The 106,665-nt window shown below is 51.3% G+C and overlaps 2 protein-coding genes across 5 annotated transcripts; one reads left to right on the top strand and one right to left on the bottom strand.

The window, feature by feature from the left end:
- Positions 1–22,529: 22,529 nt before the first annotated feature.
- ADRA1D (adrenoceptor alpha 1D) lies at positions 22,530–40,382 on the top strand. The gene is made up of 2 exons (XM_032419350.1): positions 22,530–23,865; positions 39,672–40,382. The coding sequence occupies exons 1-2, from the start codon at positions 22,749–22,751 to the stop codon at positions 40,271–40,273; spliced, it is 1,719 nt and encodes a 572-aa protein (XP_032275241.1). The 5' UTR covers positions 22,530–22,748; the 3' UTR covers positions 40,274–40,382.
- Positions 40,383–50,073: 9,691 nt separating this feature from the next.
- On the bottom strand, positions 50,074–98,157 carry SMOX (spermine oxidase). Of its 4 annotated transcripts, XM_032419345.1 has the most exons (8): positions 97,988–98,157; positions 73,501–73,734; positions 69,597–69,823; positions 65,351–65,524; positions 64,441–65,200; positions 63,621–63,781; positions 61,672–61,761; positions 60,151–61,230 (listed from the first exon to the last, which is right to left on the bottom strand). In XM_032419345.1, exons 2-8 carry the CDS (start codon positions 73,706–73,708, stop codon positions 61,093–61,095), a joined length of 1,758 nt encoding a protein of 585 aa, XP_032275236.1. In that variant the 5' UTR covers positions 73,709–73,734; positions 97,988–98,157; the 3' UTR covers positions 60,151–61,092. The 4 variants fall into 4 exon arrangements, with proteins under 4 accessions (XP_032275239.1, XP_032275236.1, XP_032275237.1 ...); XM_032419348.1 differs by lacking the exons at positions 60,151–61,230; positions 61,672–61,761 and adding an exon at positions 50,074–50,137 and having other exon boundaries at positions 69,597–69,844; XM_032419346.1 differs by lacking the exon at positions 61,672–61,761 and having other exon boundaries at positions 69,597–69,844.
- Between the last annotated feature and the right edge of the window lie 8,508 nt (positions 98,158–106,665).

The raw sequence follows: 106,665 nt of genomic DNA, 5'->3' as shown, positions 1-106,665 counted from the left end.
AAGGGGGGGGGGCGAGGGGGGGGGGGGGGGGGGGGGGGGGGCGGCTGGGGGTTGAGGCCAGCAAAATGAAGCCGGGGTAGGGGGGGGGGGGGGGGGGGGGCGGGAAATGTGCCCCGAGGCCAATGGGAGCTGTTAGAAAGGTTTGCGTGGTAGAGCTGGGAGCCCAGCAGCGACCCTGAAGGCCAAGTACGCTCACCTCACCTCTGTGCCTGGCACCAGCCCTAGGGGATGATCAGGCAAAGTGCCCTGCGGACTTGTTAATGTGGCCAGTGTCTTGGGTTCCCTGCAAGTCCTGGGACCAGCTCAAACCTCATCAGGGCCTGCCTCAAGCTGGTGTCCGGTGCCCTGAGGTGTGTTTTCCTCTTCGGAACCTGATTCCCTGAATCCTAACTGGCCCTACTACCCAAGCGAACATTCTGAAGAAGCCTTGTCTAGGCTCTTGTTATGTGGACCCCACCAGGCCGCTTCTCTCCCTCTCTCCCTCTCTCTTTCATTCCCCCCGACATAGAAAGAGCCCCAGACAAGGAATCCGGGTCTGGTCAGGTCGGGGGATAAGCTGGCACCCACATCTGGGCCTCCATGTCCTCCGTGAGGAAAATGGAAGCCGTAATATCAACCCTGCCTGTGTCACAGGGCACTTCAGGATGGAACGAGGTAAAGGCACGGGAAAGCTCTTTGGAAACTTTCAACTGTTGTGAAGGTTTATTATGATTATTATTCATGTCTGATTTCGCCGCCTCTGTGGAGCCCCAGCTCAAGTTTGGGCCTCCACGATGCCAAAACAACCAGTCAAATCCATCAAAAAGTCACTCAATTGAGTGGGAAAAAATGCAGGCGGCTCTGGTGCGGCCTATCAAAAAATAAAGGCCCCGGCATATCATTGGTGTTTTTGGGAACGTGCAGTGGGTTGTTCTAGGCACTGTTTTTGAGTTTTTCTAAGGTTTTCACCTCCTGTGAACCAAAAAAAAAAAACAAAGATGAAAAAAAAAAATCAAGCCCGATGCGGGGTTTCCCAGGAGTGAGGATGGCTTTAAGATGCCAGGCTTAGAGGAGGGGGGAGACAGAAATTCTCGCAGGGAAGGACTGGTGTCACTCTTGTCACCCCCCCGGTCGCAGCAGGTCTTAGGCCAGTGTATCGTCTTTGATTGGCAAGGTCTCCTTCTCCAGCGGAGAAGCGACTTTGGAAGGTCCCCAGGTGGGTTAGGGAGAAGGAAGGAGGTACCCAGATGGTTAGCCAGACCAGCAGGGCCGGAAGGAGCCCTGGCCCTGAGCACAGGGACTGGCAGCCAGGAGATAGAGACCCAGAGTAGGAGGGTTGGCATCTGGGGGTAGAGAAGATTCGGAGATAAGAAGATGTTTTTAAATCAGAACTGTCCCAAGAGGGTGGCTTCAGAGGGGCAAGTAACTCAAGCCAGTTTGTTCTGCTCCGTGTGAGCAGTTCCGCTAAGCATTTTGCTGGGACAAAAGATGGAATCCAGTTTTTAAGAGGCTTGGCTATCATCCGTGAGTTTTATTTATGCAGGCCTTTCGAGCACCCCATTCTCATCAGAAGGTATCTAAAATGAAGCTTCTGGATGGAAGGGGAATATATGTGAGTTTAAAACCAAGTCGCATCCTGGATTTAAATCTACCAGTTAAGAAGTCCTTCCCAAGCATCTGTGCATTCCCACTTCCTTGCTAGAGGCCAGGAGGAGGGTGAGGGAGGGGAATGAGAGGAGGGTGTCAGGGAGCATGAGACCCACAAGAAAGAAGGGCTATATGGTGGGGTGGTAGGAGTCCAGAGGCAAGTATAAGCTGGAGCTGGCCCCACAAAGTAGGTCTTGAGATAATATTTGGGAAAGAGATTTGGGGAAACATATTTCCAAATATGTATTTCGATCATTTTTAGCATACTGCTTGAAATGGAACTTGAAAGACAATTAATGTGGTAAACACTGTCAGAGCGCCACCCGCATCCCCCTGGAACCATCCATTTCCATAACTTCAGCTGCCAGCACCTATGACTCTCTTCCTGGGGGCTCCCACGGGCTGCTGGAGCATGAGTAGGGGGCAGGCTACAAGTGACAGCAAATTAACCCCCACCCACCCCCGCAGCCCCACCAACGACTGATGGGAATGAGCGTGTAGATACCCCATCTCTCTCACCCCACAGATGGGATAACTCTGAGGTCCTTGTTCTGCACAGGGTCTCACAGCTCCCAGACGGATTGAGCCCCAGGTGCCGGCAGTGGAAACTGGCTTGAGAACTCATCTTTACGGGCTGCCTTCCCTTCGCTGTCTCACTTCCCCCTTCCTCAACAAGTGCTTTCCAGGATCACCTCCCCGATAAATTACTTGTACATGAATCCTTATCTCAGAGTCTACTTCTTGGGGAACTCTGATTGAAATTACACATATATTTTTATCACCCTTTCAAGTTTAATTTCATATTTTTTATCCTATTTAATCCTCCAGCAGCCTAAGAAAATGGAATTATTTTTTAGATGATTGATTAAGATCTCGAAAGTTAAGATAACCGGCTGAGAATATAATGAGTTAATGAGTAAATGACACAGCTAGGGCTCCGTTTAATATCCCAATATGCTGGTACTCTCGCCATCACACCCCACCCCCACGGTCGTTCCCATCTCTAAATAAACTGCACAATAATGTAGCCCTAGAGTTCATGTTGGCAGTGTCCTTACAGGAGGGGTGTGTGGAACGATACATTTTCTAGGACTTTGCATATCTAGGCTGTAAATAATATATTCCTGTTATCTTTACATATGAACAACAACTTAGTGGAGCCAAGAATTCTTGGGTAACAATCCTAGAACCCTACTGATAAATAATTCCCAAAGTAAAAGACCCTGTTTATTTATTTGAGAGAGAGAGAGAACGTGAGCGAGAGAGAGAGAGAGCAGGAGCAGGGAGAGGGGCAGAGGGAGAGGGAGAAGCAGACTCCCCGATGAGCAGGGAGCCCGACGTGGGGCTGGATCCCAGGACTCCAGGATCATGACCTGAGCTGAAGGCAGACGCTTAACTGACTGAGCCACCCAGGCGTCCCAAGGCATACATTTGTTATTGGTAAATACTGGTAAACAAAGATAAACAAAGATAAACTTTTTTTTTTTTTTGCTAAATTAACGGGCTTTATAAATTTCAAAAAGTGTATAGTCCATAGCACTCCCTAAGCATGCATCTTTCAGAGTATACCCATCACGATCTCCCACAACAATGGTGGACATAACATCTGCTTAAGAAACGATCCCCTAGAGGCACCTGGGTGGCACTGCCAGTTAAGCATCCATCTCTTGGTTTTGGCTCAGGTCCTGATCTCAGAGTCAGAGATTGAGCCCTGCATCATCTGCTTGAGATTCTCTCTCCTTCTCCCTCTGCCCCTCCTGCTCCCTCTTACTCTCTTAAATAAATAAATAAATCTAAAAAAAAAAAGAAATGAAATGAAATGATTCTCTATCATTTACCCCACTTTCTTTAGCAGGGAGAAATCTGAGTCCAGACTGAATTACTTTTCTCAACATACCCAAAGTATGAAATCTTCACCAGGATGCACTGAAATACCAGGTTCTTTATTATTCTTCTTCTATTGAAACACATTCAGCTCTTCTTTTTCACTGCAATTTTCTCACTTTATTTAAATTTTTATGGAAATTGTCTTCCAAAACTATGTATCTCTAAGAAAATTATTCAATAATTAGAATATTTGATTTTATATCCCATACCATGCATGGTCTCTGGTCCCCAAGATTCTCCAGCTTCCTTATCTCTTATTCTCAGAAAGGTACATATTTTATTGTATGAAAATATTTACAAATATTTGACACTTTTGAAAGTGTCTCTGTTGGATAAATAAAGACATGTCTGTATTCAGTGTAGTTATATTTTATTGGACTTGGTGATATTGTCTAATCACAATTCTTAATAATAGTGAAGGAAATGAGGAGATAGATGACCTCTGATAGCAAAATTCTCACACTTTTTTTTCTACTACTACGTGAAAAATATTTTCTCTTGCATATTTGTACATTATTATTTAAGGGTGTGCAATTCGGTTTTTTGATCTTCATCATTTCTGACCTCAGAAAAGCATCCTGTTGTGCCTCTAATTCTTGCTTCTGTTCCATTTTTGTGGTGGGCTCTATGCTTTCTCCTCAGAGTTATCATCTTCTGTCTCATCAATTTCATGTCTTGACCTGTTGCATGGCGTTCTATATTTTCTTTAGTTTGCCTGATCCATCACTAATTTTATTTTCTGCAATGTCATTAGGTTCTTTCAATGCATATTTTATGCTACTGAGTTCTTGTCTTACTTGAACGAATAATGCATGCATAAGATGCAAAATTGAAAACAGAAAAGGCAAACCGTGAAAACCTTTCCCCTGAGGCATTTCTCTCCACAAAGGTAAGCACTGCTACCAGTTTCACAGAATCCTTTGAGAAATAATCTATAGACACACACACACACAAACACACACACACACACACACACCTATCTACATATCTATCTCTTAGTATGTTTTTAGTGACAAACCCCTATACTGTTGGGAATAATAATATGTCTTGACAAATAAGTCCATTTCCCAACCTCTTCAAGCCTCATGTTATCAGTTGTGACATTTTGACATTTATGGGTGCAAAAAAAAAAAAGAAGATAAAAAGATAAATAGCCCAACTCAAAGTAGCAGTAGTAAGTTTAAGGCATAAAACTAATAGTTCCCAACGACAACATGGCAGCATCCAGGCTGGTTGATTCAACAGCTCACACAGTCATCAAGAACCCAGATTCCTTCCATCTTTTTGTTGTGCCAGCCCCAGCGTATCACCTTGCTAATCTGAGTCTTCATGGTCCCAAGATGGCTGCAGGATTTCCAAACATTGTACCAGAAAAAAATAACTTCTGGAAGCAGAAGAGTGGTTATCTTTTCCTTGTGTCTTTTATGAAGAATTAGAAAATAATTCCCAGAAGATTCCAGAAGACATCCTCTTGCTCCCATTTAACAGAATTTCATCCCTTGCCAATGCCTAAACCAAACATTGGGTCTAAAAACAGGATTTCCAGAATGGCTTTAACCAGTTAGGACCTTCTCCCTGAGACTGAGGGAAGGGACACCCAGAAGGCTTGAAGATAGATAGCTAAACCACCACAAAGCTCTATTAGGAAGGAGGAATGGTGGGGAGGTACAGTGAGGGATGGATGTTGGGTGAGTAGTCCACTATGTCTCTACACCACACATTCTTAATCATCTCAGTTACCGTCAGTCTTCCACCAGCTCCCAAATCCCCAGTTGAACAACTTCCTGGGCCTCGTTTTCAGTGATGCAAACAACCATCTCTCCCTGCCCTTCCAAACACATCCAGTGTGTCCTCCCACTCCACGAGAAGCATCCTGCGCTGTGAAACTCCTCTCAGGGCATTCCACTCCCCTCCTGCTTAACAAATCTAGCAGCCCCCTAGAATACTCTTTCCCTGACGCCCTCTCTAGTGGTTCCTGGCTTCATCTCTCACACCCCCCAGCATCTCAGGCTTGGGTAATTGCTATGGACTGAACGTGTGTGTGGCCCACCCTCAAATTCCTATGTTAGAATCCTAATTCCCAATGGGATGGTATCAGGAGGTGGTAATTAGGTCATGAGGGTAGAGCCTTCATGAATGGGATTAGCACCCTTAAAAGAAAAAACAAGAGAGAGCTTCCTTCCCCTCTCTCTCGGCTCTCTAGTAGGAGGATACAACAAGAAGATGGCCATCTGCAGACCAGGAAGGGGTCTCTCTGCAGACACCAGATCTAGTGGCACCTTGATCTTAGGCTTCCCAGGCTCCAGAAGTGAGTGTGATAAATCAGTGTTTGTTGTTTAAGCCACCCAGTCTAGGGTGACTTGTTACTGTAGCCCAAACTGACGAAGACAGCTGCCCTCCTTGCTTCTTGACCCTGCTCTCCCCGCTAGCTAGTTGAAACTCCAGATCCTTGGAGACTCTGGGTCATATGGCTTTGTCACCCTTCCCTGCACCTCACTGCTGCCATCCATCTACCTCCTAGTCACTCCTCTCATTTGCTAATAATCATAGCACCTAATGACAGCATTGCTCGCATGTCTAGTTCTCGTGATTTCAGCATCCACGTGTCTATCCCCACTCAAAACCCTACTCTTCACTGTGACCCTTCCTCTCCCTTACTCTTCTTCAACCAACTATTTCTAAGGTCACACTCTGGACTTGGGCATCACACAAGTAATTTCTGATGGCTATCTATTTTTTTAAAAGCTCTTTCACTGACAATACCCAGGAAAATTCACATGTGCGTTTACTTTTTGATACAGCTATCTTACTTCTAGGAATCTATCCCAATATAGCAAAACTATAACAAGATGTTATATAGCTAGCAAAAAGATAACAAGATGTTATATAGCTAGTAAAAAGATAACAAGATGTAGGAATAAAGCTAGTCAGAGCAGCATTATTTGTAACAGTGAAAGACCGGAAACAATCTAAATATCCAACAATAGGGACGTGGTTAAACGAACTACAGTTGACCTATGCAGTGGGGTGCTATGTCACTGTAAAAAGCAACAAGGAAGATCTGCATCTCCAATAAAAAGTGATCTCCGAAATATTTTATGTTTAAAAAAAAAAAGAAGCAAAGTACAAGATACTGTGTATCGTTTGCTATGTGTGTGTAAGAAAGGAAAGAAAGTGTCAGTGGTAGTAGTAGTGTGTGTGTGTGTGTGTGTGTGTGTATTTTTATCCAAAAAAAAGGTACCTTAGTTCAGGCTCTTCTAACAAAAACATCATCCACTGGGTGGCTTAAGCAACAGGCATTTATTCTTCACAGTTCTGGAAGCTGGGAAGTCCAAAATCAAGATGGCGGTAGAGCCAGCGTCTAGTGAGAGCCCACTTCCTGGCTTGTAGACAGCTTCCTTCTTGATATGTCCTCACGTGGAGCAGAGAGGGAGGAAGCAAGACCTCTCCTGTCTCTTGCTTTAAGGGCACTAATCTCATCATTAGAGCCCTACCTCGTGACCTAATTACCTCCCAAAGACCCATCTTCAAATACCATCCCATTGCATTCATGTTAACCTATGAATTTTGGAGTAACCAAATATTCCATCCATCACAGAAGGTAAGCCAAAAACTAATTTTTAAAATGGTTAGCAAGAAGGGGAAAGAGAGAACTTGAGAGATGGAATGGAATTTTGGAATCATGTAAATATTTCATATAATTTTTTTAAAAAGGGGGGTGCCTGGGTGGCTCAATCAGTTAAGCCTCCAACTCTTGATTTCAGCTCAGGTCATGATCTCAGGGTCATGGGATCGAGCACCATGTCAGCAGGGAGTCTGTTTGAGTTTCTCTCTCTCCCACTGCCCCTTCCCCTGCTTGCTCTCTCTCTCTCTCAAATAAATAAATAAAACTTTAAAAAATAAGTTAATTCAAAAAGGAAAAAAAGCATCTCGAAAAGTAACAAAGAAGCTTCAACAAATGACCTTGCTGTATATAAGGTTGGCAGAAAAATTATACAGAAAATAAATATTTCAAATGACTTAGAAACCTAGTATTTTGACCATGTGTCCCTAGTGGGCTATATTCTAAAGGCAAAATGAACAACAAAGAAATCTTAAACTGTGCACAGTAATCTCATTTTTGGCAATAAAGTTGGAGTATTTGTTTCCTATTGCTTGCTGTAACAAATGACCACAAAGTTAGTGGTCTAAAACAACACGAATTTCTCATTTTGTACTTGTACCTCTGGATACAATTTCTCTCCTCCATCTGTGAACCTATGAAACTCAAGCAGCAAGTTATCTGCTTCTCAAGTATAACGCAAGGACAGGCATAATAATTATAGACATTTGGTTCAAAGAAGAAGAAAATGGAAGGCAAAAAAAAGAGTCACATGTCCCTAGCAAGTTCAAAATCCAGCCAGAAAAACTCTACTTGGTTCCATGGTCTGGGAATAACCCTCTCTTGTTCACGGCCCCACCCCTTGGAATCATCTTTTCTTTCTTTTATGAAAAGTAGCACATGTTTGTAGTCCAGTAGTTTTATCAGCTTGTTTCTCACCTGTAGAATTTGGGGGGTGGGGGGAGAGGGTCCAGCAGCCTTCTTTCATTTTGTCCTCTCTCTGTACCTTTCAGTCCAAACTGACTGTTTCTGCTGGCATAAATTTGCAAGAGCCTTGTGGATCTCCTGGGTCTATCTCAGGGATTTGCTTCATTAGACGAGAGGCTCCCTGACCAAAATTTCCTGGATAATCTCATTTCTATTCCTGGCTTCTGCTGAGGCAGCTGAGGGGTCCATGAGTCACACACCTTCATGAAGCCCCCCCCCCCCCATATGACCGGATAGTCTGAACAGTGCGATCCCTCCAAGGCACTCACAAAACGTTGTCCATCCACACCCTTCAATTCTTCCCAGACTGTGTTTCCTGACGGTGAATCTCCTAATTTTAGCTTCTTTTGCAATCTGGATAAGCTGAAAATTGCCCAAGTCCTCAAGCTCTGGTTCCTTTTTGCTTACTCCTTTCTCAATCAAGCTCTTTCCTCTTACATCTCCCTATAAGAAGCAAGAAGAAAGCACACCACATGTTGAACCCCCTGCTTGGAAACCTCAGCTAAATATCTAAATTCATCATTTATGAGTTTTGCTTTCTGCATAACTGCACAACCCAATTCGGTGCGCTTTCAGCTGATTCCCTTTCCAGCAGCTTCCAAGAACGTGTTTCTCATTTCCATCTGAGCCTCGCTGACAGCTCTTTTAATATCCATGTTTCTATCAATGGTCTGCTCATGATGGTTCAGGTACCCTCTGAGGCAATTACCCTGCTTCTCACTTCCTTCTGAGTCAACACTAACAGAGTCATTCACATCCGTATTTCTATTAACAATCTATTCAGGGAAATCTAGGGTTTTTTTTTTTCTTATCATGCTCTAAAAATTCTCCCAGCTGCCGGCCATTGCCCAGTGGCAAAGCCACGTCCATGTTTTTAGGTATTTGTTTCAGCAGCAGCATGAGTCCAAGCACCAAAATCTGTATGATCTTCCTCGTGCCGCTATAATAAATTACCATGGCCTAAAACAATGCAAATTTATTAGCTTACAGTTCCAGAGGTTAGAGGTCTGACATGGGCTGCATTCCCTCTGGAGATTCTAGGGGAAACCTATTCTTTTGCATTTTCCAGCTTCTAGATGCTTGCCCCTTTCCTTGACTCATGGCCCACTTCTGTCTTCAATGCTAGCAATGGCCAGTCTGATCTTTCTCATGAGGTATCTCTCTGGTTTGGATTCTTCTGCCTCCCTCCTCACCATTTAAGGACTCTTGGGACTACCTTGGGTCCACCTGGATAACCCAAAATACTCTCCTTGTTTTAAGGTTACCTGATTAGTAAACAATTCTATCTGCAAACTTAATTTCCCCATGCCATGAAACATAACAAATTCAGTTTCTAGGGATTGGGACACAGACAGCTTTGGGGAGTGGGGGGTGGATTATTCTGCCTACCATAGTCCGTATTGTTATTTTGAAATGTACACACATCTACATATATACACACATATATATTAAGATAAAACAAATAAGTACTTTTGATAAGGTTATAAGGAATCAAACTGATTTTCAGCATACGATAAAAGAGATACAAATATAAACTCAAAATTAAGTAAAAACCCTCTATGGCCAATAAGCATATGAAAAAAATGATCACATCAACATCAGAGAAATGCAAATCAAAACCACAATGAGATAATCACATTACACCCATTAGGATGGCTACTATTTAAAAGAAAGAAAATAACAAGTGTTGGTGAGGATGTAGAAAGATGGGAGCCTTTGCACACTGTTGGTTGGATTGCAAGATGGTGCAGCCGCTATGGAAAATGGTATGAGAGTTTCTCAAAGAATTAAAAATAGAACTACCATATGATCCAGCAATCCCGCTTCTGGGCATATATCCAAAAGAATTGAAAGCTGGATCTTGAAGAGATATTTGCACACCCATGTTTATAGCAGCACTATTCATAATAGCTAAGAGACAGAAGCAACCCAGTTATCTATCAACAGATGAGTGGATAAACCCGATGTGGTATATCCATACAATGGAGTAGTCTTCAGCTTTAAGAAAGAGGGGCACCTGGGTGGCTCAGTCAGTTAAGCGTCTGCCTTCAGCTAAGGTCATGATTTCAGGGTCCTGGGATCAAGTCCCACATCGGGCTCCCTGCTCAGTGGGGAGTCTGCTTCTCCCTCTGCCCCTCTCCCCTACTCGTGCTCTTGCATGCTCTCTCTCAAATAAATAAATAAAATCTTTAAAAACAATTTTTTTAAAAGAAGGAAATCCTGTCATATGCTAGAACATGGGTGAAACTTGAGGACATGTTAACTGAAATGAGGACATTATGTTAAGTGAAATGAGGCAGACATAAAAAGACAAATACAGGATGACTTCTCTTATATGAGATGCCTTAAGTAGTCAATTCATAAAAAGTAGAATGGCGGTTACCAAGGCCTGAGGGAAGGGGGAATGGGTAGTTGTTGTCAAATGGGTACAGAGTTTCAGATTTGCAAGATAAAAAACAGCTCTGGATCTCTGTTTCACAACAACATGAACGTACTTATCACTCCTGAACCATACACTTAAATGGGTAAGATGGTAAATTTCATGTCAGGTTCAAAAAAGGTTTATGTTATCTGTAAATATTATCACAATAAAAAAAAAAGGCAAAAGAATCAAGTTTCTATCCTTTTTCCTTGTAAAGTGTATTTCAGAATAACCAAATAATTGATGAAAATTCTTCTTCATAGAGGAATCACAGCTCATAAATACAGAAGGAATGACAGATTTCGAAAAATCACAATTTCACAACCCCAGAAGAAATAACGAATCTAGGCAGCAAATGACTATACAAATCTTCAAATGAATCTTGTGGGGAAACTTTGTAACAGACAACTCCTGAACCCACAGTTGATTCTTAACATCCTAAGAGTGTGACAACTGGCTATTACACAATCCCTACTGTGACGCAATAGGAAGTATACAACACAACCTGTGAAGTATCTAACACAACCTATAATGTACACTTGCTAAAGAAAAAAAAAAAGCACAGACAACAGAAACAGAAAAAGAACATCGAAAAATGTCTAGTTGAATACATTACAGAGTATCACGAGGAGGGGGCACCAGCAAAAATGGCAGAGTAAGGATCTCTGAAAATTCTCTCTTCTATAAAAGCAAAAATCATCAGAATCAACTTTTTCAGAACTCTGCAAATTAACTTGAGTTTATTATTAACAGAGCACGTATTCAAAGAAAACCAGCTGAATCTCATTAGGAACAGGGAGCTGTGTGGCATGGTAACTTGCCCTCATCCCATCCCCCACTCTCCGGCTCCCAATAGTCTTAAAAAAAGTAACAGCCCGGGGCACCTGGGTGGCTCAGTCGTTGAGCGTCTGCCTTCGGCTCAGGTCATGATCCCAGGGTCCTGGGATCGAGCCCGGCATCGGGCTCCCTGCTCAGCGGGAAGCCTGCTTCTCCCTCTCCCACTCCCCCTGCTTGTGTTCCCTCTCTCGCTGTGTCTCTCTCTGTCAAATAAATAAAAATCTTAAAAAAAAAAAAAAAAAAAGTAACAGCCCACACTGCAGTGAAAAGTAGCAGTCTGGCAGCCACCAGAAGGAACAGAACAGGGTTGGAGCCCTTTCAAAGCCATAGTCCTAAAGAATTATCATTATTTGACCTGTTTAATTTTGGAAGATCCCACCTACAAGGCTAGCTGTCTTTGACCTGAATCGGTGCTTTCCCAGTGAAAAAGAGTGAAAAGATTTTTTCCCCTGGGGGCACATTGAAAACAATTAAAAGCAAATGTTTAACTTACCACTACCTAGGGTGGTGAATAACAGTTGGAGCAATATTAGGCTAACCTAAAAACTTAAAAGGAAAAGCTGGGAATGAGATATCCATAGGTACTTAGAAAATCTCTGACATATTCCTGGGGGTCTGGAAGATCACCTGGGTGTATAAGGTTGGGCAAGGGCTCAGGAAAGTCCTGAGAAGGCCCTAAGCTCTCACCTCTGACTGATTCTAAGGATCTACACACACAAGTGGAGGCTAAGAAGGGGTGTCAATGGTCTGACTGTTGAAAGTCTGCCCCAATATGTACCTAGAGCCCCTTGGCAAAGACTGCAAGACTCGTTTCCAGGCATTTAAAACGCTCTGTCCAGTCATTAGCTGACAACTAACCTAACCACACAGACTTCAATGGCCACACATGACAAAGAATACAGACTTTCCCGAACTAGTTCAGAAAGGTCATTAAGCAAACAACAGCATCTACAACAAACAGCAATAAAAACCAACCCTGGGGATGGGGCTAGAATTCAACTTCCAGACCTGCCATATTGTATTATTTTAAATGTACAACTTTCAACAAAAAAACTATGAGAGATGCAAAAAAACAAGAAAGTTGGACCCATACACAGGAAAAGACGCAATCAATAGCGACTGCCCCAGAGGAACCCCAGATGATGAACTTATCAGAAAAGACTTTAAATCAGTGTCTTTAAATGGAGTGAAATGATGTTCGGCCACAAAAGGAGTGAAGTACTGAAACACACCAAAACACAGATGGATCTTTAAAATACTATGTTAAATGAAAGAAGCCAATCCCATGATTCCATTTTAATGACATGTTCAGAATAGGCAAAATCTATAGAGATAAAAAGTAGATGATGGGCACCTGGGTGGCTCAGTCTGTTACATGTCCAACTCGTGATTTCAGCTCAGGTCACGATCTCAGGGTCCTGGGATGGAGCCCTCTGGAGAAGGCTCTGTGCTCAGTGGGAAGTCTGCTTGAGGATTCTCTCCCTCTGCCCCTCTGCCCCTCTGCCCCTCTCCCCACTCTCTCTCCCTCTCTCTCAAATAAATAAATAAATAAATAAATCTTAAGAAATAAAAAAGTAGATGAGCAATTGCCCAGGATGGGGGAGGGTGAGTGGGGGGGAATAGGGAGTGACTGCTTATGAGTAGGGGGGTTTTCACAGTCTAAACAGTGGCCTCTACCTTGGATGGTCAGTGGGTCAGTCATGACAAATGACCCAAGCCCAGAGTGGGGACCCAAGGGTTAACAGAACAGATATGTCTCTGCCCTCAAACAGCCTCAAGTCTAGTAAAAGAGGCAAACATGAACCATGTCATCAGCCCAGGGGAGGACCCTAAGGAACAGTGACAATCCTGCAGGAGCTCCTGACCAAGAGCCACACAAGGACCAGGCAGTTGGGAAGGTCCAGATGCCCACTGGCAGCCTCCCATGGGACAGGAGTAAGGGTAACATACTATTTCTTCATCTGGGTGATGGTTACACAAGTGTGTTTACTTTATGAAAATTCAGCAAGCCATTTACCCATGATTTATGCAGTTCTCTCTCCATACTTATGCTTTAATAAGAAGTTTCCCGGAAAATATTCCATTGACTCAAATATTCCATTGGAATTAAATGTAGATACCTTTCTGCATCTCTGTGGCCCCCAGCTTCCTATGTAGCTGCAACTCATGCCCTCAATCCTCATTCTCTGTACTCTAAGCTCACCAAATTGGTGGCAGAAATGCCAAAATTGTCCTGGCCTGCCTGAGAATTTTCTATATGCTTTTCTCCTGCCTGAGGTGCATTTGTCTATTCTTCACGAACTCGGTGTTTCTGAAAATCCAGTCTCAGTTGAAATGGCGTCCTCTTGGAGGCACTTGACCTCACCACTCTGCCTACATTGCCCGGTGCCCTGCACGGTCCTTGCACAGTGCCCTGTGTGTGTTTCTCATTGCACTAGACTCATTGCACTTTTGTGTCTTATCACCCGTCTCCCATGATTGACTACAGTATCCAGGGAAGTCAAGGCTGTATCTTACTCAACATTTTACCCCCCTGCCCAGCAAAGTGCTTGATGTATAGTGCACACTTGTAATAAATATTTGTGAATGAATGAATGGGGAAATGGGAGGCAATGATCAACCCAAGAGTGGAGCCAGGACGTGGCCTTTCAGGCACTGTGCCAAACCAGTAAGTGAGGTTTTGTTGGCAGAATCTTGTGGCCCCCACTCAGTCACCTTAGATTCGCAATAACTGGAGATTAGGAATTATAGTTACTCCTAGAGCCAACCTTCAAGGGGAAGGAAATGCATTAAATAGCACAAGAAAGGAACAAAACCCCTATAATCCCCACCATCTCCTCACCCCTCCCCATCTGGGAAATCTGTGGCATCACAGCGTCTTGATTCTTAACACAATGGCACTGGGGCAGCTCCAGCTTGTCAGAGGATGTGACTGTCAAAGCATCTTTGTGTGCGGGTGTGACAATGCTTTTCCCACACAGCAGGGAGAGACTGCAGGCTGTAATTTCACCTTGGCCCCCTATCATCAAAACCATACCACTTCCTCCCCAACCTTAGAATATACCTAAAAGTACTCCCCCCAAAGGTACCAGGTACAGCTGGGGAAGATCTCTTAATGCCAAAGGAAATGTTTAAAAAGTAGGAAGAGCTTAAATCGGGGCTGGTCAGAGATGAGGCCAGTACCCTTGGGTCGGCCCTACACTGGAAACCTACTCTCAGAAGGAAGCCATTGGCCGACCCTGCCAGCCTGCTCTGACCAGCCACCTGCCCACAGCCCGACACCTCCACCTGGCCTCAGAGGAACCCACTGATTCCAGGCACATATAGTCTTATCCTTTCATGTACATCTGATTTCCTTACCCATACTGTGAACTTACTGGGGCAAGACACCAATATCTCCTGAGAACCTGAATATACAAATGGACAACGGCCAGACCATGTATGACAATAGAACTCTTACCCACAATATGTAGCAACCAGCCCAGGAAACCAAATGCTCACTGCAATGGACCTGGAATGGTCAGGAATTGTGCAATGACTTCCAGCTTCTTGATTTCATGTACCTGCTTCCAACCCAGGCCCCACCAGAGAAAGGCAAAGATGCTCCCCCACTAATCACGTAAGATGCTCCCTCTTGTAGTCAGTCTCCCTCCAGTGTCCCCGTGCCAACAACCTCCAATCACAGCACACCTGAAGCCTTCCTTTCTCTTTGCGCTAGAACAGCTTCCCACTCCCTGCCTGCCTCTAAGTCCCTGACAAATGCAAGTAATGGTGGCGACTCCCTGTTGCAGCAGGCTCTGAGTAAACAGCCTCCGTTTGTTCTCATCTAGGAGGTCTTCACCTATGTCCACAGTATTCCTGGAGGGCCCAACAAGACACAGTCTTCACTGCCCATCCTGCAGACCCCAGCCTTCCGCCAGGTGCAGACAACATGTGAGCCCTCTGTGCCTTGCAAATCATGACTTGTCAAATCCACACCAGTGTGGTAAGCCAGCACTTAGTCCAAACTCCCCTCCCTTTGCATTGAGTCCTTAGCTACTTATTATCGGTTGAGTGCCCAGATTTTTTTGATTGGATCTCCTTTGTTTGGATCCTTGGTGGAACTGGGCCATTCTTCTTCATCTTTTGTTCTCATTTATGCTTCCATTTGGTGCTGTTCTGTCAAAATTATTGGTCACCAGACGGAGAATCACAGGGCAGAACACAGGCAGAGGCCCCCTGTAGGCTGTAGATCAAGCCAGCCTCATAGAGCGGTGAGTTTGTCATTCTCACTACACTAGAATCCATTCAGACAACTTGCTGTGGGTCACCAATGAAGCTGGATGAGGTTCTTCTTCCATCTCAATACGTTGTCCAGAGACAGTCTTCTCTCTGGTCTTCCATAGGGAGTACAAATTGTCAGGTCTCCATTTGGAGACAGCCCCTGTCAGCTGAGGTCCTAAAGACACAAGGTGTCAAAGCATCACCTTTCTACAGACCATTGCCAGCTCTCATGGGTCATCCAAGTCCTCTCCTCCTCCAGGGAAAACTCCTGCCTCTGACACATTATTCTCATTTGAATCCAAATTCTTGTGCCTGTCTTTCTAAACGGCCTAAGTTCACCAAGGATCATTTAGACTTTCAGTGGCCACTTCGGGGAACACGTGACTTGCACAAAATTGTTCATTTGAGAGACACTTTGGAAAACAAAAGGAAGAAGGAAGATATTTTGATCAGTATGCAGAGGTCCCCAAAGGAAATTCTGATTTAAAAATTGTTTCACTGAAAGATTCTTTGACCAAAGCTAATGAGCAATTTGAAAACTTAAGTAACAGCAAACTAGACTCGTTGTCCTTCATCTTCCCCCTCCTTGTTGTCCAGTTACTTCCCTAGATGCAGCCCTGCCTCTTCCCCCTTACCCTTCCACTGCTCCCCCTCCACGTCTCCAGTGACTCCTCCCTCCTCCTCCCCTGTCCAATGCCCCTATGCTTTCCCCAACCACTCCTAAGATCCTTGAATGCCAGTCACCTCTAAAGATTCATGCCTGCATGAGCCAGGTATGCAAATAATTGTAGAATTAATTAATTAATTAACCAGAACTTAATAATAATCAGTTATTAATTAACCAGAACTGAATTAGTAACTATAATTAAAGATTTCCCTAAACCCAGAGAAGACCAGCAAACTATTCATAGAAGAATTGAGAATTCGTTTGGATGCGTGTGAGCCTGGGTTACCTGAGCTGTTACTAATTTTACACACATTGGTCAGAACCTCAGTGCTGAATCCTGGATGACAGAAGCTAATTAAACTGACCTGGTTCTCTCTAACCACAGTAAACCTGAGGGTCAAAAACAGGCCCCCAAAGTAGAGCAAGATCCCCTAAAAACCATACCTGAAACTTTCCTAATAAAAACCCATTGGGTCACAATTCAATCGTGCAAAAGAAGAAAAGCGAGGCCCTGGTGCCCTGTTGGGTGCTAACTCCCACAGCTGAGTGGGGAAGATGTTGGCAGGGCCACACTCCTGCCAAGGGCCCTGGGGGGCAGGGGCAGGGGAATCCATTCCTTGCCTCTTCCAGCTTCTGGTGGCAATCTTTGGCCGTCCTTGGCTTGTGGTCACATCACTCCGTTCTCTGCCTCTATCTTCACATCACTTTCTCCTCTGTGTATGTGTATCTCATCTCCCGCTGGCTACTTATCATTGGGTGTGGGGTCCACCTGGATAATCCTGGATGATCTCCTTGTCTCAAAGTCCTTACCTTAATTACATCTGCACAGACTCTTGGTCTAAAGACGGTAACATTCACAGGTTCCAGGGATTAGGACGTGGACACATCCTTTGGGGAACCACCATTCAACCCACGACACAAGGTTATGATCCTAACTAAATCACCAAAGAACAGATCTCTGGAGGGATTCAAAGAGGCCATTATAAAACACCAGCATTTAGCTTCTGATTTTCAAAAGGAAGATGGGGGGAAAAAAATCTGCTTGTAACCTTTCCCCACATAATCTCTGGTACTCTCTTGGTGGCCAGTCGGTGGGACCAGATGATTTCAAATGGGTATTAGCTGAACGAGTCATTGATGTCCCTCTGCTATGTATGTACAGACCCAGAGCGGCCTTCTACCCAGATCAGAGAAGTCACTGGGTCTTGCAGTGTCCAGTGACCACCTTCCCCCAAAGTCCTGGGGCCCTAGAGAAGAGTCCAATCCAAAAACTACGGGAACATGTCAGACATATTCCAACCCTGGGCCCTTTCTATTCCCTTTTGGGAGCAGGGGCATGTGCCACTGTAATCCGGCTCCAGCTGGTGCCTCCCAGAAGCGCTCCTCCTGGGAGAAAGGTGCCTTCTCCTGCCATAAACAGACCAGGCTCCCTGGAATGTGTGAAGTCCCCCCTAGTTGCCTCTTGCAAAAGGCTGGAACCCATACATTCGAACCCTCAGTGACACTCAGGAGTATGCAGTCCTTCCTGTCTTCATCTGTTGATTCCCACGTTCATCCACCAACTGAACAAACTCCCTGAGCAAACTCGAGAGCCCAGGCCTGCACCGGCTGCTGGGCACAAAGGGACAAATATGTCACAGTCACGGAAAATCCCAAGAAGGCCCCATCTCCAGGTACTACAAGTCAACAACGAAATTACAAAGCATTGCCGAGGAAGAAATCAAAGCCAATGGGGGACCCAAAGGAGGAGGTGAGTGGGATTTTTGCAGACACTTAATCCCCACATGGGACGGTTATTATCACCATTTTACATTTATGGGGAAGTGAAGGATTCGAGAATCAGTGACTAACCTACAGAAGAGAGAGGAAGGGAGAATTGGTAGGAGCCCGAGGGATAAGGCACGGAGAACACAAACGTGGGGAAGGCCAGTCTCACTTCCTAATATTTTTCCTGGGACACTTGGGATTTTTTGTTTGTTTGTTTCCTCCACCTTCCATTCCTCCAGGGAATCATTATCAAGGGAAATCCTCCTTTCTTCACTGTCTTCTCTAGAGAATCTTGGCCCAGGAGAAAGGAAATGGAAAATGGCTTTGGGCCATCTTATTTGTGAGCTGGAAGGTTGACATCCCAGCAGCAGTTGTCTTAGCCTCCCTAATTGGGATTGGAGTCATGCAACCCTGCCTGGCCTCTCAAGTTGATTATAGGCCACTTCCTCCGAGTTGACTGGCCTATTTTAATTCTGTGTTAGGAAATCTCCCTCATTAGCATTCGCCTCTCTGTTTGAGGGTCAGAGAAATTGTCAGGTTAGCAAAGTTTATCCCTGGAACTTTCTCATCTTTCTTTTCATTCCCACAGAATATCCCTAGGGACCGTCTTCCCGCTCCTCGCATTACCCACAATGGGTAATCTGATCTCAGGGGCCGGAGGAGGTAATAAACTTGTATGTTACTTGTACTAGGAGGTACAAAGAAAATGTGATGTAATGAGAAATACTGGTTCTTGGAGTGAGGAGACCCAGATTATAGGACTAGACTTCTAGGCAAGAAGGTGAGAGATTCCCTTAGCTGGGTGGGGTTCACAGCAGCCAATCTACCTGCTCTTTTCACAATCCACCCATGAGGCTTTGCCTCACTAATGTCCAAATCAAGTCTTCCCGGGACTCTTGCTATCCTGCAACACAGACAGGCTGGCTGGTCATCAAATCCTGTTCCCTTTTCTGGGCACTTGGCTGAATCACATCTCCCCCCTGCATCTAAGTGGGAGCGTGGGCTCAGACAGAGGTACTGGGTGTGGTTCCTAAAATGTCCACATAATCCTCCACGCTCCCCCTCTGTTCTTTGGGCAGCTGGATGTTGACAATTTAGAAGAGGTCTCCAGGATCCTGGAGAATTCCCAGGCTCTGGGAAAAAGTGGAGCCACGCATTGGAAGGAGCCTGGATCCCTGAGTTGCGTCTTGGAGACCTGTCCATGAGAGCTGCCAACCAGGTACATTCACACTGGATGTTGAGTAAATGAGAATTAAAGTTTCATTGCGCTAAGCCACTGACATTTGGGGGGTTGTTTAGTACAGCTCTTAACCTACCGCAACTAATCTCTGCCCCACTCGGGGAGTTTTCCACCCTAGTGTGTCTTCCAACTTTGTCCAATATCTGTTTCCCAGCTTATTTCCTCTCCTAAAAAACATAAAAAGAAACAAAAGAATATCTCTTAGGAGCAGAAGCAAACACAGCTGCAAAGCAAACAGCCACTCCAAGGGTCCACAGAGCAGTGGGCTGCTTGCCAGGCTCTGAGTAGGATATCATTCTATTGGCGCCCATCCCCAACCTCTTCCATCTCCACTGTGATGGGAGATATAATCACTAACCTCCAACTCCATTAATTTTAAGCAAAAATTAGCATAAATAATCAAATCATAACTGACCTCAAGTCCCCTGCAGCTTCAGTTGACAGAGGGACGGGGCTGGGAGGATAAATTACAAGTATCTCCTTCCTACAAACAACATCCTTTCCCCACATACTCCCTGACCCAGGACCACCGAGAGGTGCCAGTCCTAAGCACCAAACTCTGCTGTCTTGAGGGTGAGAGAAGGTAGCCCCGAGCCCTGACCACAGGATGTAACTGGACTGAATGACACAATTAGGGGCATCAGGAATGCTGAGGTTGTGGGTCAGTCGGGATTATGGGTCTGGTGGTAGCCAGGGGTAAGGTCAAGCCATAGTAAGCTTAAAGATCAGGCTAGGACAAGAGACCCATTTGCAGCTGAAGAATAGAATGGATGTCCATGTTCTTCATAGGGGACCGATCTGGCAAGTGGCAGCTTTAACCGTGTCTTCCAATGACATGCATGATTTTGTACTCTTTCAGATTCCACTGCTATTCAGAGGTGGGGAGGTAATGGGAAAGAGTTCCTCTGGATTTGGATTTTCTTTGAAGCTTTAATTGAAGAGAGTCTCCAGGACTCAGATATCAAAGCCAGAGAAAACTTCAGTCCATAGCAATGGGACAGCTCTCCTCCTAACGCTTAGTGACCCTTTCTGCCATTTGAACGTGAGCCCCAGGAGGGACTTTGCTTTATTCAACATCCTATCCCCAGTGCCCGGAACAGTTGCCGGCATATAGCTGGTGTTTTATTTGTGTTGAATGAACAAATAAAGGTTGGTGGGGTGGGAGGGAACTGGGGGCCGCTGGTCCCCAACAACAGGATACCCATCAGGAACGCCTTCTCCATCAGCATTCTGTCCCATTCAGCATTCTGACTCGGCAAGTGACAACCGCCTGCACCATCTTCACGAGAGGGGAGGAGGTCCAGATCTCCTCAAACCCCTCATGACCTCTCACGGGAGCTGAAGTCCAAGTTTATCAGCCTAGGGGTTAACCTCTCTCTTGTGGAATGAAATTCTCCTTTTTCATTATGCTTGCTCTAAAGGGGTCTCATAAAGGAGCGGAGAGAAACACAGGTGCTAGGGATTCATCTTAAATCAGGTCTCACCACTGGATCACAAAGAACCTGAAGACAAGCAGGGTCACCATGGCCCCCCTGACTTTCATGCCTACTCTTCTATAGTAAATTTTCAAAGACCCAAGTAAAAGATGGAAGACGTAATGGGGAAACTGAGGGCCTTGGAAGAGCTGTTTCTAAGCCAGGACTCTTAAGAGCTTTAGCTTCCTGGGGGGGGGGGGGGTAACCCATCTCTCAACATTTGCACCATTTTCTGCTTTTTCTCCAAAGCACCTTCTCATCTAGGTCTCTCCAACATCCTGCCCTCAGTCATCCACAGCCAGTGGGCACCAAGGCCCTGAGTTCTCCACCTCTTCCTAGACACCTCTCCAAATGGACCCTCACCTCCCCACCCTCCCCGCACAGCCCAAGCCTTCTTCATCTTGCCCCTACAGGGTGCTATTATCTTCCCTGCAATTCCCTTCCCCTGCCACCTAACTTGTCCGGCATGACGCACTGGTTAGTAATTTTATGTCTTTCTGTCTCTCCCTACCCAGTCTTGCTAGTTAGCAAGAGGCTCCTCAAATCCAACCCTCCACCTGCGTCCCCGGTTCAAAGCATCTCCACACACACCCTGCCCTCTGTCCTCCCTGTCCCAATCCTGCCCTGCCAAGTCCCACGCAGCCAACAAACCCAGGCACTGCTCTCGGGAGGTAACAACGTACTAATTTAATGCTCACATCATTAAATAGACACTACTCTTACTCTCCTTTTACAGATGAAGAACTGAGACACAAAGAAGTCAAAAGAGCTCATATGGTACACAGCCAGATGTGGAGCCAGCCAGTCTGCCAACCCCCCACTCTTTAACCATCGGGCCAAGTGCCCTTTCCCACCCTCCGGCACTTAAACTCTCCCTCCCCAGAAGGCCACTTATTTAGTGTAACAAGGAAGTTTTATTCCGACATCTGACATGGAGGCGAGTAACAATGCAGAAGTTGGTATATGCAAACCGATGGGTGGTGGGTGGGCAGGGTCCGAGAGCCGTAACCAAATAGTCTCCTGTTCCTTTTCCATCACAGACCGGCGCTGGCATCTGATCCCTCCCGGGGCTCTCCCCACTCCACCGCACCGGACAGAGGTGTTTGAGACCTCGCCTGGCCAGTGGCTGGAGAGGAGTGAGGAGGTGCAGCAGATCCCCCAGGCAGTCCCAGGAGGCGACGGCCGCCGTATTGCGCGCTCCGGTCCGCAGTCCGCAGATCCCGGGTGCTTGCTGCTCTCTGGCGGCCGGAGCCGGGAGCCCGGGAGCCCCGGGACCCGGGAATCGCGCCGTCTCCGCTCCACGCGCCCAAGGGCACCAGCGAGTGACCGAGAGGCTGGGGAAAAGGGCGGGAGGAAGGGGGACGCGGCGGAGGGGAAAAGGGCAAGGGGCCCGGGAGCGGCGCGGGAAGGGGCGAGGAGCTGACGGCGAGAAGAGAGGGCGTTCGTGGGCGCCCGCGGTGGGGCAGGGGTGGCTGCCGCGGGGTCGGAGCGGGTGCCAGCGCCGCGACCCCTCCGGACCCCGGAATTGCCGCTCGCCCGGCTCGCGCTGCCCCTTCTCCGGGCGCGTGGGGCGCCCCCTCCCTCGGCGCCGGCCGCCCCCTCCTCCTCCCCGGCGCTGCCCCTCCTCCGTCCCGCCCCCCGCGCCCGGTCGAGAGCGCCGCAGTGGCTTTGCCTGCACTGCCCGGCCCCTGAGCCGCCGCTCTGCCCGCTCGCCTGGGCACGCTCGGAGCGGCGCGCGTCGCCGGCCCCGGCTCTCCGGCCGACTCCGCAGCCAGCCTCGGGAGCCCCGGCCGCCGCCCCCCGGCCCCGCTCCTCTCGCGGACCGCCGCGCCCCGCGCTACAGGAATTCGGGCAGGACCCCGACGGGACCCGCGCGCCGCGCTGCAGCCGGAGCCCCGCGGCTATGCCCGGGGCCCCTCTCCTGGCCAGTCGCCCGTCCTGCGCCCGGGCCCGGCCCCCGACGGCCGCGCGTTGAGATGACTTTCCGCGACCTCCTGAGCGTCAGTTTCGAGGGACCCCGCCCTGACAGCAGCGCGGGGGGCTCTAGCGCGGGCGGCGGTGGGGGCGGCGCGGGCGGCGCGGCCGCCTCGGAGGGCCCGGCAGTGGGCGGCGTGCCGGGAGCCGCGGGCGGCGGCGGCGGCGGCGTGGTGGGCGCGGGCGGCGGCGAGGACAACCGGAGCTCCGCCGGGGAGCCGGGGGGCGCGGGCGCGGGCGGCGAGGTGAACGGCACGGCGGCCGTCGGGGGGCTGGTGGTGAGCGCGCAGGGCGTGGGCGTGGGCGTCTTCCTGGCCGCCTTCATCCTCACCGCGGTGGCGGGCAACCTGCTGGTGATCCTCTCCGTGGCCTGCAACCGCCACTTGCAGACGGTCACCAACTATTTTATTGTGAACCTGGCCGTGGCCGACCTGCTGCTGAGCGCCACGGTGCTGCCCTTTTCGGCCACCATGGAGGTTCTGGGCTTCTGGGCCTTCGGCCGGGCCTTCTGCGACGTGTGGGCCGCTGTGGACGTGCTGTGCTGCACGGCCTCCATCCTCAGCCTCTGCACCATCTCGGTGGACCGCTACGTGGGCGTGCGCCACTCGCTCAAATACCCCGCGATCATGACCGAGCGCAAGGCGGCCGCCATCCTGGCACTGCTCTGGGCCGTAGCCCTCGTGGTGTCCGTGGGGCCGCTGCTGGGCTGGAAGGAGCCCGTGCCCCCTGACGAGCGCTTCTGCGGCATCACGGAGGAGGCAGGCTACGCCGTCTTCTCCTCGGTGTGCTCCTTCTACCTGCCCATGGCCGTCATCGTGGTCATGTACTGCCGCGTGTACGTGGTAGCGCGAAGCACCACGCGCAGCCTCGAGGCGGGCGTCAAGCGGGAGCGCGGCAAGGCCTCGGAGGTGGTGCTGCGCATCCACTGTCGCGGAGCCAGCACGGGCGCCGCCGACGGGGCGCCCGGGATGCGCAGCGCCAAGGGCCACACCTTCCGCAGCTCCCTGTCCGTGCGCCTGCTCAAGTTCTCCCGCGAGAAGAAGGCGGCCAAGACGCTGGCCATCGTCGTGGGCGTCTTCGTGCTCTGCTGGTTCCCCTTCTTCTTCGTCCTGCCGCTTGGTGAGTGACCCATCTCCCACCAGCCCCTTCCTTTCCTCCTTGAGCCTGTGGCTGTGCCTTCCGGGCACCCGGACGGACTTGGATGGCCTTCCCAGGCAGAAGGTGACTCTCCACCTGGGCATAGAAGGTTGACTTAGTAAGTTCCCTGGTCTCTTAGGCAGGTGCACTTTGTGGTCGACAAATGAGAGGCCCCTCGTGCTTGCAGGATTCATTTTGCAGGCTTCTGACTTCTGTCCTTACCCCCTCTGAATGGCCATGACAAGTCCCGGGCTTGTTTTAACACTCCCGAACCCCTAAGTATAAGAGATCTGTGGCATCTGTGCGGGCGTCTGCCCCATAGTATGTGGTCAGCAGTGTATATGTTCCTCTAAATACCGCACCACAACACACACACACACACACACACACACACACACAGATACAAATTTCAGCTCCCAGAGGTGGGTGCACAGTGGGTGGGCCTCCATTCATGCGCAGGTGCAGCATGTACATGAGCAAGGACTAGAAGCCACCTGCTTTCTCCAGGAACTCATTCAGTTTCAGATGGCTAGGAGACCCTCCCCACCTGGTATCTGTGAATGCGCTGGGCTCTCGCTTCTGAAATCTCCTCTTGGAGGTTGGGGGAGGGGGGGCGGCCTGTGTGGGATGAGAAGGAAGGGGATAGGAACAAATTATCAAAGGGAAGGTTAATATCGTTCATCATTATTTCTGACATTGACTGAGTCCTTTAGTTCTTTAGAGAACTTTCCTGTTTCTTTCAGCAGCCTCCCTGCAGTCCTGTTCTCAGGGGCTTAGTCCCACCCCCTGAAGGCCCCTCCTGGAAGCCTTGGGGCCGGGTCAGCACAGGGAGGAGAAGGGGAGCATCATCTCTGGGGACGCATTTGCCCTGAGTCATTTTGCCCATGGCTGCAACTTCAGCCGGCCCAAGGCGGGCCTCCCCTGCCTTTCCCAGGCCTCGCTCCTGCCACACTCTGCCGCGGGGTCAGGAAGGGGACAACGGCTTCCCTCCGGCTCCCCTGCAGGCCCTCGCCACACAGAGGCCACGGTGAACTTTATATATTATAAATTAGGGTGTCACTCTCTGCTAAAACCACTCCATGCTTTCCAGCTGCCCTGGGAACAAAATCCAGACTCTCCACCGTGGCCTGTGAAAGGGTGACCTTCAAATTTATTATTGTCCAAGCCGAAATGAGACGTTATGAATATTTATGCTGGGATCACAGGCACAAAGCGGGACAGTGGGGGCAGAGGGGGCAAACCCGGACATGTGGTCCCCATCCTGGAAGGAGGGCGCTGAGTGATGGCCTCACGGCTTGGCTGCCCAGCCCCTTGCTCACTGCATCCTTTGGCTCCTCTGACCCTCTTCCAGTTCCTTGCCCAGGCTGAGCTCCTGCCCTTGCACTTGCTCTTCCCTCTCTCTCACCTGCCCTCCCCACCCCCTCCTGGCTAACTTTAGGTCTCCATTTAAATGTCCCCTCTTCAGAGAGGTCTTCCCAGATGCCTCAGCCTCAGTGTGTCCTTCTCTGTACTCTCTCCCTTGGGGAACAAGGTTCTCTTCCTTTCCTGTCTCCTTAGCTGTAATGACATCTGCATGCTGCTTGGTTGGTGTTGACTTCCCCGCACTGGCCCGAAGCTCTTCAAGGGCAGGGCCGTGTCGTTACCAAATGCACAGCGCCCAGCGCAGTGCCCGGCGTGCAGACAACAATGTGGCACAGCAACAAGGACCACAGGCTCTAGCACCAGACAGCCTGGGGTCAAATCCCAGCTCCGCCCCTGATGGGCTCTGGAACTTCAGGCAAGTCCCTGAACGGCGCTGTGCCTCTGTGTCCTCATCTAGAAAATCGGGGCGGTGGTGATGGTAGCAGCGCCCATCTGCAGGGCCGTCGTGAGAGTTCAGTGAGCTCTTATGGGTAGATCGAACCACTGCTTGTCACGCACGCCCTGTGAGCTTTTGCTTTTGTAGTAGCTGCTCCCTGAGTAAATCACTGACTTGAAAATCAGCCAGCCAGAGGTATTGTGGGGGTACAGGGAGGCATGGACACCAAGCAACATACTTGGGGGGGCAAGTAGGCAGGCAGGAGAAAGTCAGTGTGGCCCCCCCTTTAGAGACCTGCCCCAGATTTAGTACCTTCCCCACCAAGCTCCCCACCCAGGCTGCTTTCTCCCACCAACCAACCCCTGCCCTGTCCCTGCCCAGACGTACCCCATCCCGGGTGCCCTCATTCCCCCCGGCCCCTCGCTTCACACTGCCTACCCCCCCCCATGGGGAATGATCAAACTGTGTACAGAATGCCACCTCCCATTATGTTCTTTTAACTTCTTTTAAAATTTCAAGTTACAGAACAATGCACAGATAAGGAGAGAATGATACACTGAGTGTCCTGTACCAATAATCACCCATACCGAACAGAGGTTAACATTTTGCCATATTCCCCTCAGATCCCTTTCTCTGTTTCTCTCTTCAAAGAAATAGAACACAGCCAAAAGTAAGTTCCCTCCTGCTGTCCCTTCCTCCTTTTCTCCCTCCCTCCCCAGAGCTAAATCTGGAGTCCGTCAATCTTACCATTCATATGTTTATACGCTTACCACAAACATCTGTATCCATAGTAATATAGAGTATTGTCTTGTGTGCCTTTAGGATTTATATAAAAGGCATTTTGCATGCACATCATTCTTCAGTTTGTCTTTTCCATGCAGTGTTACGTCGCTGAGATTCACCCGTGCTAGTTCATCGTAGCAGCAGTATGGTATTCCATTTGAGAGTATTCCACTTTGTGTTGATGAGGTCTTGTGCTGAACATTTGATTTTTCATATTTTTCACTGTTAACAGTCAACACTGCAAAGGGCTACTGTTTTCAGTTTTTGTTTTTTTGTTTTGTTGAGGTTTAGAACCACGTGCTCCTCTTCCAGGAAGTCATCCCTAAATTTCCACGGCCTTTGGCTCTTTTTCAATCCCTCCATCTCTGCTGCTTCTCACACTTGGCGTGGGGCCCCCAGTGTGTCCTTGTCTCCTCCTTCCTACCAGTCTGGGCTGTGCCCAGCCTCCTGAGCCCCAGAGTAGAGCCCAGGGCCGCTGGTGGAGCCGAGTTGAGTGGAATCTGGCAATAGTGAGCAAGCAGGACGGAGGCCAAGCAGGGAAACAGAATATTCTGATCTGCCTCTGCCATGGTACGGCTTGGAGGGCAGGGCCTTCAGTGGGGGCAGGAGTGGCTTAAGGGCTGTGCAGAAGGGAGAAGGGGCCAGGCGGTCCTGACACCACCCAGCACTGGGCCCAGGCCTGCGAGAGGGAGGTTCCTTTGAAGGACCAGGGACAATTCTGAGCAGCAACTTTGGGGAGGAATGTGGAATCCAAGGGGCTGGCATATCTTGGTATGGAAGTGCCAGCATATGGTCGGCGGGGGAGGATGTTGGGGACTTAGGTAAAGGGGACCAAGAAGGAGCATGGGGTACAGCCTCCCAGAAAGAGGATGGAGGGACAAAGAGAAGAGCGGGGCTGGGGATAGAGCTTCGGGGAGTACCCACTTTGAAGGAACCAGAAGGAGGCAGAGAAGGGGGCCGCCAGGGGATGTGGCATCTCCCTCCTCCCAGGCCCTGGTCCCCAGGCCAGGTGTGATGAGCACCAGAGGTGGAGGGATTGAGCAAGAGCATCGTGTGCCAGCCAGGGCCATAGCCCGTGGAAATGAAAGCACCTAGCAGGGCCACAGCCCAGGGGTTGTCGAACAGACCCAGGGTGCCCCTCACCCACTCGTCCGCACTCAAAACAGTAGAAGCACGAGCCACAGCCACAGTCTGTCTGTCCCTGTCTGACCCCAAGATGCCAGGCAGCAAGGCCAGGAAGGGAGGTACTGGCTCCTTCCGGGGCACCCGGGAAGCTGTGTATGGACACATGACGCGTCACTGGCCCTCATGAGGGGGTCCCCACCTGCTTGCGCCTTCCCTGCTGATGCCGTGCCGTCCACTCCACAGAGTGCCCACCAGCCTGGTTTGCCCAGGACAGCCCCGGTTATGCCCGTCGACCAGCGTGATTACTAGCAGTGCTCCCCTTTCGCTCTCAAAGGTGTTCCAGGCTGAAGGACAGAATATAGGGTCACCAATCCTTGGGGCCTTTGGAGGAGGGGCTCTTGGGGCAGCCCTGCCCTTGACAGATAGGCGCCCCCTGCTCTCACCTCCGCAAGCTGGCGTGGAACTGGGTGCCTTAGAAAATCACAGGACATTGTGTAAAGGTCCCTCCTGACGTCTAAAGGAACCCAAACTTACAGAATGCATGTGGAGAGCAGTTCACGCCTGCAGACTTTCCGGGGGGGGGGGGGGGGGGGGGGGGGGGGGGGGGGGGGGGGGGGGGGGAAGTGCCCCTGATGAAAGCCTCCACCCCAGGGCACTTTGTGCAGGAGGCCTCTCATCCCCAGAGGTCTGGGCCCGCCTTTTGGGGTAGAAATCCCTGTGAGCAAGAGGGGAACAGAGGAACTGGGGAGACCTTGCCCCAGCAAGCACCTATCTGCACAAGAGCTCCCTTCCTCTCCCAGGAGCCCCCAGACGTTCCCTTGCTGTTCTTATGGTAGTGGCGCTTCACGGCATCTGGCTTTGGTCTGCCCGGCAGGGGCCCCCTTAGCCATCCCCAGAGGTGGACCTGTCCCCTGGGACCTACACACACACACACACACACACACACACACACACACGCACGCACGCACGCACGCGCGCGCACACACACACGCACGCACGCGTGCGGCAGCCCCACCCCCTATTATTCCCAGCCACCACAGACAGGCCCTTGTGCTGCACTCCAGGCTCCCTTCTGTTGGGCAGGTCACTGAGCCTCTCTGGCCTCTGAGTTGGCCTCTGAATGTGCTCGGTCGTGCAAAGCAGCCTCAGAGGCTCAGAGCCCACAGTGCCCTCCCAAATACGCGTCAAGGTGCACAAGCTGTCTGCAGGCTCAGCTATGAGAAGTCCCAGGACAGTCCAGCCACTGTCCCAGGCCCCCTCCTCCCGCCGTCTGTGAGCCATGCCCAGGCCTCCCTCCTGGACTGTCAGGCTTGGCCCTGTGATATCGCTGCCCCGCCTGGCCCCCCTGGATTCAGTTAGGTACTCCTTCATGCTCCCCAAATACTCTGCACATGCTTTGATCACAGTACATTGTAATTGCTAGAATTGTTACACATACCACACAATGTGAGGACAGAGGAAACTATACATACGCAGACATAGAAGAGCAGAGGTATTTGTGGGGGGCCCTGTGGCTTGGGAGACATGAATTGGAGAGTGCATGAGAAGAGGAGTCACCAGATGAGACAGGATGCCATCAACAGGAGAAGGGGTAAATAAATGGTGCTGTTTTCATTGGCTGAACTACTATACAGCTAGGAAAAATAACAAATGTGTTGCCCACAGCAACGTGGATGAATTTCATGGACACTATGCTGGGCAAAGTAAGCCAGATCTGAAATTAAAAGCACACATACTATATGATTCTGTGTGTACAAAGTTCAAAAACAGGCAAAACTAGTCGATGATAAAAGTCAGGATAGTGGGTATGCGTGTTGACTGGAAGAGAGAGCAAAGAAACCTTCCGAAGGGCTGAGAATGTTCTAGATCTTGGTCTGGGCAGTGACTACATTGGCGTGTTGCATATGTAAAGTCATCAAGCTATACTCTTAAAATGCATGTGCTTTATAACTTGACTGTCATTATCGGATGCCTTAATTAGAAAGAGAGAAGGTGGGAGGAGGCAGAAGAGAGGCTTGAGCCATGCTGAGGAGTCGGTGTCCAGACTGGAAAGCACACGTGGGCAGCCAGCTGTAGACGGTAGATTCCTCATGTGCATCTGAGTGTTGACCAAATGCCAAAGGACTCATCTCCGCACATTCCCTGAGGTCGTGCAGGGGCCTACAGTCGCAGGGGGAGTGGGAGGGGATGTTTGTGGCAGGTCCTCAGCGGTGACATCACCGTCCCTGGCCTGAAAGCCCAAAGAAAGGACTGGCATGACATCTCCTAATTGTGCCTTTGCAGCACCTGGCACATAGTAGGTGCTCAGTAAGTGTGTGTAGAGGGAGGAAGTGGTGGACCCCATGGCCTCTTCACATCCCCCCCCTGCCCAGGGTCTGAGTGGTAAAGTACAGCACCCCCCCTTTTTTTTGTTTTCTTTTATTAGGATAAGAACACTTAACATGAGATCGACCCTCTTAACAAGTTTTGAAGTGTACAATACACTATTGTTAACTGTAGACACAGCGTTGCACAGTAGATCTCTAGAATGTATTCATCTTGAGTGAAACTTTATTTATGCCTACTGATGAGCAGCTCACTACCCGCCCCCCCACCATTGCACTCTTTGATTCCCATGACCCAGCTTCAACAATGCCAACCCAAGGCCAGCCTTGGTGCATCCCAACCCCCACCCACTCTCCCAGCGCTGAGGATTATTTTGTTTCGTTTTGTTTTCCAGGATTATTTTGAAGAACATCCACACGCCGTATCAGTTCATCTGTAAATTCTTCAATAGACATTTCTAGAACACAAGAACTTTTTTTTGAAAAATAACCACAATCCATTATAATACATAAAAATAATTGTTTAATATCACATATGGTCTATTTAGTGTTCAGATGCTACCAGTTGCCTCATAAATCTGTAGTTTGTTTGAATCAGGATCTGAGAAAGGTGCCTATGTTGCGTGTGGTTGATTTGCCTGCTAGGTCTCTTTAATAGGTAAGATTCCCCTCCTCCCACCTTTTCCTTGCAATTTTTTTTTAAAGATTTTATTTATTTATTTGACAGAGAGAGACACAGCGAGAGAGGGAACACAAGCAGGGGGAGTGGGAGAGGGAGAAGCAGGCTTCCCGCTGAGCAGGGAGCCCGATGTGGGGCTCGATACCAGGACCCTGAGATCATGACCTGAGCCAAAGGCAGACGCTTAATGACTGAGCCACCCAGGTGCCCCTTAAATATAATTTTTTGAAAAGGAAATACATGCACATAAAACAAAATTCACAAGGTACTAAAAGGTATACAATGGAAATTCTCCATCACACCCATAAGCTTCCTATCTCTTCTGCCCATGGGCAACCAGTGTTGTTAGTTTCTTGTATATCCTTCCAGAAATATTTTTTGAGTGCATACAAGCAAACATACATCATTTTCCCTCTTTTTCCTAGGCATAGTACCATTCTGCCTGCACTGTTCTGTCCCATTGCTTTTTACCACTTCATATATCCTAAGAGCTTGTTCCCTGAGGGTACATATAAAGCTGCCTTGTTTTTTTTTTTTAAAGTTGAGTCTTCATGAACTAACCATAATTTATTTCACCAGTTCCCTATTGATGGACATTTAAAAAAAAAATTTTTTTTAAGATTTTATTTATTTGTTTGACAGAGACACAGTGAGAGAGGGAACACAAGCAGGGGGAGTGGGAGAGGGAGAAGCAGGCTTGCCGCAGAGCAGGGAGCCGGATGCGGGGCTCGATCCCAGGACCCTGGGATCATGACCTGAGCCGAAGGCAGACGCTTAACGACTGAGCCACCCAGGCGCCCCTTTTCCTTGCAATTTATTTGGTGAAGAAACTAGATCATTTGTCCTGAAGAGTTGCCCACCGTCTGGAGTCTGCGTCCCCACAGGGCCATTCAGTGTGTCTCTCTGTTCCCCGTACGTCCTGTAAACTGCCTTGATCAGAGTCAGGTTCGGTGTTTTGGCCAAGAATTCTTCTCTTTTGTGCTGTTACAAGTGGTCAGGGGCTCAGGTGCCTGATAAGATGTCTCAGGCTCAGCTCATACTTTTCTTCCCCCAGAACCTGGAAGCAGCCCTTTTTTCTAAAGCGCCTTGGTCTCTTTAGTGGCCAGTGATCACTTAAAGATCACAGTCTGAGCTCTCAGCTGTTCAGTGATACTGAGTTGGCCCCTGATTCAGCAGACAGAGCTAGGAAGTACATTTTATTTTTTCATAAAAGAAAAATACACCACTGACGGGATGTACCTCCGCCTACATGCCCGCAGCTATGGAAGGGCATCCAGGGCCAGACAAATAGTTCTCTGCCAGCCCCACAGAGTTCATGGGTCCTGAGGCAAACATGGGGGCACAGGACTTCTGATCTATCCCTGGTCCATCTCGAGCCAGAGGACCTGCCACTTACCTCTCACCATGGAAAACTGGCAGTGCAAGGAATTCAAGAGAATTGGCACAGCTGGCCCCACGGTGCCCTCAAATCACCCCTTCATGTTCTCACAATCCATCTGAGACCAGACCCCTATCCGGGTCATCTCTTCTTGACAGCCTTCCGTGATTGTGCCCACTTCAAAATGGCCTTATCTCCTACCACTTTCCCCTTCCCCTTCTCTGTTCCAGTGATCCCAACTTCTTGGTTGTCCTCCAACTTCTCAGGTTCCCTGTTGCCTCAGGGCCTTTGCACATGCCCTTTCCACTGTCTGGCATTCTCTTTCCTCAGATAGATGCATGGCTCAGTCCCCCCTCGGGGTCTTTAGGTCTCAGCTCAAGTGTGCTTTATTAGAGAGGTTTATTTGACCCTTTACAGTATAGCAAAGAGGTCTGCGGGCAGCAGAGGTCCCAGGCTCTCTTGACAGAGGAGCTATTGAGCTCCAGAGTCAGAGCCACTAAGCGAGCAGTTGTGAGAAGTGGGAGAGAGAAAGGGAGCATAAGCGGGGAATTCCTTCTCTCCTAACCCTACTGGCGAGAAGACACCTGGCTATCTAGGAGAATGTGGTATTTTTAACCCCACTCTATCTCTCTGGCCAGAGAGAATGGCTGCCTGTGGATAGAAAATTCCCTAGTGATGGAGGGGGTGGGAAAGGGGGCAGGCTGGGGTGCAGCCTACTGGTCAGCTGCAAGTTATGAGCAATCCTGGCTGTGAATTCTGACATTCTGCCAAGAACAAGTTCCCTTCTGGTGATGCCAGAAGGATGCTGTTAATCACACAGTCCACCCCATGGCTTCTGAGCTATCATCCCCAACAAGGCTTGGCCAGATTGGTCAGCTTCAGCCTAGCCAGCATCTAGGTAGCATCTCCTAGACCTGGACATCTCTGGTCCTTCGGCGTGGGGACTGGCCTGTGATCATCAAGGCTGCAAACACAAACCTCACAGGCTGCCTCAGTTTCCCCAACAATGTGTGGGCCAGGCTGGCCCAGCCAACATGCCATAGAATGGGCTTACCTGTGGACATAGGAGAGGCCTTGCCTTTTATGACTAGTGGATGTCCAGCCCCCCTGGACATTAGGTTAGACTCCTGACAGAGGCACCCCAATATAGGGAATGGGGAAGGCAGGTGGGAGCAAGCCTGATGGGAGACTCACATGAGAGCAAGGTCAAGGAGAAGAGAGAAGCAAGCAGGAGTTGGGTCTGTGCTCATCTCCCACCTGTGTTCTTACTGCCTCTCCTCACAGGTGCCTAGATGCGGCCCTTCAGCCCCTGCTCTGGGGCAGGCACTTGTGTTAGAGGCTGGGATGAAAACATCCATCAATCTCATTGCTGCCTTCAAAAAACCGGTAGTCTGGGAGGGTAGATAGAGCAGTAACAAATTTTATTAAAATGCGGGCTTGCATAAGAGAGCCCGTAACCCAGGCTTGGTGGGGAGGACGCATGCCCCAAGGCTCGAGGGCTGGGACAGAGGAAACAGTTGGGGCCAGGCAGAAAGGCAGAGGGAGCCCAGCCCCTGTGGGAGGACCTGCTGGCAGCTTCATCCTTCGGCTTGTGGCCAAATTTGGAGGGGAGCAAGCTGCAGACAGCATTGGGTCCTAAAAAGCCTTGAATGCAACACAAGAAAGCTTGGGCTTAGTCCTCAGACCCGCTGGAAGCCACTCGCAGTTTTCAGAGGTTTAAGGAGAGAAACCAATTTTAGAAAAAGCCTCCAGCAGCTGTGTGCAGAGTGGAGAAGCCAGAGGACCCTTGGGGGCTGTCACAGCCATGCAAACAAAATGAGATGCCAGACTAAGCAAAGGTTTCAGGAACAAGGTGAAGAGAGGGACCCCGCTAGAGAGAAAATCGAAGGCACCAGGCATGATGGCCAGTTGGACATGGAGGGTAGAGAAGAGGGACTCACTGAGCAACCTCGGCAAGTGTTCAGCACCTACTGAATTGTGTGTTCACTGTGCCCAGGAGGGCTTCAGGGCCATGGGAGTGTAGTGCCAAGCAAAACAGGCACGAGTCCTGCCCTAGGGACTTGGCTGCAAGTCAAGAGAGATGCTGGACAAAATGAAAACTAACTCAAACAGTATGGGAGGAGGCGGTAAGTGCCACAGAGAGCAACAGCCCCAGTTGAGGGGGATGGGGAGTGCTGGGGGGGAGGACAGTGCGATTTTACATGGGAAGTCAGGTGAGGGCACGAGCCATGTGGCTATCTGGGAGAAGAAGATGAGGAGGAAAAGCAAGTGCAAAGGCCCTGGGAGTGTGTCTGGCATATCCAAGAAGCAACATGGAGGGCAGTGTGGCTGGAACAGGTGGGGAAGGGAAATAGGCAGGTGTAGACAGAAAGGATAGAGAGAATGAGGTTGTAGCCCGAGAAGCAGGAGAGAGGTTGCAGCTGGGACAAGGGCACGCTTGAAGGGGACTGATGGATGGAGCGCACCACCACACAAGTCGGCATGCTGACCTTGGGCAGGAGAGGCTCCTTCTTACCAAGGAGGAGAGGTGAGGAAGGCTTGAGCAAGTTCGCAACTTCCTTGGCTTCTGTTTTCTCTGTGAAACATGAATTGAGTTCAGCTGCTCCAGGCGAGGCGAAGGGGCAGAACAGAGGCTCAAGGAGCTGGTGCAGGACTTGGGGAGAGTGGGCTGAAGGTGAGCGGCAAGGTCCCTGGAAGCCCCAGACAGAGCTGAGTGCGGGGACCCTAACGTATTCAGGGAGGGGGTGATTCGCTCTGCAGTTCTAGTCTGGATGAAGTACAACCCAAATCCAGAAGGATGTGGACATGGGAGGATTGAGGAGGGGACATGGGAGGTGTGAGTGACTAGTAGCAGTCTCAGCTAAGCAGGGATGATAGGAGAAATCCAAGGGGCTGGCAGAAGGTCAAAGTACAGATAAGAAAGAGAGGCCAAGAAGCTGCAGTCAGCAGTGGAAAACGGGTTTTAAGTGAAGAAATGAAATGCTCAGGTTTTCTTCTAACAGGATCCCCCAGGATCGAGCCCCACATGGGGTGGGCTCCCTGCTTAGCGGGAAGCCCGCTTCTCCCTCTCCCACTCCCCCTGCTTGTGTTCCCTCTCTCGCTGTGTCTCTCTCTATCAAATAAATAAATAAAATCTAAAAAATAAAAGGATCCCGCAGGACGCCTGGGTGGCTCAGTTGGTTGGGCGTCTGACTCTCAATTTCAGCTTGGGTTGTGGTCTCATGGGTGGTGGGATTGCCCCATGTCGGCTCCAAGCTCAGCAGGAAGTCTGCTTGGAGATTCTCTCCTTCTGCCCCTCCCTGCACTCACTCGTGCTCTCTCTTCCTCTCTCTAAGATAAATGAATAAATCTTTTAAAAAAATAATAATAACTAAAAGGATTCCCCCCAGCTGCTGCGTGGAGAAAAAGGTGCAGGGGCACAGGGACAGGTGCAAGGGGTCCACTTAGAAGGGCACTTTGGGTAGATGATGATAGTAGCTGAGACCAGGGGGTGGCACAAAGTGGGGGGGATTCTAGGACCAATAGGAGTAGGTGATGGATGGGATGCAGGGTGTGACAGAGCGGTTGGAATGTATGAAGCACCAATTTTAGTATATGTGCTGCTGAAGTGAGCACTGGAATGTATGAAGCACCAATGATGTGCCAAGTACATGTGGAGGGCTTACCCTTTAAAGATGAGATAGACATGGGGTGCCTGGCTGGCTCAGCTGGGAGGAGCATTTGACTCTTGATCTCAGAGTCATGAGTTCGAGCCCCACGTTGGATATACAGATTACTTAAATAAATAAATATATTTTTTAAAAAGAGAAGATAGACAGGAAATTGATAGTCACCTGCTATGTTCTTGGCACTTGGAAATGAGAAGATGTGCTATAGGGAGGGTACCCCTAACTGCAGGGTTGGGAGGGGTGGTATGAGGAGGGCTTCCAGGTGGAGGTGTCTCTGGAGCTGTCACCAACAGGGAGAGGAAAGAGGAAGGGCAATCCAGGATGAGCAGGAGCAAAAGCTCCCAGGCAAGCCTGGGGAGCCCGCTGCGGCCAGAGGGCAGCAAGAAGTCAGCGTGGCCATTCAGCTGACGCACAGGAAGACAGAAGTAAGACTGTTGAGGGAAGCGGGAGCCATAAGAGAAAGGAGAGCAAGGGTGTGATGCTGGGCGCCAGTACGGAGCGGTGGGAGGCTGAGGGAGGGGGTCCCACACAGGCCTGTGTTTCCAGTGACAGGTGTCAAGTTGAGTCCGCAGGGCTGGGCTCTCTGCCTGCAAGGAAGGCTGTGGGAGAGGGAGGCAGGTCGGGGCAGAAAAGGGGGCTGCCAGGCACTGAGAGACAGTGGCCTTGTCTCAGAGCCCCCACAGGCTTTCCTGTAGCTGGGCTCAGGGGCTGGCACAAGTGTGTGTCAGGCCGCTGCAGAGGGATGAGAAAGCAGACAGCCGAGGTTGGCCTGAGTAGCCACAAGTCAGAGTGGCTGGGGGAGCAGAAGGCTGGGGTGGCCGGAAAGGGGCTTGTCCACCGAGGCCCCCACAGCCGGGTGGCATTGCAGGGACAATGCCCATGAGCCAAGTGCCCATCCTCAGGGGTCTCGGGGCAGTTCCCCATTTCATCCATGCATGCAAAGGGCAGGGACGTGCTCACAGCCCCCTGGGACCCCAGAGATCTTGGCCAGAGGTTTGAACTGATGAGACAGGGTTGGGGAGGGGGCAGGACAGCAGGGAGAGTGAGACTGGGTGCAGGGGGGCTTGGGGGGCAGACTGCGGCCTTCTGGGCAGAGGTAGCTGTGAGGCTCAGAACTGCCACTTTTGGGGGGGACAGAGGTGCTGTTGCCTGTGGAAGCTGGAGCCCATGCACAGGCGTGTGTATTTTCCAGGCAAGATGTCCGTGAACGGTGGGCAGAGAGCTTATGAAACAGTAGTGCCAGATGCTGTCAGTGTCCCCTCCATGCCACCCCTTGGACCTTCAGGGCACATCAGCCAACTTCCATCCCAACACCTGCCCGCATCTTTGCCCAGGGCCTTTCTCCACCCACCAAAATCCTCATCATCCACCCACACAGCAGGAAGCGTGGGAAATTAACACCCTTGGGAGTAGCCCATCCAGTGACTGATGGGAATGGGGGTGTAGATACTCTCTCACCCCACTGGTGGGACAGCTCTGAGGTTCTTGAACTTCATGGTATCCTAGAGCTCCCAGTGGGATTGTGCCCCAGTTGCCCACAATGAGCGACTTGCACTTGAATCCTTGTCTCAGGGTCTGCTTCTGGGAGAGCTTAAAGTAAAACAAGAACCTCAGCAGGACACAGTAGGAAAATCTTGGGGCAGAAAGGCTGAGTATGGATCCCAGGTCTTGTGTGTAAGGAATTCCCAGCCTGTAGCAAGCTTCTGCACAGGTTGCTTGAGCATAAAATAGAAGAGTGTTTATAAAACGGTCCAGGACATACTAACAATATGCCGTGTCGCCCACCAATCTGAGTAAAAACCACGCTGATAACGATGCTGTTTGGCCAGCTTCAGGCTTGCAACTGAAATAGTCCACTGATTTGTCATCCTGGGCTAAATATAAAGGAACTGTGGCCTGAGTCAGAGTTATTTTCAGCACCGTGTCTTACTTTGCAACCATTGAGGGATGCTATTCAGAGGGCCACCTTCCTGGAGGCTGAAGTCAACCCTGGTGGCCCCCACATTCCAAGACAACTGTCTAACTCCTCTTCCAGGGGAAATTGCCTCCTCAGCGTGTGATGACTGATGCCCCAGCCTCCCCCAAGCCCACCAGGTCTTGGCTTCTGTTTCTGGCTACTCTCCAGAGCTGGGAACTGGGTCTCTTCCCGGGGTGGAGTTGTCCTCTCTCAAAAGCCACCGAAGAGGGAGAGGGGAAATAAAGAGACGCCAGTGTTTATTAAGAGCCCGCGAAGTCCTGCACTCTGAAATGCATGAATCTTCACAACATCCTTTCCGGAGAAATTTTGGATTTCGCAGAAAGCGTGAGACTTGGATGGCTCACTAACTTGCTCAGGGCTGCATGACCGCAGTTTCGAAGGCCTGTGCCTCGTGACGCTGGGTGACTCCTTCTGCCACTGCCACCGTGTGTCTTGGCACCGAGATTTCTCTATATGGTGGGAGGTGGGGGATGGGCAGGTGCTCCCAGGTCAAAGGGGGGGCCTGGTGCCTCTGCCCCCTCAGTAGGGGACCCTGCTCTCATTTTTGGGGGGCAAAGGGAGAAGAGAGCAGGGCCCATGATTTGTCAAGGACCCCTGCCCCTGGCCCGCTTAGTCTCACGGACACCTGCAACTTTTGCCTGGGGTGGGATGCTCCTGCCACCTCCCCCCCACCCCCACCCCCAGCTGCTGCTGAGGATGTGAGAACAAACAAGCGTGGCTTTTGCTTTCTGGGTCATGCCCTTGCATTTTGTCAGGTGCCTTTTGAGGACAAGACCCCCCAAGTCGGTGGTGGGGATGCCAGGGGAGAAGTGTGTGAGGAGGAGGGTCTTTCTGACACAGCTCAGGTCCCAGTGCACACACCCCCTCCTGCCTGGCACTCTGCTCCCTCAAAGCCACCCCCAGAAGCCCCCCCAACCACTTCCACTGGGACAGCCCCGCAGACCTTCGCTCCAACAGCCATGGGCATTGTGTTTATTGAAACTTAATTCTAGGCTCTGTCTCTCGCCTGCTTGAAAATATCCATGGCTCCCAACTACCCACAAATAAATGTGGAAATTCCCAGCATTTCAGGCCCTTCACCTTCTGTCCCAAATGATGTTTTCTCGGCATATGGCACAGGACATTTCCAGAACCCCAACTTGTACTCCTCTTGCCCACCTGTCCCCTCCACTCCTAACACCCTCTGTCCCTCCTCATCCTGCCAGGCTCCTGTCCATCCTCTGAGAACCCTGGAAACCCCCCGCCCCACATGCTGAGCACTACCATCACCCTGTCTTCATTCCCTTGATAGTTCATGCACATAGCTACTCAGGGAATGGGGCCCTGTTTGCTGTGAGCCCAGCACAGTGCCTGACGTGGGGCAAGCCTTGGTCAACATTTAATTCAAAGGTGCTTACCCTTTTTATGCTACAGATTTCCTTGGGCATCTGGCAAAGCTTATGGGAGCCCTTCTCGGAGTTACGCTTTCAACTGCTAAAACTAAAATACAAAGGATTGCAAATAAAACCAATTTCGCTGAAAACATCAAAATATTTGTGAATGAAATCTGTGACTTAGTAAGTGATGTGCTTCTAGGTTAAGGCATTAAATAAGAGGATCTAGTGGTGCGTTCTGATGTCTGTCATTTCCAAATGGTGAGCAGCATAGACAGTATTTCAAAGCATCTGCAACAACTGAATGTGACAGGAAAATATCTGGCAGGACCTGCTCATATCAGGTTGAATCGTAGGAAACTGCCAATCTGGCACCAGTTTTGAGCTACAAGAACCGTGATTGCATAAATGGCTTTGTCTCCTTCTACTCGGGTTTGTTGCTGACGCTCGTCTTGGGGGAAACGCGCAGTATCAGGTAGATGTGAGTAAAATGGAAGATGATTTTTCCTCATCCAAGTTCATGGACCCCTCGAATGATATCAGGGACCCCTTGGGGGAGAGAACCTTGAGAGCCCGGAGTTGACGACTGGGCCCCTAGCTGAGGTCTTTGCGCCCAGGGGCTGCCCGGGCCTCCCTCTCCCCGAGCGGCCGTCTAACAGGCGTGGCTCTCTGCCCCCCGCAGGGTCCCTGTTCCCGCAGCTGAAGCCGTCGGAGGGCGTCTTCAAGGTCATCTTCTGGCTCGGCTACTTCAACAGCTGCGTGAACCCGCTCATCTACCCGTGCTCCAGCCGCGAGTTCAAGCGCGCCTTCCTCCGCCTGCTGCGCTGTGAGTGCCGGCGCCGCCGGCGCCGCCGTCCGCTCTGGCGCGTCTACGGCCACCACTGGCGGGGCTCGACCGGCGGCCCGCGCCCTGACTTCGCTCCCGGCCACGACGCCGCGCCTCCCGGGGCCCCGCTGGCCCTCACCGCGCCCTCGGCCCCCGGCTCCCCCGGCACGCCCGAGGCGCAGGCTCCCGTGGCCGGCCGTCGAAAGCCGCCCTGCGCCTTCCGCGAGTGGAGGCTGCTCGGGCCGCTCCGGAGACCCACCACCCAGCTGCGCGCCAAGGTCTCCAGCCTGTCGCACAAGATCCGCGCCGGGAGCGCGCAGCGCGCAGAGGCCGCCGGCACCCTGCGGGCGGAGGTGGAGGCCGTGTCCCTGGGAGTCCCCCACGACGTGGCCGAGGGCGCCACCTGCCAGGCCTACGAATTGGCCGACTACAGCAACCTCCGGGAGACTGATATTTAGGGACCCCGAGCGAGGCCGGGGAGTGTGCTGGGGAAGGAGGAAAGGGGCTGCGGGTGGGGGAAGGGGGGAGGGCGGTGAAGGAGGCCGGCTTTGTTCAGGAGGCCGGGGCCGGATCAGGGACCCGGACACGGATCAGGGCGGCTGCTCTGTGGCCTCCCTGAGGAACTGAGGCGGGGGTGGGGCCCTGGAAAGGTGAAAAGTTGTGGCCCCCTCCTGGACACAGGTGCCTGGAGCTCCTCCTTTCGGAGAAAGGGGCTGCGGGTTCCGGGGGCGCCATTTGCTCCCAATCCCTGTTTGAGAAATACTGCCCCATCCATGCCCTGAACCCTGGACAGACAGCCTCAAGTGTGGCGAGGCAGGCCCGCCCCTCCTCTTGGGGAGGAAGGGTCGCAGAGGCCCTGCCTGGCTGTCCCCAGTGCCTCCCCGAGGGAAAAAGTCAGTGGGACCAGGGCTTTTCCATGGACACAATTTCTCCTTACTGACGACTGGAGGAACCCAGCGGACCTGCCACCACCACCAATAAGCTTTGGTGGCAGATTGGATGAGCATCCTACAAGCCTGTTGTATTTACCCATGGACTCGCTCCCCCTACAGAGGCTCCTCCATGCATACCACATCACCTGGCCCTGCCCCTCATTATGTCCCAAGGGCCTTACTGTTTACACTCTGTACATAGTGCCTGTGCCCATCACTTCTTGCCGGGATCTGGAGCCATCAAATGGGGAGAGCTTTATTTGTCATTTTGAGACATATTTATTGGTGAGAGTACTTCTATTTTGTCCAAACTGTGCAAACTGTCCCTCTTCAGCTTGTAACCCATAAAGAACTACCTTTTTTTTTTTTTTTTTTTTTTCTAAAGTCCTTCAAGTTCTAAAGCCCCACAAGAGGATAGATTGGGTCTGCATTCACCTTTCTAGTTTCAACTTAACTATCTCTTTAACTGATGGCTGCTACCCTCTGGGACTTTTAGCATGACCAAAGGACTCAGGGGTTTTGTTGGCTTTTAAAATTTACATGATTAGTCTTGGGAACCAAACAGTAATCATAAGCATAAATTTTCGCTTTGTAAGTCTCCCTAGATGAATCTGTGATGCCCTGAGGGCCTCAGTGAGGAAGGTGGCCATCAGTTAAAAGGGTGAAACATTACATGAAAAAATATACAAGCCCAAGTAGACAAGTGGGTGAGTGAGAGAACACCTACCTAGGAACCATGCTTGTTAGCTCTGAGTGAAATGTCCAACACTTGTCCCATTCTCAAGAGATTGCAGGTAGTTCAGTCTTCAGCTGGATAATATCAACCACATACATACAACCAGAGTGGGGATGGTGACTGTGGTCCAGTGGAAAGCTGGTTAGGCGATTCCCCAGGGTGTCTGGAGTGGGAATGTTCTAAAACTGGAAGAGCCAGTTGCTGGGGCCAACATGGACCAGTAGTTTGAACCAGAAGATTCCATCCTATACTGAGGAAGTCATCTGTTTGAAAGGTCACCCCAATTTTAGACCTCTCACCCCAATTTTATAAGGTAAAAAGATAGCCAAGAGTAGACATTTCATACTGTGGGTCTGCAGCAGATTCTAGACTTTCAGGCCTGGCATCCCCCCCAGGCACAGGAAGGGCAGTTTAAGGCAGGTGCTGGGAACATAATGCACACCCCAGAGAGGGCCCACTTTACAGCACATTGACCACCCTAAAGCTGGGGACAGTCCTTGTTATCTTCTCACAGAGGTGGGGGCCATCCCTCAAATCAGGGGTCAGCGAAGGGGCTGACCCCCTTGTTGGAGAATTGAACATTGGGCTCCTGGGCAGGGGTTCCAATAGCAGGGGAGGGTCTCTGAGCAGGCGAACGTGGGCTCCCATGTGCCAGGGCAGTTGAGCCCACAGGAGGTCAACAGTGCAGACAAGGGAGCAGGTTGGGGAGGGAACCTTCATAAGGGGGATTTTAGGGGCCCTACCTGCCCTGGATAACCCAGTAGGTGTGCAGGCAGGTAGGGCTGGCAGCTTGCCCAGTACTTTCTCTAGGTGCAATGATTAATCTGCAAAATGTATCTGCTGTTCAAGCCTCAGCCGCCATCTCCCGGGCACAGGGCCCTCTGCACACAGCTGTCTCTTCCTGTACCCCCATACCAAGCCTTCAGGAGATCAGGGAGAGCTACAGAGCCCCCAGAGAGGCTGTGCCACAGGGACCCTCCAGGGACCCAGTTCTAATCATCAATAAAGCACTGAGTTGCTGACCTGGTGTCAGGACATGCCAAAGTGTCATAGAGTGGCCCAGAGGGATGGAGGGACTAGCAAGAGCCCTTCTAGAGGAGGGAGCCTCTTGCAAGTGATTTTGGGACATCTGGAAGAAGTGCGTTCACTGCATCATTTCCTGAGTCCTCAGGCACCCCAGTCCACACATCTGATTAGAGATACTGTCTCTGAGGTACATACAGAAAATGAAGCCCTTATCTCCAGGAAGGCCTATGACATGGCAGGGTGACCGGGAGAGTGGGAAGACTCTCTCAGCACGCATCAAAATGGGAATAAGTGTTCCTTTGCACGATCTTCAAGGAATGGGGTGAGGCCTTGAGGGAGTTTGTGAGTGGGAAGGGGATGGCCCTGTGAGATGGGACAGGGACAGAACGAGCCTCCAAGAACACTGGCATTTGCCTGAGCCCTTTGCCCCTCACCACCGTAGAAGGCTTCCTTCCTGCTGCCCGCTCCAGGCCCCAGTCCAGTCTGCCTGCTGGGCTCTTGCCACCCATCTTACCTTGCTTCCCACACTCTTTCAGGGACCTCTGTCCCCAGCCCCCCGAGCTGCTTTTGCAAGTCACCTGGGACGTCCCATTTCCTCAGTCTCCTCTGTCTCTGCCACAGTCCACGCTGGCGGCTGCAATGTTCTTCTCCCTGCCCGAGCCACGCCCCTGGGATCTCTTCTGGTCCCCTGACTACTCTCTCTCTCTCTGCCTCCTGTGCAGGTGGGCGCCTCTCTCTGCCCTTATATGTCCCCCAAGGTTTTCCTCTCCCTTTTCTCAACTCCACGCGATCTCATCCACTCCAAATCATCTCAATGACCACTTGTACATAAATGGCTCCCAAGGGTTTGTCCGTAACTCCAGATGTGTGTTCACCCTCCCCTTTGGTGGTTCCCAAGCAGCCCAAATACAAGCCCACTCACCTCCCACAAGGCCGTCTCCTCGACTCCATGTGGGCATGACGAGGCCACTGGTGTTGAGGCCATAAGCTCCCAGAAGTCCTGAAACTACCCACCTTCTCCCCTCCTTCATCTTCCCAAGATCTTCCTAGATCCCCTGCTCAAAACTAAGCCTCAAGTGTCCCTCGGCCTCACTGGTGGCTCATACCAAGATCATCCTGGCCTAGAGCCCACTGATAGAATCCATACCTATGTATGGGGAGAGGGCTCCCTGTCCCCAGAGCTGCTCAGGGCTGGGTGTGAGTGTTCATTAAATCCTGGATTGATGGAGTTGGCCCACTGACCCTTCCCTGGGACACTGCCCCACTGCCCACCTAATGCTCAACATCACTGTCTTTGCAAGACCCTCACCCCCACTGGTTCCACCAGCCCTCACAAGGCTGGAGCCTAGTCCTCCCCCAGCCAGAGAGCAAGCTGTGCCTGGGAATTCTACAGAACACCTGCTCTATGGGTCATGCAGCCCACCCACCCCTCCACCTGGAGCCCCATCCCAAGCCCTTAATCCCTCCTGCTCCAGGCGCTGACAGGTCCTGGCAAAAGGTTTGGGACCTCAGTCGCCCTCCTTTCAGTGACCTGTCAGAGCCCCGACTCCTCAGTGCCCTCCTGACCCTGTTTCTATTTCCATCCTGTTGCACCCCCAGGGAGTTACATGTTCACCGGCCACTTGGAAAGAATTTCCTTTTTTTTTTTTCCTTCTACTTCTTGTGGCTCCAGCGAAGCACAAAACCAGATGCTTGTCAGGGCTAAACAGGTCCACAGCCTCTGCTCAGAACAGCTCTCTGTGGTGGTGCTGGAGGTGGGGCCTTCGGGCAGGGGGGCTGCCCCGGACTCTCCCACCATTCGGAGCTGGGTTTCTTCCCTTCCCCAGCCACACCCTGGCAGGAGCAAGGAAACAAAAGGCATGCTGAACAGGACCCCAGCCTACATTCTCAAACTGCTCTGGTCTGGGGAAGAACTAAGCAGGAATGGCAGGATGCATTTAGAATTAAGAAGAAATCCAGGAGCTGGGGCCACGACAGCCTGAGCTCCCGAGCCAAAGGGAGGGATGCATCGGAGGCAGTTAGTTGCAGGGCCCTCCCCGGTGAGGTCTGTGGACCGGCCCTCCAGGGCCTCACCATTCACTCAACTCCACCATACCGTGTGTGTCTACCTCTTTCCGTCCTGCCAAATCCGAAGAAGGGGTCCCCATTCCCACTCCTATGAGTGACCCAGATTGGTCCCACTGATCTCTTGAGCCAAGCCACATGGGTCACTGGTCAGCCTCTGGACTGGCTAATTTGGTGCCTGATCAGCTGGGCAGGCAGATGGAGGTGGGTCAGATCACGTGGTACAAAACACAGCTGTCCGGGGACCAATGTCCATGGTTGGAGTGATGCTCCCAGATCAGGCAGAGGCAGACAGCCATGGGCATCTCCAGCATGCTGGAAAGGTTAAGAATGCAACTGCAAGTAATAAGGACGCTGATTGACAGCTGCTTAAACGTGGGGCAGTATTTTTCTCACTTGACAAGTTACAAGGTGGGAGGCTGCTAGCATTGTCCTTTGCAGGTCTTTGCATTCTAATCTCTGGTGTGTTGACTTGTATCCTGTTTGTTGCCTAATCATGATCAATGTTTCCATAATCCACATTCTTATTCAAAACGGGGGGGGGGGGAGAAGGAGAAAGGTCTGCTTTTATCCCATGACCTGCAAGGGAGACTGCTAACCTCAAAGGTTGGGTGCTTGGGGGCCGAGGTCTGCGGTCAGCCCACCACCTGATTTTGTACAACCCACAAACTAAGAATGAGTTTTACATTTTTAAATGGTTGGGGCAGGATGGGGGGGGAGGATGTCAAAAGATTGTGTCACAATGGGAGAATTATACGGAGGTTTCCTCTTGCCTCACAAAGCCTAAATTTTACTATCTTGCCCTTTACAGGAAAAGTTTGTCAACCCTTGCTTTAGGGCAACGAGGATCACTGCCTCTCATTGGGCACACTGCTATCCTGAATACAGTCGGGATGTGGCAGTAGGAAGAAGGAAGGAATGGCTGTGGAGCAGGCAGCTCTCAGTGCCTACGTCGGGCAACACATTTCAAGCCTGCATCCAGTTAGCTAATCTGCAACGGCAGAAACAGAGTCCCCCCTCTAACTAGGAACCTGATGCAAAGGGCTTTTTCTGGAAGCCCTCAGCCCTGAGGACATCTTCCCAGACTGACCAGACGTATAGGATTTTGAAAGAGAATCCAGGAAATATTGGCACTGGCTATGTCTCAAAAGGCTCAAGGAGGTATTATTTGCTCCATGAACTCGCCCCCAGCCAAGGTGCGGTCCTTGATATTACAAGTCTAGAAAATGGGTCTGGTCAGGATTCCACAGTTACCAGTCTCATATAAGCCGACACAGACAGCCTAACTCACTAGGACGTGAAGTGCACAAGCCCAAGACCAATGTACTAATTTTTAATGGGAAGTGGAGCCTAACTATATACACAAGCCAATATCTTCATGATGACAAACGAACTTGATGGGAAGCCAAACTATCTGAAAGTCCCTTAGTGAGTTCAGAGGCTGAGCAGAGACGTTAATAGGAAGAGTTGTTGATTGAGTGCACCAGGCATAGGGCTCCATCCCTAGTCCACATCTTCACCTCTTTGCGCATCCTGCCTCTGTTCCCATGATACGCCCACCCATCCAAATGACTCAGGCTTCAGTCCCAGCCTTCTGTCCCTCTCTGTGCCTTTAAGTTCACTTTGCCTGTCTCCGGTTTCATCCATCATGGACCCATTTCAGACTGGAACCCTCAGAAACCAGTCTTGACAGCTTTTATGTCTCAGCTCTCAGGGAACATCTAGGGCAAGCCAACAAGCGTCAAATGCCTGGTCCTCTTGCAGATTTGGCAGCTGGTGTTCCTCCAACCCCAGATGTGAACTGCACAGGTGGGGGCCCATGTGCTCACTGATGCCTTTCAACCAGCTAGTCTCCACCAGTCAATAACAAATGGCCACATGATGGTCGTTGAACAGTGCATGCATTTGATAATATTTACTGAGCATCTACTTATGTGCCCAGGAGATGGGGAGGCACCAGGGGACAAAAGAAAAAAATCTCTGCCTCCACAGAGTCCTCATTTCAGAAGAGACAGGAGTGATGGGTACTAAACGACATAAACAAAATATACAGTAGATGGTGACAAGCAAAAGAAACATAACAGGGAAAGGCAATAGAAGTGTTGGGGAGGGGGGAGATTGCACTTTGAGATCAAGTACCCAGAGAGGTCCTCAGAGAGAAGGTGATGTAGGAGAAAGGCCTGAAGAGGGTAAAGGAGTGAGCCGTGCTGATCTCTGGGAAAGAGCATTCCAGGCAGAGGAAGGAGCAGGTGCAAAAGTCCCAACTTAGGAGGAGGCCTGGTGTGTTTGAAGATTAGCGAGGAGGACCGAGTAAGTAGAGCCTATCAGGCAAAAGAGGGGAGCAGGCGCTGAAGGGGTCAGCTGCAGGAGGTGATGAGGGCCAAAGTACACAGGGCTGTGTAAATCACAGCAGGACCCTGGCTTTCCAGGTGGGGCAAGGTGAGTCAGATGGGGCCTTTGGCAGGCTTGAACAAAGAAGAGACAGGAACGGACTTGGGGGGAACAGATCACTCCAGCTGTTGTGTTGGGCTAATAAAGAGAGAGAGGGACCAGAGCAGAAGCAGGAGGCCAGTTAGAGAGAGAGATGACTGCAATGGTCCAGGCAAGAGATGGTGGTGTTTGGGCCACTGGCCACAGGGATGGAAATGAATGATGAAAAGAGGTAGAGTCTAGAAGATTTTGCAGATGGCATTTCCACATGCCATCCCCACACTCAGCATTCTCAAGCTACCATCTAGACCTGCCTGCCTTGTTAGGAGCCCCTAACAACTCAGGAATTTTTTTTCTTTGTCCTGTGCTTCTTTTGTCTCCCCCTGCATATAGGTATGTCCTAAAGTTCTATTCTCGGGTTTCCTTTCTTTCCGTGTCGCCATCCATAGGAATGCCCATGTCCCAAATCCGCATTTCCAACCCCAGCACTATCTCCATACTACAAATTCTGTGGTTGTCCACATACAAATTTTCTCCTGACTTTACTACTGAAATTCATACACACGGTTGGTGTAGGAAAGCCTTTTTTAAATCAAGGACAGAGACTTCTGACTTAAGATGCCATCCTGTCAAGCCCTTTATAAGACCCCTTCCCCTTAAAACATCAACAAAGACCTAAAAAGAGGATAGAAATTCAAAACAGGTCTGAAAAGTAAGGGTATCAGCCAACCATTTGGAAACAGTGGGGACTCCAGAGCTGAGGAAGTTCAGCTGAGGAAAAAAGACTCAGGGGCCCTTGCCCGAGCTTTGCCCTCTACAACAAAGGCACCACCGGCTGGGAGTTGGTATGGAAAAGCTCTACCCTCTTCACTGCATATCTCCCCACTCCCCAGCCATAACCCCAAGAAGAGCCCACCCAATTATCTAACTTCCAGTCCCTGCTCCACTGCCCAAGGACTGCTTTCTGAGTAGCTGAGGACACAGTAATGATGCCCCCATCCTCCTGATTCCCTGCAGGAACTTTCTAACTTCAGCAAAGACTTCATGCTCACTGGACCATCCAGGCTTATGGGTCTGGGCTCAGAAGGGACCTGAGAGCAGAATAGGACGGTAGAGGTTCTCAGATGCTCCGTTTGATAGAAGAGTAGCCAGCAGCTCTGAATTTTTAGAACAAAGTTCTTCCTCATTAGCTGAGAACTGGGTAGTTGGGCGGTAGAAGATCTTTCCTCAGACTGATCAAACAGAACTAAAAGAATGCCCAGTGGCTTCTGTCTCCAGCTCTCTGAGCCAGAGTCAAGCCATGGAATGCATCCTCCAGGGAACTGAATCTCTTGGCCCATTCCTGCCAGGCCCATTGGCAGGATTGAGCCACTCTTATACCCTGGGTGGCTTCTTCATCTATGGGCCCATTGCTCGTCCTATCACCAGTGCCTAGAAATAACCCTCTTGGACTGAGCAACTCCCCAAAGAGAGGCGTATCAGTCAGCTATTGCCACGATAATATTGCAAAAAAGCCACCCCTAAATGCACAGGTTACAAGAGCAAGCGTTTTGTTTTTCTTGCTTATGTGTCTGTCTGCAGGTCCTAGGTTTGTTCCAGGCTTCCATGGGTTCGGATCTGTTCCCCTTTCCTCCAGAGTCTCCTGGAAACATCAGCTATCGGGGGCGCGTTCTTCTCATGACAAATGGCAAGTACATGAGAAGCGAAGCCCAGCTGTGCAAGCATATTTAAAACTTCTGCTCATATCACATCATGTTTGTTCACATTCCATTGGGTGAAACAAGCCAGAGGGCCAAGCCTAACGTGACTGGGGCAGGAAACTAAACTGCTCCCAGAGGGAAAGGAGAGTGATTGGATATTTGCTGATTAATCTTCCAATCCATCACAAGTAGCTGGGTTAGGACATGAACATATGAATTTGTGGGGGACCCAATTCAGCCCATAGTAACCTCTTCTGGGGCAGGAGGGCAAGGTCACATGGCAAAGCCTGGGGTCATGGGGAGAAGGGAAGAACCCAAGGTCACTGTCATCATCTACCACAAGTAGCAACACCAATCTAGTTCTTGCCCTGAGCTAGAACAAACACTGGTCCAGACTGGAACACCCACTCCTCTGGCCTAGAACAAGGACCCCACCATCCCCAGCACTAGGTTTCCTGGTCTGTCACTGGGGCCCAGCTCACATTTTTTGTGAGAAGCATATGATGCCCTGTTGTACATGTGCTTTGAAGAACAGAAAGAGTGATAAAGAGAGACTGTGGTTTTTGAAGCTAAACAGGGTATCATTCAGGCATAAAGGCAAGAGGCAGATATTTCCAAGCATGAATGAATGTTTCTTTTAAAACAGTACCTTTTTAAAAAGCCCAGTCAACGTAAACACAATGAAAAAGAACAAATCTGAAGCAAAAGGGGCGTACGACTAAAGTCACAGAGAACATTGTGAACAATTTTTAAGCAGTAAATGTTTAAACCATCACGAAAAGGCCAATTTTCTAAGAAAATATAAATCGCCAATATTGCATCAACCCCCAAAAAGTAGAAAACGTTCACAGAAAGTTAACCATAAAAGAAATTAACCATAAAAGAAAGTTAACCATAAAAGAAATTAAAACTTTGACTGCAAAGTTCTACTTCCAAAAAACCAAGTCCAACCAGTTTTGCAAGTAAGTTCTTTAAAACTCCAGAAAACAGATAATTAACATTCTATTCATACTTTTCCAATGTATATAGTAAAAAGATGCAAAGCTACCCAAATTATTTTAAAAGCCCAAGAGGGGAAGAAAAAAAGCCCTGGAAAGCCCAAGACAAAAAAAAATCTTAGGTCACTTGTGAACATAGATACAAAAGCCTAAACAAATATTTGTGCATGAAATCCAGCAACATATTAAAGTAATACTATGTCATGACCAGTGTGATAGATTGTATTATAATTATGACAACATCTGCTGCCCAACTTGCTGGGCACTTTTCTGCAGGAGGATTCTATGCCTATTCACCGACATCAAACTTAGCCACTGATTGGCTTTGACCAATGAAATGTGAATCGAAGTAACATATGCCACTCCTGAGTAGAAATGTTAAGATGTTCCAGTATCTCTTTTCCATCTACCATGAGATGCTCCATCAACGTGGGTCCTAGAATTAAGAAGACATGAAATCAATCTTTAGTGCTCACATGACATGAGCAATAAATAAACTTCTGTTGTAATTCACTAAGATTTGGGGATTGTTTGATACCAGAGCAGAATTTAGCTTAAGCTGACTAATACAACAAGGTAAAGACTGTCCCCAAGAGGGGCGCCTGGGTGGCTCAGTCGTTAAGCATCTGCCTTCGGCTCAGGTCATGATCCCAGGGTCCTGGGATCGAGTCCCACATCGGGCTCCCTGCTCAGTGGGAAGCCTGCTTCTCCCTCTCCCACTTCCCCTGCTTGTGTACCTTCTCTCGCTGTGTCTCTCTCCGTCAAATAAATTAATAAAATCTTTAAAAAAAAGACTGTCCCCAAGATACAAGGAAAATATTAGAAATATTAATGTAATTAACATATTAACAGATAAAAGGAGAAAAACCCTATGATAATCTCCAATAGATACAGAAAAAGCGTTTGATAAAATTCAATATTCATTCATAATAAAACAGTTATGAACTAGATATAGAAGGGAATTTCTTTAACCTGATCAAAGGTATCCACCAGAAACCAAAAACAAATAGCGTACTTATTAGAAACTTCAGAAGCATTCCCATGAAAGTCAGAAACAAGGCTATGATCCTCCTATCACTGCTTTACTCAACATTGTACCGGTAGCTATACTAATGCAATAAGAAAAGAGAAAAAGAAACAACAGGTACATTGACGGTAAAGAAACAAGGCTACCTAACTTTGCAAGTAATATGATCTTCTACCCAGAAAACCGAAGAAAAATAACTGACAAATAATTGAAACTAATAAAAGAGTTTGCAATGTAGCCAAGTATAAACCAATATTCAAAAACAAATAGCCCTCTTATTCCCCGGCAATAATCATTTGATGACATTTCAAATCAGTGGGGAAAGGGTGGGTCATGCAACAAGTAATATTGGGACGACCAGCCGACAATGAGAAATAAGCGTAAACCCACATCCCTGCCTCATACCACAAGTCCACTGAAGATCTAAAGATATAAAATAAAAGTTTAAGAATTATTTAAAAAACATAGAATACTAGCTTTGTGACTTGGGATAGAAATGCATATTCTTAAATAGGTTATAAAAAGCACAAAATTGATGGGATGCCTGGGTGGCTCAGTCAGTTACGTGTCCGACTCTTGGTTTCAGCTCAGGTCATGATCTCGTGGTCATGGGATCAAGCCCCGAGTTGGGCTCTGTGCTGAGCATGGAGCCTGTTTTAGATTCTGTCTCTCTTCTCCCTCTGCCCTTCCCCCTCCTACTTGCACTCTCTCTCTCTAAAAACAAAACAAAACAAAACAAAAAAAGAAAACGTTGATAAGTTTGTTCATTTCTGAGTGTAAAGCTTTTATATGTGAAAAGACTCCATAAACAATGCAGCTGACTGGAAGAAAATATTTGTAATTCCTATCACGGACAAAAAGACTATTATCCTTAATATATTTTTTTAAGCTCCTACAAATCACTAAGAAAAAGACGATACCAGAAATGTGGGCTAAGGGATAGGACAGACAACCCACAGGGGGAAAAAAAACCCAAATGTCTAATAATCATAAGAAAAAATATCACTAGTTGGGAAATGCAATTAAAACAAAAATAAGACACCTGGTTTTACCTACCTGATGACAAAAAAAAAAAAAAAAACACGAATTTTTCATTACACTGAGTGATGGCAAAATTGCATAAATACAAGTGTTCTCATACCCCATTTGTGGGAGTATAAATTTGGTAAACCTCTTTTCAGGATAATGTGGCAGTGTCTTCCAAAACTGAAAATACTCTGCCCCATGATCCAGGGACCTTTACACATGTGCATACAGGGGCATTGTCTATGGTTATTGCAGCATCGTTTATAATAACGAATAACTAGAAACAACAAAACGTCCATCCTTGGTAAAGTGGATACTTAAATGAAGTATGGTCATACAATGAAATGCTATCTATCAGCTAAAAGGAATACATGAGATACATAATTTAAGCAGAGCGTTCTCCTTTTGTTGTGTGAACAAAAAGCAAATTGAAAGAGAATATGTACAGGGCAATTCCATTTATCTAAAAATACATGAACATACAAAACACAATATAATTTACATTCACATTATTATGGATGTAGAAATCGATTTTTATATTTTGGTAGGACAAACACCAAATCCTTAAGGGGGGGATCAGAATTAAGGAAATGATCACAGGAAACTCTAGCTTTGTCTGTAAAGTTCCTTTATTTTCAGGAGAATATTTTCACAACTAGTTATGTCATTAAAAATTACTTTTTAAAAACCTGAGAATTTTACACCAGTTCTATTATTACCTTCATCCACATAATAAACTTTTTTTGCACCCTTATTAAATACTTGGGTGCTATGGGGATACAAAGGTGCAATCTCTGTGAACCACCTAAGACACATGGTCACATTATTAGCAAACAAGACAAGTACAGTGAAGAAGTACAGTAAAGAAGAAAACTGCAGTGCTTTGGGAATTCAGAAGACAGAAATTGACCAGAAGGGGTAGGGAGTTATAGATAAGACAGTAACCTCACCAGAAAACTTCATTAAAGGGGATTACCTGGATGCTGAGTCTGAAAGCTTTGGCAGCTTGAGAGAAACTCTTGAGAGAACCAAGAGAGAAATGACACCTTCTTCTAGGGAAACACAATTCTAAAAACAGCAGATTACTCATCAGAATCATGGAAGCCAGAAGAAAAGCACAGCATTTAAGTGCTGAAAGAAAAGAGCTGCCCATCAGAATCTTACATCCAGTGAAAATACCCTTCAGGAATGAAGGGGATGGGAGGCAGCTAGAATGAACCATGTGGTGAGGAAGACATCCCTAAGAATTCTCACTTAATACAGATACAGATAGTTACATATTAAAATACCCATAGATATGTATATAGACATGGTTGGTATACACACAGCTCTGTCAGCTGAGAGAGCCTAGAAGCAGCATCACCCCCATAGCAACAAGCACACCTAATACCCAAACCTTGGTTTCTAACACCATCCCCTATCAAAAGGAGCTAGGGTTGCATCAAGCAATGGCCGCTTCTCAATGTCCACAATAGCCAAACTGTGGAAAGAGCCCAGACGTCCATCAACAGATGAATGGATAAAGAAGATGTGGTGTATATATACAATGGAATATTATGCAGCCATCAAAAAACCCCAAAATCTTGCCATTTGCAATGACGTGGATGGAACTAGAGGGTATTATGCTGAGCAAAATAAGTCAATCAGAGAAAGACAAGTATCATATGATCTCACTGATATGAGGAATTCTTAATCTCAGGAAACAAACTGAGGGTTGCTGGAGTGGTAGGGGCAGTGGGAGGGATGGGGTGGCTGGGTGATGGACACTGGGGAGGGTATGTGCTATGGTGAGCGCTGTGAATTGTGTAAGACTGATGAATCACAGACCTGTACCTCTGAAACAAATAAGACATTATATGTTTAAAAAGAAGAAGAAGAAGATAGTAGGAAGGGAAAAAATGAAGGGGAGGAAATCGGAGGGGGAGACGAACCATGAGAGACTATGGACTCTGAGAAACAAACTGAGGGGTTTAGAGGGGAGTGGAGTGGGGGATGGGTTAGCCCGGTGATGGGTATTAAGGAGGGCACGTACTGCATGGAGCACTGGGTGTTATACACAAACAATGAATCATGGAACACTACATCAAAAACTAATGACGTAATGTATGGTGACTAACATAACATAATAAAATAAAATTTAAAAAAATAAATAAAATAAATAAATAAATAAAAGTAAAAAAAAAAAAAAGAAATGGCTGCTTCTATGACTGGGGCAGGACATAGACAAGCTGAGCCTGGAACATCTTGTAGTGCCAAAAAGTAAAGAACTGTTCAAAAAAAGAAACACACACACAAACACACACAAATGTCAAAGGGACATAGGAGCCAACTGAAAGAGTTCCCAATGGTCAAAGCTGGAAAAATTTAATAACAAAACTAAGTAGTATTGGATAATCCAAAGTGTAAAGTAAATATCCATGAGTCCATTCTGATACATAGAAATGACTGAATAAATTAATAAAGGGCTGGGGGAGAGGGGAAAGAATTCTCCTATGCAGAAGAATTCTAACAGATTAAGGTAGATACTCTAAAGGAGGGGAGCATAAATAACTCTTATCTGTGGCTGCCCATAGTGACTTCCTTCCAAAGACTGGGACATGGAAAGGGGGAAAGAATAACCTTACAGTACAGAAACCCGACCAACACCACCTCTGTCAAGTGAGCAAGGTCAATATCAACAGTCATAAATCCTGTTGGTGGTGTGTGCCCTTGATATGATGAGATGGAATGGCACTTGACTTCTGTGGTTTTCCTCCCCCAAATCTATAACCCCAGTCTAGTCATGAGAAAAACATCAGACAAATTCCAGTAGAGGGGCATCCTACAATATACCTGACTGCACTCAAGACTGATAACCTTGTCAAAAACAAGCAGAGTCAGAGAAAATGTCGCAACCAAGAGGAACCTAAGGAAACATGACAACTAAATGTAACGTAGTATCCTGGGTGGCATTCTGGAACAGAAGAAGGACATTAGGTAAAAACTAAAGAAATCTGAGTCAACTATAGACTTTTGTGAACGATAACCCACCATCATTGGTTCATCAGTTGTAATAAACATATGGTATTAATGTAAGATGTTAATAATAGGGAAAATGGTTGGAGGCAGGGGACTCTATATATTTACATTTTCTTAAGTCTAAAACTGTTCTGAAACAATCTATTGACACCACGAAAAAAACTGATAGAACCGAAAGGATAAATACATAATCATAGTTAGATACTTCAACACTATTCTCTCAACAATTGCTGGAAATAGACAGAAAATCTGCAAGGACATAGAAGAAACCAATAATACCATCCACCAACAGGATCAAATCAACATCTATAGAACATTCCACCCAGCAATAGCAGAATACACATCCTTCGCAAGCCCCATAGATCATGTACCAAGACAGACCATATCCTGGACCATTAAACAAACTCAACAAATTTAAAAGGATTTAAATCATACAGTCCAACTTTGGGAAACAAATAAGTTCAATTTTTAATCTATTTAGTGAATGTATTTATTAAAGAATAATTAAATCTTTTTTAAGGCTGGCATACAAAAAGAAAGCACTAGGGGCGCCTGGGTGGCTCAGTCCTTAAGCGTCTGCCTCCGGCTCAGGTCATGATCTCAGGGTCCTGGGATCGAGCCCCGCATCAGGCTCCCTGCTCAGCTCCCTCTCCCACTTCCCCTGCTTGAGCTCTCTCTCTCTGTCAAATAAATAAATAATAATAATAAAAATAACAAAAGGAAAGCACTAAAAGTCTGATAGAGAAAGGGAAAGAGTGGGGAGAGGGAGAGAGGGAGGAAGGAATGAAATGTGGAGGGGTGGAGGGGTGGAAGGAGGGAGGGAGGGAGGGAGGGAGGGAGGGGGGAGGAAAGAAAGAAAATTTTATCTTGGGGCCAACAAGGTCTCTTTTTACTGTTAAGAATGAAAAATAAGTGATACTATAGAAGAAGTTACAATCTTATTTTATTCACTTATTCAATGTAAATTAAAGATACTTCCTGTGATTTGTTGGATGTTCTTGTTGAATTCAGAAAAGCCCACAGAGAATCCAGCACACACGTTCTCCCTGCAGCAAGGAGGCTGTAGTCCCATATGGCCAGCAGATGGCGCCAGAGGACTGCTTCAGACCATAAGTTTGCCCCCTGCTTCCAGACACCCTGGAGTCAGCCCCGGATCCTCCCCACCTCTCCTAGCCTTGGTGAGAAGGGGAGCCGGCCTAGCCCTTCCTGTGTCTCTCTCTCTCTGCAACTTAAGGATCCCCCCCAACAACCGCTAGGGTAAGGACAGTGAGAATGCAGAGAGAGCAAGTGTAGAAAATGCTAGCGTGAAACTTGGCTGAAAGGAAGGCAAGGGAAGGTGGTAAAAAGAGGACGGGGCGCTGGGAAAGACAAGGGCATCTTGAAATGTGGATGGGAAGGATGGAGTAGAGAGAAGGGGGAGAGGAAAGGATGAGGGAAGGTCCCTGAGTTTGGGGCATGAGATGCACAAGTGGAGAGTCACATACTTCCTTTGGGGGGGGGGGACGGGGGCAGTCCCAATCAGGATGGGTGTGAAGACTAGCTATTTGTAGATTTGGCAGGGAAGTGGCCTCCAGTGGGTTCTACAGAGACTGTGAAACAGGAGACATTGTTGTCTGTTGACAGTGAGGAGACAGGGGCTTCAGAGGATGAAGGGGGAGAGCTGACAGGGGAAACCCGGGCAGGGGGGGTTCTCAAAATTGCTCAAATACTGAGCTCACTGTAATAAAATATGCTGGCATTTTGCATCTTCTAACAGAGAGCCAGGTTTTGAAAAATCAGTGCCTGCAAAATCAGTGTTCAACAGCCACTTCCAGATTCATGAGAGGCGAGACCAGCTCTTGTATCCACATCTCCTGTTAAACAGTATGAAGCTGGGCTTGTGACCAGCCCCTTCCCTTCTTCTATTACATGCCTACCATGCGCTTAGATGTCCTGGATGCCACCTTAGTAGGGCCACAATTCCTCCCATCTGTTGAGATTTGATTACCCTACACCAATCAGGAGTAGCCTCAACATTATGAGAAAGCATGTAACTCTACCATTATGTTTGGCAGACCATTCATTAAATAGGCGGTTTCTAGAACTGAGCCAGCAGCCCACCTCGCTGGGCACCTTGGGGTTACCCTTGTGCTCATCTCAACAGGCCCAAGTAAATGCAGGGTGGCTCAAACCAGAAATGCTTCTCTCCTACATTGGTTTGTGGGCGGCGCAGACATTCCACGAGGCTCCCACGAAGTAGGAGCTAACTGCTAACCTGTCCCATACCGGCAAAGGTGGGAAGACACAGTACTTGCCACATACCCTGGGAAGGAACATTTCTGAGGCTTCCACCAGACCACAGCTGAATACCTTGCTCATGGATCCACCGATGCCCACAGCACAAGACACGAATACAACCATCCTCCTAGAATCCCGTGCCAGAGGAGAAATTTCCTCTCAAGTGACTTTCTATGGGGGATAGGAACTGTTTAGCAGGCGTTGACGTGGGTGGTGGCCTGTGCATGCCACGTTTGGCACCCCTGGTAGAGTCCTCTGAGTGTCCCTCAATGCCAAGGCTGCCTCAGAGCCCTAGTCACAACAAGGAACTCATCCTCTGTTCCTGGCACATCTAGTCTGTCTTGCTTCTGAATGGCCCTTGCTTCTATCTGCTTCACATCTGTTTGTGGACCTGCAAACCATAAATGCTCCCCACGTTATGTGATTGTTTGATGTGGAGGTGGCACCCTGGAAGGCTGTGGCCAACTCTCCAGGGCCACCCCTCCTGCACCTGTCCCCACCTTCCTCCCAGGGCTGCTCTCTCCCTTTCAGATGGCATGGTCTCCAAGCTGCGTGGCCCTGAACAGTCCCACGCTGTTCTGGGACCCTCGATCTCCTCTGCTGCGAAACAGTCCCCGCCTCCCTCACATGGCTGCCAATGCCCAGATGGGGGGACATAGGCAAGGGGTCCAATAAAGGTGACATACTAGTTAACGCAGGCCAGAGCTTATCATCAGGCAGCCAGGGGGACATAAGTAGGTCCTTCCTCCCTTCATCTGCTCTCAGGATGCTTCATCTCTGCTGCAAGGAGGAAATTCACTGGGTCAACACAACCGTATATTTTGGGATGGGTGTCCTCAGACTCTTTTTTCAACTTCTTAAATTGAGTTATATCATATACACAGAAAAGTGCATAAATCTTCAGTGTATAACCCAATGCATTTTTACGAATGTCTATACCCATTCAACCACCATCCAGGTCAAGATACAGAACATTTCTGTAACCCAGAAAGCACCCCCATACTTCTTCCCAAGCACTACCCCTCCCCTCATATCTAACACTATAGTTTTGTAGGTTCTTGAACCTCATATTTTAAAAAAATCATACAGGGGCGCCCGGGGGGCTCAGTCGTTAAGCGTCTGCCTTCGGCTCAGGTCATGATCCCAGGGTCCTGGGATCGAGCCCCACATCGGGCTCCCTGCTCGGCGGGAAGCCTGCTTCTCCCTCTCCCACTCCCCCTGCTTGTGTTCCTGCTCTCGCTGCATCTCTCTCTGTCAAATAAATAAATAAAATCTTAAAAAAAAAATCATACAGTATATAGCCTTGTGTCTGGCTTCTTTCACTCAACCTAATATTTTTGATATGAACTGCTGTTGCAAATATCAGCTTGTTTCTTTCTATTGGTGCACAGTATTCCATTGTATGGATGTAGCACAGTTGGTTCTACTGCTGATGGACGCCTGAGCTGTCTCCAGTTTTTAGCCATTGCGAACTACGTTGCCATGAACGTCCTGGTACATATGTCTGGTGGGCTTATGCATTCATTTCCCTTGGGTGTATAGCCAGGAGTGGAAATGAAATGCTGGGGGGCCCATGCTAGCTTTAGTAGAATCTGCCACACAGTTTCCCAGGGCGGTGCAGCCATTTCCACTTTCTCCAGCAATGGCTCAGATTTTTTTTTTTTTTCCCCAGCACCAGCCTCTTCTTTTCAGTGCAATAAATAGAAAGAGCTTGCGATGTGGAGTCAGACCTCAGTGACCTTGGGGGCCATTACATAACTCTTACAGGATTTGTCTCCCCATGGGGATAAATCGCCCTCCCCAGCCTGAGTTGGCATCCATATCAAATTAAGAGACCCGTGTGCCCAGCATTCACAACTGACGCCGTGCCTGGCAGGTGGCTGGCTCTAAGTGAATATTCCCTCCTTCCCCCTTGCCCACACCTGAAGCTGCCCAACATGCAATCACAGAATAAATATTTATGGCCCTTTCACCCTCACAGAGCCCCTTAAAATTCCTCTGCCAGTGATCCTGAGCATCTGTTTATTACTTTCTTCCCCCATACTTATGTTTCAGGCCACTTCTATCCTCCCCACCTTAGTCAGTGGGGAAAATCTAGGACACGGGGAGGGTTCAGCGCACTGGGTCAGTGCCTCCCAAGGTGAAGTCAACAGACGGTGCTTCCTGCAAAGTAACTGTGGGCCAGGAAGGAGACACCCCCAACCCCCCCGGCCACAGTAAAGTCCAAATTTACATTGTCTGCATAAGCGCCGTTATGAAAGATCTCCAAGATACGTTACGTTAACTAAAACAAGCGAAATGCGGGATGGGATGAATACTTTGTCACTTTTGTGTAAAAAGGAGCGAGAAGGGCCCATATTTATATTGACATAGTGGAAATGGATGCCCAAGGCACTAAGAACATGGGCTGGGGGGAGCAGCCATGCTACTGGGGACAGGTGTGGGAGGAGATGGCCCCATGCGCCCTTTCATGACCTTTGAGCTTGCACCACATCAATAGAACCTCTTCTCAAAAAATGTTTATATACTTACAATTTTTTAAGTTATGTGTCAGGTGATGTGAGTCCCTGACACAAGCACCAGGCGGCCCCACCTTGGCAGAGCAAGGATGCCTGTGCGCAGCGTGCACGCGGTGGGTGGGCGTGCAGGGGCGTGCGTGTAAGCGGATGCAGGCAGGCCCGCGGGTAGGCGCGTCCACGTGGAGGGCAGCTCCATCATAACCACAGGCAACAGGGGAGAGCACGTAGGCATAGCAGGAGCCGGGCCCTGCGCTTCTGAGAAGGGGGCCCAGCCTGAGTTCACACAGTCCGACCGGGGGGCCCACCTGGATGTTCACAACTTCCTCCACCTCCCAAATCCCTTAATTCTAGGCAATTCGAACTCTATCATTAGCAATCTGGAGTAAGAACATGACTGAATGTTCTTTAAGGTTCTATGTGTGTGTGTGTCCATGTGGTTGTATGTTGGTGTAAGGGTGCGGGGTGGTGTATCGTGTGGGAGTGAGTGTATGTGGGTGCGTGTTTGTGCTCACACGTGTATGTGCATGCATGTACGTGTGTGCGCGCGCACAGGTGAGTGTGTCTGTGTGCACGTGTGTGCAAGTGAGGGAGGGGAGTGTGTGTGTGTGTGCTTTCACTCAGCAAAAAAAAGCAGAAAAGACTAACGCCCCCAATAAGTGATAGGCCCCCGGAATACAGCAGGTGGGCAACACTTAAGAACATCCCCCCAGAATGGCCAGACTATCCGCCTGCCCAGAAGTCAACAGCAGCCACCACCCCAAAGGCCAGACCTAGGGCCCCATGGCCAGGTGACACTCACTAATAATTAGTACATCTGAGCTTGACATGAAGCCACAACAGATGTCCGTCCCGTGGAACTCACCTTCACTCCATGTGGCCATGCCACCCAGTAGGGCTCTGAGAGGTCCAGCAAAGGGCCAGTGGGCAGCCACAGGCCCATCCCGGAGGAGCTGAGCTGAGTAGTGAGGAGCCCTGATCCCTGAGGGTTCTCGCCGGCAGGAAGGCAAACAACCACAAACAGACTGAGGTGAGGGGTTACTCCTTCCAGTAAGAGCTGATACCTTACCTCCTGGGGGCACAGCCAGGTCACAGCCCTCCCACCATCCCCTCACTCAAAAAGGATGAGCTAAAAAAAGAAAAAAAAACTAGAGACACACATACACGTAAAGAGGCTGAGGTAAACGGAAGAAGAGAGAGAAGCTGAGGAGCATGGGAAGGGCAAGCCTCTTTTATTATCCCAAAATGCAAAGTATTGAAGGCACTTACAATAACAAGGCAGGAGGGGAGGGGGGGTCAGAGCACAGAGGTAAATCAACGGGCCCCACCCTGGTCACCACCCGGCATGGAGAAAAGGAAAAGCTACAGGACCAGATCTGAAGCCAGTCCGGGTGGCTACCTCTACCAAAGATACAAATCCAGTCTACAGAGGATTAGAAAATGAGGAGCACACAGCAGCGAGGGGCAGGGCTGGTAGTCACAAGTTAGTGGCTCTGTAAGGAACACGCTCGGCAGTGAAGAGGGCCCTCAGGTCCCCTGCTGGAAGAGGTCCCGGTACATCTCGATGAGACGGGCGGCCTCGCGCTGGCCAGAGAGCAGAGCACCATGGGTGGTGGAGTAGTACTTGCGGTGAGTGGCCTCACCCGAGAACAGCACCTGCATGGGCTGGGCCAGGGGACGGGGAAGTGAGGGTGGAGGAGCGAGAAAGGCTGGGAGGCTACCTGTCTGCCCCCGGAAACCGCCCCCCCATCCACACTACAAGTCAGACAGCAGGTACTGCTGCTTCCGCGGGATGAGGAGTTGCCCGTCCCACCTGGCCACCTTCCCCTGCTTCTTCCCCAGACATCCAGGCCTCAGTTCTTTCTGCTCAGATGCTGTTAGGAGTCCTGGTTGGTTCTGCAGTCTCAGAGGCTCATTGTATCTCTTACAGTGAACTCAGGGCTAGTGGTTTAACCTCCTAAGCCTTGATTTTGTCACCTGCCAAATGGGTTTGTACCACCTGCTTCTGAGGGTGGCTGTAAGGATTAATTGAAATAATGTATCTAAAGCACTTAGAACCTGGAAGAACATAAGCACTCAATAAAGTTAGGCGGTAATTTAACAAACCTTTATGGAGCCCCTATTAGGGTCCAGGGACTGTTCTGAGCACTTGGAAGATAAAAGGTGACCGGGCCGCTGCTTTGAGGAGTTTCCTTGCTGGTGGGGAAGCCAGACACGAAACCCAATTACTAAACGGCGTCATGTGTGACATGATGGGTGTTTGGGCAAGGTGCCGAGAGCCCAGAAAAGAGGCCCACTGTAAGGGGGATCACACAAAGCTTCCCAGAGGACAGGATCTTTGGGCTCCTTCTCAGAAGATGCGAGGTAAACAAACAGGCAAAGGACGTTTCAGGAGGAAGGAAAAAATGGGGGCAAAAATGCATCAGAGCAAGGGACAGTGAAATATTTTGGTACAGCCAGGGCTCACCCTCGAGAAAGCAAGCTGTCTAGGTGGGGTCCAGGCAAAGAACAAATGCTTGCATCCCAAGCTTGAGCTGGGACTTAATCCCACTGTATCTCAACCTGAACGTACAAAGGCACCAACTGGGGACCCTGCAGTATGTTGTTTCTCATTCAGCAGGTCTAGGGGGTGCTGCGAGCCTGCATTTCTAAGGCGCTCCCCCATGAGGCTGACGCTGCTCGTCCACAGACCACGCACTTGGCATAGGGAAGCTTTAACCCACCAACAAGGAGCAGCCTGAAGAGGTAGTTGGGCTGGAGGAGGGCGGGGGGAGGCCTATTGTGGCAGAAGGCAAGCTGCCTCCTCCCACATCCATTCTCCTCTTTCTCCTCAGTCACAGAGCCCTGATTTTTAACCGGCTTCATTGCCATCCAGAATGAAAAAAAAAAAAAAAGATACCTCCCAACCTCTTTTGCAGCTGCTATAGGCATGTGACTTAGTTCTGGCCAATCAGCTCCAAGGGCACTGTTGCTTAGAGGCAAGTCTTGGGGCGGGGGGTGTTCCCCTCTTTTGCCTCCTCTGCCTGTCACAGCCTCGCAGCCCTCTAGAACCACAAGGTGGCCTGGAAGATGGAGCCAGGTGCCAGTGACGTTGGGTCCTGATACCTACCTCTGGATTTCCCCTTGTCTGATAGAAGGAAACTCTGTGTGGTTTTTAAGCCCCAGTTATTTTCATGTTGTTTCGCTTTGTGCTGTAGGCGCTAGTCCTAACTGATGCCGGTGACAAGAGAAGGTTTGGTTTTTAGGAGGGCGACTGTGGCAGCAGGAGGGGCCTCTTCCCCCTCCCGCTGGGCACAGCCAGGCCACGCACAACACCCGCTGGAAATCTTCACCACTTACACCAAAGAATTGTTCTAAATATAATTCTGTTCGGGTTTGAACATTTATTGTACGTGTGCGCTTGCTGGGGGAAACTCGAAATCCACTTTGTAAGACCAGAAATATATACAATTGTTTCTCTCAGATTTATTCTTTTTCTCTATGATTTATTATATAGTTGATATAATTTGGGGGAGGGTCAGTATTCTCAATTTTATTTTCTGAAACATATTAGGCAAAAGAAGTAAATAAACCATGTTGGGGAAACTTACTCCTGTGGAATCAGTGCTGTCCAAGAGAACTTTCCACGGTGAGAGAAATGCTTTATGGCTGCTACAGAACCCCACACAGCAACACTAGGCACACGTGCCTATCAAACTTGGGAAACGTGGCCAGTGCAACCAAGGAACTAGATATTTAACGCATTAATTTCAATTTGAATTAGTTCATTTCAATGAAATGTGGCTAATGGCTACCATATCGGACAGCAGAGCATGGAATGGCTCAGCTTCTACCAGCTCAATAAAGCGTTTAACATGTCAATTTTGATCCTAACTTTTCTTCCAGATGTTAAGTGCACATGTCCTTGTTTTCTCCTTCATCACAGGAGCTACTCCATCCGTCTCCGCTTCGCACCCCTCGGTGAGCACCGCCCGCCCTCCGCCCGCAAACCAAGCCCGCACCCAAAACACCTGCCCCCGGCCCCCCGGCCCTCCTCAGCCTGCACCCACGCTCACCGCCATCTTGGAGCTCTCGGTGTACGGCAGGGGCTTGGCCAGCTTCTCCACGTCTGCCCCACTAGAGCCCACCTGCGTGTACGAATAGGAGCCTCGGAAGTAGGGGTTGCTGCCCCAGGCCGAGCGCAGGATTCGCCGAGGTTTTGGAATGTTGGGGTTCCCTGTTGGGGAGTTGGAAGAGCCAAGGGGAAGGAAGATAAGAAATGGCTAGACACAGAAGACACCCCTGAGCAAGCTACTGCCAGTCCACGGCCGGGCAGGCATGGAAGACGCAGCAGGAAGGACGGATGCTGGGTGCTCCAGCTATTTACCCCCGCAGCGCCTCCTTGTGGACACCCCCGGCAAAACAGCTCATCCCTCCGGGGCCCTAATTTTCCCGTATGAAAAAATACTCCAGATCATCAAGTCTCCCCTTCCCACTTCAGGGGTTCTCGTGAGGCCCTTCTGGGGTAGTGGATGAAAAAAATGTTCAACTAAAAGAATCAGAGAGTGAAACGCTAATGCATCTCCTAACCGGACAGTATGAGTAGGAAATGGGCAATCTGAGGTTTGGGGGTGATACCTCAGTTTTTTACCATCAGCCCTCAGAAGAAACACAGCGCCCAAGGTTCTGAGTGTTTCAAGTTCCAGAGGGGGGCTGCGGGGAGGAGGCCGCAATCTGGGAGCCCGGGCGCCGTGCGGCGGCTCTCCCAGTGGGCGCGCCCCTCGGCTGGCAGGATCAGGGGCTGCGGAGAGCTACTGCTGGGGCAGGAGAGGCAGAGGGTGGGGCAGCGGGCGGGGGGGGGGGGCACAGGCGGAGGCCGGAGGCGCGGGGACACACCTGTGAACTGCCGCAGCATCTCTGTGCAGATCTCGGCCACCGCCTCGTCGTCGCACTTCTCCATGACGAGGGCCTCCTCCCCGCAGATCCAGCCGCTCAGCACGTGGCCGTAGCGCTCGGGCGGGTAGAGGACATCGAAGCCACAGATCTTGCGGTACCAGAGCTCGGGCGGGTAGGTGAGGGTACGGCTCTCCGCCTCGTCCTCCCACACAAACTGTAGGCTGTTGCACTCGGGGCCCCAGAAGGGCTCCTCAAATTCCAGAAAGATCTTGTCGGTGGTGCCGATGCCCAGGCGGTGGATGGCAGCCACCTTCTCGGCGGGCAGGCCTGGCCGGAAGAAGCTGGTGTACTGCCTCTTGAGCACGCCCAGCGACACGGTCACGATCACGTGGTCCGCCGGGATCACCTCGCAGTCCTCACACTCCACCAGCACCGGCCACTGCTTGTCCTCATCCCGCCCATCCCCCCGGGGCTCCTCTCCCCCCTGGCCGCCCTCCCCGGCGTCATGGTTGTGGTCACCTTCGCCGCGGGGCTCAATCTCAGGGCCCCGGGGGCGGGCCGAGGCCTGGTCCCAGTGCACACAACGGACGGGTTTCCCCAGCTGGATGACATGGGTGGGGATGCCCTCGGCCAGCAGCTCCACAACCCGCATGAAGCCCGAAGGGATGATGTGGTGGGCCCCGGGGATCTCGGTCCACTCCCCGAAGGCGCTCAGGGACACCTCGTCCATGCTGTGGGAGCTACTCTCACAGCTCTCCACCTGTGGGAAGAGCCAGAGAGGAGCTAGGTGACCACCAGGGCCGGGCAGGGGTCATAACAGGACCTCAAAGTAGTGCCATCCTGCTTGGACCCAGACTCCCCAGAATCGGTCTTCCTCCCACCAGCACCTGCTCTGAGTGGACAAGGATACCTTCAGGTACTGCTGGATCATGGCGAGCTTCAGGCGCTTGGTGGCCTCCGGGTCCTCAGGGTCATCCCTGATGCGGTTGCGCACCTCCTCCCGGGTGAACACCCCCACACTGTTCTGACTCTCAGCATTGACTGGTTTACCATGCCGGAAGAACTCCTGGGTCAAGTTATAGACCTGCCAGAGAGACCCCAGGAGACTGAAAACACACTCCCTCATCCCACCTCCATTTCAGACCAAAGAACCCCAACTCAAAAGTCCCCACCTTCCAAGTGTTCCCAGATACACTGAGCTCACGGCTCCTCTTGCTTGGTGAATCAACGTGGCACTGGGTGCCACACTCAGGCTGCACCAACAGGGCCAATGTTCAGGCTGACAAGTTGCCCCGGGGCAGCCAGCCTCCTTGCTTCCAGGTGGCCCTCTAAGACCCCCTGGGTCTGTGAGGGAGAGGGAGGGAGCCCTGGAGGCTCTCGTGCTGGGCCCTTGCTGAAAACAAAGCAAAATGTTTGGTGCCCGGTGGGAAAGGAACCGCCCCCGCCCAGGGCGCTATGTGGCCAAGCAGACCAACCACGGGGGAACCCAGGTCTGCACACATTTCCTTCTTCCCAGAACCAAATGCGCAAACCCTTTCCCTGCAACTGCTGCCCAAGTGTATCTGCTTCACCCTCTCCCAGGAGGGAGAGTCTGGAACTGTGGCCCGGCCAGTGTTTGTGGGGGAGAGGGAGCAGAAGGAGCCCTGAAATCTGACCTCCCAGGAGACCCGCCCTGGCCCTGCTCGGGTCCACACAAAGTGCCCCTTTTACTGTGGAACCCAGACTTGTTTAAGCAAGATGGCCATGTTGGGGCAGGACGTGTGGTGGGGAGGGAGGCCCCAGTATGCCGAGGAACAAAAATACATTTCACAGGCATATTTTGACAAGAACTCCAACCCACACCTTATCAACAGAAAGCAACAAACAGTCCCTTGGAGCCCGGTCCTATTGCGTCCCCTGCCTGCCCGGCACATAACTCCCACCAAACACTGGGCTAGTCTCCCTGAGGAAAGGAAGCTAGTCCTGGGTCAGGCATGGCATCCCCGGAAGGCCAAGTCCGAGCCCCAACATTCACTCAACAAACAGTTACTGGGCTGTACCCAACACAGATTATAATCATGAGCAAGAAAGAGAGTCCCCTGCCCTCGCTCAGATTTGGGAGATATCATAACTGAGCTGTTTCTACATGATGCGCTGTGATCGGGAAGAACCCAGAGGTTGTGAGATCAACCCAGATGACCTTGGCTAGTTGGCAGTGAGAGAGAGAGGAAAAGATGAGGGAGAGGTGAGAGAATGTAAGTGGCTCGGGCTTGCCGAAATGGGCAGCAAGGAAAGAGAAAGTTACAAGAGATGACTTTGAAAAGGCAGGCAGGGGCGGGGCATGAGGGACTAAGAGTCATGTCAAGGACTCTGGACACTAGCATCACTGAAGGGTTGTGAGCATGAGCACACGCCCACTCTCCCTCCCAGGACACTGGCACACTTGGGCTCCTTGGCCAAACATCTGTGGCTGGTGTCAATTAGTGGTTTGTTTCCCCTCCTAAAGTGAGTTTGAATTTGGTCAGCGCACATTCATGGGAATGATGTCTGCCCTGTAACCCGGCCCTGGTACAGGGCCCTGGGCTGCTCAGTAGAGGAAGGAAGGGGACGCTGCCCATCCCCCACCATCCCACTCAAGAGAAAAACCTCCCCATGAGCTAGAAATATGAATTAAACATGTCTCTGAAGTATACAATATAAAGAAGAAAATGAGTTAAATTGTTTGCTTTTCCTCCGTGCAGTCACAAGATGCTGGGCATTTGGCCTTAACTGGAGTCCTCAGCAAATTCCTCACCCAGTACCACTGCCAAGGAGTCAGGCTTTCGGCTTGCCTCCTCCTCCCTGAGTTTTTTTCCTCTGGTGATAAGCAACATGGTAGCCAGTCCTTAGCTTATGTTGACTAAAGGCCGAAATGTGCAGCTGGGAGTGATAAATTTAGTCCATCTACATGATTCTTTGTGTCAACCACCAACTGGGACAGCCTTCACTGAACATGGGTTTGTCATAGGGCTACAGTCTCCTGCCCTGGATTAGATTACATCTTCCCAATGTGACCAAGGGAAATGGCACAGGCCTGTAACAGCTAATAATACTCACCCTGATTCTCATTAAGCACTTTACATCAGGATCTCATTTAATCCTCACGACGCTCTGAAGTAGGTTTAACTGTGTCCATTTTATAGATGAGGAAAGTAAGAGTCCTCAGAGAGCCTCAACAACTCGCTCAAGATCATACAGCTCATAAATGGTAGAACTAGTATTTGAATCAAAGTAGTCTTGCTCCAGGGACTACATTCTATGATACTAGTGCACGAACTCATTTATTTGTTAACAAATAGAATGGATTCAAATGAGCAGCCCTTCAAAGTCGTCACCTTTGGAGGAAGGCTGCATATTTCTTATGAAGCCACCCTCAGGCAGCGCTTCATAGGCTTAGAGCGTGCCTCTTAGAATGGCCTCCAGCTCTGGTTAAAAGCCACACAAGGAAACCTCTCTTTCCTCAGGGTTAACACCTCTTCCTTCTGACCCAAAGCATCACTGCTCCAACTGATAACCCACCTTATCCATCCTACTCTCCACAACTCACATTCTTAGCTTTCAAAACTCAAACCCACAAGCAGAAGCCGATGGTGATCTACTTTTAAGCACATTTAAGAGTACAAGCAAGTCATAGACCCTGAAAAAGTCATTCTCAAGAAGCATCCATGCCTAAAGCACTCACAATAACCTGGAAATAAGGATGTGACTAATTCCCAGGAGACCAGAAAGGTCTACTTTGGAGAATACTAGTTCTTATCTGCTCGTTAACAATTCAGTCTCTTTGTACGTGAGTGAGAACACACAATACCATGGGATTGCACACAGCATACCTTGTGGGTGCACACACAGAAGTCACAGTGTGCCTGCCCCCCATTGAGCAAGGACTATCCCCAAGAGTCATTTCTCCTTTCCCATGCCCAAGAGAGAAAATGTGCAATAGGTGCTGGTTGGTCAACTTACTGACCTGGAGTGAAGGGTCATTACACTGCACATGACAAGCTATCAGAAGGCAAGACCTACGTGCTACCTTGCTTGTTAAGTGCAGTTCACAGGGCCACTGAAAGATACTAAAAACATGAACATTTTTTTTAAAAAACCTGTATTAGATAAGGATGTGTGCCATTGCCACTTCTATCCAACACTGTACTGGAGACACCAGCCAGTGCAATAAGGCAAGAAAAGAAATAAGTTGTCTTAGACTGTGCTGTCCAATACAGTAGCCACTAAACACCTGTGGCGATTTAAAATTAATTAAATTAAATATTTAGTTCCTCAGTGTTACTAGCTACATTTCAAGAGCTCAAGAGCCACATGTAGCTAGTGATTACCTTACTGGATAATGCAGGTCTAAAACATCTCCATTATTGTAGAGAGTTCTACTGCACAATGCAGGTCTGAGGATTAGAAAGAAGGAAACAAAATTGCCATTTTTTTGTATAGTATGTACATAAAATTCCAAAATATTATTAGAATATAAATTAATATGTTAATGGCTGTAATATTAGCATTAAAATAATACTTTATCAAGGTAGCTAAAATCAATATATAATAATCAGTTATAGTTCTATACACTGGAAAAAATTAGAAGGTAAGTTTTAAAAAATTACCACTTGCAAGAGTACCCAAAAGCAATAACAACAATCACCACCCAAGCACCTACTAATAAATCTAATAAAAGATTTTTTTTTAAGATTTATTTATTTATTTGAGAGAGAGAGAGAGAGAGCAGGGGGAGGGGCAGACTGAGAGGGAGAGAAATCTTCTAAAGGTCTCCCTGCTGAGTGCAGAGCCCAATGTGGCCGATTCCAGGACTCTGAGATCATGACCTGAGCCAAAATCAAGAGTCAGACACTCAACCAAATGAGCCACCCAGGTGCCCCCTAATAAAAGATATTTAAGGTCTTTCTGAAGAAATATCTAATCATCTGTATCAATGGTCTCTTACCTAGTACTTCCCCACTCATCATCTTCATTCTATCCTCAGATTGTCCTGATTTTCCAAATACAGGGCCCAGAGAGTATGCAAAAACATGACCAGAATCACAGAAGACCCCACAGGTCACCCAACTCTCCCCACACTGCCAGGGTGCTCCCTGCCTCCCACACCCATGTGCCCAGTTGCCCTGCTAACACCTCACCTCGTTGTATAAATCACTGAATTCCTCAACCACGTCCTTGGGGATCCTGCAGCCACGGTTGGTGAGGTAGCAGGCCACGCCATTCTTGGAGTAGAGGCTGATGCGGCCCACGCTGCGCTCCCCATCAGTTGTCTCTTCAAGGAGGCCATTGGCTTCTGCTAGATGATAGATGGGATTCCCATGGGAGCCATGGATCCAGGTGGCTCCCAACTCAAAGGTGGCGTGTCCTGATGGTGACAACAACAGCCCTTAGAGGGGCAGGGACTTCTTCAGAGAGGGCCAGAACACCACCTCACCCTTCTTCTTCCAAGAGGCTCCTTCCATCCCCACAACAGGGCAAGAAGGGAGTTAGGTCCCAGTCTGGCAACTAATCAAAGTCTTCAGTGAAAAGTTCCCAGTGGTAACCACATGTGGCACAAAATGGATTCCGCTATTCAGCTGAGATAACTGCCACCCCTGAATGACTTTGTGATCTGCTCCAGAGTCACTTCACTGAACTAGTTAGAAGGCTCTCCTTTTCCATCCTACCTTTGTCTAACATAACACCAGACACCGGACCCTCCTTCCTCATTGGTGACTCTCCCTCAGGAGACACTCTGTGGCCACCTGAGGGTACAGCGGTCCCAGCGAAGGGAGTGAGGTTATCTGAAACACCCAGTAAGGAGACCCAGGAGGAGGGCCTCTGGCTCAAGGTCCTCATCTGACCTTACTCCAATTCCTCAACATCTCCAGTGGCCCCAGAGTCTAAACCCCTATCCCAGACAGAAAGTGGCCCCTCTCCCAACTTAGTCTGGGGCAGAGGAGAGACAGCAAACATTCCAGTCTGGAAGGCTCCTCCCCAAGGTAGTCTAAAATAGACTTCCAGAGAAAACTAAGCTCTCTCATCCTAAGGCAGAAGAATATAAGGTGGCAGAACCCTGGGAGTCTGACTAGGGAAGGGGGCAACTCCTGGACCCAGGTTGAGACAGGGCTAGGGCTGGGGCTGGTTCGACCACCCCATCCACAACCAAGGCACCAGATGCTCTGGGGCATCTGTGCCTGGGCCTCAGTTTCCTCTTCTGATGCTGCAGGGACTGTGGCACATTGTCTCCTTCCTTGCCTAGCTCCCAAGGAAGTTGAAACAATGAAAGAAGAGAGAGGAACTTTTTTGTGTGTTTTGTTTTGTTTGGGAGGACTGATTCAAGATATCATGTGCAGTTAAATTTTTTGGCAAGATGATCACAATAATTCCTCCTATCCTTGTACACATGGCCCTTTGCAACGTGACCTTGCCAGTCCTCCCATCAACAGGTGGGGTCTATTTCCCCACCCCCTTGAATGAGGGCTGGCCTCTTGACTTGCTTTGATTAACAGAACACAGTGAAAGTGATGTCTTTGGCTTCAGAGCCGAGGCCTCAAGAGATCTCAGGGCTTCCACATTCACCCTCTTAGAATGTGACCACCGTGGACAGGCTTATCCTGCTGGAGATGTGTGGCCCAGCCAAAAAGCCAGTGCCAACCACCAGACAAATGGGTAAGGCTGTCTTAGACAAACCAGCCCCAGTCAAGCCACCAGATGACTGCAGCTGAGTGGGAGATCCCAGGCAAGACCAGCAAAAGAACCACCGAGCTGAGTCTGGCCCAAATTCCTGACCCACACAATTTAAGCAAATAAACCGTGCTGTTTTAAGCTGCTACATTTGGGGTGATTTGTTAGGCAGCAACAGCTATCTGATACGCCATAATAGACAACAGTATCACCCCTCACCCCACAAACTGGACATTCTTTTTTTGTGTGCCTTCCCTCTCCTGGGTTGTTTCTAATTAAACCACCAGTTACTAAAAATAGCCCTGTATATACTATGTACCAAACACAGAGCAAGAGAAAAAGCAATCAACCTCCTGCTGGCAGCCAGTGAGAAAGAATTTACTCCTATCTCTGGAGGAGGCAGGAATGTGTATGTCCCTTTGTCCAGGAAAAGTGGGCGGATGGGAAGGCACAAGAAGCTAAAAAACCCAGTGCCATGCCTCCAGGCTTGGGGTTCCCCAAGGTGTCTTGCCTGGTTTGAGCTCCCAAGAGAAGAAGGGAGCCAACACCTTGGGGAGGGCCCTGGGCCCTCCCCAGGGCATGCCAGGGAGCTCCAAATCCCACAGCCACTGGGTAGCGACATCCAAGCACGGGGCACCCTTCCTGGCTCAACACATGGCAAAAGCAGGTTTGAGGTGAGCAGCCTGGGGTCGGCCACAAGGTCAGCATCCCACCTCTATTCGCCAGGCTCTGCAAGGAGGTGGGGTGAGCAGGCCCAGTCTAAAGATATCTCCTGCCCTCTCCTACCTGCCCCTCGGCTGCTGTGATCCTTGACAACCCTGCATCCAAGGGCACCAGCACCATCTCCTCATCTGCCCCACAGTGTCCCCAGAGCCTCTGGCCTTCAACACCTGCCCAACACCCCTGAGACTCACAGCTACCGTGTCACACTGAAGCAGGCCCAACTGCAGCCCGGGCATTCAGCCCTTCGAGTCTGCACACACAACACATGCAAATTTGCCCTTCCCCGGACGTGCTCTCCCCACTCCTGGCAGGGTCTGCCTCGATCTTCTTCACATCCATCGCTCCACGCATATCGCCCCCTCCTTCTTCTGCCCACCCAACTCCGCCCATCACCAAGCTCCCCCAGGTCAGGAAGGCTTCCGCCACCAATAGATGGATAGATGGTGCATCCCCTCAGCTTCCTGCAGCCCCAAGCTTCCACCTCACTGCCTGTACCATGCACGGTGTGTCTCAGCGGTCAGCGACCACTGAGACTGGGCCAGGTGTCCTCTCATCTGCTTCTGTGTCACCCACTGAATATCTTATCAAGACTCAAGAACCACAACTGGAGCTGCCCCTTCCCGAAGCCTCCCAGCCAGCCAATCAGATGTTGAGCAAAGAGTCCCAGGGCTTCCCCGCTGGCTGTCCCCAGGTTTACGAGTGCCTTGGATGGCACCTTCATCCTCACTGCCAGCACACTCCTATGCGTGCCAGCAGAAGACAGACGCAACTCATAGACGCCTTCCAGGAAACGCTCTAGAAGACTCCCAATGTGTCAAAGTTTCTGAAAGAGAAAAGGGCCCCATGTGTGTCCTCAGTCTCTGCTCGTTCTAAGCCTGACCACCTACGTCTCTGAGCCAGGTTCCATATCCATCAAATGTGGGCACATGATATCTACATGGCCTTGCTGCCCCATGTGGGAACGGACCCAGATACAAAATCCTCTGGAGGGTCAATGTAGCACGTGCCTCAGGCCATCATGCGTGGTCCCTACCCACTCAGCCTCTCATTGGCCAGACCCCTGGCTGGGAAGCGCTGACCTCCAGCTGCATTTCAGGCAAGTTCCCCACCCATTAGAACCCCTGGCAAAATCTGCCCACCCCTGGGGTAAGTCTCTTTCCTGGCTCCTTTCTCAAGAGTCTTCATTACTCTGCAACCTAGACTGATCCTCTTCCCAGACAATCCTAAGATCTGCCCATCACCCACAAATCCCATCCACCTCTACTGCCCTGAGCTCCTATTGCCCCAGGACTAGCTCTCAGTCATGATATACTAATTCACACTCAAGAGTTAATGACTAATACAAACTTACAGAATTCCTCTTCTTGTGAAGTAGAAACCGGTCCACCCACTGCCAAGACAGTTTGGCTGGGTGTCCTCTCCTTCCTAAACACTGTGAACTCTAGGTCATGTTCCAAAACGAAGGCCAGAGCCCCATCCTGCCCACCTCAGAGGGTTGCTCAAAGGGCAAAGGAAGCTTCTGGCAAATGCCCAGGCAGCATGCATGATGGAACATTTATCGCAGGGAAAAACCAAAATAATGAGATTCCAGGCAGGGCCAGAGCACTGAAGGACAGAAGATGACCTTGGCCTAGGAGCTGGGGGGACACTCACCGAGTTTCACGCTCTGCACGCGGCCTCCGATGCAGCTGGAAGCCTCAAGCACAGTGACATCCGTGAAGCCCTGCTCCAGAAGTGCTTTGGCTGCAGCCAGGCCAGCCAAGCCAGCGCCGATCACCACCACACGAGGCTGTCCCCTTCTCCGTAGGCCACGACTGAGAGGGTCATCCGCACTGTCGCCACTGGATTCACAACTTTGCATACCGTCCGCACTGGCCTCCTAGGAACCTGCGAGGGGCAGGGGTGTCACGGCTTACCTGCTCTGCCTTCACTGCCCACATGCCCTAAGGGACACTCATGAGCTCTGTCCTCAAGGGGGGAACCTCGAGCCCTCGGGCTCCTCCTGAGACCTGGACAAGAGGACCCAGGGAGAAGGACAGACAGAGGGAAGGAGAGAGGTGGGGAAGAGGCACCGTGGGCCCCCACAAGCAAGCAGGACTACTGGGAGCCTGCCCCAAGCCCCCGAAATCCATCAATCCCATCCCAAACCTGCTCGGCACTGCCTCTTCCCTGAGCCTGAGACAAGAGCCAGTCAGGAAGGGTTGAGCAAAAAAGCCAAAGTCAGGAGAAGCTGACACTGCTGACCCTGAGCCAGCCTGCCCCAGCACAGCTGTTGTGGTCCAGCTCACACCAACCCCGGCTGCTCACACAGACCTTAGGATGCTCACATGGACCCCAGGATGCTCACACGGACCCCAAGACGCTCACACAGACCTCAGGACACTTGCACACGCAGCGCTGGAGCCTCTACTTTCCCTCCCTTGCGTGGTTCTTCCCTGGCACTCTTTCTCCTTTACCCCTTCTCTTCTCCTCTAGCTTTCTGTTCGTCTTTCACAGCCTGAGCGAAGTGGCAATTTGGTGGGCAGGACATAGTCCCGCCCTCCCCCCAGAAAGTGCCACGAGGCTGGTATCGGACAAGCCTCTGCTATTCCGGGTAGGTCTCTGGTTGTTTTCCCCAGCCACCCAGCCCCTCAGTCACCGCAAAGCAGCAAGGAGCCCAGGAAACGGTGGACTGTGAGGACCCATGGCACCAGAGGCCAGACGTCAAATTGACAGTTACACTAAGCCAGCTTGTTCAGAGACGCCAGGCTAGGGAGCTGACGGCTGGGCGGCCAAGGGGGGGTCCCTGAATCACCCCAGTTCTGGGAGAAGCTACCCTTCTATTCCCAGAGTGACCACGAGGGTTTGAAGGTGTCTGTGGGCCATCCCAAGGGGCCACTCAGCTCTGATCCCGTCCCTGTTCCCTCCCTGACCCATGCAACTCTGATTCCAATTGTCTTTACTGAGGTTTCAGTGGCAGAAACTCCAGACTCTAATAGTGTCCAGGACCTAACAACACAGGAGGAAGGGTGCGCGGAAGGTGGCTGTGGGCAGTGGAGTGGACAGGGGACATAAAAAACTGTCTCCCATACCTAATAAAGCTCAGCATAACCCTTCCAGTGATGAAGCAGTCGCACCCCCAAGAATAAACCCAAGAGAAGCAGGGCATGTTCCACCAAAGAGACATGCTAAAGAATATTCATAGCAGCTTTATTTATAAAGGCCAACAAACAGAAGCAGCCCAAAGGTCCAGCCATGGAAGAATGGATAAATAAACTGTGCCATGTGTAGCATTTTCGTACAAGGGAATATCCTTCAGCAATAAACAGAACTAAATTACTGATACCCTTAAACGTTACATTGAACAAAAGAAGTCAGAGACCAAAAGTACATAGTGTATGCCTCCACTTACATGAAGCTCATGAAGTGGCAAAATGAACCTGTGACGAGAGAAGAGAGATTGGGAGGAAGGGAATGACTGAAAAGCGTCAGGACGGAACTCTCTGGGGTGGAAGGAATATGTATCTTGATCTGAATGGTGGCCACACATTGTATATATAAAGATCCACTGACTTGGACATTTAGGATTTGTGCCATTTGTTATGTGTGTGTACCTCAGTAACTATTCAGATATCCATTCCTGGCCCGAAAGCGGGGGGGGGGGGGGGGCGGTTGAGAGAGAGAGGGGAAGAGAAGAGAAGAGAAGCGAAGCGAAGCTACACACCGACTTCCTTCTCGCGTCTCCTGGTCTGACCACTAAAGCTTCCGTCCCACCTTGAACCGCGCCCTCCAACATCTCTTTATCATAGGATTAGCAAAGGGGCCTTTTTCTGAATACGCTGAGGCTGCGAAGCTGCTCCTCACGCCTCCCCCACCCGCTCCGCCTGCCGACGCCACACCTGGGCACCAGGGCTAGGACGGCCACGGCCCCAGACTCCCGCCCGCAAACTCCCTGCAAACCCCCCAGCCCCAGGCCGGCCGCCGCGGTTCCCTAGAGGGCCGGAAGGTGGCGCCCGCGGCCCCTCCGAGGCCGAGTCTCCGTTGGAGGCCGGGGCTCCCCGCCCCCTTCCAGAAGAGTCCGGTCTGGCTCTGCCTTTCCTTCCTCCTTCGGGGCTCCTTCGATCCCTGCCCGCTCCCTCCAGCGAGGTGCTGTGCGCATCTGGGAGCACGGGGTCCAGCGGCCCGCGTCCTCCCCTCGCACCCTGCCCTGGCCCGGGTTCTCCTTCCGGTGGACTAAATTTAGAGGGGAGGGTGTGGCTGCCTGCACCCGGGGCCCGCGCGGCCGGCGGGAGGAAGGGTCCGCGGGGCGACGCGGGCTGGCGTCAGGTTGGTAAACACACACGGGGTGCTCAGAGCTGCCGCTGACGCCACCTGCCCCGCACCCCGCGATGCGACGTGGAGCTGCCGCACGCCCCGCCCGCGTGCCTCGGTCCCCAGGACTGGGGGGGGGGGCTGCCTCAGTCCTGGTCTCCGGGCTCCATCCGCAATCCCCCCCTCCCGCGCCCGCCCAGGGCCACCCTCCAAAACCGCCTCGCTTATGCAATAAAGGAGGGGATTGCTTCAGGGGTCTCACACCCGACTGGTGACGACCCCTTTTTGGAAAAGTTCCGGGGGGGGGGGGGGGGGGGGGGCCGGGGGGGGAAAGGGGGGGGGGGGGGGGGGGGGGGGCGTGACCGGGATGAAATGGCGGGGGGGTGGAGGGGTGTCCCCACTCCCCTCTGAAGTCTCTTCACAGAACCCCCAATCTCCGTGGGCCACCGCGTCTGAAAACCCGGGGTCCAGTTAAGCTGGAAGCTGATAGCGGGAAAGAATACTTGGGGCGCAGCGCCTTCCCAGCCGGCGACATGAACTTCCTGGGTAGCCTCAGAAGGGGCCAGCTTGTCCTCACTACATTGTGATAGTCAAATAAGGCCCTATGTGGATGTCACAAGATTGACAATATTTGTAAGAGCCTCAAGTGTGAAAATCACCTGTAAAGTTCTGTAACTAAATTATAAGCAGAGTGCCTCTGGGTGAGGGTTCAGAAATGCATGGTGGGAAATGGCAGGTGGGCAGGTTGCCCATAAGAGGAACACAGAAAGAACCCCGAGCTCCCAATGTATCAGAGACCTTAAATTCAAACAGACAGCACAGGGGTGGAAGTAGGTAAGCAAGGGCCATGTGGGTCACCTACATCTCTGATCTTCACAAGGAACCCCACAGTCCAGTTTCCTCCACAGGCCTTGTCCCAGATGGGACTCCCAAGGAGCCAGAGAAGCCCTACACACAGCCCACAGAAGGCAGAGAGATGAGGAGTCCGCCCCATGGCCCCCCATATCAACCCAGGGAGCCAACACCCCCTGGGGTCCAAACGGAAAGGGACAGAGAAAACCATAGGCAGGAAGCCCTACTGTGTGCCAGGCCCTCAGCTAAGGCCTGAACTGGACCTTCCAGTGCTCTGGTATCTCCAGCCAGGGTAGAGAAGAGGGGGTGAGAAGCAGCTTGTTTTCTGTTGGTTTGTGGCATCTTTTCCTTTCAGATTTTTTTTTTTAATTTTATGAGAAAATGGCTTATTGAGGAAGAAGACTCACTTACTGCTCCTCCATGCCTGCCTGTCCTTCTCTCGCCTTTGGGAAATAAATAAATAAATAACATCCTCTCCTTGATCTGTATGCACAGGAGAAACAGAACACCCTGTACTTTTCGAGCAGATAAAGGAGAGAAGAAAAAAGTGCTGGTTCAGCCAGGCAGGGAGGAGGAGGAGGAGGAGGGGTGGGGGAGGAGGGAGGTGCAGGGCAACAGCCACTTGTCTTCTTGCTCCTGCTTCCATGGCAAAATGAGGGTGGGAGCCTGGAGCTCCCATATCCCCAGGCAGGCCAAGCCTGGTAGCTTCGAGAAATCAGGTCCGGCCATGGCATGAGCATCCCACCCTCATTCAGAATGCCCCACTGCCTGACCTCTGCTCTGGCCTGCAAGCCAGCGCCTCCCCCTGCTGCCCAAAGCCAACACTGCCCTGATTGAACCTGCCCAAGAAGCCAATCTGGAAAGCAGGCGGCAGCAGGGGAAGAAGAGAGGAACAGGGGTGCCTGGGTGGCTCAGTCGTTAAGCTTCTGCCTTCAGCTCAGGTCATGATCCCAGGGTCCTGGGATCGAGCCCCGCATCGGGCTCCCTGCTTGGCGGGAAGCCTGCTTCTCCCTCTGCCACTCCCCCTGCTTGTGTTCCCTCTCTCGCTGTGTCTCTGTCAAATAAACAAATACAATCTCAAAAAAAAAAAAAAAGAAGAAGAAGAGGAAGAAGAAAAAGAGAGGAACGGAGGGAAGAAAGGCCCTGTCCCTGGGGCAGGGTCACCAAAGAAAGAAGGATGAAGACTAGCAGGCCAGGCCCACTGCACCTTCTCTCAACATGCTCACCAGTTTCATTGCATCCCCCTCAAACTGACCCTCCAAGAAGTGCCTCCTAATCGCCAAATACCAGAGACATGCTTTAGTGCTGGCCTCCTCCTGAGCCCCTCTTGGAAATGCCCAGAACGGAGCTGGGGACAGCTCATATCTCCGTGTGCTTCCCCACCATGGTTAACACCGCTGGACCTCCGACCTGGCCCAAGGCTCCAAGCTGAATGCACCCTTAAGGGAAGACCGCCCTTATCCATCAGGTCAAGTCATGTCCAGCCCGCAGCCAGAATCACTGTGGCCTCCACTCTCCACTTCCCCGTGCACTCGCCTGCCTCCTCCCTCGGAACTGTACCCCTAGAGAATTGCTGGGCCTGCCCCAAGTGTCACCCAGGCCTCTCACTGACCAGGAACCTAACCCAGCAATTCACTGAGCACTAACCATGTACCAGGCATGGGGAAGGCCTCGGCATGTCAGCCCTTTAGCCTCGGGACCCGGCTGACCTTTCTGGCTTCGAGTCTCGCTCAGACGCCGCCAAACATACACACATACCCCAACTTCACTGAAGTCTTGGGATCCCCAGCGCTGCCCACCCGAAGCCCTAGAGGAGACACCCCTCCCTCACACGCGTCAGAGAAGCAGGCTCTGGCCTCTGTTAACACGCACACCCTCGTGCAGGGCTGGGGCTGGGCAGCTGCGCGCCGGCATGCACCCACCTGCAGGGCCTGCTCCACTGATGTTTCCCGAAGCAGCCGACCCCCTGGAAATGTGCGTTCCTTGCACTAGCTGGGCTCCGCGATCACCCCCATACACCCACCCAGCCCCCGCCGCCATCGCTCTTCTGTTCCCAAAGCGGGGACATCTCACCCCAGGAAATCCTATGCTACGATTCAGTAATGAGGCTGCAGCCCCACAACCACCGAGTAGGGTGTGGTCCCAGGCTACACGGGGGACCCCTCCGCAGGCCGTGGGGGTGAACCGCAAGGATGGTCAGTGGCCCAGCTCGGCGCAAGGCGCCACTTCCTCCTCAGGACTGGAGTCCGCTTCAGCTCACCCGGCAATCGGCAGGTCACTTCCCGCCCCCCACAGTGGCCACTGCCACCAAGGGCCAGTTTCCCAGGTGCCCCACGCCCTTCCAAAGTCACCCCTCACCAGAAACAAAAAACCCTTACCATCCTTGGCTCCCCTCTGAACACAGGCTACTCCCAAATGTGTCTGCCTCACTGTCCTTTTCCCAAGGTCACCTCATTGTGAATGACCCATTTCCGAGAGGAGAACAATATGGCCAAGGCAGTTAGCCCACCCGGCTCACCTCACCTCACCCTTAACGGTCCAGACTCCACCAGGTGAAGCACTCCAAAATGGGCCCACCACTTCCGATCAGTTGCCTTCTCCCTTCCTATAAGCCCCATGTTTGCTCCTGCAGGGCTCTGGGGGCCACCTGGACCCTCCCCTAAGCAACCTTGGGGACTTGGAGAGTATCTCTCCTTCGAACAGATACTCCTAGTGCTCAAGGGCTGCAGCCCTACCTCAGTTTCCCTGGAGGGACTCCTCTCTGCTTCAGGTTTCTAACAGAAGGGAGGGAGGGGGAGGGAAGCTGGGGGGCTGGTCCAGGGGAATCTCTTTGGACTGCCTGGCAGGTCTGGGGAGGGATTTGGATTCTCCTGGGCCCCCCAGACAATGCAATTATTCTTCAAATGTAAAAAACGCCCAGAAATCCCAGACCAGCTGCTTTGCACAGTGACCCAGACAAAGGGGCTCTGTGTCTGCACATGAGGCCCCTCCCAGCCCTCAACCCCAGGGAGGAGCTGGGCCCAAACTCCTCCCAGACAGACCCTCCCCAGGCCTCCTCACCCAGGCCAGGCAGCCAGGAAGTGAAAGAGGGAGGGCCAGGCCTGGCCGGCCACAGGGGCATAAGGGTGGGCAGTGAGACGGTCTAAGCATGCGGACAGGGCAGGGGCAGCCTGGGAGCCCAGTCTTTCACTTACCAGGTGATCCTAGACTAGTGTCTTCCCTTCTCCGGGTCCCACCTGGCCAATACCTCTGAACTCACCCCAAGGATGCAGCATCGGCACCCCACCTCCTGGACACACTGGTTTGAGCCCCATCTGATGCTTAACTGCCTCATTTAGTCTTCCAGCTTTCCCATTTGTAAAATGGGCATCAGTACCGCTATGTGGTAGGACAGCTGGGAGGATTCAATGAGACAGCACAGACAAAAGGCCCCCTGCCAGGGCCATCTCTGAGAGAGCGGAGAGGTAGGAAGACCCCTGAAGAGACCAGGACAGAGATGGGAGACCTGGGGGCCCCATCTCACTTCTAGAAGAACCCCAGTCAGCGTCTGAGCTCAGACCCAGGCCTCAGCCTTGGCCCCAACCCTAGTATCAGACGAGACCTTGACCCTGACATCAATCAGAGTACACCACAGCCTATGTTTCGCTGACCTCCAACTCTGAGTCAGCCTACATCCTACCCAGTTCTGGAGGGTCGGGCATCAGAGACAATGGTCACCAGCTAACCCCAAGCTCATAAAAGGGACAAGGCGTGGGAGCCTCATTCCACAGAGCGCACCCACCAGCAGTGTTCTCTGGCTCTCGAAGGCCAATGTGGGGAAAGGGCTCTGGAGGCCCCATCTTCCTTACTAGCACTTGGACTTCTCTCCCAACACAATGTCTTTGTTAGCCATCTTTCCTCCTCATGACCAGATGTGTAAAGTCCCTGAAAGCACAGCTTTAAAAGTCTTTGTAAGCCTTTTCAGGAGAAGCTGGGAGCCCACTCCGCATGGAGAGAGGCAGCCCTAGACAGGGTGTCCAGGGGGACAACACCAGTGGCACGGCCCACACAGGCAGTGGTGGGCAGGAGAGGGAGGCACTCCTGGAGACATAAGCACTGTGGTCTGGCCTCTACTTCCCTTGAGGCTCTGCAAGGCATGATAGATCCAGGAGGATTGTTCCAGGACCCCAGCTTACAGCTGCCTACAGAGACAGACCGTGGAGATGACCCAGCCCGGGCTAGAAGCCTAGCTGGGGGTGGAGGAGGGGAAGCAAGCCTGGAAAAAGCCAGAGAAAGGGTAGAGTCCTTCTGATGGGCATAAAGCTCAGCTGGCAGTCTGAGAGAAACAGAGGTAGAGATGGGCCAGGGCAGAGCCCAGGACTACACTCCTGCTCCCACAGCCACACTCAAATGGCTTTGCCCCACACCCCGCCCTAGATATCCCACCCTGAGCAAAAGTGAGTGAGTGGTTCACACTCTGACCATAGATCAGATCAGGGGCTGGTCATGACTGCTTCTAAACAATCAGCGATGAGCCTTTCCAAATCTGGGCCAGCGCACCAGCCCAGCTTCCATCTCCGACCCCCGCTCCCCATAGCCCGTGCCCTGGGGTCCCATCTCTGTGCCTGACTGCGTGCACACATCATCTCTGGCCAGGTAGGCAGCCACCTCTCTGCAAGCAGGGCCCACGGTCTTCCCCTCAGATCCCAGAGCTTCCAGATGCAAGCAAACACCATGACCTCCCCCCACCCCGCCCCCGCCAGCCCAAAGAGAGGTCAGGGGGCTGAGATGATGACTGCCACTCCTGGAGGCTCCTAGAGAAGATGAAATTGCCCCAGACAGCAGCCTCTGCCCCAACCAGGGTGGCCTTAGGAGAGTCCATGAGCCCTGAAGCCTCAGTTTCCCCATCTGTAGAATGGGAATAATAAAATGGCAATAATCCCTATTAGCCAGCCTCCAGTGTCCCCCAGCAAAGTCCTAAGGGCACAGATCTCACTGTGGCTCCCTTCAGCAGCCCTTAGGATAAGATCCCATGGCCTGGATTTCCTCCCTCTGAGCAGAGAACCTCATGCCCAAACTCTGAATCCCCCTCCAGGAAGTCACCAACCACCCAAGTGTAAGAGACCACAGAACTGATCACTGTCCTAGTGACCACACTGTTGTGGGACTGCGCTTGGTGACACAGACCAGATGTGGGCAGAGGAGAGCTCAAAGGAGATGGTGCTCACAGTGAGTCACTCTTCTGGGAGGAAGCTCTCCTAAAAGGGTGAACTTGAGAGAAAATTAGCCTCAAGCCCAAGTTACCAGCACTGTTTTGAGGCACCCAAGCCACTGTGGACCTTGAGGAACCTCAGAGAGGAACCCTCCCTCCTCTACTCTCTCTCTCACACACACACACACAATCACAAAAATATACTTCCTTATGGTTCACTTGATGATCTAGCTTGATAAATAGTCCTCCTTTGAGGACAGGCTACAGCACCATGGTTTTCATACAGGCCCTCCCTGGGATCAGATCACTTGTTTTTTAATACCAGTGGTTTGAATCTTTACCACTAATTAGATGAGTGACCTATAAGCCTCAGTACCTTCATCAGTAGAATGGGGATAAAGCGTGCCTGCCTCACGGAGCTGAGTGTGACAGTGCAAAATACCTAGCCCAGAGCCAGGCATGTAGCAGCCATAGTTCTTATGTTTGTTTTCCTACAGGCCCAAGTGCATGCTGGTCAGGGTCATGGGGCAGGGGGGAGGGGACGGGGAGGGTGGCCTGGGCCAGGAGACCAAATGTGGTGGAGATGGGGGAAGTTGAGCCAGTAGAGAAGTCACAGACCCTCCTGCAAGATGACTTCAGAGCAAGACCTCCAGAGAGGACCGCCCCACCCCACAGTGATACTGCCAGAGTCTGATGACAGGAGAGGAACAGAGCATTAGGAGAGAAGGGCCACCCCACTTACGGGGGATGCTTGGACCTCCCAGGCAAGGCCTGTGAGGCTGAAAGCGCAACAAAAAGACAATCCATGTGGTCACCAGCCTCCAAGATGGCCCTCAATGACCCTTGTCTCCTACTACTTGTACCCTAACGTAGTCTCCTCCCACGCTGGCCTGTGTAACCAAGAGGATATCATAGAGGTGACAGAGCATGACTTCTGAAACTGGGTCAGAAAACACCCTGTGGCTTTGACCTTGCTCTCTTGGACTGCTTCCCAGAGGAGAAGCCAGTCACCACCTTGTGAGGACACTCCAGAAATCCTATCAAGAGGCCCATGAGGCAACAGACTGAGTCCTACCAACAGCCAAACCATCTTGCCAAGCTGTGAGTGAACCACCAGGAAGCAGATCCTCCAGCCCCAGGCAAGCCTTCCAGTGAGTGCAGCCCCAGCTGACATCTTGTCTCAACCTCCTGAGAGACCTCAAGCCAGGAACACCCACCTAGACTGCTCCCAAATGCTTGACCCACAGAAACTGTGAGGACAGTAAGTAGCTGCTTTAAGCTACTATGGTTTGGGGTCGTTTGTTATGCAGCAATAGGTAACTAACACAGTCAGCAATTCTGTCTCCCCAGAGACCCCCAAGGTGAAGACCCCCCTAGGCAGACTCTCCATTTGACTCAGGATCCCAGCTCCCTTTCTTTCTGAAATTCAGGGCTGTGTTGGAGTGAAAGAGAGGCTGGCCCAGGCCCTACAACCTACAAGCCCAGGAGACAGGAACTCTTTTCCCAACCAGTGCATTAGGCTCACCTGGAGATTTTTACAAATGACCAATACCCAGCCCCCATGCTGGGTCATTTATATCAGACTCTTTGGGATGGGACTGAGCATTGTAAGGGCCCTATATGATGCTACATATAGCCAAGGCTGAGAACTACCACTCTAGAGCAGGCTCCCAATGCAGACTCCAGGCCAGCCCGGAACATCCAGGGTCTGCCTGTGCAGGACGAGGAGGCAGAAAGAACAGCAAGGCCAAGCAGTGCCTAAGATCCACTCCCTCCCCCAGGTTTGGCTGAGGGTCTCCCTCTACCTCCCCTCCCCTGCTTCCCTGCAATGCCAGCCCCACGCCTCTAGTGCACCTCAGGCCAGACGAGTCCAACTCTGCCCATGAGGACTGCTCCCTTAGAGAGGACCCAGCGTGCAGGACGGCGTTGAGCTCGCAGTGGTCCTGCGGAAAACTTTATTTTCTCACCTATCAAATGGTGATTGCCATCATATCTGCTCTGCTCTCTCATGGGTCCTAGGCTCCCCCTCAGATGTCTTCAGAGAGATTTATATGTTTTGCCTCCCCCGAAAGACGCGGCCCCGCCTGGCACTGCATTAGCCCCGGGGGAGGACACAGCAATGGATTAAAGAGAGAAGGTACGGGGCGCCTGGGTGGCTCAGTCGTTAAACGTCTGCCTTCTGGCTCAGGTCATGATCCCAGGCTCCTGGGATCGGGCCCCGCATCGGGCTCCCTGCTCGGTGGGGAGCCTGCTTCTCCCTCTCCCACTCCCCCTGCTTGTGTTCCCTCTCTCGCTGGGTCTCTGTCAAATAAATCTTTAAAAAATAAAAATAAAGAGAGAAGGTACGACAGGGATGTGATAACAGCCATGACAGGGACTGGGGGAGAAGATGGGACAGGCACCTAATGGGGGCAGGGAGAGGAGTCAGAGAAGATTTCCAGGAGAGTCCTGAGAAATGAGCTCTCGCGGGGGAAGGGCAAAGGCCCAGAGGCACTGTCTGCGAGATCAGCTCTCAACACCACCCTTCCCACCCCCGCCACGACTCATCCTCCAAGCTCCAGGCCAGGGAGCCACGTGGCCACACTCACCCGACCTTCCTCCGCAGCCTTCCTCCGCAGCCGAGGCAGCCACCACCTGAGCCACTCGGCAGGCGTGCAGGGCACCCCTCGGCTTCCCCAGGTGACGCAGCCACACACATAAGCTTTTCCCCACAGGGGCACCCAGGAGAAGGGGCAGGATGGCCCTGGCTCCCCAGAGGGCACCAGGCTCCTTGGGGAGCACCCCAGCCCTCCAGAGAAAGGGGCAGGATGGTCACACAGTCCCTCGGCAAACAGCACAGGCACTGCAGACTCAGCGTAGAGCAGGGTGAAGAGCAGTGAGAAGTCTGGGTGGGCACAGGACCTGGGGGGGTGGCACGTTCCAGGCCTAGGGTGTAGCCAGCGGGGAAGCCCCTGGAGGTAAGCACCAGCAAGGTAGGAGAGAAAATGAGGCCTGAGGGGAGAGGGGAGAAAATGGGGGCAGGAGGAGGCAGAGGACGGATTTTCATTCATTCCTTCAAAAATGTTTCATCCTCGGGGCGCCTGGGTGGCTCAGTCATTAAGCGTCTGCCTTCAGTTCAGCTCGGGTCATGATCCCAGGGTCCTGGGGTCGGGCCCCGCATTGGGCTGCCTGCTCGGCGGGGAGCCTGCTTCTCCCTCTCCCACTCCCCCTGTTCCCTCTCTTGCTGTGTCTCTCTCTGTCAAATAAATAAATAAATAAAAATCTTTAAAAAAAAATGTTTTATCCAAACACCCATTAGGATGGCTACTGTCAATAATAAATAACAAGGGTGGGTGAGGATGTGGAGAAATTGGAACCCTTGTGCACTGTTGATAGAAATGTAAAATGGTAGGGCTGCCTTGGAAGACAGTGTGGCAGTTCCTTTAAAAATTAAACATAGGGGCGCCTGGGTGGCCCAGTCAGCTAAGTGGCTGACTCTTGGTTTTGGTCCTGAGACGGAGCCCGGCGTCAGGCTCCAAGCTCAGTGCCCAGAGTTTGCTGGGGATTCTCTCCCTCTCCTTCTGCCCCTCCCCCTCTCAAATAAATAAATAAATAAATAAATGTAAAATTTAAATATAAAGTTACCATATGATCCAGCAATTCCACTCCTGTGTATATATGTGAAAGAATTGAAAGCAGGGTCTTAAAGACATAGTTGGACACCCACGTCCATAGAAGCATTATCCCAAAATAGCCAAAAGTTGGAAGCCAGCTAAGTGTCCATCGACAGATGGATAAACAAAACACATTAGGCATATACAATGGAATATTATTCAGCCTTAAAAAGGAAAGACATTCTGACACCTGCCTACAACATGGATGCACCTTGAGGACATTATGCAAAGTGAAATAAGCCAGTCACAAAAGGACAATTACTGTATGATTTCACTTATATGAGGGACCAAGAGTGGTCAAATCCAAAGACACAATAATTACGCAGGGTGGTGGGTGCCAGGGGCTGGGGGGCGGGATATGGGGGGCTAGTGTTTAACGGGGACAGTCTCAGTTTTGAAAGATGAAGAAAAGTTCTGGAGCATAGCAACATGCATATCCTTAATACCACTGAACTGTATACTTAAAAATGGGTAAGATGGTAAATTTAATGTTATGTATCTTTTACCACAATAGAAACAGTAAGAACAACTACAGCAACAAAGATGATTCGTGAGTGCTACTCTGTGGCAGGTACTCGGGATACGGCAACAGCCGGAAGCCTCCATCACCAACCCCCCAGAGGCTCTAACAGGTCAGGAGTGACAAGTGCCACCACACGAAATCAGGGTGAGGGGAGAGGCGGCCGCTCTGTGTGGGGAGGTCAGGGAAGTCTGGCTGATAAGGGGACACTGGCGCAGAGGAAGTGACCGGCAGGAGGGGCGCAGAGGATGAGAGTGCTGCCGTGACCTCCTGGGGACTGGCTGACTGACAGGATGTGGGGGTGAGGGCGAGGGCAGGGTCAGGATGACTTGGGTGACCAGTCATGACGCCATCAACCCTGACAAGTTCTGTGTGAACTGGCTGTCTCCTCTCCCCTTCACGACAAGCCTGTGGGGAGGGAGGATGAGAAACTGAGACCAAAGAATTTGGCAGGAGGGCCACCCCAGCCCCCCCCACCTCCCCAGGGAAGGGGGCTATCCCAGCTCCCCACAGCCCCTGATGGGGGTGAGCCGCCCACACCCGGAGATCCACCCATTCCGCGGATGGGGCCCTCAAAGCCTGGGACGGGGGGCGGCGGACGAGGAGGTGGCTTCCCCGCGGGTTCTCCCCTCTCCCTGCCAGGAGCCACAGCAGCCTCAGTTCTGGGGTGAAGGAGGACAGCCCTGTCAGCACTTTCCATCGACTCTTTCAAAACCACTGACAAGAACCGAGGCTGGGAGACAAACTCAGCCCGGGCACCGTTCCCCCCCCCCCACCCTGAGCCAGCCCCTCGTGACTGCACAAAGCCCGTCTGTGCTTGGGCTCCAAGCCCCGGGAGGAGGGAGGTCTCCTGCAAGCCCATCCTCTCTCCGGAGCCACGGGGTCCCCGCTCTGCCTCGCCGGGGACACCCTGCCCACAAAGAGGTGCCGCAGCCCCGACGGCAGAGCCGGGCTGCCCACGGCGGCCGGCGGGGTCCGGGCAGTGTGTGTGGGGACCTGAAATGCTTGGCACGACTCTGTCCCCCCTCCGGCAAAGCTCCCTCTCCTATGGCCCCCACTCACCAGAGTTTATCACAGGGCAAAGGTGGCATGCAGGATCCCAAAATGAAAAAAAAAAGGAAAACATCCTCAAAACACCCAGCCACCAGATACACTCCATAGCAAACTTGTATTTAGGGAGCCCATGCTGGGGACTTGGCATTCACTGAATTTTTTAATACGACACCCTGCTGCCCATTTTACAGATGACAAAACAGGCTCAGAAAGGTTCACAGATGGGAGGGAGGCCACCCGGATAGAGTGAGGAGCAGAGCAAGGCTTGACAGCACTGAGCTCATCTCTTTCTGCCCAATGCTCGCTGGGTTCTCAGGCTCCCACTCAGCCTCCCCAGGCAGCAGGCCTGAGGACTGCCCTCAGCTTGGCACTTCTCCTGTCTTCCCCTCCCCACAGACTGACACTGAACACATTGTGCCAGGCACTCGGGGCTGGCAGGAGGCATCCCCGGGCCTGGCGGCTCAGCCCAGCTGCACTGCCAAAACCTGGGGCTGCCACTGGGAGGCCACCTGCCTCCCAGCCAAGGAGCTGGTGGGGCGCGCTGTATGCCACCCTAGCCTCCCTACCCCATGAGGGCTGGCTTAAGGCTTGCCAGGCACGACGCTGCGCCGGGCCACAGCCCTTTGCCCTTGGTTTTGTCCTCTATAAACAGGGACAGAAACGGGGGTCTAATTGCTTTTCTAAGAGCAACTCACTCATACTTCCCTCTACACAGTCCCCTCCTCCTTTCTCACCGGCCCAAGACATTCCCCCTCCTGGTAACTTCAGAGCGGTTTAACTGTGCTCTCCTAACGAGTCCTAACACAGGATCACCCAATAAAGGGCTCTCCATAAAGTCCAACCCTGAAGCAGAAACCCCCCACCCCCGCCCCCACCAGTGCCGGAACCAGGTCTGGAAAGCCAATGGTGTTCATCTCAAAACGCACATGTGGGCCCTGAGCCCATGATTTAATCCATAAAACACCTACAGAGTTAAGACGCTGAGCTTGGACAATAAACATATTCTTCAAGTCCTTTTGTTGAGTTCAAAGACTCACCAGCTTAATAACTCACCAGCTTTTGAAATCAAGAAACATCTGTTCTTATAAATTCTGTCATCATCGTTGTGACTACTTTTGCTGAGCACATGTGAGGGACAGAGCACAGTGCTGAGCATTTCCCATGAAATATATCAGCTGATGCTCGCATCGATATCCCCATTCCACAGAAGGGGAAAACTGAGGTTCAGAGAGCTTCCACAACCCCCCCATCTGGCATAATGCGCTCCAGAATTCACTTAGTAGGATCTTAACGCTCAGGTTCTACTCTTTTGTAAAACCAAGGAATGAGTCAGTTTCATTGTCTTTTCTAGAGTTACCTTTTCAGATTTACTCAAAAGTTAATCATACCATTAATTGTGTATGATTTTTTAAATTTCTAAAATAAAAAAAGGAATAAAAGGGATCTCTGTGTTTAACATTTAAAAGCCTCATTTAAAAATCTTTCCTAAGGATGTCTGCACATTGGTGATCCTGAGTGTCTCCCGCTTGAGTCATCTTAAAATCTAGCTGACTCGAGGTCTCGTTTTTGGCCAGTCTGAAAGAAGGACCCAACAGCCCCTCCTCCCTGGGGTCTGGAGTTTGGGGGGCTGGGCTGGGCTGGCTTGGGCAGGAGGTCTGGTTGTGGGTAGGGAGGCATGGTTGCAGGTTTGGGGACAGGCTCTGTGGGGGCCGTGAGGGAAAGAAAAGGCATCAGACCAGATGTCCGAGAACCTGGCTTTGAGACCCAGTCATGCCATTTGCTGGCACTACCGGTTTCTCCATCTGTGAAATGGGGTAACAGCTCATGCCGGGTGGGGCCGTGTGGAGAGGACAGGAACTATGGGTCTGCCAGGGCCTGGCACAAAGTTGGCAGAGGGTAGCTAGGTTCTTTCTTCTGTTTTCTAATAAATTACAAATCATTTCCCAGTGCTTCTTAAATCACACCTTCCTTAACATCCTCCCCCAAGAAGCAACTAGAGGATAAAGGAATCTGGAGTGAGGGGGCAGGGGTACTCCACTCCCCCCCTCCCCCAGAGCCAAGCTGCCCTGCTGTGGCTGAACCGAAATGCTTTTCTTCATCCTCCGTCCTCTCAGCCTCTGATGTAGAGAGAGCAAGAAAGAGGAAGGAGCCGGGGCAAAGGAGGACAGGAGCCTGGCACTGGGCTGGGTGAGGACGCTCGGGAGCATCCTCTGCCAGGGGCCACCCTGAGTGCCTTCGTCACTGCGTGCGCCATGACAGCAACTTCTCCTGGGTCACTGCTGGAGCGGCCACACCCCGTCTCCTCCACCTGAGCTGCCAAACAAAGAGCCCTCACACCTCAGAGGAAATGAGGTGTGGCAAGGGGCGAAGCAGGGTAGCCTCCCTGAAGGTTCCCCCTAGCCACGGGGGAGCAGAAAGGGAGAGGCAGGGAGCAGGGCCCTGGGACTCTCCCCCTCCCCCTCCCGCACTGGCAACACCCCTTCCTGGAAGGTGACAGGGGGAGATTCTTAACCTTTTGGGAAAATGGACTCAGAGCTCTGAGAATCTGAGCAGAAGGGTCATATAAGCAACCTGCCCCCTCCCCGTGCTTTGAGCCGGGAAAGGGCACAGCTATTCTGGAGGAAGCCCAATGTGTGTATTTTAAGGGGGGGTGTCCTGCACCGCCACCCCACCGTCTCTGCCCACCCGTGCCACATTTCACACTAAAGCATCGTTCTGATCAAACCACTACCCTGCTCAAAGACCTTTGATGGCTCCCCAAGGCAGGCCCCTGCCACCTTCCCCCTGCCCTTGGCACCCCGTCTCCTAAGTGCACCCACTGGACCTTCTGACTCCCACACCCAGACTAAGCCTGTGACATCTCATTCTGTCAAAATCTCCCCCCCGCCCCCGCCGGCCACTCCTCTAAGCAGCAGGTCCGGGCTACCCTCGCCGTCCCTCTTTCTTCCCCTCTACAGAAGATTACTCCTCGGGTCTAATGATGGAGTAGACATAAGCAGTTTGCCCAAAAGCACTGTCCAGCTTGCTTTGGGGATTTCCCAGGCCCCTTGCTGTCTGGGCCCTACATGGCCTGGAGGGGTGGGAGGAGGGTGGTATCTGAGGGCCCCAGTCAGATGAGATCCCCAGACAGGACCCCACCTTAAGCCTCACCATGCTCTCTGCTGGCCTTTGTACCTCTTCATGTCCCTGACAACTGTCCCCTTCCCTGGGTCCCCCCCTCCCCGCCAGAGACACTGCCTACAGCCATGTCAATCACACAAAGAGCAGCCAACCAGTATTTGAGTGTCACAATGGCCCTACAAGGGAGGTCATATCATCCCCACAGTCCAAATGAAGAAACTGAGGCACAGAGCAGTTTAACTTCTTGCCGAGATCACAACCCCACTCTCGGGAGATGAAACGCTGGGAGACCTTGGAGAGCAAGGAGATGGTGGGGGAGGGGTCGGGGGAGGCCGTCCCAGGATCACAAAGACCCAGGCCTGGCTACCACAAGGCTCCTCCCAGGTCCCTTCCTCAACCACCTGGTGCAGCGGAACAGAGCTGTTGCCACAAGAAGCCAGGGCTGGCTCTGGGCCCAGATCCCTTTCAGACCAACCCTCCTTCTGCAGTGCCCTTTTCTTCCACTGACGGTCCAAATAGTACCCACCCCACCAAGCCTACCTCCTCCAGGAAACTACCCGTCTATCCTTCTTTCCCTACCTGGTGCTTCCAGGCCCACCCATCACCCGGGCTTGTGGTCTCTTGCAGAGGAGCATCTTTCCACAACAGCCCCTCCCACCGGGTGTTTTCCTGGTCAGTGGGACATATTATTAGGCAGTCTTCCCCAAAAAAGACTTTCATGGTCAAATCAGTTTAGGAAACACTAAAAGCTTTCTTTTTTTCTGCAGGACTTATCAGAACCTTTAATTCTCTTAAATGCATTCTGAATCTCCCACAGGCTGGTGGAATGAATTTGCCAGTTTCTACCCTTATCTGCCCTGGAACCCCTGGGGTTTCTCAGAACAGTCTGAGAAATGCTGCCCCTTCCCACCTCTTCAGAACAGCCTGGCACAGCACAGGGCAGACAGGCAGGGATCACAGGGGGATATCCTTTTAGGACATATAGGGGACATTTGGGGAACTCAGCCTGAGAGCCCCTCTTGGCACTGCCCTCAGGGTCTGTCCTTTCTACCTTCCTCTGGGTGAACTGACTGCTTCCCCTCCTGCCAGCATCTGGAAGGGATCTCATCTGACTGGGGCCCTCAGATACCACCCTCTTCCCACCCCACCAGGCCATGTAGGGCCCAGACAGTAAGGGGCCTGGGAAATCCCCAAAGCAAGCTGGACAGTGCTTTTGGGCAAACTGCTTGTGTCTACTCCATCATTAGCCTTGAATTTTAATATTAAACCAAAATTTAAACATATGAAGCTGCCATTCTGAGATGCCGGGCCCCACCCAGGAAACCCTGTAACCCGCCACCCCTCCAACCCCAACTCCCCAGGGAGGGCACGGGGTCCTTCAATTTACAGGAAACTAGGGCCTCAGAGGGGAGCAGACACTTGCCTGTCGCGGCCCAGTCAGGGGCAGAGCAGAGAGAAGCACCCAGATACGCGGGGAGGTGGCCAGGTGGGATAAGACCCCAACGGCGGCTCAGGTAACCATCAGTACCAGCTGCAAGGACTCACACAGGCCAGAGTGAGGGACGCTGCACATCCTGGGGGTGACAGCTCCACGGCTGGGGTGACTCTGGGGACTTTCAGAAGAGGATGGCATGTCTGGGGCTGAAGTCAGCTGTTTCCCCAATCTTCTTGGCCCCACCCTGGCTGGAGGAAGAGTGCTCACCCCTGATTGGCTACCCACAGGGCCGGGCTCAGCTGTCGGCAAAGATAAGGTGCCCTATACGCTCGCCGAGTGTCACCCTGCCTTGGAGCCATCACCTAAGACACCCTCTCGTGGTCTTGAGAGTTCCTCACAGTCAGGTACTGGAAAAATCAGGCCTATGTTACCGGTCTAAGACCCAAACTCCCAGAGGCCCTCCACCCAGCCCCACCTCCCAGCACAGTGGCCCCTGCATCCCACACCCTTACATACTCCCCTCCCCCAGGACCCCACACACGCAGCTCCTACGCCTCCTACCACAGAGCCCACAGGACCCAGGATGGTCCCCTCTACCTGTTCTAGGTCCCGCCTGACCTGCACCTGGCCCTGTACCTGCCTGCCTGGGCCCTGAGTCCCCAGTCTCAACCCTCCCTACACAAAAATGGCCACGGACCAGCAGGTTTCCACCATCCGGGAGCGTGTGAGAGATGCAGAGGTTCAGGCCCTGGCCTAGACCCACTGAATTAGAGCCTACATTTTAACAGGATGCCCATGTGATCCATGTGTTAGAGTTTGAGAAGCACTTTTATAGACCACTGGTCTAATCAAGTCATTGCACCCGAGGCCTATAACTTTTGATGGCTCCCCAGGGCCTAGGGAATCAAGTCTAGACTCAGCAGCTTGGCACTTAAGGCCTTCCCTGACCAGTTCTCCAAGCTTGGGTTCCCCCTCCACCTTGGGAATGCCATCTCCCCCTCTGTTGGCTAACGCTGCCCAGGATTTCAGGACCCTCTAAAGCATCACCTCCACCAGGAAGCTGGTGGAACTATACCCCCTTATATCACATCTGGCATGGCTCACTCATTTCCTGCAGAGTGGAGATCTTATCTTGTCTTCCCAGTGGCTCTGAGCACCAGACTGGGGCACAGGTGCTGACCACAGGTAACAAGGTCCAGCTGAGGGGCAAGTCCACCCTTGGCTCCAGCCTGCCAGCCTCGGGCTCTGCCACCGTCTTCACCTCAACTCAGCAGGCAGGGACTCGGTACGGACAAGTCTCCCTGCCAGAGAAGGGGCACTCCCAAGAACCATGGGCCTGGTGAGCTTCTGGCGGCAATGTGCTTACGCTGTGCCTCAGTTTCCCAAAATGAAAAGAATGCCACCAACTCTTCCTCCCTCTTTTCCGGGGGGGACTGGCAGGATCTGCCGAGATAGAAGAGCAGATCTCTTCGTCTGTGGGGCTCAGAATTTGAAGCAGAGACTCCATCCCTATATAAGCAGCAACCCTTGTTCAGCTAGCCGGCCAGGCCCCGGGGAAGCCAAGTCACCTGCCCAGCGGCATCCTCATGACCAAACAGGAAAGCCTCGAAGGACAGGGCTGCCACACCCTCCACCCGCCTCCCTCCTTCCTGGCCCAGTTCCTCGAGGCTGGCACCTCGTGGGAAATCCTCCCTCCTTCATGCTGGGTCTGCAAGAAGGCACTCAAGCATGTAACCTCTAGGAGTTCCCAGCTTCCACAACCTCTGGGGGGCAAGGAAAAAGTCTCTCCAGTCCCATTTAACAGACAGACAGACAGACAGACAAAAAGAGGTAAGGACAGGACCAGTAGTGATGTGGATTAAGCTCTATTCAGGTCTCATTTCTCTGTGCCCCCAGCTCTGCTCAAACCTCCATCCACACTCCCCAAGGCCAAGTCTGAAGCTCCACCTCACAACATTCTAAAAGTAATTCGAAGCAGGTTATCTGCAGATTCCCCTACCTGACCTCTTGAGCTCTCCAGAGGCAGATGAAGAGGGCAATGGGCAATGCTAAACCCAGAGAGTTGACATTCTAATGGCATCCCAAGCAGGGAGCTGTTTTTGCACTTGACCTCCCCAGCACCCCAAAATCACAGTCTGCATGACACCCAACTACTTGACCTGGGCCTGGAGCCCCTCCTGGAAAAAATGGGGCATGAAGCAGAGAACCTCAGCTGCCCACTCTGAGTGAGGACCCCTTCTACCTTAGAAGGTATGACTTCTTTCCTACCTCCCCAGCCCCCAAGGCCAGGCACCTCTGGGAGTCCGGAAAAAGCCCTTGTTTGTTAAGAAGGCTTCAGCTGGTGCGGATCTGAGCGGCATGGGAGAAGTGGCAGAGTGGAGTGGTTTAAGGCACAGTTCCTGGAGCCAGGTTCCCTGGGTTCAAATCCTCACTCTGTCCCTACTGAGTTATATGACTGTGCCTCGGTCTTCCCATCTGTAAAATGGGAATAAGACCTACCTTATAGAGCTGTTAAGAGGATGAAAGGGGTTAATATTTTCAAAGTCTTTAGACGACTGCATGGCACCCAGTGAGTATACCAGGGCCCTGGCCCAGCCTCTTGTGCTCTGCTTGATTTCTCCCACCCAGGATACTCCCCTTGCTCCAAGCCTTTCCTAGGCATGTCAGCACTCCCCTCACAGTGTCCCCTTGGTCCATCACCAGTCCCTCTATCCAGGACCCTCCCAGAGCTGAGGTCCCCTGACTCTCAGCTCTCAACTCTGAGAGCACCAGCCACACAATTTAATTCTCAGCTGGCTCCTTTGTGCAAAGAGGAGAGCTGTGGGTGGAGAGACAAGGGTCTATAGAAAAACCCCCAGCCCCAGCTTCTTCCTCCCCTTCAACTCCCTGCCCCCAGGGCTGGGCAGCCAGCAGGCACCCAAGGTATAGGCCTGAAATAAATCTCTGGCTGCCCAGACTGCCCCCATCTCCTCAGTTAGATAACACACACACACACACACACACACACACACACACACACACACACAGCCCTCTGCTGATCCAGCCTGGATTTCCACCAAAGAGAGCAAAGGAAATCATTGATGCCCAACCCACCACAACCCACACCAACTCCACATCCCTCAAACCTAGCTGATCCCCCTCTAGGCATACAGGTCCGCTTTTGAGCTGCCTGTACCTTCCCCACTTCCATTTCATATCCCGATTTTACAGCAATTTGCACAACTTCTTTAGTGGACAGAAAATAAAAATCCTCAGGGTCGCGTAAGGTTTAAAGGGGGGCTCTTGCAATGACTGCAATACCCACGTCTTTCTGCCTAACCCAGCCCTGACCTTCCCACCTGGCTCAAGACTTCCCAAGAGTCAGCTACATGCCAGGAACTATGCTAGATGCCCCAGACACAGCACTGGGCCATTCAGTCAAGGTCCAGCCCTTGAGAAGCTGGACAAAGTAAACAGACAACTGCAACAAACGGTTATGGACTGCGATAAATATAATGAAAAAAGGAAACCAGGTGCTATGATGAATTACAGGGGAGTAGGGAGGGGGCCTCTACCAAGACTGGGAAGGCACATTAAAGTTGAGACCTAAAAAATAAGAAGGAGTAGAACCAACCCAGTAGAAAACCCTAGAAGAACATTGCAGGCAGAGAAAATGGCACAAGCAAAGGCCCAGGGCAGGAACAAGCTTCTGGTGTTCAGAGGGCAGAAGTGATTCAGACATGGCTATCAGGAAGAATGCAAAGGGGACAGTGGTCAGGATAAGGCTGGAGGAGGTCAATGGTGGCCAGATCATGGAGGGTCTAATCAGTACGCTTTGAAATTTTATTCCAACTGCAACAGGGAGCTATCAAGGGTTTTAGAGGAATGTGATTATCTAATCACTATTTTTCTAAATCATTCTTGCTGCTCTGTTACAATAGATTAGAGGTGGGCAAATGGGAATTTGGAGAAAGCAGAGAGCAGCTACTACAGCTTTTGGGCAAGACATAAAAGGTGGCTTGGCCTGGGTCAGTAGCCTGGGGCCATAGCAGTGAGTCTGAGCATGAAAAACAGGCCTGAGATAGATCTTGCAGACAAAGCCAAACGGACGTGCTGTTGGACTAGATGTGGGGACGGAGGCAAAGGGAGGAGTTGGTGCCACCAGCTGTCTTTACAGGTGGGTGGGTTATGGGCTGTTTAGAGAGATGGGAAGGCCCGCAGAGGGTCACATCTGGGGAGTGCTGTCAGGGTTCTGTGTCATCCATATGAAGTTTTCATATCTACGAGACATCCAGGACACCCTAAACCATCAGATGGGTGGCTAGATAGAGAAGCTGGGGCTGGTGACAAAATTTGCTACTTAAGATCATGAGAAGGAAAACAATGTACATTTAAGATCAGTGTGTTTGTAAATGAATGCTTGATTTTATAAATCATAAGAATGAGAGCTGGGAGGATAGGTAAATAGCGGGAGTCAGGACAGAGGAGGGACTGAGGACAAAGCCCTGGGATCCTCCAACATTTAGAGTTGAGTGAAGGAGTTGTCCCCAAAGACGACTAAGGAAGGGCTAGCCAGGGAAGGAGGAGGAAAACCAGAAGTCAAGAGAGGATATTGATTCTAAAGGAGAGAAGATCAATAAGACCAAGGGGGTCAAGGAAGACCTGCTTGTGGGAGCGTGGAAATCACTGGAGACCTTGACTGGGGCAGTTTCAGTGAAGTGCTAGGACTGAAGCGAAGGAATGCGCTCCAGAGAAGCAGGTGCAGACAGCTCTTTGGAGAAGTTGTGCTGTGCAGAGAACTGGAGAAGTAGGTCTGTAGGTGAGGGAAAATGAAGAATGAAGGCAAAAAAGGGGGCTATGAGTAAGGGAAGGAGGGCATCAAGGTGTGTTCTTATCCTGTTGTGAATGATCCAGGAGAAAAGAAGCCACTTCTGACACTGCAGAGAGGGGAAGTAATCCAAGAGTGTGGAACAGGGAGCGAACCACCTTGGAGCCCAAGTGGCGGCCTGGGCCTGTGGCAGGAACTGAGATGCTTCCTCCCCCTCACAAGAAGGAAGGGGGGGCAGAAGCCCCAGATTCACGGCACACACTTTCAGATGCGTACCTACCCAACCCTCTATTCATGCCCACTCCAACAACCCCTGCGGCACCTGCTTGCCTGCTGCTGGCTCCAAACACCAAGTTGCCCCCCACGGACTGGCACGGGATGTGTCACCACCAGCCCGGTCTGCAAACAACCTGTGGGTACATCTGAGCGTTCGTGCCAGCCACTGCACTTACCTCACGGGGGCTCTGCCTCTTCCTAGGGCTAGCTCTGAGGGGGTCCACGCACCCCTCACCTGCCCTACCAGAGCCCCAGCCCCCAACCCCAAGGCAGTGGCCTCTTTCTCAGCCCCTCCCCCCAAAGTGAGCACTCAGTACACCCTACCCGTTTCCCAGCCTGGCTCCCCAGTTGGCCCTTCTGAGAGAGCTGCTCCCCACCCTGCCCGCCGCCCCCCCCCTCCTCGAGACCACCCGGAGAGCCGGAGGAGGGCGGGCTGCCCAGCCTCTCCCGGTGTCCCGGCCGTCGCCCCGGCGCCTTCTCTTCTCTCCCCAGCGCCCACCCCCTGGACCGCCCGAGTCGCCGCGGGGCGTCGGCGCCCGGCTTTGTCTGTGCCCACCGAGCGCGCCCGCCGGGCGCCCCGGGCGCTCCCCTGCCGCACGCAGCTCCGGGGGTCCCGCCTGCCCTGCACTCCCGTGCGCTGGCCTGGCCGGCGCAGCCCCCGCCCCGGGATCACCCCACCCGGCCGGACCACCGCTTCCCCGGACGCGAGCGAGGGGGGCGCGGCGCCCACTGCGGTCCGCGAGCCTCCCCGGCACAGCGCACCCCAGCCCTCCCGCCCGAGCGCCGCGCTGGCCGCCGCAGCCCGGGGCCGCCGGAGCCCTCGGGGCCGCTCGGGGCCCCTCACCCTCCCGTGCCGGCCGCAGCTCCTGCCGGCGCGAGCGAGAACTGGGGGCCGGGGGGCCGGGGGGCCAGGGGCCGGGGGCCGGGAGCGGGCGCGCGGTACCTTTCCCTGCTGAGCCGGGGAAGTGAGTCTGCGGCGAGCAGCGCTCCAGCCTCGGCCTCCTCCGCCTCCCCTCCTCCTCCAGCCGCCTGGCTTCCTCCTCCAGCCGCCGCCGGGACCGTAGGGGCCCGAGCCAGCCGCCGCGGCCTGTGTGGGGCCCCGCTCCGCCTCGCGTCCCCGGCCCACCCCGCCGGGTCCGCCCGGGCCCGGCCCCCAGCTCCGCCTCGGGGCGGGGACGCGCCGAGCTCCTCCCCCGCCCGGCCCGCCGGGGGCGGGGAAGCTGGGGCAGCCGGAGCCGAGGACCGCCGGGCCCCCGCCTCCAGAGCCCCAGGCCCAGCGCTCCGCACCTGGGCCCGACACCCACTCCTCTAGCTGGGCGCCAGACGTCCCTACTCAGCCCCAAAAGAAAAGCATCCAGCCCAGCCCTGCCCGCCCTGTGCTGGGCGTAACTCGGGCCAAGGCTGCCTGCGAGACAACCCGCGGAGCCAGGACGCGGGCCTCAGTTTACCCGCGGAGCTCAGAACCCTGCTTTTAGAGGGAAGGGGCGCCCCTCTCTCCTCCTGGAGCTGCCTTCACTCGCGCAGACCCTACACTGGATCTCAGTTGGGATCAGAGGGCTCGTCCCAAGGGGCCACCACCAATCTCATTTTCTCTTCAACACCGGGGCCTCCACTACCACCCGCCACCACCCCACCACCCGGCCACCGCGCCTCTGAGACCTCCGCGCCTCACTCTCCAACCCTAGACAGTAGGGGGTCGGGGCAGGGGGCTCTCAAACAGCCACAGCCCATCCCTTCGCCGCCCACTGAGCGGAAGTGGCCTTTAAGAAAACAGCCTTCGCTAGTGCCCACTGCCTCATCCTCGATTTAATAAAAAACCGGAGCAAGTAGGTGTGAGGGTCACTTTTTCTTTTCTTTTAAAAATCATAGTTATTTGGAAATTATTTGCTTATTCGCTGTTTGAGATTCTGCAAGCACTGCTCTGGTCCCTTGTACAGTTTTTCATTTGTGCTCTTTTAAGGGGTGAGGTCAATTGGTCTGGTACCATTTCATTGTTTAACTCTGTGAGCATCTCCAAGGCCTCCTGGAGCTGATTAGAGACCCAGTCCAAGGGGCGGAAGCGTTGGGTGGAAGCCGGGCCTCTCCCCTGAACTGTCTTTCAGGCTGAGAAGGGTGCCTCACCTAACCTAGACCCTACAGGGGACCCAGCAGGCCCCACTGCAGAGCATAGGTCCACATGGGTGGAGGCCAGGAGAGCAGAGGTGTCCCTACAGAAATGGGGTTCGATGCTCCCCTGCAGGAGGAACCCATGTGAGTATAGGCTTCAAGGCAGGGACATGGTGAATTTTAGGTGAAGTTTCTTCTCAGCAGAAAAGTCCTTGTCATTGCCCAGGCTAGTCCCTTCACCGAGAAAACCTTTCTGCCCCCTCTTGACCAACCCCCATGTCCTCTTGGAGTTAAAGGTTAAAGGTCACACCTTCCTCTGTGAATCCTTCCCTGTCACCGAAGAAGCAGAAGGTTTCTTAATGGGCTCTCAGAATTAGATTTCCTGGGTTTGAATTCTGCGTCCACGTGGCCTCCCTGTGCTTCAGTTTCCTCATCTGTAAAATGGGATTAATAAATAATACCTATTCCAAAGAGTCATTGTACTAAATAAGAATTTTAATATGGACTTGACGAATGATGGAAAACTACTCAGACTGGCTTGGTGTCAGCAAATAGGACATGCATACGTTCACATAAGAGAAGACGCCAATGGTCTGCCTGATCCGGGTACAAAGAGGCTTTAAAAATATCATCAAGACTTAGTCTTCCCCTCCTCGTCTCTCTTCTCTGTTCCTTGCTCTGGCAAGATGGCTGCCAGCAGCTGTAAGTCCCACCCTCACGACCCAAGTCCTCATTTCTTTCAGCTGTCCCAGCAAAAAGCCAAGGTTACACCAAGTTGGCTCTGCCTGGGTCACATATCATTGTTTGGGCCTGAATCACATGCCCAGCCCTGGAGTCGGTCCATTCCAAACCACAGGGATGCGGAGTGAAGACGGGTGATGTCAGGGCACTGTTTACAATTAGAAGGTGAATGGGCCCAGAGCTGTGTGCCAAGCACACAGAGAGTTCACAAAAAATATATATATATTTGGCCTTTGTTGAGAGCCTTCATCATATTTCAGGGGTGCCCAGTACCTTTTGAACATCCTTCTGTGTTTGGGGAACTTTGCATGTCACGAATCCTGCACCCCCTCCTCCAAAGCCAAAAATGATCTTTCCCAGTCTCCTCTGCAGCGGGGTGCCGGCTTCACCCAGGCCCTGCAACCAGATGAACCACGGGAGATTTTTCTGTGGAAGTGAGCAACGTGAGAAAACAGGCGGCAGCCAGAATCCGTTGGGGAGGATGGTAGCAAGGATGGCACCGGAGGCAACCGGCTGTAGGGACAACTGTGGCAGAGGTGCTAGAAGACTTGCCAAAGTTCGTTTCAGTTGCCTCTTGCTGCCTGACAAACCACCCTCATAACTTAGTGGCTTAAAACAACAGTTCCTTATTTCTCAATTCCTTGGGTTCACCGGGCTCAGCTAGACAGTTCTTCCGCTGCATGTGCTGTTGATTAGGGACATCAGCTGGAAGCTTGGCTGGGTCTGGAACAATCCAAATGGTTTCTCTCTCCATGGGACCTCTCCTGCAGAATGGCCTGGACTTCCTTACAACACGGCAGCCTGGCTTCTCTCTGGGGTGAAATGGAAGCAGCTTCCATTTGGAAGCAGCATCACCATGTGGTGAGGATTAAAAAGAACAAAGGATATAAAAATTGATGACCTAGGCCCAGAAGGGCCATTTCATTATTTCTACGTCATTCTGTTGGCTAAAGAAAGTCAAAGCCAGCCCCGATTCAAGGGGAGGATAAATGGACTCTACCTCTTGGTACAAAAGGTGCAGTGTTGTATTAGTTTGCTAGGACTGCTGCGACAAAGTCCCACGAAGTAGATGGCTTAATCAACAGAAATTCATCGTCTCATAGTTCTGGAGGCTGGAAGTTCGAGATCAAGGTGTCAGCAGGCTTGGTTCCTTCAACCAGCAGAATCTGTTCCATTGCTGACTCCTGGTTTCTGGTGTTTTGCTGGCAATCTGTGGTGGTCATTGGCTTACAGATCCATCACCCCAATCTCTGTCTTCATCCCTTCATCTTCACACAAGTTCCCCCTAGTTGCCTGTCCCTATTCTGTGCCCAAATCTCCCCTCCTTACAAGGACACCAGTGAATAAAGACTCATCCTAATAGCTTCATTTTTACTTGATTACCTCTGTAAAGACATGATCTCCAAATAAGTTCATGTTCTGAGGTACTGGGTATTAGAACTCCAACATACCCAATATATCTATCAGGGAGACATAATTCAACCTGTAGCAAATGAGCATACAGGAATGGAAGGATTCCTTGGTAGCCATATTACAGCAGAAGCCCCAAGGAATACCTCTCTCTTACCTTTGAGAATGGATTTCTGGGGTACATGGTTTCGATTAGGGTCTGGAATTTTAAATGCTCCTTACAAATCATTCCACCATCACCAGCAGCCTTGGGTACAACCCATTTTCCTATCCCCCCACCCCTCCCCAACCAAGGGCGTCTTTGGAGCCTGATTGGCGCAAAGTGGATTGGAGCTAAGAAGGTTCCTCATTGTTTCCTCCCAGAACAACGAGGGGAAGGAGGTCAGGTGTAGGCACCTGACCAGCTGTGAGACCTTGAGCAAGTTAGGCAAACTCCCTTTTGCAGTCCTTCAAATGAGGGTAATGTTAGGAGCCTGTCACTCAGGTTTGTGGTGAGGATTAAAAAGAACAAAGGATATAAAAACTGATGTCCAAGTCATCAGAGCCCCCCTCCAGATGTTATTAGCATCAGTCTGCCACATCCATACAGCGGATTTAGACTCTGCTTTGTGTTGAAACATTAGTAAAGCATTGACCACAGTCAGACTTCACATGTATGGCACAATTTAGAGTTTACAAAGCACTTCCACACCCACCACCACAGGGAGAGGTCAGAGTAACAAAGAAGGGCTTTAGGAAGTGTATTAATTATTAAGTAATGCTGGCTTCTATAAGGAAGAGACCCAAGAATACAGTGGTTCAAACATAATAGGAATTCATATCTTACCTACACAATAAAGAGGTATTCCCATTTCATAATGGCTTTCCTCCACATTGTGATTCAGGGATCAAGGCTCATTCCAGTATGTGCCTCCAGCGACCATCAGGGTCTTGCAGTCATCTGCACAAAGCCAGCAGCAGAAGAAAGCCTTAGCTTGAAAACTGACATTACTTCTACTCACACACCATTGGCCAAAACCATTCACATGGTCGCACCTAACTACAAGGGAGGCTGGGAATTACGCTCTAGCTGGGAATCCAGGAAGGGTAGGAAAGTGATTTTTGGTGAACGGCCAGCAATCTCTGCTATGAGGGAGCTTTCTAAAGTTCTAGAAGGGATGGGTCATGTATCCCCAAGGAAGCATCATTCCGGGATGGAGGATATAGTGGGTTGACTTACTGGCCACAATTCTTCACTTCCCTGTGTAGTATTTTGCATCCATATTCTTGTCACAACTCAGGTGGGGTGTATTTTCCCACCCACTGACGTCAGGCTTGAATGAAATAAAGTAGAAGTGGTAGTGTGTCTGTTTGGAGCCTCAGCTCGAAGAATTCCTGCATGTTTCCACTTCCTTGCAGTGCTTTCTCCAGCTCCATTAGAAACGTTCCCCTGGATAGCTACTGCCCTTCAGCCTGGGACGGCAGAATGAACACACGAGCAGCAGACCAGCGCTCAACCCAGAGCCAAGAGCCAAACTCACCCGGACCATATCTTGAAGCACCTATCTGATCCAAGCCTAGATCAGCGAATGCCCAGCCAACTTGTAGATGCATGAGATCAGCAGCGTCATCCCAGGCAACACACACATACCCATGAGAAAGGAATACTAATTGTTGTATGCCACTGAGGTCTCGTGGTTGTTACGCAGCACTGTTGCGGCCATAGCCAACTGGTAGAGAGAGACAAAGAGCAACCTTGGCTACGCAGGCTTCTCATAAGTTACAGCAATTCCATCTGACCAAAGAAAGAATTAGAAAACAAGAGACTACATGGCTCAAAACCAGACCTGCATAGCCATACAGTACGTGAATATTGCGTCTGAGGTCAAGGCCACACTGTATACTTCTGCCTGTCCTCTCCACAAATCCTGACTGCTGTCCTTAGGTTTCTCCACCAGGACAGGAGTCCCTGCTCTTCAGCCAACATATTTGGCTACCGTATGGTGGTCCCGATAGAACAAGGATGTATCAATGAAAAGACACTAACAGACCCAGGCACAGAATACAAGTTCCATCACTGTGGGTAAGCCTACAACTCTGTACACCCAGGAGTGGGAGTCAGTGCAGCGGGCTCTGATGGACAGACTAGCGCCCGTGGCCCTCAGGTCCCCCCACTGAAGGAAGCCAGCTGCCGCTGTGACCACCCCCATCAAGATGAAGTTCCCAACAGGTCTGCTCAAGCAGGTCTTCTCAGACGGCACGCCAAGCACCTGGAGACCTCGTGAAAATGCAGGTTCTGATTTATCAGGTCTGGGGTGGGGCCTGAGATTCAGCTGAGACTGATGCCCTTGGTCCTCAGGCCCGACTTTGAGTAGCAAAGTCCCAAAGCGATGGTATGAGTCTCAACCGCACACTGGAATAACCTGGGAAGCTTTTGAAAGCACTGACGCCCGGGTCCCCCCCTGAAAGGCTCTGAAGTAGGGGCCCTGGGGAGCACCTGGGCACCTAGCCCTCCCAGCGTGTAGCCACTTTCTAAAAGCACCCTTCACTGTTTTCAGGGGACATGTCCTGGCTTGCCTCCTCTCCACTTTTCTGGAGGCTCTGGTCTCTGTTTGCCCACCCTTTATCCTGCCAGGTAAGGGAATCAAATGTTTTTAACTAAAGTGATTCCCATGTTGAGAAAGACATCTCAAAGAGGCAAAAAAGGAAGGCAAAAATGGAGTCCTTTAAATTGAACAAATGTGACCTTTTGAAAATCTCACTCTCCTGCCCTTCTTTTCCTCATTCTCTGTTGCCCAGGGCAGACCACCCCCCCCCCACCACCACCACCGTGCTCCTTCCATCCACTGGAAAGTCGGCGACAGGCTGAGCGGGGCCTTAACTAATCCACAACCCAGAGTGAGTACGTGGGAAATGTTTGCTTTTTAACTAGGATAATTTAATAGCTGTTTTAGAGCAAAACAAGGGTAGAAACATGGAAGTGGGCTTAAACTTTATGTGAATTTTTGAGGTGAAATCCCAGACTTCAGAATAATGCAGAGTTTGCTACTGAGGGCCTCTAGGTGGGGGTTGAGGGTGGGGACCAAACTTTGGAGGGCTTAGAAGGGTTGCCAGATTTAGCAAATAAAAATACAGGGCACTCAGTGCAATCTGAATCTCAGACAAACAATGAATCATTTGTTCACAGAAGCGTGGGCCCCAGTCACACGCAGTGAGAGTGAGTGGAACAGTTGAGCCCCCCTCCCCCCCAAGCCCACGTCTGTCAGGTTCTTCACCATGACAGTAGGTGTACAGTTAGGCCATGAGGCAGACCCCGGTGAGCTCCAGATGACCTCAGGAATTCCGAGAATCCTCTGGAAGCATCAAAGGGCATCCGCCTAGACTCTTGGCTTCTGTGGATTTTGTTTGTTCCTTGGTTTTTTTGTTTGACAATCTTTGCATGCTTGGGCCCTATGCTCAGAGTTTAGGAGTCAGGTCCTGGGCAAGCACCTTGAAAACAGAGAGCATCAACTTCTTGGCCTTGGGTCCTCCATACCTCGATTTAAATGCCCATCACCACTGCCCCCCAGCCCGTCTCCCCACAGGTCTGGCCTGATTCCTGCCCCTTTCCCCACTCATACCACAAACCCCAGGAAACCTTGTTGATCTCCAGTCTAACCCTGACCAGTGCCACTGCACAGGATTTGGGGAAACCAAGAAAAACAAACTAAAGTGTGTGTCTCAAGTCACGTGAATTGGGAAGGAAGGGCCCAGTTGGGAGAGGGGAGCAGAGGGGATGTGGTAAATGGTGACCCATTTACGAGTCCTTTGCCTTCTCTGCTCCTAACTCCCTCGTGTAGAAATGGGTACGCTGAGCAAGCTGCCTTCGGACATTATTCTTCTGGGCACTGTCCTTCTCGCTTCTAAGACCCCCACCCCCACCCTTGAGGAACTGTGCACTGGGCACTCAGCTTCAGTCAGGAGATCTTTTCTGAGCCCTGAGTTTGTGCCAAGCGTGCTGGGCCATGGACCTCAGCAGTGGAGGAGGTGACCTTGGTCCAGCTGACTGCCCCACAGCATCCCAGACATCAGAGCAGAACAGCCCAGGACCTCCTGGCACTGGTGAGGCAGACTGATCTGGTCATGGCTGAGTGTGTACGCCTGTGTGTGTGTCAGCATCCTGGTCCCCACCCCACCCTGGGGGCCGGTGGACAGCCTCACTGACCACAACGCACTGTGTCAGCGACAAGTAAACAGGATGGATTGATTGCTGACTCCATAAACAGATAGATGCCAGTCACCATCTAAACAGGAAAGTAAACACAGAACCCGTGGGGAGAGGAGACTTCACTAATCTCTGTGATGGAGGAGAGAAGGGGGAGGAGACAGAGAGAGAGAAACCAATGGACACAGGAATGAAGGAGAAGAGTCACAGACCCGGCAACACGGGCAGCACTGAATCCACGGTTTGGGGGTTTCTGTGTTTCTACCAGCTGCTCTGTGCCCCCTAAGGTGCCCCTACTTGCCAAGCTCCCCTGCCCTTGACCAGTCTTCCCACATCTGACTTCCCGCCCTCCCTCCCATGGAGGCCTCCGCACCCTCCCGCAGGCCCTGCTCAGACTGCAGCTTGTCCTAGAAATCCTCAAGGATAAACCACCCCCAGGGCTCCCTCTCTTTTGCACAGAGAAGTTCCAAAGTGTGTCTCCAGCCAGATATATTCTAAGAGGCTCATCTTCTCTCCTTTTGGGCCACTACCGAGTCTCATATTGTAGGATGTACGATTTTTCCCATTTTCAAATAGAAACACTGAGCCCTTTGTGGGTCCACCCAAGGTCACCCCCAAATAAGGAACAAATTTAGCCTCCTGCATCTTAGCCTTTCAACTCCCACCCTCTTTCCTGGTCCACTTATTGCTGACCTTTCTTGGCCTGCCCCACCCCCTGCCGGGTCTTGCTAGCAATGTGTCTTGAAGGAAGCACTGGGGGGGAAGGGGGGTGATTGAGGTAGGGGGTGGCTAGGGCTGCCAACTTCCTGGGAGGAGCACTTACCCATGAAACAGACCATCCTCTGAGTCACTGAGACAACTGGGAGATCCTGGAGGTTGGGAGAGGCTGACTCATCCTTGTCTCTATTTCGTCAGGGAAGGAAAAGGCCTCACACACAGAGGAATGGCCGGTTCATCGTCATCTCCCCCACAGAATTGAAAACTGCAATGAAGCCGTGTGGAAAGATGGAGCAGGCCCCAAGAAGGTCCTAGAAGACGTGACATGGGGAGAGAGAGTCTGGGGTCCTTTCAAACCACCGTGGACAGGAAACTCAATATTCAAATTTAGACTCAAAAAAAAAGTACCTTTGAAAGATGTTGTTTGTCTTGCGAAATAATCATTCATTAGAAAGCCCAGTCTC

Source organism: Phoca vitulina, unplaced genomic scaffold, assembly GCF_004348235.1.
Source record: "Phoca vitulina isolate PV1807 unplaced genomic scaffold, GSC_HSeal_1.0 scaffold22, whole genome shotgun sequence".
Classification (NCBI taxonomy): Eukaryota; Metazoa; Chordata; class Mammalia; order Carnivora; family Phocidae; genus Phoca; species Phoca vitulina.
The sequence above is the reverse complement of the archived record's forward strand: the minus strand, read 5'-3'. Positions and strand labels throughout refer to the sequence as shown.

Bases quoted from the DNA above. Each gene is read 5' to 3' on its own strand.
- ADRA1D (XM_032419350.1), top strand. From the start codon at position 22,749: ATGACTTTCCGCGACCTCCTGAGCGTCAGTTTCGAGGGACCCCGCCCT. The intron at 23,866-39,671 runs GTGAGTGACCCA...TGCCCCCCGCAG, and splicing joins CTTCTTCGTCCTGCCGCTTG to GGTCCCTGTTCCCGCAGCTG.
- SMOX (XM_032419345.1), bottom strand. From the start codon at position 73,708: ATGCAAAGTTGTGAATCCAGTGGCGACAGTGCGGATGACCCTCTCAGT. The intron at 65,525-69,596 runs GTGAGGTGTTAG...TCTCTCTGGCAG, and splicing joins TCAGTGATTTATACAACGAG to GTCTATAACTTGACCCAGGA. The intron at 63,782-64,440 runs GTGTGTCCCCGC...ACTCCCCAACAG, and splicing joins GATGCTGCGGCAGTTCACAG to GGAACCCCAACATTCCAAAA.